At 36.3% G+C, this 144,179-nt stretch overlaps 2 protein-coding genes, 1 long non-coding RNA gene and 2 pseudogenes across 7 annotated transcripts; 4 read left to right on the plus strand and 1 right to left on the minus strand.

Moving 5' to 3' along the window:
- The first annotated feature begins 28,998 nt into the window (after nucleotides 1–28,998).
- LOC145205319 (G-protein-signaling modulator 2-like) lies at nucleotides 28,999–76,914 on the plus strand. 4 transcript variants are annotated; one of them, XM_080078007.1, is made up of 16 exons: nucleotides 28,999–29,254; nucleotides 41,039–41,150; nucleotides 43,189–43,324; nucleotides 48,426–48,562; nucleotides 48,846–48,969; nucleotides 52,717–52,832; nucleotides 56,590–56,745; nucleotides 61,283–61,391; nucleotides 61,507–61,674; nucleotides 61,935–62,009; nucleotides 66,597–66,707; nucleotides 69,737–69,917; nucleotides 73,018–73,173; nucleotides 75,928–76,046; nucleotides 76,120–76,256; nucleotides 76,373–76,914. In XM_080078007.1, the coding sequence occupies exons 1-16, from the start codon at nucleotides 29,137–29,139 to the stop codon at nucleotides 76,389–76,391; spliced, it is 1,974 nt and encodes a 657-aa protein (XP_079934133.1). In that variant the 5' UTR covers nucleotides 28,999–29,136; the 3' UTR covers nucleotides 76,392–76,914. The 4 variants fall into 4 exon arrangements, with proteins under 4 accessions (XP_079934133.1, XP_079934134.1, XP_079934131.1 ...); XM_080078008.1 differs by having other exon boundaries at nucleotides 61,507–61,662; XM_080078005.1 differs by having other exon boundaries at nucleotides 76,120–76,914.
- Nucleotides 76,915–81,392: 4,478 nt separating this feature from the next.
- On the plus strand, nucleotides 81,393–83,071 carry LOC145205320 (uncharacterized; annotated as a pseudogene).
- Nucleotides 83,072–86,318: 3,247 nt separating this feature from the next.
- On the minus strand, nucleotides 86,319–121,691 carry LOC145204123 (peroxisomal bifunctional enzyme-like). 2 transcript variants are annotated; one of them, XM_080076558.1, is made up of 16 exons: nucleotides 118,263–121,689; nucleotides 118,077–118,181; nucleotides 117,491–117,591; nucleotides 117,179–117,306; nucleotides 116,162–116,328; nucleotides 110,538–110,700; nucleotides 108,082–108,252; nucleotides 104,381–104,535; nucleotides 103,568–103,729; nucleotides 103,372–103,500; nucleotides 103,162–103,263; nucleotides 98,764–98,909; nucleotides 90,130–90,322; nucleotides 89,893–90,052; nucleotides 87,982–88,056; nucleotides 86,319–86,724 (listed from the first exon to the last, which is right to left on the minus strand). In XM_080076558.1, the coding sequence occupies exons 1-16, from the start codon at nucleotides 118,389–118,391 to the stop codon at nucleotides 86,720–86,722; spliced, it is 2,091 nt and encodes a 696-aa protein (XP_079932684.1). In that variant the 5' UTR covers nucleotides 118,392–121,689; the 3' UTR covers nucleotides 86,319–86,719. The 2 variants fall into 2 exon arrangements, with proteins under 2 accessions (XP_079932684.1, XP_079932685.1); XM_080076559.1 differs by lacking the exons at nucleotides 86,319–86,724; nucleotides 87,982–88,056; nucleotides 89,893–90,052; nucleotides 90,130–90,322 and adding an exon at nucleotides 97,411–98,436 and having other exon boundaries at nucleotides 118,263–121,691.
- Nucleotides 121,692–126,554: 4,863 nt separating this feature from the next.
- LOC145204768 (uncharacterized) lies at nucleotides 126,555–128,048 on the plus strand (annotated as a pseudogene).
- Nucleotides 128,049–132,050: 4,002 nt separating this feature from the next.
- On the plus strand, nucleotides 132,051–137,899 carry LOC145204969 (uncharacterized). Its single transcript, XR_013853567.1, has 2 exons — nucleotides 132,051–134,214; nucleotides 136,424–137,899. It is a non-coding gene; the product is annotated as an uncharacterized LOC145204969 (long non-coding RNA).
- The last annotated feature ends 6,280 nt before the right edge of the window (nucleotides 137,900–144,179 follow it).

The raw sequence follows: 144,179 nt of genomic DNA on the forward strand, positions 1-144,179 counted from the left end.
ATAGCAAAATACTTTGAATTTTGACTTCTACGCAAATGATGTAAACGGTCAAATTCGGGCCATGTTCAAGGGTCGAATTGGTCAACCTCCGCAGATGATATTGTTTAAAGATTAACAGATTCTTGTGGTAGAGAATAAAATTCCCAATCCAGTGATATCAATCTCCATTGGGAGAATTTTTGCAAAATGATAGCAAAATACTTTGAATTTTGACTTTTACGCCAATGACGTAAACGGTCAAATTCGGGCAATGTTCAAGGGTCGAATTGGTCAACCTCCGCAGATGATATTGTTTAAAGATTAACAGATTCTTGTGGTAGCGAATAAAATTCCCTATCAAGTGATATCAATCTCCGTTGGGAGAAATTTAGAAAAATATTAGCAAAATACTTTGAATTTTGACTTCTACGCAAATGATGTAAACAGTCAAATTCGGGCCATGTTCAAGGGTCGAATTGGTCAACCTCCGCAGATGATATTGTTTAAAGATTAACAGATTCTTGTAGAGAATAAAATTCCCTATCAAGTGATATCAATCTCCGTTGGGAGAAATTTAGCAAAATGATAGCAAAATACTTTGAATTTTGACTTCTACGCAAATGATGTAAACGGTCAAATTCGGGCCATGTTCAAGGGTCGAATCGGTCAACCTCCGCAGATGATATTGTTTAAAGATTAACAGATTCTTGTGGTAGAGAATAAAATTCCCTATTAAGTGATATCAATCTCCATTGGGAGAAATTTTGCAAAATGATAGCAAAATACTTTGAATTTTGACTTTTACGCAAATGACGCAAACGGTCAAATTCGGGCCATGTTCAAGGGTCGATTTGGTCAACCTCCGCAGATGATATTGTTTAAAGATTAACAGATTCTTGTGGTAGCGAATAAAATTCCCTATCAAGTGATATCAATCTCCGTTGGGAGAAATTTAGAAAAATGATAGCAAAATACTTTGAATTTTGACTTCTACGCAAATGATGTAAACGGTCAAATTCGGGCCATGTTCAAGGGTCGAATTGGTCAACCTCCGCAGATGATATTGTTTAAAGATTAACAGATTCTTGTAGAGAATAAAATTCCCTATCAAGTGATATCAATCTCCGTTGGGAGAAATTTAGCAAAATGATAGCAAAATACTTTGAATTTTGACTTCTACGCAAATGATGTAAACGGTCAAATTCGGGCCATGTTCAAGGGTCGAATTGGTCAACCTCCGCAGACGATATTGTTTAAAGATTAACAGATTCTTGCAGAGAATAAAATTCCCTATCCAGTGATATCAATCTCCATTGGGAGAAATTTTGCAAAATGATAGCAAAATACTTTGAATTTTGACTTTTACGCAAATGACGCAAACGGTCAAATTCGGGCCATGTTCAAGTGCCGATTTGGTCAACCTCCGCAGATGATATTGTTTAAAGATTAACAGATTCTTGCAGAGAATAAAATTCCCTATCCAGTGATATCAATCTCCGTTGGGAGAAATGTAGCAAAATGATAGCAAAATACTTTGAATTTTGACTTTTACGCAAATGACGTAAACGGTCAAATTCGGGTCATGTTCAAGGGTCGATTTGGTCAACCTCCGCAGATGATATTGTTTAAAGATTAACAGATTCTTGTAGAGAATAAAATTCCCTATCAAGTGATATCAATCTCCGTTGGGAGAAATTTTGCAAAATGATAGCAAAATACTTTGAATTTTGACTTTTACGCAAATGATGTAAACAGTCAAATTCGGGCCATGTTCAAGGGTCGAATTGGTCAACCTCCGCAGATGATATTGTTTAAAGATTAACAGATTCTTGTAGAGAATAAAATTCCCTATCCAGTGATAACAATCTCCGTTGGGAGAAATTTAGCAAAATGATAGCAAAATACTTTGAATTTTGACTTTTACGCAAATGACGTAAACGATCAAATTCGGGCCATGTTCAAGGGTCGATTTGGTCAACCTCCGCAGATGATATTGTTTAAAGATTAACAGATTCTTGTGGTAGAGAATAAAATTCCCTATCCAGTGATATCAATCTCCATTGGGAGAATTTTTGCAAAATGATAGCAAAATACTTTGAATTTTGACTTTTACGCAAATGACGTAAACGGTCAAATTCGGGCCATGTTCAAGGGTCGAATTGGTCAACCTCCGCAGATGATATTGTTCAAAGATTAACAGATTCTTGTGGTAGCGAATAAAATTCCCTATCAAGTGATATCAATCTCCGTTGGGAGAAATTCAGAAAAATGATAGCAAAATACTTTGAATTTTGACTTCTACGCAAATGATGTAAACAGTCAAATTCGGGCCATGTTCAAGGGTCGAATTGGTCAACCTCCGCAGATGATATTGTTTAAAGATTAACAGATTCTTGTAGAGAATAAAATTCCCTATCAAGTGATATCAATCTCCGTTGGGAGAAATTTAGAAAAAGGATAGCAAAATACTTTGAATTTTGACTTTTACGCAAATGACGTAAACGGTCAAATTCGGGCCATGTTCAAGGGTCAATTTGGTCAACCTCCGCAGACGATATTGTTTAAAGATTAACAGATTCTTGCAGAGAATGAAATTTTCTATCAAGTGATATCAATCTCCGTTGGGAGAAATTTAGAAAAATGATAGCAAAATACTTTGAATTTTGACTTTTACGCAAATGACGCAAACGGTCAAATTCGGGCCATGTTCAAGGGTCGATTTGGTCAACCTCCGCAGACGATATTGTTTAAAGATTAACAGATTCTTGCAGAGAATGAAATTTTCTATCCATTGATATCAATCTCCGTTGGGAGAAATTTAGAAAAATGATAGCAAAATACTTTGAATTTTGACTTTTACGCAAATGACGTAAACGATCCAATTCGGGCCACGTTCAAGGGTCGAATTGGTCAACCTCCGCAGATGATATTGTTTAAAGATTAACAGATTCTTGTGGTAGAGAATAAAATTCCCTATTAAGTGATATCAATCTCCATTGGGAGAAATTTTGCAAAATGATAGCAAAATACTTTGAATTTTGACTTTTACGCAAATGACGCAAACGGTCAAATTCGGGCCATGTTCAAGGGTCGAATTGGTCAACCTCCGCAGATGATATTGTTTAAAGATTAACAGATTCTTGTGGTAGAGAATAAAATTCCCTATCAAGTGATATCAATCTCCATTGGGAGAAATTTAGCAAAATGATAGCAAAATACTTTGAATTTTGACTTTTACGCAAATGACGCAAACGGTCAAATTCGGGCCATGTTTAAGGGTCGAATCGGTCAACCTCCGCAGATGATATTGTTTAAAGATTAACAGATTCTTGTGGTAGAGAATAAAATTCCCTATTAAGTGATATCAATCTCCATTGGGAGAAATTTTGCAAAATGATAGCAAAATACTTTGAATTTTGACTTTTACGCAAATGACGCAAACGGTCAAATTCGGGCCATGTTCAAGGGTCGAATTGGTCAACCTCCGCAGATGATATTGTTTAAAGATTAACAGATTCTTGTGGTAGAGAATAAAATTCCCAATCCAGTGATAACAATTTCCGTTGGGAGAAATTTAGCAAAATGATAGCAAAATACTTTGAATTTTGACTTTTACGCAAATGACGTAAACGATCAAATTCGGGCCATGTTCAAGGGTCGATTTGGTCAACCTCCGCAGATGATATTGTTTAAAGATTAACAGATTCTTGTGGTAGCGAATAAAATTCCCTATCAAGTGATATCAATCTCCGTTGGGAGAAATTTAGAAAAATGATAGCAAAATACTTTGAATTTTGACTTCTACGCAAATGATGTAAACGGTCAAATTCGGGCCATGTTCAAGGGTCGAATTGGTCAACCTCCGCAGATGATATTGTTTAAAGATTAACAGATTCTTGTGGTAGAGAATAAAATTCCCAATCCAGTGATATCAATCTCCATTGGGAGAATTTTTGCAAAATGATAGCAAAATACTTTGAATTTTGACTTTTACGCCAATGACGTAAACGGTCAAATTCGGGCCATGTTCAAGGGTCGAATTGGTCAACCTCCGCAGATGATATTGTTTAAAGATTAACAGATTCTTGTGGTAGCGAATAAAATTCCCTATCAAGTGATATCAATCTCCGTTGGGAGAAATTTAGAAAAATGATAGCAAAATACTTTGAATTTTGACTTCTACGCAAATGATGTAAACAGTCAAATTCGGGCCATGTTCAAGGGTCGAATTGGTCAACCTCCGCAGATGATATTGTTTAAAGATTAACAGATTCTTGTAGAGAATAAAATTCCCTATCAAGTGATATCAATCTCCGTTGGGAGAAATTTAGCAAAATGATAGCAAAATACTTTGAATTTTGACTTTTACGCAAATGACGTAAACGGTCAAATTCGGGCCATGTTCAAGGGTCGAATCGGTCAACCTCCGCAGATGATATTGTTTAAAGATTAACAGATTCTTGTGGTAGCGAATAAAATTCCCTATTAAGTGATATCAATCTCCATTGGGAGAAATTTTGCAAAATGATAGCAAAATACTTTGAATTTTGACTTTTACGCAAATGACGCAAACGGTCAAATTCGGGCCATGTTCAAGGGTCGATTTGGTCAACCTCCGCAGACGATATTGTTTAAAGATTAACAGATTCTTGTAGAGAATAAAATTCCCTATCCAGTGATATCAATCTCCGTTGGGAGAAATGTAGCAAAATGATAGCAAAATACTTTGAATTTTGACTTTTACGCAAATGACGTAAATGGTCAAATTCGGGCCATGTTCAAGTGCCGATTTGGTCAACCTCCGCAGATGATATTGTTTAAAGATTAACAGATTCTTGCAGAGAATAAAATTCCCTATCCAGTGATATCAATCTCCGTTGGGAGAAATGTAGCAAAATGATAGCAAAATACTTTGAAATTTGACTTTTACGCAAATGACGTAAACGGTCAAATTCGGGTCATGTTCAAGGGTCGATTTGGTCATCCTCCGCAGATGATATTGTTTAAAGATTAACAGATTCTTGTAGAGAATAAAATTCCCTATCCAGTGATAACAATCTCCGTTGGGAGAAATTTAGAAAAATGATAGCAAAATACTTTGAATTTTGACTTTTACGCAAATGACGTAAACGATCAAATTCGGGCCATGTTCAAAGGTCGATTTGGTCAACCTCCGCAGATGATATTGTTTAAAGATTAACAGATTCTTGTAGAGAATAAAATTCCCTATCCAGTGATAACAATCTCCGTTGGGAGAAATTTAGCAAAATGATAGCAAAATACTTTGAATTTTGACTTTTACGCAAATGACGTAAACGATCAAATTCGGGCCATGTTCAAGGGTCGATTTGGTCAACCTCCGCAGATGATATTGTTTAAAGATTAACAGATTCTTGTGGTAGAGAATAAAATTCCCTATCCAGTGATATCAATCTCCATTGGGAGAATTTTTGCAAAATGATAGCAAAATACTTTGAATTTTGACTTTTACGCAAATGACGTAAACGGTCAAATTCGGGCCATGTTCAAGGGTCGAATTGGTCAACCTCCGCAGATGATATTGTTCAAAGATTAACAGATTCTTGTGGTAGCGAATAAAATTCCCTATCAAGTGATATCAATCTCCGTTGGGAGAAATTCAGAAAAATGATAGCAAAATACTTTGAATTTTGACTTCTACGCAAATGATGTAAACAGTCAAATTCGGGCCATGTTCAAGGGTCGAATTGGTCAACCTCCGCAGATGATATTGTTTAAAGATTAACAGATTCTTGTAGAGAATAAAATTCCCTATCAAGTGATATCAATCTCCGTTGGGAGAAATTTAGAAAAAGGATAGCAAAATACTTTGAATTTTGACTTTTACGCAAATGACGTAAACGGTCAAATTCGGGCCATGTTCAAGGGTCAATTTGGTCAACCTCCGCAGACGATATTGTTTAAAGATTAACAGATTCTTGCAGAGAATGAAATTTTCTATCAAGTGATATCAATCTCCGTTGGGAGAAATTTAGAAAAATGATAGCAAAATACTTTGAATTTTGACTTTTACGCAAATGACGCAAACGGTCAAATTCGGGCCATGTTCAAGGGTCGATTTGGTCAACCTCCGCAGACGATATTGTTTAAAGATTAACAGATTCTTGCAGAGAATGAAATTTTCTATCCATTGATATCAATCTCCGTTGGGAGAAATTTAGAAAAATGATAGCAAAATACTTTGAATTTTGACTTTTACGCAAATGACGTAAACGATCCAATTCGGGCCACGTTCAAGGGTCGAATTGGTCAACCTCCGCAGATGATATTGTTTAAAGATTAACAGATTCTTGTGGTAGAGAATAAAATTCCCTATTAAGTGATATCAATCTCCATTGGGAGAAATTTTGCAAAATGATAGCAAAATACTTTGAATTTTGACTTTTACGCAAATGACGCAAACGGTCAAATTCGGGCCATGTTCAAGGGTCGAATTGGTCAACCTCCGCAGATGATATTGTTTAAAGATTAACAGATTCTTGTGGTAGAGAATAAAATTCCCTATCAAGTGATATCAATCTCCATTGGGAGAAATTTAGCAAAATGATAGCAAAATACTTTGAATTTTGACTTTTACGCAAATGACGTAAACGGTCAAATTCGGGCCATGTTCAAGGGTCGAATCGGTCAACCTCCGCAGATGATATTGTTTAAAGATTAACAGATTCTTGTGGTAGCGAATAAAATTCCCTATTAAGTGATATCAATCTCCATTGGGAGAAATTTTGCAAAATGATAGCAAAATACTTTGAATTTTGACTTTTACGCAAATGACGCAAACGGTCAAATTCGGGCCATGTTCAAGGGTCGATTTGGTCAACCTCCGCAGACGATATTGTTTAAAGATTAACAGATTCTTGTAGAGAATAAAATTCCCTATCCAGTGATATCAATCTCCGTTGGGAGAAATGTAGCAAAATGATAGCAAAATACTTTGAATTTTGACTTTTACGCAAATGACGTAAATGGTCAAATTCGGGCCATGTTCAAGTGCCGATTTGGTCAACCTCCGCAGATGATATTGTTTAAAGATTAACAGATTCTTGCAGAGAATAAAATTCCCTATCCAGTGATATCAATCTCCGTTGGGAGAAATGTAGCAAAATGATAGCAAAATACTTTGAAATTTGACTTTTACGCAAATGACGTAAACGGTCAAATTCGGGTCATGTTCAAGGGTCGATTTGGTCATCCTCCGCAGATGATATTGTTTAAAGATTAACAGATTCTTGTAGAGAATAAAATTCCCTATCCAGTGATAACAATCTCCGTTGGGAGAAATTTAGAAAAATGATAGCAAAATACTTTGAATTTTGACTTTTACGCAAATGACGTAAACGATCAAATTCGGGCCATGTTCAAAGGTCGATTTGGTCAACCTCCGCAGATGATATTGTTTAAAGATTAACAGATTCTTGTAGAGAATAAAATTCCCTATCCAGTGATAACAATCTCCGTTGGGAGAAATTTAGCAAAATGATAGCAAAATACTTTGAATTTTGACTTTTACGCAAATGACGTAAACGATCAAATTCGGGCCATGTTCAAGGGTCGATTTGGTCAACCTCCGCAGATGATATTGTTTGAAGATTAACAGATTCTTGTGGTAGAGAATAAAATTCCCTATCCAGTGATATCAATCTCCATTGGGAGAATTTTTGCAAAATGATAGCAAAATACTTTGAATTTTGACTTTTACGCAAATGACGTAAACGGTCAAATTCGGGCCATGTTCAAGGGTCGAATTGGTCAACCTCCGCAGATGATATTGTTCAAAGATTAACAGATTCTTGTGGTAGCGAATAAAATTCCCTATCAAGTGATATCAATCTCCGTTGGGAGAAATTCAGAAAAATGATAGCAAAATACTTTGAATTTTGACTTCTACGCAAATGATGTAAACAGTCAAATTCGGGCCATGTTCAAGGGTCGAATTGGTCAACCTCCGCAGATGATATTGTTTAAAGATTAACAGATTCTTGTAGAGAATAAAATTCCCTATCAAGTGATATCAATCTCCGTTGGGAGAAATTTAGAAAAAGGATAGCAAAATACTTTGAATTTTGACTTTTACGCAAATGACGTAAACGGTCAAATTCGGGCCATGTTCAAGGGTCAATTTGGTCAACCTCCGCAGACGATATTGTTTAAAGATTAACAGATTCTTGCAGAGAATGAAATTTTCTATCAAGTGATATCAATCTCCGTTGGGAGAAATTTAGAAAAATGATAGCAAAATACTTTGAATTTTGACTTTTACGCAAATGACGCAAACGGTCAAATTCGGGCCATGTTCAAGGGTCGATTTGGTCAACCTCCGCAGACGATATTGTTTAAAGATTAACAGATTCTTGCAGAGAATGAAATTTTCTATCCATTGATATCAATCTCCGTTGGGAGAAATTTAGAAAAATGATAGCAAAATACTTTGAATTTTGACTTTTACGCAAATGACGTAAACGATCCAATTCGGGCCACGTTCAAGGGTCGAATTGGTCAACCTCCGCAGATGATATTGTTTAAAGATTAACAGATTCTTGTGGTAGAGAATAAAATTCCCTATTAAGTGATATCAATCTCCATTGGGAGAAATTTTGCAAAATGATAGCAAAATACTTTGAATTTTGACTTTTACGCAAATGACGCAAACGGTCAAATTCGGGCCATGTTCAAGGGTCGAATTGGTCAACCTCCGCAGATGATATTGTTTAAAGATTAACAGATTCTTGTGGTAGAGAATAAAATTCCCTATCAAGTGATATCAATCTCCATTGGGAGAAATTTAGCAAAATGATAGCAAAATACTTTGAATTTTGACTTTTACGCAAATGACGCAAACGGTCAAATTCGGGCCATGTTTAAGGGTCGAATCGGTCAACCTCCGCAGATGATATTGTTTAAAGATTAACAGATTCTTGTGGTAGAGAATAAAATTCCCTATTAAGTGATATCAATCTCCATTGGGAGAAATTTTGCAAAATGATAGCAAAATACTTTGAATTTTGACTTTTACGCAAATGACGCAAACGGTCAAATTCGGGCCATGTTCAAGGGTCGAATTGGTCAACCTCCGCAGATGATATTGTTTAAAGATTAACAGATTCTTGTGGTAGAGAATAAAATTCCCAATCCAGTGATAACAATTTCCGTTGGGAGAAATTTAGCAAAATGATAGCAAAATACTTTGAATTTTGACTTTTACGCAAATGACGTAAACGATCAAATTCGGGCCATGTTCAAGGGTCGATTTGGTCAACCTCCGCAGATGATATTGTTTAAAGATTAACAGATTCTTGTGGTAGCGAATAAAATTCCCTATCAAGTGATATCAATCTCCGTTGGGAGAAATTTAGAAAAATGATAGCAAAATACTTTGAATTTTGACTTCTACGCAAATGATGTAAACGGTCAAATTCGGGCCATGTTCAAGGGTCGAATTGGTCAACCTCCGCAGATGATATTGTTTAAAGATTAACAGATTCTTGTGGTAGAGAATAAAATTCCCAATCCAGTGATATCAATCTCCATTGGGAGAATTTTTGCAAAATGATAGCAAAATACTTTGAATTTTGACTTTTACGCCAATGACGTAAACGGTCAAATTCGGGCCATGTTCAAGGGTCGAATTGGTCAACCTCCGCAGATGATATTGTTTAAAGATTAACAGATTCTTGTGGTAGCGAATAAAATTCCCTATCAAGTGATATCAATCTCCGTTGGGAGAAATTTAGAAAAATGATAGCAAAATACTTTGAATTTTGACTTCTACGCAAATGATGTAAACAGTCAAATTCGGGCCATGTTCAAGGGTCGAATTGGTCAACCTCCGCAGATGATATTGTTTAAAGATTAACAGATTCTTGTAGAGAATAAAATTCCCTATCAAGTGATATCAATCTCCGTTGGGAGAAATTTAGCAAAATGATAGCAAAATACTTTGAATTTTGACTTTTACGCAAATGACGTAAACGGTCAAATTCGGGCCATGTTCAAGGGTCGAATCGGTCAACCTCCGCAGATGATATTGTTTAAAGATTAACAGATTCTTGTGGTAGCGAATAAAATTCCCTATTAAGTGATATCAATCTCCATTGGGAGAAATTTTGCAAAATGATAGCAAAATACTTTGAATTTTGACTTTTACGCAAATGACGTAAACGGTCAAATTCGGGCCATGTTCAAGGGTCGATTTGGTCAACCTCCGCAGACGATATTGTTTAAAGATTAACAGATTCTTGTAGAGAATAAAATTCCCTATCCAGTGATATCAATCTCCGTTGGGAGAAATGTAGCAAAATGATAGCAAAATACTTTGAATTTTGACTTTTACGCAAATGACGTAAATGGTCAAATTCGGGCCATGTTCAAGTGCCGATTTGGTCAACCTCCGCAGATGATATTGTTTAAAGATTAACAGATTCTTGCAGAGAATAAAATTCCCTATCCAGTGATATCAATCTCCGTTGGGAGAAATGTAGCAAAATGATAGCAAAATACTTTGAAATTTGACTTTTACGCAAATGACGTAAACGGTCAAATTCGGGTCATGTTCAAGGGTCGATTTGGTCATCCTCCGCAGATGATATTGTTTAAAGATTAACAGATTCTTGTAGAGAATAAAATTCCCTATCCAGTGATAACAATCTCCGTTGGGAGAAATTTAGAAAAATGATAGCAAAATACTTTGAATTTTGACTTTTACGCAAATGACGTAAACGATCAAATTCGGGCCATGTTCAAAGGTCGATTTGGTCAACCTCCGCAGATGATATTGTTTAAAGATTAACAGATTCTTGTGGTAGAGAATAAAATTCCCTATCCAGTGATATCAATCTCCATTGGGAGAATTTTTGCAAAATGATAGCAAAATACTTTGAATTTTTACTTTTACGCAAATGACGTAAACGGTCAAATTCGGGCCATGTTCAAGGGTCGAATTGGTCAACCTCCGCAGATGATATTGTTTAAAGATTAACAGATTCTTGTGGTAGCGAATAAAATTCCCTATCAAGTGATATCAATCTCCGTTGGGAGAAATTTAGAAAAATGATAGCAAAATACTTTGAATTTTGACTTCTACGCAAATGATGTAAACGGTCAAATTCGGGCCATGTTCAAGGGTCGAATTGGTCAACCTCCGCAGATGATATTGTTTAAAGATTAACAGATTCTTGTAGAGAATAAAATTCCCTATCCAGTGATATCAATCTCCGTTGGGAGAAATTTAGCAAAATGATAGCAAAATACTTTGAATTTTGACTTCTACGCAAATGATGTAAACGGTCAAATTCGGGCCATGTTCAAGGGTCGAATTGGTCAACCTCCGCAGACGATATTGTTTAAAGATTAACAGATTCTTGCAGAGAATAAAATTCCCTATCCAGTGATATCAATCTCCATTGGGAGAAATTTTGCAAAATGATAGCAAAATACTTTGAATTTTGACTTTTACGCAAATGACGCAAACGGTCAAATTCGGGCCATGTTCAAGTGCCGATTTGGTCAACCTCCGCAGATGATATTGTTTAAAGATTAACAGATTCTTGCAGAGAATAAAATTCCCTATCCAGTGATATCAATCTCCGTTGGGAGAAATGTAGCAAAATGATAGCAAAATACTTTGAATTTTGACTTTTACGCAAATGACGTAAACGGTCAAATTCGGGTCATGTTCAAGGGTCGATTTGGTCATCCTCCGCAGATGATATTGTTTAAAGATTAACAGATTCTTGCAGAGAATGAAATTTTCTATCCAGTGATATCAATCTCCGTTGGGAGAAATTTAGAAAAATGATAGCAAAATACTTTGAATTTTGACTTTTACGCAAATGACGCAAACGGTCAAATTCGTGCCATGTTCAAGGGTCGATTTGGTCAACCTCCGCAGACGATATTGTTTAAAGATTAACAGATTCTTGCAGAGAATGAAATTTTCTATCCAGTGATATCAATCTCCGTTGGGAGAAATTTAGAAAAATGATAGCAAAATACTTTGAATTTTGACTTTTACGCAAATGACGTAAACGATCCAATTCGGGCCACGTTCAAGGGTCGAATTGGTCAACCTCCGCAGATGATATTGTTTAAAGATTAACAGATTCTTGTGGTAGAGAATAAAATTCCCTATTAAGTGATATCAATCTCCATTGGGAGAAATTTTGCAAAATGATAGCAAAATACTTTGAATTTTGACTTTTACGCAAATGACGCAAACGGTCAAATTCGGGCCATGTTCAAGGGTCGAATTGGTCAACCTCCGCAGATGATATTGTTTAAAGATTAACAGATTCTTGTGGTAGAGAATAAAATTCCCTATCAAGTGATATCAATCTCCATTGGGAGAAATTTAGCAAAATGATAGCAAAATACTTTGAATTTTGACTTTTACGCAAATGACGCAAACGGTCAAATTCGGGCCATGTTCAAGGGTCGAATCGGTCAACCTCCGCAGATGATATTGTTTAAAGATTAACAGATTCTTGTGGTAGAGAATAAAATTCCCTATTAAGTGATATCAATCTCCATTGGGAGAAATTTTGCAAAATGATAGCAAAATACTTTGAATTTTGACTTTTACGCAAATGACGCAAACGGTCAAATTCGGGCCATGTTCAAGGGTCGATTTGGTCAACCTCCGCAGACGATATTGTTTAAAGATTAACAGATTCTTGTAGAGAATAAAATTCCCTATCCAGTGATAACAATTTCCGTTGGGAGAAATTTAGCAAAATGATAGCAAAATACTTTGAATTTTGACTTTTACGCAAATGACGTAAACGATCAAATTCGGGCCATGTTCAAGGGTCGATTTGGTCAACCTCCGCAGATGATATTGTTTAAAGATTAACAGATTCTTGTGGTAGCGAATAAAATTCCCTATCAAGTGATATCAATCTCCGTTGGGAGAAATTTAGAAAAATGATAGCAAAATACTTTGAATTTTGACTTCTACGCAAATGATGTAAACGGTCAAATTCGGGCCATGTTCAAGGGTCGAATTGGTCAACCTCCGCAGATGATATTGTTTAAAGATTAACAGATTCTTGTGGTAGAGAATAAAATTCCCAATCCAGTGATATCAATCTCCATTGGGAGAATTTTTGCAAAATGATAGCAAAATACTTTGAATTTTGACTTCTACGCCAATGACGTAAACGGTCAAATTCGGGCCATGTTCAAGGGTCGAATTGGTCAACCTCCGCAGATGATATTGTTTAAAGATTAACAGATTCTTGTGGTAGCGAATAAAATTCCCTATCAAGTGATATCAATCTCCGTTGGGAGAAATTTAGAAAAATGATAGCAAAATACTTTGAATTTTGACTTTTACGCAAATGACGTAAACGGTCAAATTCGGGCCATGTTCAAGGGTCGAATTGGTCAACCTCCGCAGATGATATTGTTTAAAGATTAACAGATTCTTGTGGTAGCGAATAAAATTCCCTATCAAGTGATATCAATCTCCGTTGGGAGAAATTTAGAAAAATGATAGCAAAATACTTTGAATTTTGACTTCTACGCAAATGATGTAAACGGTCAAATTCGGGCCATGTTCAAGGGTCGAATCGGTCAACCTCCGCAGATGATATTGTTTAAAGATTAACAGATTCTTGTGGTAGCGAATAAAATTCCCTATTAAGTGATATCAATCTCCATTGGGAGAAATTTTGCAAAATGATAGCAAAATACTTTGAATTTTGACTTTTACGCAAATGACGCAAACGGTCAAATTCGGGCCATGTTCAAGGGTCGAATTGGTCAACCTCCGCAGATGATATTGTTTAAAGATTAACAGATTCTTGTGGTAGAGAATAAAATTCCCTATCAAGTGATATCAATCTCCATTGGGAGAAATTTAGCAAAATGATAGCAAAATACTTTGAATTTTGACTTTTACGCAAATGACGCAAACGGTCAAATTCGGGCCATGTTCAAGGGTCGAATCGGTCAACCTCCGCAGATGATATTGTTTAAAGATTAACAGATTCTTGTGGTAGAGAATAAAATTCCCTATTAAGTGATATCAATCTCCATTGGGAGAAATTTTGCAAAATGATAGCAAAATACTTTGAATTTTGACTTTTACGCAAATGACGCAAACGGTCAAATTCGGGCCATGTTCAAGGGTCGATTTGGTCAACCTCCGCAGACGATATTGTTTAAAGATTAACAGATTCTTGTAGAGAATAAAATTCCCTATCCAGTGATAACAATTTCCGTTGGGAGAAATTTAGCAAAATGATAGCAAAATACTTTGAATTTTGACTTTTACGCAAATGACGTAAACGATCAAATTCGGGCCATGTTCAAGGGTCGATTTGGTCAACCTCCGCAGATGATATTGTTTAAAGATTAACAGATTCTTGTGGTAGCGAATAAAATTCCCTATCAAGTGATATCAATCTCCGTTGGGAGAAATTTAGAAAAATGATAGCAAAATACTTTGAATTTTGACTTCTACGCAAATGATGTAAACGGTCAAATTCGGGCCATGTTCAAGGGTCGAATTGGTCAACCTCCGCAGATGATATTGTTTAAAGATTAACAGATTCTTGTGGTAGAGAATAAAATTCCCAATCAAGTGATATCAATCTCCATTGGGAGAATTTTTGCAAAATGATAGCAAAATACTTTGAATTTTGACTTTTACGCAAATGACGTAAACGATCAAATTCGGGCCACGTTCAAGGGTCGAATTGGTCAACCTCCGCAGATGATATTGTTTAAAGATTAACAGATTCTTGTAGAGAATAAAATTCCCTATCAAGTGATATCAATCTCCATTGGGAGAAATTTTGCACAATGATAGCAAAATACTTTGAATTTTGACTTTTACGCCAATGACGTAAACGGTCAAATTCGGGCCATGTTCAAGGGTCGAATTGGTCAACCTCCGCAGATGATATTGTTTAAAGATTAACAGATTCTTGTGGTAGCGAATAAAATTCCCTATCAAGTGATATCAATCTCCGTTGGGAGAAATTTAGAAAAATGATAGCAAAATACTTTGAATTTTGACTTTTACGCAAATGACGTAAACGGTCAAATTCGGGCCATGTTCAAGGGTCGAATTGGTCAACCTCCGCAGATGATATTGTTTAAAGATTAACAGATTCTTGTGGTAGCGAATAAAATTCCCTATCAAGTGATATCAATCTCCGTTGGGAGAAATTTAGAAAAATGATAGCAAAATACTTTGAATTTTGACTTCTACGCAAATGATGTAAACGGTCAAATTCGGGCCATGTTCAAGGGTCGAATCGGTCAACCTCCGCAGATGATATTGTTTAAAGATTAACAGATTCTTGTGGTAGCGAATAAAATTCCCTATTAAGTGATATCAATCTCCATTGGGAGAAATTTTGCAAAATGATAGCAAAATACTTTGAATTTTGACTTTTACGCAAATGACGCAAACGGTCAAATTCGGGCCATGTTCAAGGGTCGATTTGGTCAACCTCCGCAGACGATATTGTTTAAAGATTAACAGATTCTTGTAGAGAATAAAATTCCCTATCCAGTGATATCAATCTCCGTTGGGAGAAATGTAGCAAAATGATAGCAAAATACTTTGAATTTTGACTTTTACGCAAATGACGTAAATGGTCAAATTCGGGCCATGTTCAAGTGCCGATTTGGTCAACCTCCGCAGATGATATTGTTTAAAGATTAACAGATTCTTGCAGAGAATAAAATTCCCTATCCAGTGATATCAATCTCCGTTGGGAGAAATGTAGCAAAATGATAGCAAAATACTTTGAAATTTGACTTTTACGCAAATGACGTAAACGGTCAAATTCGGGTCATGTTCAAGGGTCGATTTGGTCATCCTCCGCAGATGATATTGTTTAAAGATTAACAGATTCTTGTAGAGAATAAAATTCCCTATCCAGTGATAACAATCTCCGTTGGGAGAAATTTAGCAAAATGATAGCAAAATACTTTGAATTTTGACTTTTACGCAAATGACGTAAACGATCAAATTCGGGCCATGTTCAAGGGTCGAATTGGTCAACCTCCGCAGATGATATTGTTTAAAGATTAACAGATTCTTGTGGTAGCGAATAAAATTCCCTATCAAGTGATATCAATCTCCGTTGGGAGAAATTTAGAAAAATGATAGCAAAATACTTTGAATTTTGACTTCTACGCAAATGATGTAAACGGTCAAATTCGGGCCATGTTCAAGGGTCGAATTGGTCAACCTCCGCAGATGATATTGTTTAAAGATTAACAGATTCTTGTGGTAGAGAATAAAATTCCCAATCCAGTGATATCAATCTCCATTGGGAGAATTTTTGCAAAATGATAGCAAAATACTTTGAATTTTGACTTCTACGCCAATGACGTAAACGGTCAAATTCGGGCCATGTTCAAGGGTCGAATTGGTCAACCTCCGCAGATGATATTGTTTAAAGATTAACAGATTCTTGTGGTAGAGAATAAAATTCCCAATCAAGTGATATCAATCTCCATTGGGAGAATTTTTGCAAAATGATAGCAAAATACTTTGAATTTTGACTTTTACGCAAATGACGTAAACGATCAAATTCGGGCCACGTTCAAGGGTCGAATTGGTCAACCTCCGCAGATGATATTGTTTAAAGATTAACAGATTCTTGTAGAGAATAAAATTCCCTATCAAGTGATATCAATCTCCATTGGGAGAAATTTTGCAAAATGATAGCAAAATACTTTGAATTTTGACTTTTACGCCAATGACGTAAACGGTCAAATTCGGGCCATGTTCAAGGGTCGAATTGGTCAACCTCCGCAGATCATATTGTTTAAAGATTAACAGATTCTTGTGGTAGCGAATAAAATTCCCTATCAAGTGATATCAATCTCCGTTGGGAGAAATTTAGAAAAATGATAGCAAAATACTTTGAATTTTGACTTTTACGCAAATGACGTAAACGGTCAAATTCGGGCCATGTTCAAGGGTCGAATTGGTCAACCTCCGCAGATGATATTGTTTAAAGATTAACAGATTCTTGTGGTAGCGAATAAAATTCCCTATCAAGTGATATCAATCTCCGTTGGGAGAAATTTAGAAAAATGATAGCAAAATACTTTGAATTTTGACTTCTACGCAAATGATGTAAACGGTCAAATTCGGGCCATGTTCAAGGGTCGAATCGGTCAACCTCCGCAGATGATATTGTTTAAAGATTAACAGATTCTTGTGGTAGCGAATAAAATTCCCTATTAAGTGATATCAATCTCCATTGGGAGAAATTTTGCAAAATGATAGCAAAATACTTTGAATTTTGACTTTTACGCAAATGACGCAAACGGTCAAATTCGGGCCATGTTCAAGGGTCGATTTGGTCAACCTCCGCAGACGATATTGTTTAAAGATTAACAGATTCTTGTAGAGAATAAAATTCCCTATCCAGTGATATCAATCTCCGTTGGGAGAAATGTAGCAAAATGATAGCAAAATACTTTGAATTTTGACTTTTACGCAAATGACGTAAATGGTCAAATTCGGGCCATGTTCAAGTGCCGATTTGGTCAACCTCCGCAGATGATATTGTTTAAAGATTAACAGATTCTTGCAGAGAATAAAATTCCCTATCCAGTGATATCAATCTCCGTTGGGAGAAATGTAGCAAAATGATAGCAAAATACTTTGAAATTTGACTTTTACGCAAATGACGTAAACGGTCAAATTCGGGTCATGTTCAAGGGTCGATTTGGTCATCCTCCGCAGATGATATTGTTTAAAGATTAACAGATTCTTGTAGAGAATAAAATTCCCTATCCAGTGATAACAATCTCCGTTGGGAGAAATTTAGCAAAATGATAGCAAAATACTTTGAATTTTGACTTTTACGCAAATGACGTAAACGATCAAATTCGGGCCATGTTCAAGGGTCGAATTGGTCAACCTCCGCAGATGATATTGTTTAAAGATTAACAGATTCTTGTGGTAGCGAATAAAATTCCCTATCAAGTGATATCAATCTCCGTTGGGAGAAATTTAGAAAAATGATAGCAAAATACTTTGAATTTTGACTTCTACGCAAATGATGTAAACGGTCAAATTCGGGCCATGTTCAAGGGTCGAATTGGTCAACCTCCGCAGATGATATTGTTTAAAGATTAACAGATTCTTGTGGTAGAGAATAAAATTCCCAATCCAGTGATATCAATCTCCATTGGGAGAATTTTTGCAAAATGATAGCAAAATACTTTGAATTTTGACTTCTACGCCAATGACGTAAACGGTCAAATTCGGGCCATGTTCAAGGGTCGAATTGGTCAACCTCCGCAGATGATATTGTTTAAAGATTAACAGATTCTTGTGGTAGCGAATAAAATTCCCTATCAAGTGATATCAATCTCCGTTGGGAGAAATTTAGAAAAATGATAGCAAAATACTTTGAATTTTGACTTTTACGCAAATGACGTAAACGGTCAAATTCGGGCCATGTTCAAGGGTCGAATTGGTCAACCTCCGCAGATGATATTGTTTAAAGATTAACAGATTCTTGTGGTAGCGAATAAAATTCCCTATCAAGTGATATCAATCTCCGTTGGGAGAAATTTAGAAAAATGATAGCAAAATACTTTGAATTTTGACTTCTACGCAAATGATGTAAACGGTCAAATTCGGGCCATGTTCAAGGGTCGAATCGGTCAACCTCCGCAGATGATATTGTTTAAAGATTAACAGATTCTTGTGGTAGCGAATAAAATTCCCTATTAAGTGATATCAATCTCCATTGGGAGAAATTTTGCAAAATGATAGCAAAATACTTTGAATTTTGACTTTTACGCAAATGATGTAAACGGTCAAATTCGGGCCATGTTCAAGGGTCGAATTGGTCAACCTCCGCAGATGATATTGTTTAAAGATTAACAGATTCTTGTGGTAGAGAATAAAATTCCCTATCAAGTGATATCAATCTCCATTGGGAGAAATTTAGCAAAATGATAGCAAAATACTTTGAATTTTGACTTTTACGCAAATGACGCAAACGGTCAAATTCGGGCCATGTTCAAGGGTCGAATCGGTCAACCTCCGCAGATGATATTGTTTAAAGATTAACAGATTCTTGTGGTAGAGAATAAAATTCCCTATTAAGTGATATCAATCTCCATTGGGAGAAATTTTGCAAAATGATAGCAAAATACTTTGAATTTTGACTTTTACGCAAATGACGCAAACGGTCAAATTCGGGCCATGTTCAAGGGTCGATTTGGTCAACCTCCGCAGACGATATTGTTTAAAGATTAACAGATTCTTGTAGAGAATAAAATTCCCTATCCAGTGATAACAATTTCCGTTGGGAGAAATTTAGCAAAATGATAGCAAAATACTTTGAATTTTGACTTTTACGCAAATGACGTAAACGATCAAATTCGGGCCATGTTCAAGGGTCGATTTGGTCAACCTCCGCAGATGATATTGTTTAAAGATTAACAGATTCTTGTGGTAGCGAATAAAATTCCCTATCAAGTGATATCAATCTCCGTTGGGAGAAATTTAGAAAAATGATAGCAAAATACTTTGAATTTTGACTTCTACGCAAATGATGTAAACGGTCAAATTCGGGCCATGTTCAAGGGTCGAATCGGTCAACCTCCGCAGATGATATTGTTTAAAGATTAACAGATTCTTGTGGTAGCGAATAAAATTCCCTATTAAGTGATATCAATCTCCATTGGGAGAAATTTTGCAAAATGATAGCAAAATACTTTGAATTTTGACTTTTACGCAAATGATGTAAACGGTCAAATTCGGGCCATGTTCAAGGGTCGAATTGGTCAACCTCCGCAGATGATATTGTTTAAAGATTAACAGATTCTTGTGGTAGAGAATAAAATTCCCTATCAAGTGATATCAATCTCCATTGGGAGAAATTTAGCAAAATGATAGCAAAATACTTTGAATTTTGACTTTTACGCAAATGACGCAAACGGTCAAATTCGGGCCATGTTCAAGGGTCGAATCGGTCAACCTCCGCAGATGATATTGTTTAAAGATTAACAGATTCTTGTGGTAGAGAATAAAATTCCCTATTAAGTGATATCAATCTCCATTGGGAGAAATTTTGCAAAATGATAGCAAAATACTTTGAATTTTGACTTTTACGCAAATGACGCAAACGGTCAAATTCGGGCCATGTTCAAGGGTCGATTTGGTCAACCTCCGCAGACGATATTGTTTAAAGATTAACAGATTCTTGTAGAGAATAAAATTCCCTATCCAGTGATAACAATTTCCGTTGGGAGAAATTTAGCAAAATGATAGCAAAATACTTTGAATTTTGACTTTTACGCAAATGACGTAAACGATCAAATTCGGGCCATGTTCAAGGGTCGATTTGGTCAACCTCCGCAGATGATATTGTTTAAAGATTAACAGATTCTTGTGGTAGCGAATAAAATTCCCTATCAAGTGATATCAATCTCCGTTGGGAGAAATTTAGAAAAATGATAGCAAAATACTTTGAATTTTGACTTCTACGCAAATGATGTAAACGGTCAAATTCGGGCCATGTTCAAGGGTCGAATTGGTCAACCTCCGCAGATGATATTGTTTAAAGATTAACAGATTCTTGTGGTAGAGAATAAAATTCCCAATCAAGTGATATCAATCTCCATTGGGAGAATTTTTGCAAAATGATAGCAAAATACTTTGAATTTTGACTTTTACGCAAATGACGTAAACGATCAAATTCGGGCCACGTTCAAGGGTCGAATTGGTCAACCTCCGCAGATGATATTGTTTAAAGATTAACAGATTCTTGTAGAGAATAAAATTCCCTATCAAGTGATATCAATCTCCATTGGGAGAAATTTTGCAAAATGATAGCAAAATACTTTGAATTTTGACTTTTACGCCAATGACGTAAACGGTCAAATTCGGGCCATGTTCAAGGGTCGAATTGGTCAACCTCCGCAGAGATATTGTTTAAAGATTAACAGATTCTTGTGGTAGCGAATAAAATTCCCTATCAAGTGATATCAATCTCCGTTGGGAGAAATTTAGAAAAATGATAGCAAAATACTTTGAATTTTGACTTTTACGCAAATGACGTAAACGGTCAAATTCGGGCCATGTTCAAGGGTCGAATTGGTCAACCTCCGCAGATGATATTGTTTAAAGATTAACAGATTCTTGTGGTAGCGAATAAAATTCCCTATCAAGTGATATCAATCTCCGTTGGGAGAAATTTAGAAAAATGATAGCAAAATACTTTGAATTTTGACTTCTACGCAAATGATGTAAACGGTCAAATTCGGGCCATGTTCAAGGGTCGAATCGGTCAACCTCCGCAGATGATATTGTTTAAAGATTAACAGATTCTTGTGGTAGCGAATAAAATTCCCTATTAAGTGATATCAATCTCCATTGGGAGAAATTTTGCAAAATGATAGCAAAATACTTTGAATTTTGACTTTTACGCAAATGACGCAAACGGTCAAATTCGGGCCATGTTCAAGGGTCGATTTGGTCAACCTCCGCAGACGATATTGTTTAAAGATTAACAGATTCTTGTAGAGAATAAAATTCCCTATCCAGTGATATCAATCTCCGTTGGGAGAAATGTAGCAAAATGATAGCAAAATACTTTGAATTTTGACTTTTACGCAAATGACGTAAATGGTCAAATTCGGGCCATGTTCAAGTGCCGATTTGGTCAACCTCCGCAGATGATATTGTTTAAAGATTAACAGATTCTTGCAGAGAATAAAATTCCCTATCCAGTGATATCAATCTCCGTTGGGAGAAATGTAGCAAAATGATAGCAAAATACTTTGAAATTTGACTTTTACGCAAATGACGTAAACGGTCAAATTCGGGTCATGTTCAAGGGTCGATTTGGTCATCCTCCGCAGATGATATTGTTTAAAGATTAACAGATTCTTGTAGAGAATAAAATTCCCTATCCAGTGATAACAATCTCCGTTGGGAGAAATTTAGCAAAATGATAGCAAAATACTTTGAATTTTGACTTTTACGCAAATGACGTAAACGATCAAATTCGGGCCATGTTCAAAGGTCGATTTGGTCAACCTCCGCAGATGATATTGTTTAAAGATTAACAGATTCTTGTGGTAGAGAATAAAATTCCCTATCCAGTGATATCAATCTCCATTGGGAGAATTTTTGCACAATGATAGCAAAATACTTTGAATTTTTACTTTTACGCAAATGACGTAAACGGTCAAATTCGGGCCATGTTCAAGGGTCGAATTGGTCAACCTCCGCAGATGATATTGTTTAAAGATTAACAGATTCTTGTGGTAGCGAATAAAATTCCCTATCAAGTGATATCAATCTCCGTTGGGAGAAATTTAGAAAAATGATAGCAAAATACTTTGAATTTTGACTTCTACGCAAATGATGTAAACGGTCAAATTCGGGCCATGTTCAAGGGTCGAATTGGTCAACCTCCGCAGATGATATTGTTTAAAGATTAACAGATTCTTGTGGTAGAGAATAAAATTCCCTATCAAGTGATATCAATCTCCGTTGGGAGAAATTTAGCAAAATGATAGCAAAATACTTTGAATTTTGACTTCTACGCAAATGATGTAAACGGTCAAATTCGGGCCATGTTCAAGGGTCGAATTGGTCAACCTCCGCAGACGATATTGTTTAAAGATTAACAGATTCTTGCAGAGAATAAAATTCCCTATCCAGTGATATCAATCTCCATTGGGAGAAATTTTGCAAAATGATAGCAAAATACTTTGAATTTTGACTTTTACGCAAATGACGCAAACGGTCAAATTCGGGCCATGTTCAAGTGCCGATTTGGTCAACCTCCGCAGATGATATTGTTTAAAGATTAACAGATTCTTGCAGAGAATAAAATTCCCTATCCAGTGATATCAATCTCCGTTGGGAGAAATGTAGCAAAATGATAGCAAAATACTTTGAATTTTGACTTTTACGCAAATGACGTAAACGGTCAAATTCGGGTCATGTTCAAGGGTCGATTTGGTCATCCTCCGCAGATGATATTGTTTAAAGATTAACAGATTCTTGTAGAGAATAAAATTCCCTATCAAGTGATATCAATCTCCGTTGGGAGAAATTTAGAAAAATGATAGCAAAATACTTTGAATTTTGACTTTTACGCAAATGATGTAAACAGTCAAATTCGGGCCATGTTCAAGGGTCGAATTGGTCAACCTCCGCAGATGATATTGTTTAAAGATTAACAGATTCTTGTAGAGAATAAAATTCCCTATCCAGTGATAACAATCTCCGTTGGGAGAAATTTAGAAAAATGATAGCAAAATACTTTGAATTTTGACTTTTACGCAAATGACGTAAACGATCAAATTCGGGCCATGTTCAAGGGTCGATTTGGTCAACCTCCGCAGATGATATTGTTTAAAGATTAACAGATTATTGTGGTAGAGAATAAAATTCCCTATCCAGTGATATCAATCTCCATTGGGAGAATTTTTGCAAAATGATAGCAAAATACTTTGAATTTTGACTTTTACGCAAATGACGTAAACGGTCAAATTCGGGCCATGTTCAAGGGTCGAATTGGTCAACCTCCGCAGATGATATTGTTCAAAGATTAACAGATTCTTGTGGTAGCGAATAAAATTCCCTATCAAGTGATATCAATCTCCGTTGGGAGAAATTTAGAAAAATGATAGCAAAATACTTTGAATTTTGACTTCTACGCAAATGATGTAAACAGTCAAATTCGGGCCATGTTCAAGGGTCGAATTGGTCAACCTCCGCAGATGATATTGTTTAAAGATTAACAGATTCTTGTAGAGAATAAAATTCCCTATCCAGTGATATCAATCTCCGTTGGGAGAAATTTAGAAAAATGATAGCAAAATACTTTGAATTTTTACTTTTACGCAAATGACGTAAACGGTCAAATTCGGGCCATGTTCAAGGGTCAATTTGGTCAACCTCCGCAGACGATATTGTTTAAAGATTAACAGATTCTTGCAGAGAATGAAATTTTCTATCCAGTGATATCAATCTCCGTTGGGAGAAATTTAGAAAAATGATAGCAAAATACTTTGAATTTTGACTTTTACGCAAATGACGCAAACGGTCAAATTCGGGCCATGTTCAAGGGTCGAATCGGTCAACCTCCGCAGATGATATTGTTTAAAGATTAACAGATTCTTGTGGTAGCGAATAAAATTCCCTATCAAGTGATATCAATCTCCGTTGGGAGAAATTTAGAAAAATGATAGCAAAATACTTTGAATTTTGACTTCTACGCAAATGATGTAAACGGTCAAATTCGGGCCATGTTCAAGGGTCGAATTGGTCAACCTCCGCAGATGATATTGTTTAAAGATTAACAGATTCTTGTGGTAGCGAATAAAATTCCCAATCAAGTGATATCAATCTCCGTTGGGAGAAATTTAGAAAAATGATAGCAAAATACTTTGAATTTTGACTTCTACGCAAATGATGTAAACGGTCAAATTCGGGCCATGTTCAAGGGTCGAATTGGTCAACCTCCGCAGATGATATTGTTTAAAGATTAACAGATTCTTGTGGTAGAGAATAAAATTCCCAATCCAGTGATATCAATCTCCATTGGGAGAATTTTTGCAAAATGATAGCAAAATACTTTGAATTTTTACTTTTACGCAAATGACGTAAACGGTCAAATTCGGGCCATGTTCAAGGGTCGAATTGGTCAACCTCCGCAGATGATATTGTTTAAAGATTAACAGATTCTTGTAGTGAATAAAATTCCCTATCAAGTGATATCAATCTCCGTTGGGAGAAATTTTGCAAAATGATAGCAAAATACTTTGAATTTTGACTTTTACGCAAATGACGTAAACGGTCAAATTCGGGCCATGTTCAAGGGTCGAATTGGTCAACCTCCGCAGATGATATTGTTTAAAGATTAACAGATTCTTGTGGTAGCGAATAAAATTCCCTATCAAGTGATATCAATCTCCGTTGGGAGAAATTTAGAAAAATGATAGCAAAATACTTTGAATTTTGACTTTTACGCAAATGACGCAAACGGTCAAATTCGGGCCATGTTCAAGGGTCGATTTGGTCAACCTCCGCAGACGATATTGTTTAAAGATTAACAGATTCTTGTAGAGAATAACATTCCCTATCCAGTGATATCAATCTCCGTTGGGAGAAATGTAGCAAAATGATAGCAAAATACTTTGAATTTTGACTTTTACGCAAATGACGTAAATGGTCAAATTCGGGCCATGTTCAAGTGCCGATTTGGTCAACCTCCGCAGATGATATTGTTTAAAGATTAACAGATTCTTGCAGAGAATAAAATTCCCTATCCAGTGATATCAATCTCCGTTGGGAGAAATGTAGCAAAATGATAGCAAAATACTTTGAAATTTGACTTTTACGCAAATGACGTAAACGGTCAAATTCGGGCCATGTTCAAGGGTCGATTTGGTCATCCTCCGCAGATGATATTGTTTAAAGATTAACAGATTCTTGTAGAGAATAAAATTCCCTATCAAGTGATATCAATCTCCGTTGGGAGAAATTTAGAAAAATGATAGCAAAATACTTTGAATTTTGACTTTTACGCAAATGATGTAAACAGTCAAATTCGGGCCATGTTCAAGGGTCGAATTGGTCAACCTCCGCAGATGATATTGTTTAAAGATTAACAGATTCTTGTAGAGAATAAAATTCCCTATCCAGTGATAACAATCTCCGTTGGGAGAAATTTAGCAAAATGATAGCAAAATACTTTGAATTTTGACTTTTACGCAAATGACGTAAACGATCAAATTCGGGCCATGTTCAAGGGTCGATTTGGTCAACCTCCGCAGATGATATTGTTTAAAGATTAACAGATTCTTGTGGTAGCGAATAAAATTCCCTATCAAGTGATATCAATCTCCGTTGGGAGAAATTTAGAAAAATGATAGCAAAATACTTTGAATTTTGACTTCTACGCAAATGATGTAAACGGTCAAATTCGGGCCATGTTCAAGGGTCGAATTGGTCAACCTCCGCAGATGATATTGTTTAAAGATTAACAGATTCTTGTGGTAGCGAATAAAATTCCCTATCCAGTGATATCAATCTCCATTGGGAGAAATTTAGCAAAATGATAGCAAAATACTTTGAATTTTGACTTTTACGCAAATGACGTAAACGATCAAATTCGGGCCACGTTCAAGGGTCGAATTGGTCAACCTCCGCAGATGATATTGTTTAAAGATTAACAGATTCTTGTAGAGAATAAAATTCCCTATCAAGTGATATCAATCTCCATTGGGAGAAATTTTGCAAAATGATAGCAAAATACTTTGAATTTTGACTTTTACGCAAATGACGCAAACGGTCAAATTCGGGCCATGTTCAAGGGTCGAATTGGTCAACCTCCGCAGATGATATTGTTTAAAGATTAACAGATTCTTGTAGAGAATAAAATTCCCTATCAAGTGATATCAATCTCCATTGGGAGAAATTTAGCAAAATGATAGCAAAATACTTTGAATTTTGACTTTTACGCAAATGACGCAAACGGTCAAATTCGGGCCATGTTCAAGGGTCGAATCGGTCAACCTCCGCAGATGATATTGTTTAAAGATTAACAGATTCTTGTGGTAGAGAATAAAATTCCCTATTAAGTGATATCAATCTCCATTGGGAGAAATTTTGCAAAATGATAGCAAAATACTTTGAATTTTGACTTTTACGCAAATGACGCAAACGGTCAAATTCGGGCCATGTTCAAGGGTCGATTTGGTCAACCTCCGCAGACGATATTGTTTAAAGATTAACAGATTCTTGTAGAGAATAAAATTCCCTATCCAGTGATATCAATCTCCGTTGGGAGAAATGTAGCAAAATGATAGCAAAATACTTTGAATTTTGACATTTACGCAAATGACGTAAATGGTCAAATTCGGGCCATGTTCAAGTGCCGATTTGGTCAACCTCCGCAGATGATATTGTTTAAAGATTAACAGATTCTTGCAGAGAATAAAATTCCCTATCCAGTGATATCAATCTCCATTGGGAGAAATGTAGCAAAATGATAGCAAAATACTTTGAATTTTGACTTTTACGCAAATGATGTAAACGGTCAAATTCGGGCCATGTTCAAGGGTCGAATTGGTCAACCTCCGCAGATGATATTGTTTAAAGATTAACAGATTCTTGTGGTAGCGAATAAAATTCCCTATCAAGTGATATCAATCTCCGTTGGGAGAAATTTTGCAAAATGATAGCAAAATACTTTGAATTTTGACTTCTACGCAAATGATGTAAACGATCAAATTCGGGCCATGTTCAAGGGTCGAATTGGTCAACCTCCGCAGATGATATTGTTTAAAGATGAACAGATTCTTGTAGAGAATAAAATTCCCTATCAAGTGATATCAATCTCCATTGGGAGAAATTTAGCGAAATGATAGCAAAATACTTTGAATTTTGACTTTTACGCAAATGACGTAAACGATCAAATTCGGGCCACGTTCAAGGGTCGAATTGGTCAACCGCCGCAGATGATATTGTTTAAAGATTAACAGATTCTTGTAGAGAATAAAATTCCCTATCCAGTGATATCAATCTCCGTTGGGAGAAATTTTTGCAAAATGATAGCAAAATACTTTGAATTTTGACTTTTACGCAAATGACGTAAATGGTCAAATTCGGGCCATGTTCAAGTGCCGATTTGGTCAACCTCCGCAGATGATATTGTTTAAAGATTAACAGATTCTTGCAGAGAATAAAATTCCCTATCCAGTGATATCAATCTCCATTGGGAGAAATGTAGCAAAATGATAGCAAAATACTTTGAATTTTGACTTTTACGCAAATGACGTAAACGGTCAAATTCGGGTCATGTTCAAGGGTCGAATTGGTCAACCTCCGCAGATGATATTGTTTAAAGATTAACAGATTCTTGTAGAGAATAAAATTCCCTATCCAGTGATATCAATCTCCATTGGGAGAATTTTTGCAAAATGATAGCAAAATACTTTGAATTTTGACTTTTACGCAAATGACGTAAACGGTCAAATTCGGGCCATGTTCAAGGGTCGAATTGGTCAACCTCCGCAGATGATATTGTTTAAAGATTAACAGATTCTTGTGGTAGCGAATAAAATTCCCTATCAAGTGATATCAATCTCCGTTGGGAGAAATTTAGAAAAATGATAGCAAAATACTTTGAATTTTGACTTCTACCCAAATGACGTAAACGATCAAATTCGGGCCATGTTCAAGGGTCGAATTGGTCAACCTCCGCAGATGATATTGTTTAAAGATTAACAGATTCTTGTAGAGAATGAAATTTTCTATCAAGTGATATCAATCTCCATTTGAGATATTTCGAAAAATGATAGCAAAATACTTTGAATTTTGACTTTTACGCAAATGACGTAAACGATCAAATTCGGGCCATGTTCAAGGGTCGAATTGATCAACCTCCGCAGATGATATCATTAAAGATTAACAGATTCTTGTAGAGAATAAAATTCCCTATCCAGTGATATCAATCTCCGTTGGGAGAAATTTAGCAAAATGATAGCAAAATACTTTGAATTTTGACTTCTACGCAAATGACGTAAACGATCAAATTCGGGCCATGTTCAAGGGCCGATTTGGTCAACCTCCGCAGATGATATTGTTTAAAGATTAACAGATTCTTGTGGTAGAGAATAAAATTCCCTATCCAGTGATATCAATCTCCGTTGGGAGAAATTTAGCAAAATGATAGCAAAATACTTTGAATTTGACTTTTACACAAATTACATAAACGGTCAAAGTGGTTGTTAAAGGTTGTTGTTTTTGTTTTTCACTGATTGATGTTTTTTGTGTATTTTTTTGGTTTTTCTATTGTTAATTATAGTTATACTATGATTGATTGTTCAATTGATTTCTTTCTTTTCTATGTAAGTGTACACATTTTTGTAAAATTCGCCTCACTTTAAAAAAAATATGTTTAATCTATTTGGGTATCGTACCTGCCAGTTTCAAAACTGTTTTGGTATGGTCTAGCTAAAATTCTGCCAGGATTCTGCCAGAATGACTGTGTCACTGTGGTATGCTTTACCATAGAATACTAAACATAAGTAATCTATGGTTGTACGAAGACTTCACAGGTTTCGCTTTTGGTTTGTCAGTACTGTTTAGGCCATTTAAATATGATGGGTGACAAAGACAAATGTATTGAGCTTGCATTTGAAGGAGAGCGACTGTGCAAGGCAGGAAACTATGTTGGTGGGGTAAAGTACTTCGAATCTGCTGTTCTTCAAGGCACTGGTAAGTAATTCTAGTTTTTTAACTTCTGGTATGCCGCTATGATTAAAAATCGTTTTAGGCTTACATCACTACACGGATTTTGTTACTATATGCAAGACTTCACATATCCTGCAGAAAGTTTAATTAATGTAAATGTGAAAACATTGAACTGACTAGCATTTCTTATCCTATAGCATTTCTAAAGTTTCTCCGAAAAAATGAGTCATAATAATTCTTTGGGAATGATAAAAAGCGTTACTAGAAATTATGCCCCTTTTAATTCTAACTGGTATAACTGCATGCATCTTATACTATTGTATGCTTTGGCCAGTCAGAACCTGTTTTTTTATCATATATAACAGGGGAGTCAAGCTCAAACTGCTTTCAGGGCCAAAAACAAACTTTTAAGTAAGTCGATGGGCGCAGTATCCAAACGTTTGTTACAGTGTAACATGACAACAAAATTATTGCATGATTAAAAAGTTAAATGTTCAGTAATGCCATTAGCTAGATTAAAAAACAATACTGTTATAAATAACAAACAGATATACAGTGGAGCATTGTGAAAGAACCAATGTGCTATATTGCTTTGTGTGAAAACAATGGCATACAATCGCAATTGCTGATTCTAAAGAAGGCCTAAAACGACCCTATAAAAATTGCTCTAAATTTCTGCGACCCAAGCATTTTGTTAGCATGTAAGTTTGTGGAAAATACTAAGTATTATGCTTTTGTCAGTTGCTATTTTCTTGCACAAAATATAGCGAAACTCAGCACATAAAACAGTAGGTAAATGAACATATTTATTCAGCAAAATGGTAACAGAAAAGCATGACTGCTTGCGCAGGTACGCTTAACTTATTACATTGTTACATAGCCTGTATGTAACAGTTACGTAGTCATATGTAACAATGCAATAATAATTAGGTTGAAAAAGCTGAAAGTTCATTAATACTATAGATGCAATGCTTATATTAATGGAAAATTTAAAATATTTTGCGACCCAGACTGGAAGGTCTCGCGACCCACTATTTGCGGACCCCTGCCATATATCACTAATAGAGAATGATTGTATCGTGTGCACTCACTAGTCTGACAGGGTATCCTGTATGAGTAAAACACACATAACTTCTAAAAGTTGCGTCGCGGGCCGTACACGAACCCTTGGAGGGCCTCATGCAGCCCGCGCCGGCCACATGTTTGACACCCCTGATATATAGCATAAAAAGCAGAAAAACGGAAAACCGTGAAATAAAAAGTAAAACAGGAAAGAAAGGAAAAGCATTTCTAAAGAAGGGTAAAAATAATTAAAAAACAGATGACAATTTCTTGTTTCATGATCTTTTAAAAAAAATCTGTTAAAAAGGTATTGGATCATTATGGGTCCCCTTCCCTGAAGGGGACACATATTGTTTTTGTCTACCGTATATACTCGCCGATAGGTTTGCGCCACCGTATAGGTCGCACTATTAGTTTTGTGTTAAAAAAGTTTAATTTAGAGTTGACTCGCACATAAGTTGCACTGAAAATCTAGGGATTTAAATGCCCTTTCCCTAGCTTTTTTGCATAGATAACTTCCTATTTTTTTGTAGGGCTTAATATAATCAAAATATGTTTATCGACACCTGTGAGCGATAACAAGTGCATGTTCGCAAGTGCAGACCATACGTTATCGACACCTGTGAGCGATAATAATTGCATCTTCGCAAGCGCAGACCATACGATTTTCATGAATAACCAACTCGCTACAAACCTGCATATCATTGCCAGTACATTCAGACCCCTAACCCTGTTTGAGAAAAGAAAAAAATATATACACACATGCAGGAGACAAAGTGGTTTGTTTGCGAAAGCAGTAATTACTGGTACATGACTTGTGCAATTGGTTGTTTTTTAGCATTGAACTGCATTGCATTGAAACCCCAAAACCATTTTTTCTCAACAAAGCGGCAAAATCCAACACACGCTGAGCAGTCGCATGTGCGTGTGCGCTCATGAAACTGTCTCGCATTGGTATGTGCGTGCACGAGCGCATACACCCATATTCGATAGAACCACAGTGGCAATAGCACATTTCCACTACAAATCGCGTCTATAACGCGCACCCTTAATTATGGGTCATTCCCTGAATGGGACACATATTGATTTTACTCAAATTGTTTTTTGTTTTTTTCTTTTCTTTTTTTTCTTCCCAAAGTTTGTCCGACTCGTTTTTCCACCAAATGTTTCATGGATTTGGGTAAATTTACACAGATGATAGATATATTTATGTAGATGTGCATCCCACTTTGTTTTTGCTGATAACCCCAGTATTTTCCCCACTAGCCCCCTAAAATGGGTTATTTTCTTCCCAAAGTTTGTTTTCATGCAACAAAGCGCACCCTCTTCTGGTCTAGCCATTACAAAAAACGTTTCATATGTTTTTAAGTCGCTTGTTTCGTTTGCAACATGTCGCCCATTTAACGCAGTGAGTTGTATGTTACGCATTATTAAAGTTTAGTGTACTTCAAACGATGTCCTAAACTGCCAGAAACTAGCGACAAGCTATAACACGCTAATTTTTGTAAAAGTACCAACTTTATGTTTGTAACATAACATTAAGCCAGGGGTGCAAATTTTTTTTCGGAGTTTGGTAGCACGCCGTAATTTTTAGTAGCGCATGTGTTTTAACCTTATCTACACCAACAGTGTAGAGCCTAATATAACGTACATATATGTCCTTACCACTTCATATTGACAATATTGTTAGGTTGTGTGCTGGCTGTATATTTAGCATTGTTTGCACACAAATATTAACGGTTAAATCAACTCACAGCCAGCAGCACATATATTTAAATGTAAATTTCCCCGGCAGGACCAGTTCGTTTTGAAGGCCGCACGTTGGGTACCTCTGTGCTTGCATGGCATCAGGGCAAAGCATAACCTGTTGGCAAGAGGTTTTTTTTCCTGAAATTTCAAACGAATTCCGTGGGTTCGAATCCCACAGTGCCTTGCTATGTGGAAATGTTTGCTGATCGGCTAAATCAGTATGCTGCCTTTAACATGCCTGGCATAAACTATTACACACCAAAGCTTCAGCGTAGAAATTTCCTCTACACACGTTCATTGCGACCGAACAAAAATGTCTGCAATACGACAACAACGTATGATCTGTGTTTTCCCACGCACCATACGAGGACTGGAAAAAAGGGACTTTAGCTTGTTTGTTGTGGTATATGCGATGTTCTGTTAACTTAGTATTCACTGGATAAACACAAGTGTAAGTTAAACAAACGTAAAAACGATCAAGGCGAACCATTGTAGCTTGATACGAGGCTTTTCACAGGTTGAAAAATTGGAAAAAAAAAAAAAAATTCGAAAAATTGCGCTGTGAGCCACGAATCGGTAAGATATGTATGTGCGGCGTGTGTGACATTTTGTTGAGTGGATGCGCGTTGCAAATCATTTTAAAAACACGTGACTGATTGCACCATCCCCACGGCGCTTAGCATGAGTGACGTCACATTCTGCGCCTGAGGTGTGGGAATGGATTTTATTCTGAGAGAGTAAATATTCTCGGTTATAAAAGAGATGAAGTAAGTCACTTCTTATTACGACGGTCACTACTGTTAAGCTATGTCAATTGATGATTGCAGAATCAGCACTTTGTGCGCAGTTTGCATAGCATCGCGACAGTGCCTCAAAAGTGTGGCAAATTTAAAAGTTCTACATGCGTTTGTGGTAGCGGGCTGATCCATGCGTGTTTTTATGGAAAAGGCAATATTGGTTGATCGTTGTCGGAAACTTATTTTTTCTCAAGTGGGGCCATTTCTTCATTGTTTTAGCACTACAGTATCTGAGTAAATTTAGCAAAAAATATATACCACCTCCAAGTAGGTGGCAAGAAATTACAGTCGCACACGCCGATTTTATAGTCGCGCAGTGCGACCGCGCTACCTCATTTTTGCACCCCTGCATTAAGCGTTGTTGTTTTTTCGGTTGAAACTAGACTGCCGTTGGTAGAGGCAGTTAGAACAAAGATTGGAATGTATTCTCATAATTTAGTTCACAAATGCTAACGTTACATTTGTCATAATTATGGGTCCCCTTCCCTGAAGTTAATCCATGCACTTTTGGCATGAAATCTTTGGTGGAATTGGATGAAACTTTCACAGATGGTAGATATGGTGTGCTTGTGTTTGTGCAATACTTGGTGGGTGGTTTTGCACATGCCAACAGTGGGGTGGTAACAGCCTTATGACGTCAGAAGCATTAACAAATGTTGCTAATAGCACCTCTAGTGGTCAGAATGTTAAACATTGTCCGAATTCGATAAAAATTGACTGTTGATTGGGTTATTGCAGTGGTTCTTAACCTTTTTGGTGAGATTTCCCACTAAAGTCAACCACCAACTTCGATTTTCCCCCTTTTGTTATTTTTATAATGATGTTTTGTGCCCTACGTTAACAAAAAAATTTATTCTTTAATGAAATAATTTTGTGAAGCGATTTGGTCTGGAACTCCAAAGGTATATATATACTGCAATCTTATTTAGTTTAAATAGTGCTTCTGTGAGAGTTGAAATTTTTGGAATTTTGAAGAGTCTCCTCTACTTGCAATAGTAATTTATTGCATCATAATCAACAAAGGAAAGGCTTTTATTCGCGCACAATAGCAAAGTCATTGATACTTTTAGTCTTGTCTGTGATGTAACAAACGGCCTTTGGATTAATATGTGTCTTGCAAGACTTGCTGAAATCTTACATCTTTTTGCGGAAAAATATTAGTAAAGTAACTTTCAACGATTAATTGAAAGCCGGGTTCGACTTAGATAATTTCCCTCTGAAAACATTAAATTTCCCACCGGTTAAGAACCACTGGGTTATTGTGATTTGATATTTTATGCTTTTGGGTGTTGAATCCCATCATTTACCCCACTAACTCCCTAAAATGGGTGATGTTTTTAAAAGGTGTCGGAATTAAATGGAAATTGGGCAGCTTGTAGAATTTGTCATTTATAGGTGTCAATCGTTGTGTTTAACCCTGTAACCCCAATATTTACCCCTCTAGCCCCCTAAGAAGGTTGATTTTTTTAAACATTGTCCGAATTGGATGAAATTTGTATAGCTTGTAGAATGTGTTATTTATAGGTGTCGATTGTTATGTTCAACCCTGTTGCCCCAACATTTATCCCACTAGCCCCACAAAATGGGTCATTTTTTGTACAATGTCAGAATTGAATGAAATTTAGATAGCTTGTACAGTGTGCCATTTATAGGTGTCCATTGTTGTGTTTAAACCTGTAACCCTATCAATTACTCCACTAACCCCCTGCAATTGTGTGTAATTTTCCATTAATAGAAGCTGATTGTTGTGTTTTGTTCTATTTTCTCACTATTTAACACTTTTTTTCTCAGATAGACCATGAAAAAACCTTCAAAAATGTATGAATGGAATGAATTTGAATAGTTTGTACTCCATATAGCATATTTATTTATGCTCAGTACCAATCACTGTGTTTGACCTTACAGCACCAAACTTACTCATTGTTATCTCTTGAAATGCATTATTTACAACTATGCATGTGTGGGGACCCATGAGTTTCTGCTTGCAGAAACAACCAAGGTTATAAAAGACAATGGATGATATGGGACCCAATATAAAAGAAATGTAGAAAATAGGCTATAGTATATATTCAAGGGCAATATGTGCTAAGCCACACTTCTAGTTGTAATGAATGCGAATAATCCATGGGTTGTGAAACATTGAAATTGAAGTCAATTGTGTATCTAATGTATTGGTTCGTGTTAGATTAATTTTCCACAAAGCATTTGGCAGGAAATTTTTGCTGGTTTCCCGAGAAATTTGCATTTTTTCTTGCCCTGCCTATACAGATAAATCTGGTTAATTGCATCACTATTTATATTAAATGTCCTGGCAATTTGATGATGTGATTAACCGAATCATATGGGAAATTACCAGAGTGCAAACACTCAACACTTTAACTTTAATTCCAATGAATTTTTGTAATCCATATATGAAAATGACAAACATATGTGTGTGGTGACCCACTCATTTCTGCATGCAAAAACAATTATGTTACAGAAGATAATTTAGAGATGGAACACATTTAAATTTTGGTAACAAAAGCATGTCTGTTATAACTACAACAAAATGTACATAATGTTGTACATATAAATTGGAAAAATGAAAATATATATTTGCCATATTCACATTCTTAGAATTCTGCAAAATATAACTCTTGATGTCCTGGCATAAACATTTAGCTTTCACAATGTATTTCTCCTCATTATAGCTAACTAAGACATGTTCCATTTGCATTACCAACAGAAGTCTCCTCACCTCAGAAGTTTCGAATTTTTGCATTTGGATCTTTAAAAAAACTATTTAAGTAGCCCTACTATGTACCCAAGTGTATATCCCATCAAAACTAGGGTATACAACTGAATAATGGTACAAAAATATGTTATGAAGGGAATACAGCTTAGGTCAGTGTTACTAAATGTCCAAATTGCGTTCTTATGAATGCTTTCTGTTTTTTTTGGAAATGCTGTTTGTTATAAAAGTACAGAATCCTGACCTCTGTCAGGTTATCTTGCTTTACCCTGCACAGTACAGAACTGTGAAAAGTTTTGACTCATAACATTTTCTTTGGTGTTTTTATTGTCTTCAGTAGGTGTAACTATGTTGTAGGCATCCTAAAGGTAATTTGGTTTGTCTGGTGGTAGAGGATGACATAGGCTCCCTAATGTACAAATATATAATGTTTGTTAACTTGAAACAACTGCAAAAAAACAGGCAACCTAGCAAACAAACTTTGGTCAAGTTTTAATGTTTATCTGAGGTTAAGAAAAGACCCAGGCATCAAAAGTTTCGAATTTACTTTTGTTGAACTGTCAATGAATGTAAAACGAAGACCAATCTTAACTACACACTAAGTTTATTTTGTTTGGTTGAGACAACTATTGCACTAAACCACTAAGGTAAGAAGACCTGTGCAATGTTAATTTATTATGGGTCCCCTTCCTCGATTTTTTTTTTTTTTTTTCTTCCCTGAAGTTTGTCCACCCCTTTTTGCCCTGAAATGTTTGATGGATTTGGATGAAACTTTCACAGATGGTAGATATAGTTATGTAGATGTGCCATCTGCTTCGTTTGTCATGATAACCCCAGTATTTACCCCGCTAGCCCCCAAAATGTAAAATGTGGTTGGTGCGCACCACAAACGTTAGTTTGGTGTGATGTTATAAAGGCAACCATATATACATTGCTAATGTTTGTGGGTTGTTTGGTGGATGTTTTTCACTTGTACTTGTAGACATGGCTAAAGCCTTCGACTCGGTAAATCATGACTTCATGATTAAAATTCTTGCGAAATTACAAATAAATGAATATATTATAAATTGGACAAAAATACTGTACAAAAATATCTCTAGTCAGGTCAATGTGAACGGAAAATTAACTAATAAAATACAAATCAACCGTGGGGTACGCCAGGGATGCGGTCTATCGATGCTTCTCTCTGTTGCCGTCACGGAATCACTAATAACTATCACAAACAGTAACCCTAAAATTAACGGGGTAAAATTTGGACAAATATAAGTTAAACTACAACAATACGCCGATGACATGACGTTTATCATAACTGATCAACCTTCACTAAATGAAATATTTAAACAAATGAACCTTTACGAACTAGCAAGCGGCCAAAAAATTAATAAAGATAAAACAGAGATAATCGCTTTTTCAAACAGTTTACGATCCGAAATTAATTACAACTATGGAAACTACCTAAAGCATGATGTCAAAGTTCTAGGAATAATATGCACGACCCAAAACTGGTTTATGCATAAAAACTGGAACACATACATAAGCTACGTAAAATCAACTATTTCCAAATTCGCTTGCAGAAACTTAACTCTGCAAGGGAAAATAGTTATTATAAACACAGTAGTTATGCCCAAAATCATTTTTCTAGCTCGCGTTTTTCCTCCACAAAAAGATCACATCAAACAATTAAACCACATCCTGTACCAATTCCTTTGGTCACCAAATAAAATTGAACAACTGAGTCGCAATAAACTGATCGCTGATTTTAAAAAAGGCGGTTTAAGAATGCCCGACGTCGAAACAAAAATTAACTCTACACAACTAGAAATAATAAGGGACCTCATAAATGCTGACAAAATCAACGAATTTTGGCAGCAATGGGCCATTTATAATTTAGGCTTTAAATTAAAAAAGATAAAACCCTCACTTTTTAACTATAATAAACCAAACGCATGGAAAATGACAAAAGACTGGCAGAATACATACAAACTATACAACACCCTAATTGAAATTGACGCAGAATTTAATTGGAAAAAAGCCAAGCTTAGGCATTTTTACTACGAACTTATTAAACAAAAAGAAATAATTACAGTACCAACTTCATCCACCGAATTCAAATGGAAAAATGCGATATACTATCAAAAAGGTATTAAAAAATACTTTAATAACCTAGAGCGACAGTATGCATATATGTCAATTCATCAGGCATATAAATGGGGTGACTTTCACAGAAAAAATCAAATGCTCATATTCAACACTGGTAGAATTCGACTTACCTTTTGTAAATTCTGCAGAACAGATCAAGATAATATAGAACACCTACTAACAAAATGTGAAATATCGAAACAAATTATGACTATGTTAAAGGGAATTATTCTCGAGAAACACAACGTAGATCTTAATCCGACACCATCCTTACAATTATATAACATATTCGGCCACGAAACTCCCCTCATACTTGTTAAAACAATAGCAATCTGGCGCTCCACTATTATAGCGCAAAAACTTAAACTAGACTATAGAAACGAATATTTACCTTTTTCCGACACCTTTATAAAACGACAGACTGCAAAAATTTATGAAACGCTCGTAAATCAATTAAAGAGATTTGCACAAATCTATGGGGAACCAATCATTGAAACTCAATTTAATTTAGACCCTAACACATTACATTTTAACGCGTAATTTACCAAACAATACAATATATTACTTATATGTTATATATCGTTTCATTAAAGATTAACAAATAAATAACTTCTAACGGTAATGCGTCAAGCCAAATAAAGCCGTTCGCTCTTTTCTCCATTTACTTAACGTAATTTTATTTCCGCAACCGTGTATTTGTCAATGTTATTTTGCTCCGTTGTGACTATTATGTTTCGTTTTTAAGACGATGATGATTTTTGGGGAAGGTCCCTACCACTATCGGTGTTGTGGCCGAGCCAATCTGAGTCAAAAAAAAAAAAAAATTGCAGTTGACAGTCAGGGGGTGTTAACAGCCTTATGACGTCAGAGGCAATAACGGTTGTTGCTCAAAAGCCCCTCCAGGGGCCAAATGTTTAAACATTGGCCGATTTGGACAAAAATTTACAGGACTGTGGATTGGATTATTGTGGTTTGATATTTTTTTAGTTTTGTAGTAAAGACCAATTATTTACCCCACTAGCCCCCCAAAAAGGGTGAATTGTTTAAGTAGTGTTCGAATGGGATGAAATTTGGACAGTTTGTCCATTGTGCCATTGTTAGGTGTTGATGGTTGTTTTCCAACCTGTAGCCCCAACATTTACCCGCTAGCCCCCTAAAAAGGGGGAATTTTTTAAACAATGTCTGAATTGGATAAACTTTGGAAAGCTTGTAGAGTATGCCTTTTATAGGTGTTGATTCTTGTGTTCTGCCCTGTAGCCCAAACATTTACGCCACTGTTAAAACATTTTTTACCTTCTATGTCAGTGTTGTCTATATGGCCCAAAGATAATTATGGGTCACCTTCACTGAAGGAGGCACATCTTGAGTTCACTCAGTTTTTTCTTCTTTTTTTCTCTGGTAAAGTTTGTCCATTCACTTTTGGCATGAAACATTTGGTGGATTTGGATGAAACTTATGATGGTAGACACAGAGTGTAGACATAGGCGTCGATTACCGGGATGGCAGGGGTGGCATGCCTCCCCACTAAAAATCTCTGGGGTGGCAGCCATTATAAAAAAGCTATGCTGCCACCCCAAAATTGTTTGGCCGTATTCATATTTGTGCATTACAGATATGCGTTTCTTTCATTTACATGCGCTCTTTCAAATGGTCGGTATATTTCGAGCATGTGCAAAGCAAGCTACGCGAAATCCTTGTTGTTTTTATACAACATATGGGGAAAACCCGTTCTGGGCTACTCGCTTCAGTGATTTTCGTCAAGTTTGCTCCTCCAGAGCAAGTCTGAACAAAACTTATGACATGACAATGGCAATTTTCACGTTTTAATGTATTATGGATGTTAACTGGCAGTTGGGGATTATATTGATGCACAGTGTCCCATTTCTATGCTCGGGAAATAGAATTGCAGCGGCCAATCATGTGCGCAAATTTTGTGTCGAAACTGCAATGCCGATTCAATATTTTTGCAAACTTGAACATGTAAAATAAATTTACAGATCCCTCTTTAAGTATTACAAGCCACGTTTGTGTTTTGTGTGTTTTGTTACGTTTTGAAACACACTACTTTATACGAAGTAATAACGCTGCGCAGCACGAACCAGTAGACGCTGCTGTGATTACATCACTAACGTATTGTGACATCATAACTCCATAACTAGATGGATGATGTGTGAAGTAACTTCATAGGTGTTACGTCCAATTTAAGCAAAATTGCGTAGAGAGTGATGTTCGTGTTTATTCCCGGCCAATAACCGCAAAAATCATCTACAAGTCCTAATGTGTAACCTAGAGTGTTTTGATCACGTAAAAAACGACTTTACCGAATTTCGCCACCCCACAAAGAAAATTGATGCCTAAGAGTGTAGATGTAGTCCAGATGGTAGATATAGTCTTGTAGATGGGCCATCTGCTTCATTGACTTCATAACACCAGTATTTACCCCACTAGCCTCAAAAATGTAAAACGTTTTTGTATGTTGCTGCGCACCAAAAACGAAAGATTTCTGTGGTGTAATGGTATAATAAAGGCACCAGTGCATATGGAACTTGTGTTTGTGCATTACTTGGTGGACGTTTTCACACATGCCAGTCAGAGGGGTATTAACAGCCTTATGGCGTCACATGCATTGAGGAATGTTGCTGATAACACCTCTAGTGGTCAGAATTTTAAATATTGGCCGATTTGGATAAAATTTTACATGACTGTTGATTGGGTCATTGTGGTTTCATATTTTAAACTTTTGGCTGTTGAACCCCATCAGTTACCCCACTAACCCCTTAAAAATGGGTAGTTTTTTAAACAGTGTATAAATTAAATTAAATTTGGACAGCTTGTAGAATTAGTCATTTATAGGTGGCAATTGTTGTGTTTAACCCTGTAGCTCTATCATTTACCCCACTAGCCCCCTACAATTGTGGCAATTCGCCATTAATAGTGGCTGATTGTTGTGTTTTAGATTTTTTTCTCAGATAGAACATAAAAATAGAAAATCCTTAAAAAATGTATGAATAGAATGAAGTATGAATAGTTTGTACTTCATATAGCATATTTATTCATGCACAGTGCTGATCACTGTGTTTCACCAGGTTACAACACCAAACTTTTTTATAGTTATCTCTTGAAATGCATTATTTACAACTTGCAGAAAACAACCAAGGTTATAAAACACAGTGGATGATATAGAACCCAATATAAAATAAGTATGGGAAATATATCAATGTTTTAAAACAGGTTATGGTGTGTATGCAAGGGCAATGTGTTCTATGCCACCCTTCTGGTTGCTAATAAAGATTTGAAGGCAATTATATGTTGGTAAATGTTTTTTTGTAGATGATTTAAGTGCTTTGAGTGCAATATACAGTCAACTGGGAAATGCTTATGTTTTTATTGGAGATTTCATTAAAGCTGTAAAATATCATCAACATGATCTAACGCTTGCAAGGTAAGATGTATTAATTGTTTGTAATCGCTAAAAATGTGCAGACCTCATACTGCCTAAAAGTGTCACTTTCTGCACCTGCTTGAAGAAAACCAACCAGTTAAAAAGGCATATGTCAATAAAAGAAACACATGTCTGAAATATTCGAATATCAATGCAGGACCAGGAAATTTCATTGTTAAAATGACTGCCAATAAAAAATAGTTTTGCAGCTACCCTGGGAATTGACGCCTATGTCTGTACAAACCATTTTTAAATTGATCAGTTTTCGTTTTTTGTCTAACGCTGGTTTGTTATACGTGCTTGGTCAAGAAAGAGTGATTTAAATTTACACAGATGTTAGCTATTATTCCAAATTTAATCCTCTTGAAGTTTGACCCCGAATGACCCAGCGGTTCACCCACAGGCCCCCAAGACGTAAAATTTTAAAACGGCTGTACTGGCTAAAGTACATAATCAAGGAGTTTCATGCTTTGTTGGTTGGTGCAGTGTAAGGAATTCTAAACAATATTCCAACTTTTTATTAGCTTCACCCCTAAAACCTCGAAATAATCGATTTTAGTTTTAGGCCAGAAATACAAGCCCTAATGTGCTGAAATTTTAAACATTATTTGCAGTAGGTTACTCGGTTAGTATTTAAAATTTTGCCTTAATCAGCCAAATGCTTGCCTTTACAGCCCATAACATATGTACACTGATTAGATAGAAGTCCCAAAGGAGTAACTCACTGGTTTTCGATTAAGGCAGTTTAATGCAGTGGAAAGAGCTCAGCTTAACATAAGGACATACAAGACAGTATTTTTGGGAGATTAAAAATTAGTTGTTTTTGTGCAACAATGCCATTCCATTTTATTATATTATCACGTGCATTTTCAGTTTTGAAAGGTTTTATACCTCAGACATGATTTAAACTCGCTAAACATACTTCGGTTTTGTATATGTCAGGCAAAACTTTGTTGATCAACATAAGGATAAAAAAACTTAACTTTTTCGAAAGTCACAATAAATGGTCTTTAAATTGTCAGTTTGGCCGCGGCATGACCACGGGTCACTAAAGGACAACTTGTAGGTATTAGGCAAAATGGTATCATTGAACACTTAGGACTGCATGCTGTTGAATAACGCGTCAAAAGGACATTAAATGGTCGTTCGGTGACTACACGGTGATAAGCTACTGAAGAACAATTTGTTATCAATGCCTTTGCTCCAAAATATGTTCCTAATTTGTCAGTGTCTGTATTACTGTCTAGGATTTCTTGGAAAAGTTTTAACTGTTTCAAAATTGGCCTTGCACAGCTATATCAAGATCAAACCTAGATATTAAACTCTTAGATTGGGAAATTTTTTGAAGTTTGGGTTTGATGCTGTCTGCTAATTTGTCCTCTAAAAAAGAAAAGAAAAATGCGAAAACCTGTCTACCATAGGCGCAAAGTTTTACAAAAATGAAAGATGGCGGAAGTAAAATATAACGTCACTTTATGTAACGTCACCCATACTTGCAACTACAAGAACTTAAACGCAAAGCACAATGAACTTCTTATAGAATGCAGCGTTCGACAAAATCAGAAAAAATGATATGTTTGAAATAACATTTAGTTGGCAATTGCAACATGTTGCTGTAGCATTTATTATTTATTGAACACATTTGCATTCTACACCACAATGGCAAAATATTCACTGGCAGACAGTTGTGTGTTTGAAGTCATAAACAAGGCACTAATCAAAACAAGTTTTGTGGCTGAATTGCCAGCACACTTGTTAAAAGGCTAAATTGTTCCTAATTTTCTTCAGATTTTACGATATTTCGAGTATTTTGCATAAACACATGTGTGGGAACCCATTTGTTTTTGCTTTCAAAAACAATCTTATGTGTAGATTAAAAGGTGTGTAGTAAATCGATAAATGGGTACGCAATATATGAAATGGAAGTATATAAGAAAGACACCTTTCTAGTTTTACAATTGTGGTTACCGCACTTAAAAAACTTACCGCAAATCGGGTGGTGTAAAACAAAAAAACTGACACCTTTTTTTTGTTCCAGAACCATTGGAGACTTGTCAGGGGAAGCCAAGGCAAGCAGCAACTTGGCAAACACATTAAAAATGATGGGAAAATATGATGAAGCTATTGCTTGTTGTCAAAGACATTTAAAAATTGCTATAGATCTTTGCAACAAGGTATTATAAGTCCCTCAAGGACCGCGTTGTAATCCTACGAAACTAGGTAACATCAATTCTACATATCATGTCAGGAAAACTTTCAAGTAGATTAATTTTTTAGTGTTACAAAGTTATCAATACGATTTGGCAAACCAAAAATGTGGTTGCATGCTTGGTGAGATTGGATGAGACCTCGACGGCCAGATCTGGCCTGCGTGCCGTAGTTTGGTGACCCTTGATCTAAAAGTATTCTAAAGAATTTGTAGCTTTTAATTGGATTCAACCATTTTTCATCCAGTTAAACCCTAAAATAGTCAGTTTTAGCTTTTCCAGTTCTTTAGGCCAGAAATATAAGCCCTAATGTGCTGAAATTTTAAACAGTTGTTTGCAGTGGGTTACTCGGTAATGGGTCCCCTTCATATTGCTTTTGCTTGGTTTGTTTGTTTTTTATTCTTTGTTTCTTCCTAAAGTTTGTCCACCTCGTTTTGCCATCAATAAACAGCGTCAGAATTGGCTGAAATTTGGATAGCTTGTAGAGTGTACCATTTATACATGTCGATTGTTGTGTTCAACCCTGTAGCCCAGTGGTTCCCAACCTTTTTGTAGTCACGGACCCCTTTTATAAATTTTACAGGTCCGCGGACCCCCAAAGTAATTTAGCCGTGATATTCGTTTCCTACATTATACGGTATTATACTTTCGCTTTTGGGGGCAGAACTTTAATCAACCTTCACAGTCCTTAAATCTCAATAAAGTTCTGTACTGTACCAGCCAATGCAACAAAGAAATAAGTTTTCTGGTGCACAATACTTGAAACAAGGCGTATTAAGTCTATTGTTCATGTGTGTTGTGATGTAACAATGGAGGTAACAATTACACAAAAAGCAAGTGTTCTTGATCCAAAGGTTTAATGAACAGTTTGCACTTGTATGCAGGATTGTAAAAACTTAAAAAGTATTGTACTGTTGGGTAATGGTATTAAGAACATTTGCTTCCACGGACCCCCTAACACCATCTCACGGACCCCTTGGGGGTCTGCGAACCCCAGGTTGGGAACCACTGGTGTAGCCCCAATACTTACCTCAGTCAGATAGAAGTCTCAACTCTCAAGGGAGTAATTCACTTGTTTACGATTAAGGCGGGTGAATGCAGCGGGAGTGCTCAGCTTTACGAGACAGTCGTGTTGGTGATTAGACCAACACGACTGTCTCGTAAAACTATGCTATGTTGTTTTATTAAGTTATCTAGCACATTTTCAGTTTTGAAAAATTGTGTTTAAAAACTAACCTTGAACGACAATATCAAGGTCAAAGCATGAGATTAAATTGAAAGTATTTTTCCTGTTCTTATTTACTGTTTTTTGTAATTATGTGACAATAATGATGCAAGAAGAATACGGACAAAACTTTTAAAGTTGGTTTAAGGCTAAAGTTGGTTAAGTTTTTCCTTAAGAATCTAAAAATAACCAGGATGTTTGTTTACCATAAATCATCACAAACGCGCATGTGGGGACCCTTTCGTTTTTGCTTGCAAAAACAATCATATGTGTAGATCAAATGAAGTGCATCGTAAATTGGTAAATATCTAACAATGATTGTGCCCTATTTTTACTGTTACCAAATCGCATATGCATATGTGTGGGGAGCCATTAGATTGGATTTTTATGGGTTCCCACATATTGTTTTCGTCCGTATTTGTTTTTGTTTTTCTGTCCAAAACTAGCTTGTAATGCTCGTTTGGTCAAAAAAGAGTGCTTTAAATTTATTCAAATTTGGACAGATGTTATTTATTAATCCAAATTTGATTCTTGAGAAGTTTGACCCCGAATGACCCACCGGTTCATCTAGGACAGTGATTCCCAATGTGGGCGATACCGCCCCCTGGTGGGCGATGGTGAGTAGCAAGGGGGCGTTGTGATTTCTTTTCTGATTTGGGGGGCGCCGAGCGTTCGAAGGGGGCGTTATTTATAATATAAAGTCCTAAAAAAATCATGATAGCTGTACTGTGTAGATTACACTAAAATACAATTCTGTGTACTGTTCATGCAAAAACACTAGCCAACATATCAACTATAGTGAACAATCGTTGCGTATATTGTGTCATTAAACGATTTTTGCGTAATAATGTATTATTTTAGTCAAAGTTGGTACGGTTATGCAGTAACTGGGAAGCAGAATTAGAGTTAATGTAGGTAGTAGGTACAATTAAACCTTCAACCTGAAACAATTTAGTTATTTTGTAACGCTTTACTAAACTTGGCGTCTTTACAGAGTTTATATTAGATTACAGATTAGTGCTGGAAAAAATGAGTGATAGCTCATCAAAACGAAAGTGCAAACAGTATAGTGTTGAATATCTAAAGTATGGATTTATTACTTCGCCAAGTAATAAACAGCAACCTATGTGCCTTCGTTGTGAGAAAGTGTTTTCAAATGAGGCAATGAAACCGTCAAGACTTTACGAACACTTCAAGAAGATGCATCCTGACAAAGAAAAACAAAATTTGTCATATTTTCAAATGTTGCGAGATAAGTTTCGCAACAGACCCTCAATATCCTCTCTAATGTCCAAAAAATACAAAATAAACGACGATGGACTTATTTGTTCATGTAATATCTCCAAAATGATTGCTAAGTCAGGAAAGACTCATACGATTGGTGAACAGCTGATTTTGCCGGCTTTAGAAGAAGTGCTACGTACAGTAGTACACCATGATACACCAATTGCAATTATAAAATCAATTCCTTTGAGTAATAATTCAGTACAACAAAGGGTTGATGAAATGGCCGCCGATATGGAAGATATTTTATGTGATTTACTGAAAAGCCAACAATTTGGTTTGCAACTCGATGAATCTATGCTGCCAGGAAATGAAGCCTTGCTTTTAGGATACGCTCGTTTCATTAAAGATGGAAATGTTGTACAAGAACCGCTGTTTGCAAAAGAAATTGAAACTGACACTCGAGGTGAAACTATTTTTACTGCAGTTGAGCTGTTTTTTAAAGAAAAAGATATTCCAATGAGCAATATTATTGCTTGCGCGACAGACAGCGCTCCTGCTTTAACTGGTCGCCACAAAGGTTTTCTTGCTTTTTTAAAGAAAACTGCACCCAGTATTTTTACAATCCATTGCGTTATTCATCGGCAACATCTAGTAGCCAGGAACGTAAGCGATCAACTTCATAAAACCCTTGACGTTGTTATTAAGACAGTAAACTAAATAAAGTGTCAACCTTTGAACTACCGACTGTTTCGACAACTCTGTAACACCAACGATAAAGAATTTGATCGCCTTCTTCTGCATACCGAAGTGAGGTGGTTATCCAAAGGAAACTGTTTAAAACGATTTTATTCACTGTTCAACAGTATTGTACAATTTCTCCAGAAAAACAAATACGTTTTTTGAGTGACTATCTTTTAGCAAACAAACCAGAGATCGCCGATTTAGTAGATCCATTTACCACATTCAACGATCTTAATTTGCAACTGCAAGGCAGTGACTTAAACCTTATCCAAGCTAAATCCAAGATTTGTACATTTTTAGACAAGCTAATCTTCTTCAAGAACAATATTGGCCGTCGGAATCTGTCCCAATTTCCCAAACTAAATGAACTAGAAAAAGATGAATCTGTTAACTCTAACCTGGAAGACAACCTTTTGATTTATTGTGATCATTTGGAATCTTTGCACAAGGATATGAGCTGCAGATTCAAAAATCTAACCAACATGAACATACCAGACTGGTTTCTAAATCCATTTGCAGACACCAGTGTGAATGAAACCGATTTCGACATGCAAGAAGAGTTAATTGGTCTAAAAAACGACTTCGAGCTATAGCCTCTTTACAAAAAATCATACCAACATTTTCGGTTGCAGAAAGAAATTCCTGAAAGGTATCCCAAGTTGTGGAAAGAAATTAAACTTTACTTTCTAGCTTTCCCAACTTCATATATGGCTGAGCGCGGTTTTAGTGCAGTTACTCAGCTTTTAACAAAGCAACGAAACCGCTTGCAAATCACTAAAAGAGGAGATTTGAGAATCCTTCTTAGCAATATCGAACCGAGAGTAAAAGACTTGGCCACTAAACACCAGATATGTTTGCTTTTAAATGCAGCGAAGTGTGCATTTAAGCACAGCATCACAGAAAAAATGTTTTCTTCACCCATGCCTCTGTTTTTGTTCCTGTACATTTTTGTTAATACGGTGTCAGACAGAAGTCCCAAGGGAGTAACTCTGGTTTACGATTAATATGGCAGAGCGGGAGAGCCCAGCTTGACGTCGGACAGACGTTTTACGAGACAGTCGTTTCGGTGATTAGAAATCAGCTGTTTTTGCACAGCAATGCTATGTCGTTTTGTTAAAGTTATCACATATATTTTCAATTTTGGCGAGGAGTTTCGTAGGTATTACAAACACAGTTCAGAACTTTTTTTGTCATAACTTAGCGGTTTTTTTTGACAATCAATTCAAGAATCAATACTTTAGTCATGTATAAATTAGACAAAACAGTATTGTTGAACATTAAGGCTATTTAAAACGGTGTCAAATGATCAACCGATCGTTTGGCGTGTGCACCCCGATAGGTTACTACAGGTCAATGGTACTCGCTTTGCGAAACAAACTTAAGTGAAAAACAATTTATTATGTATATGCTTGTAGCAAATTGCTTTTTAATTCATAGTGTCTGTAACACAACTGTTACGTCTTTCTAGAAAAATTTGTGTTTAAAACCCGACCTTGGACGACAATATCTGGGTCAAAGCAAGAGATTAAATTGAAAGTATTTGTTTCGTTATTTTTTTAATGTTTTTGTAATTATATTATAATAATGGTGCAAAAAGAATGAGGATTTTTTTTTATTGGGTTAATGCTCATCACATTTGTTTACCGTAAATCCGCACAAACACATGTGTGGGGACCCATTCGTTTTTGTTTACAAAAACAATCATATGTCAGTTGGTAATATAGGATATAGAATATATAAAATGGAAGTATATCAGAAAGCCCTGTTTCTACTGTAAAAACAAATGGCTGAGGTTGGGATTTATTATCCCTATAATTGAATGGCTTCATCTTTATTAAAAAACAATATACATGTCGAAAATAATTTGTGTTCTAGGTCAGTGAAGCTAAAGCACTCTACAGCATGGCGAACGTTTATCACGTAAAAGCTAAGCAAAAATGCAAATCTTCTAGCTTATCTTCATTGGATTCTGATGCTGCCGCAGATTTAAATATTTCCATAAGTTTTTATGAGTAAGTAAGTGTAGAACAAACATAACAATGATGATAATGCTATGTAACCTCAAAAAACACACACTATAAGTGCATTAAATTACATTAACTCAGAGATGGGTCCTCTTCTTTGAAGTTACTCAATTTTTTTTTTGTTCGCTGCAGTTTGTTTGGGTATGTATGGTTGTGTTTCTTTCGTTATCATTTAACCCATTTTCCTTTCAAAATAGTTCAAACTTAGAGATTTGTATAGATTGTACTTTTAATAGCTCAGTACTGGTCACTGTGTACTTATTTTTTGCAGACAAAATTTAGCCATTGTCCGGAAACTCGGTGATCGCGCTGCTCAGGGGAAAGCCTGTGGAAGCCTTGGAAATACACATTATCTTTTAGGAAACTGCAATGAGGCCGTGAAATATCATAGTGAAGTGAGCTCTGCAAACCAGCTTTTCTGTTCAATTTATTTTTTCAACTTTAGTGGGTTAATTATATGTTTCCTTACCTGGGAAAACATCTTGTTTTCGACAATATACTTTTTCTGTCTAATGCTGGTTTGATCAAGAGTGTTTTCAACTATTTCAAATTAATGACCATGTTGCTAGTTATGATAAGTTTATCCTTCCACAGTTTAATCCCGGATGAACCAGCAGTTCACCAACAGGCCTCTTAAGAGTGAAATTTTTAAAACTGCTACACTTTATTGATTGGTTCATTGTAAAGTATTTAAAAGTTTCTGTGACTTTTGGTTGGATTCACCCCATATATTCTTTTAGTCCTGAAATGCAAACCCTAATGTGCTGAACTTTTTACCAGTTGTTTATGCCATTTTTTTGTTTTCAAAATTTTAGCCTGATCGGCCCACCTTTGCAGCCCCTAACATTTTTTATTACACCTTTGCTAAACACTTAATTCCCCTGGAAGTGATTGATTGGCTTCGTGCATGGCCAGGTGCACCACCAGACATTGTTTAGGGAACTGTTTTAATACATCCATTTGACAACAAATATTTATGGGTCCCATGTAGAATGTTGTGCTTCACTCATCTCCTTCTTTTTCTCAACCAATCCCTCCTGTGGGATTTGATAAACGAGTAACCCACTACAAACTAATGTTTCGAATTTTAGCATTTCTAACCTAAAGCTAAACTGAATATTTCAGTTTTTTAAGGACTGAAAAATGGGCAAATCCAATTAAAAGTTAAAAAATTCTTTAGAATACCTTGCATTGCACCTACCAACAAAGCATAAAGCTCCGAGAACATGTACTTTCAGTACAGCGGTTTTAAAAAAAAAGTTTTGGGAAGCCTGTGGGTGAACGGTCATTCGGGGGCAAACTTCAGGAGGTGCAAATTTGGATAACTACCTGTGTGTACATTTGAATATGTTTTAAGCACTCTTTCTTGACCAAATGCATGGAACAAACCAGCATTAGACAAAAATAAAAAATAAAGAAAAAAAATAAACGTACAGACAAAAACAATAGGTGTAGAATGTTGTGTTTCACCCTATAGCCCCAACATTTACCCCACTAGCCCCCCAAAATGGGTCAATTATTTTAAAAATGTCTGAATTGAATGAAATTTGGACAGCTTGTAGAGTGTACCATTTAGGTGTTGATTGTTGAGTTCAACCCTGTAGCCCTATCATTTACCCCACTAGCTCCCTGCAATCATGTGCAAATTGCCATTAATAGGAGCTGATTGTTGTGTTTTAGCCTATTTTCTTACTATTTAACCTTTTTTTTATCAGATAAAACATAAAATAGAAAAACCTTTAGAATGTATGAATGGAATAAAATTTAGAAAGTTTATGCTCCATATAGCATGATTATTTAGGCCAAGTACTGATCTTTTTGTTTGACCTTACAGCACCAAACTTTGTCATAGTTTTGTCTTGAAATGCATTATTTACAAATTTGCATTTATAGGGGACCCATGAGTTTGTGCTTGCAAAAACAACTAAGGTTATAAAAGACAGTGGACCATATGGGACCCAATATAAAATATGTGTAAAGAATATATTAATGTTTCAAAATAGGTTATAGTGCCAATGCAAGGGCAATGTGTGCTAAGACACCCTTCTAGTTTAAAGTATGAGATTTAGGACTATTTTGCGGATTTTTTACTGCTTTTGTAAACATTATAATGATGTAAAAAGAATTATGGTCAAAAACTTTTGAAAGTTTTGGTTGATGCTGTCTACTTATATATTTGTTTTTTGGAATCCAAAAATATTCACGCTGTGTTAATACTGTTACCAATTTGAATATACACACAAAGCAAAAACAATCATGTTAGTAGGTCAAATGGTGTACCAAAAAAATGTTAAATAGGATATGGAAAATATAAAAAGTGGAAATATATATAAAAGCCTTGTTTTTAGTTTGAATAAAACTTTAAACAAGCCACCTTAGTTGGCGAAAACACAGATTTGGAGTTCTATATTTTTTGAGTAAAAATAAATTGTCATTAAATTAATTATCTGTATTATTATGGGTCCCCTTCCCTGAAGGGGACACATATTGATTTTACTCAAATTGTTTGTTTGTTTTTTGTTTGTTTTTCTTTTGTTTTCTTCCTTTTTTTTCTCCCCAAAGTTTGTCCGACTCGTTTTTCCATCAAATCCTTGATGGATTTCGATGAAATTTACACAGATGGTAGATATAGTTATGTAGATGTGCATCCCACTTTGTTTTTGTTGATAACCCCAGTATTTACCCCGCTAGCCCCCTTTTACCCCAAAGTTTGTCTGACTTGTTTTGCCATCAAATGTTTAATGAATTTAGATGAAACTTACACAGATGGTAGGTATAGTTATGTAGATGTGCATCCCACTTTGTTTGTGTTGATAACCCCACTATTTACCCCGCTAGCCCCCTAAAATGGTTTTTTTCACCCAAAGTTTGTCCGACTCTTTTTTCCATCAAATGTTTAATGGATTTGGGTGAAATTTACACAGATGGTAGATGTAGTTATGTAGATGTGCATCCCACTTTGTTTTTGTTGATAACCCCAGTATTTACCCCGCTAGCCCCCTAAAATGGGTATTTTTTCCCCGAAGTTTGTCCGACTCGTTTTTCCATCAAATGTTTGATGGATTTGGCTGAAATTTACACAGATGGTAGATGTAGTTATGTAGATGTGCTTACCACTTTGTTTGTGTTGATAACCCCAGTATTTACCCGGCTAGCCCCCTAAAATGGGTATTTCCCCCCGAAGTTTGTCCGACTTGTTTTGCCATCAAATGGTTGATGGATGTGGCTGAAACTTATACAGATGGTAGATGTAGTTATGTAGATGTGCATCCCCCTTTTTTGTCCGAATAACCGTAGTATTTACCCCGCTAGCCCCCTAAAAGGGGTGAATTTGTAAACAATGTCAGAATTGGCTAAAATTGGAATAGTTTGTAGAGTATGCCATTTATAGGTGTCAATTGTTGTGTTCAACCCTGTAGCCCTAACATTTACCCCATAAGCCCCCAAAGTGTAAAACGTATTTGTATGTTACTGGGCACCACAAACAAAAGATTTCTGTGGCACAATAGTGTTACAAGAGCAACCAATTGTATGTTACTCATTTGTGACTTTGTGGGTTGCTTGGTGGACGTTTTTGTGCCATTGCAGTTCGGGGGTTGTTAACAGCCCTTTGACATAAGAAACACGGTTGTTGCTCAAAACACCTCTAGTGGTCGAATTTTTTAACATTGGCGGTTTAGGCTGAAATTTTGCAGTACTATTGATTGAGTCATTGAGGTTTCCTATTTTTTTAGTTTGTGTGTCGGACCCCATTAGTTAACCTACTAGCCCCCTAAAATGGGTCAGTTTTTTTTTAATTGTTATCTATTGAATTGCATTATTTTCAACTTTGCATGTATGGGGACCCATGAGTTTTTGCCTGCAGAAACAACCAAGGTTATAAAAGACGATGGCTAATATGGGACCCAATACAAAATAAGCATAGGAAATATATTTATGTTTTAAAATTGATCATAGTGTATATACAAGGGCAATATGTGCTAAGCCACCCTTCTAGTTAAATCTGTATTAGTTGTAATAATTCATGCAAGTAAAATCATTATAGATGTAAATGATATTACAAAGGAAGACCACCCTTCCTGACTAGAAGTTTGATTACTTGTGAGGTTTACTTTTAAATTATGAGCTTTTAAATTTTACAGAGACTTGGTATTGCAAAGGAATTTGGAGACAAATCTGCACAAAGAAGGGCTTACACTAACCTTGGAAACACACATATTCTACTTGGAAAATATCAGGATGCTGCAGAGTTTTACATGTAAAAATATTTTTGCTACTAATGTAGAATCAGCATTACAGTACATCTCGGTAACAGTGAAGCTCCCCAACATGAGAAAAACAAGTAAATTAGCAATGTTGCTGTGATGCTCTTCTGCATCAGCAGCTTCTCTATTTGGCCTAGAATACAACAAATTATTCCTGGTAGCCTACCAGGACTTCTTGTAGGACCAGTGGTAGGGCTTCTTGTCTTTTATTCTTACACCGTAACACAGAACATTACATCCCACTCCTAAACTGCCATGGGTATGGTGCAGTAATTTGCATGTGTTCACCAATATTGAGCAATAAATATACGTTTCAAAAAATATAGTCAAGTGGGGTAAAAAAAACATTTTTTTGAAACTTTGTTGCCAAACTTTTATTTTAGGCAACAAAAGGTCAATTTTTCTTCTCAACAAAGCTGATGGGACTAATTTTACAGTTATATGACAAGTTTTTGGATTTACTAAAAAACAAAACAAAAATTTCACAAAAACTGTTGTTCTTTTTTAACCCGAAAAAGGTACAAAAAAAACAATGTCGGGGTAAAAAAAAACAAGTGGACATTAGGACCATTTAAAAAAAATTAAGTGGAATTTGGAACTTCAATTTAAATGAATGAACTTAATGAACCACCATAAAGTCAAAGATAAGACAAAAAAATCATTTATAACTTTGTTACAATGAATAAGCCAAAAAAACACAAGCCACATAAACTTACACAAACTTACAGCAGTTAGCAAACTGTTTATATACTAATTAAACACTTTCAAATTGGTGCTAAGACTTTCCATGGCTTTGTACCTTTATTGCACTGAAATTATTGCCTTTGATTTGGTCTTTTTTTCATTTACCAGTCTTTTGTTGGCATGCAACTAGGTTTAAATAGAGCTCACCCACTTGCTGGCCGATCATGTAACTTAAAACCTTATTGAAATAAAGTTTAATTTTTAACCCAAAACTGATTGAATTACCACAAAATGAATTGATAACCTCTTTTTCCTTACTTTGTAGCATTTTTCTTTAGGCCTGGGTCCCAATTTGTACTTTTAGCCATGCAGGTATACTTTTTGGTAAAAACTTGCTCCAAAACTGGGTCCCGAAAGCAATTTTATAAAACTTTGGTGTAAGTACATGTTTTATAGGCTTACTTTTTTATTTTCTAAACTTCCAGGTGACAAATTAAAATGTTTGGAAAAAAAATTTAGGGTATAAAAAATACATAGTTTTTTATTACCCCATTCCTATAGAACCGTTTGGGGTAAAAACGAACAACAGGATATCTGAAAAAATATGGAAGCTAGCCAAATGGAGTCTTTTTTGGTTAATAGGTCATAGTTATGACACAACACAGAACAAAGGTCATTGACACCAAACCTGTAATAAAAAAATTGCAGGAAAGTTTCTAAAGGTTGTTGAAGACTTTTTAATATACGAATTTTACTGCTGTTGTTTCAACCTTCAGAACATTGCCTAAAAACAAAATCTGAGAATGGTTTATGGCTTATTGTTTAGGCACAGAATAAATACATCCTATAAAAAAGATAGCATTTAAAAAAAAATTTTGGTTTAGCTGTGAGGGTTATGTTTTTTTTACCCCGATTTCGGGAAATTTTTTTTCTCAACACAGTAACAAAAACATGAGTAGATGTATCTGTAATGTTAAATCTACTATTGTTTGGTTAACCAAGTTTTTTACTGTTTGCCATTGCAGGGCACTAAAGGTTTGTGTCATGTGCCAATAAAAACAGCATGGCTAATTATGGGTCCCCTTTCCCTGGTTTCTTTCCTGAGACATGATTTAAACTCGATAAACAGTATTTCACTTTGTTATATGTCAGGCAAAAGGTTGTTGCTTAACATTGTCACAAATGTGCTGGACCAAATAGTCTGCGACCCTCCTTAAGCTACATTATCCCACAACCACTGGATGTTTCATGTGCCTGTCATACCTTTTGTTGTGAATGGCCGCTTCACACCACCACTTCTTTTGTTTTTGTCTTTACTGTGCCAATTTATCATGTCGTGCTGTTACAGGGTAAAAGTCACCATAGTTTTATCTGTAGAAAATGGTCATAGCAAGTTAGCGCCTTTTACCCTAATCATTGTTGCATAAGCGTTATAACAACCCCCTTCTCATGATTATAGGATAATACACAACATAAAGATAACTCAGGAGTCACGCCGGACTAGTGAAATGGTGGTTTTCGTTGTTTTGATTATGTGTGGATAAAGTTGTTGGACGTTTATAAATGTAAAAGGAAAGGTTTGTCACCAATCAGAGTACACATGCGTTAACTGTTACGAAACTTCCGATAGTTGGTCCCATCTTTAGCGTACCCGTGAAAACGAAACATGACAAACATAAAGGTCAAAATATAAACTAGACGAAAGTTACACTACATGCTCATTGGACGGTCATTGACAGCTTGACCGCTGCATAACGTAAGTCGTTAAAGGTCAACTTGTGGGTAGGCACAATCCTGTAAGATTTTATGTCACAACGTAACTTGTTTATCAACAAAATTTCAGCTCTTCCGGCAGTTTTTTTATTTCTAATATGCCAACGTTTCGATGTCCCATACGAAACACCTTCATCAGGGTAATGACATAAATTGCAAACACAAGTATTTATAAAGCGAAAAGGGCGGCGAAACACACATACAAAAAAGGGGGGCGGTGGTAACAAACGCAGTGCGCACCAATGGTCGAGTGATAACGCCTGGCTCAATGTAACTTGTTTATTTTTTGACAAATAACCCAGAGAAACAATACAGTTTTTGTATTGTGTGCTATTAAAAAATGTGTCATAAGGTCATTATCAGTCATTCGGATTTCGTACAGCTAGAGGTTATTCTGCACTGTTTGCTACTACTTTTGTAAATATATGACCATAGGCGCCGAGTTTTACAAAAAATCAAGGTGGCGAATGTAAAATATGACGTCACTTTATGTGACGTCACTAATGAGTGCAATCACAAGAACTGAAAGCCTCAACAAACTTCCCACAGAATTCAAAATTCGTCATAATTTAGAAAAAAAACGGTATGTTTAAATTTATATTTAGTTGGAAATTGCCACACGTTGCTGTAATGTTTGTCATTGGCTTAGCAACGTTCAAAGAATGTTTCGTCAAGTTGTTGCTGTTTTATATCCTGAGATAACCATTTATTACACCACATTTGCGTTGTACACAACAATGACCAAACATTCACTGGCAGACTAAGTATGTTGCTGTTGTAAGCCACCTTTTGTGGTTATTTCGCCGGTACGCTTGTTTAAAAGCAAAAGTGTTACTAATTTTATTTTCTTCATTTGACGATACCGCTACGAACAACCCAAAATATCCACGGTGGCCGCCACCGTGCGATAGAAAACCAAGGTGGCGGCTCCACCCCGCCACCGCCTACTCGGTGCCTATGTATATGACAGTATAATAATTTATAAAAAAATTTAACAAAACCAAGTTTCGTTTGATGCTTTCTAGTAGTATGTCCTTAAGAATCTACAAAATACCAAAACAATTTTTTATTCAATTCCCATAAACATGTGTGTTTCGGGGACCTATTTGTTTTTGCATGGAAAAACAATCATGTTTGTAGATTAAATGGTGTGTATAGCAAACAGGTAAACAGGACATAGAGAATAAAAACTGGAAATATATGGAAAAGCCACCTTTCTAGTTGTATTTTGGTTCAAAAATGTTGCAAACACTCAGTTATGTTTCTATTTTGTACTGCATGTATTGTTTGCAGGCAAACTCTGTCTATTTCTCGTCAACTTGGAGACAGTGCTTTTGAGGCACAAGCATGTTATAGTCTTGGTTCCACATACACATTGTTGGGAGATGATAAGCGAGCCATTGAGTATCATTTAAGGCATAAACAAATAGCAAAACAACTGAATGACCGGTAGGTGGAAACTACAGTTTAAGATATGTGTATAGTTAACTCACAATATGCATAGTTTTTACAGTTTGTATTGCCTTCCATTTTTTGATGCAGCCAATGTCTGTTTTTGTTGGTTTTGCTACTATGCCACAATGTACAGTAGTTTATGCGATTGTCTGATTTCTTGCTATAGTAATCCCCATGTGTCTTCAGTTTGTATACTAGATTGCATATGTAACCACATATTTTGTACACATTCGGCAACCCTTTGTGGTTGAATAGAAAGATAAATGTGTTATTGGGGAACCAAGGTGGAAAAACTATGTCATTCAACTGTCATTCGGCTAGACTACTGTAAAGCAAGAGGCTACTGCAGGTCATCGTATATGTTTGGGAAGCAATGTTAAGCTGAGATCAATTTGTTTTGCCTTTATCACAACATGGCTTCTTAATTTATCCATGTCTGTAATCATATCTGGGTTTTCTGCAATTTTTACTTGTTTCAAAACAGGCATTCAACAACAATTTCTAGGATAAAATATCAGATTGTTTTTTTCCCATTTCTTACTGCTTTTGTAATATACATATAATTATAACAGTTAATAAAATATTCCTTTGAGGGATTGATTGTTGTGTTTTATCCTGTAGCCCCACTATTTACCCCTAAAATAGGTAAAATTGTAAACAATTGATAAAATTATGGGTCCCCTTCCCGGAAGGTATACGCAACGTTTTTTTTTTCACACGCGCATCACAATCAAAAAGTTTCTGTGCATTTAGTTGTACAAACATTGACAATTTGTAATGCTTGACGTTACAGGCTTATTAGTATCGGGCGCACCACAAATGAAAGTTCTGCAATTATGTTAATTTTGTAGTCATCAATACACATGATTTAGGTCTGCTATCTTGTGTCCAATGGTCACAACTCTAAACAATACCTGTTGAAAACAATACATATTGTTTTTACAATAAATTGCTAGCGTTTTGCGCCAGCATAGCAAGTGATATGCAACCCTATGTTTTAGGTTACAAATAACCAAACGGTGTTCGTGTACCACCGGTTGGGAAACGCTGCTCTAAAACGAATAATAATTAAAAAGATTGGACCTAATTAAATAAAATTACCGGCATACCTGGCGTTTCCACTTTCATTATCTCGGATAATTTATTTAATTATACTCGATGTTTGCTTGAATACGTTTTTTAGTGTTTTTTTTTTTCAAACCTGACAAAATTCTTGCGTCGAGTGCGCATCTTATGGACTTCCGACCCTCTCTGGGGACTTGGCTTGCGAAGCACTGTCTAAGCAGTGAACATATACTGTGTTTGCAAGTCCTGATATGTGTAGCAACACTTGTTTTTGTAAATATCTGCATTGTCTGAAGCGTAACACATGTGGCTTAACTTGGTTTTGGGTTATTATGGGTCCCCTTCCCTGAAGGAGACGCATCTTGATTTCACTCATTTTTTTCTTCTTTTTTTTCCCTGGTGAAGTTTGTCCATGCACTTTTGGCATGAAATCTTTGGTGAATTCGGATGAAACTTTTACAGATGGTAGATATAGTAATGCAGATGTGCCATTTGCTTTGTTTGACTGGATAACCCCTATATTTACCCCGCTGGACCCCGAAGTGTAAAACGTTTTTGTATGTTGCTGCGCACCACAAACGAAAGATTTCTGTGGTGTTATGGTATAATAAAGGCACCAGTAGATATGGAACTTGTGTTTGTGCATTACTTGGTGGACATTTCCGCGCATGCCAGTCAGAGGGGTATTAACAGCCTTATGGCGTCACACGCATTGAGGAATGTTGCTGATAACACCTCTAGTGGTCAGAATGTTAAACATTGTTCGATTTGGATAAAATTTTCCATGATCGTTAATTGGGTCATCATGGTTTCATATTTTATACTTTTGGGTGTTAAACCCCATCAGTTACCCCACTGACCCTAAAATGGGTGAGTTTTTTAAACAGTGTCAGAATTTAGTGAAATTTGAAAAACTTGCAAAATTTGTCATTTATAGGTGTCCATTATTGTGTTTAACCCTGTAACCCCAATATTCACCCCTCTAGCCCCCTACAAAGGGTGAATTTTTAAAACATTGTCCGAATTCGATAAAATTTTGACAGCTTATAGAGTGTGCTATTTATGGTTGTTGTTTGTTATGTTCAACCTTATCGCCCCAACATTTACCCCACTAGCCCCCCAAAATGGGTCCATTTTTTAAACAATGCATGAACTAAATGAAATTTGGACAGTTTAGACCAGTGGTTCTTAACCTTTTTATAGCGGCCGAACCCCTACGATATTCTTCAACCTTTGGTCGAACTCCAGGTTTTTTACCCATTTTGTTTGGTGGGTCATAATTAGTTTTTGTTTAAACGTAGTGGCAACAGTTACTGTTTGTCATTTTGTTAAATTCTGACATCATAATACAAGCAACTTGTTTCAGGATTGCTTTAATTCCGGCAATTTTTAGTTTTTTCCCCAAATGAAGCATTGTATTTTTAGCATCTGTACACTAACATGAAAAAGATAAAGTAATAAGTTTTTGCTGCCAACAAAATTTCGTTGTTTTTCTGCTTACGAACAACGCGAACAATGCTCTTTGTTACGTCAAAAAAAGAAAAGAAAACCTTAGTGCAGGGTTGCACAACCCTTTTGCTAGGACGGCTGCGTCGCAGGTTCTTATTTTACCAACGGCCTTGGTTGATATCATGTATTTACCATCTAATAGCGCCCAAAAAGCCCAGATTAATTTCTAGCTCGGTGCATAGATTGAGCTGCACAGCGAGGAGATCAGTCTTAAGTGTTTATGATTTCACAATCTATATTGTGATGCTTGTGATACCTGTTTTGTTCGCATTGTTGGCACACAATAGGCATACAAAAAGTCTGACACATATGGTTATTAGGCTGGTAATACTCTTTTTAGTACCACAAAAACTGTTTAGAGCAGTTTAAAACACCCCTGCCTAAGTTTAACCTTCCAGTGTTTTGATATTGAGCAAATACAAATTGCCGTTTTTAGCGACTATAGACCCTAAAATTTGACAAAAACGAGTATTTGTATTGTACTTCAAAAAGACCTTCGTCGAACCCCTGGGGTTCGATCGAACACCGGTTAAGAACCAATGGTTTAGACTCTAAACTTTAAAGTGTACCATTTGTAGGTGTTGCTTGTTCTGTTAAACTCTTTAGTACCTATCATTTACTCCACTAGACCCCTACAGTCAAGTGCAATTCACCATTAATAGGAGCTGATTGTTGTCTTTTGGCTTATTTTCTCACTATTTAACACTTTTTTCTCAGATAGTCATAAAATAGAAAAACCTTAATAAATGTATGAATGGAATGAATTTAAATAGTTTGTACTCCATAAAGCATATTTATTTATACACAGTATCGATCATTGTGTTTGACGTAACAATGCCAAACTTTCTCATTCTTATCTCTTAAAATGCAGTATTTACAACTTTGCATGTGTGGGGACCCATGAGTTTCTGCTTGCAGAAACAACTAAGGTTATAAAAGACAGTGAATGATATGGGGCCCCAATATAAAATAAGTGTCGGCGGTAAATATATGTTAAGAAATAGGTCACAGTGTATGTGCTAAGCCACACTTCTAGTTTTAACGGTTTGAGGAATATGCCACTTTGAGATGTCATTTGTTAAATTTTGCCCTGGAGCACACCATTAGCTGCTTAAAATAAATAAATTTTACAAACTAAGACTGGATGGCCAGACCCCTATGCGGCGACGACGTGGCCTCGAAATTGCAGTATGTCTCGTTATCGAACAGCACAGTTAAATATATGAACCATTTGTTTGTAATCAATCATTGTTTCATAGAACTGTGTACCTACAAATGGTTGTCTGTGTCTTTTTCTATTTCATGCATATCAGAAAAAATACATGTTTTGAGGTTTGGGTCATGAGGTGTTCATAAAACTCAGATTTGGGTCACGGTCAAAAAAGTTTGAGAACCACTGTCATAGAGCATGATTATTTAAGCACAATATTAATTACCCTGTTTCAACCCATGGCACCAAACTTTAACATGGTTATCTCATGAAATGTATTATTTATAACTTTGCATGTGTAGAAGACCCATGAGTTTTTGCTTGCAGAAACAGAAATAGGTTTAAAAATGATGGCTATTACTGGACCCAATATAAAATAAGTGTAGGGAATATATATATGTTTTTAAATAAGCCGTGGTGTATGTGCAATTGCAATATGTCCTAAGCCGCCCTTACAGTTTTTTTAGTTTTTTTCACCCAGCAAATAAGTATTTGTAAAAATACAGTGATGAAAGTTTTTGGTAGGTGACAGTTTTTGACATTTGCAGGCTGAATAATGCAGTTTTTTCCCGTTTTATGGGTCACCTTCCTTGAAGGAGACACATATTGTTTTTGTCCATATTTTTTTCTGTCTAACACTGGTTTGTTTCATGCGTTTGCAGGATATTAGTAAAACTTTGTATAAAAGGCGAGGTCTGGAACCCCCCATCCAGACAATGTTGGAAAAGTTATTCTTTCTTGTTTTAGTATTGGCGTGGGTCGGGCATGTTGGCTGCTTAGCAATTCATACATATCATTGGGATTTCATGACAAGGCCCTTGAATGTGTTAGGGAGCAGTTGGAAATTTCAACTGAAGTAAGTTAATGTAAATTTGTAAAAAAATGCAGTTTGATGCAAAAAACAGAAAATAAGTAGGAATTGACACATGTAATTTGTTTCTATTTGTTCTTCTTGGTTTTACGTTTTGCAGTTGATGGATGATGCCGGTAAATCAGTGGCAGAACGAAACCTAAGAAACCTAGTAAACATGATTCATGAAAGCAACATGTCTTCGGATGTTGATTTACCAAGAGTCAGGCGGGCCAGCATGGAAAATATGGAACTTTTAAAACTTACACCGCAACAAGTGAGCACAGAGGTTTGTGAATCATAACTTTAATTACCTCCAAAGAGGTCAAGAACAAAATGTCTGTAGACAAAAAGTCATGGCAGTGAAACATGTTGTAAATTTACGACATCCACACTTTTCGGATATATTACAAAGCCAACAAAACATAAAAAACAAAGACAATTTTAAACATGTAGACTGACACTTTCGTGCCCAATAATTAGTTGAAATTAAAGAAACTATTTGTTTTGCTTGTTTGTTTTTGATCAAATTTTGTAACACTAATTTAGACTGCAAAGAAAAAAGAGAAACAGGAGAGGACTTTTTCACACATACCAATAAAGTTATTTCCAGAGGCTACACAGGTAGGCATATTTATGGGTCCCCTTCCCTGAAGGGGACACATTTTGTTTTTGTCTATATATATTTTTTTCTTTTTTCTTTTTTTCTTTTTTTCTTTATTTCTTTTTTTCTTTCTAACGCGGGTTTGTTCCCATGTTTTCGTCAAGAAACAATGGTTCAAACTTTTTCAAATTTACACACATTATAGATATTGGTCTAAAGATTGTCCATGTGAATTTTAAACCCGTTTGATCGCTAGGTTCACCCACAGCCCCCCAAAACATGAATTTTTTAAAATGGCTATTCTTGCTAAAGTACTTCATTTTGGAGTTATATGTTGTTTGGTGCAATATAAGAATTTTGTACCTTAAAAAAAGATTTACCCATTTTCACCCCTTAACCCCAAAAATATTCGTTTCTGTCTAACGCTGGTTTGTTAAGTGCGTTTGGTCAAAAAAGAGTGCTTTAAATGTATTCAAATTTGCACAGATGTTAGTTATTGCTCCAGCGGTTCACCCACAGGCCCCCAAAACGAAAAAAATTAAAAACGGCTGTACTGACCCAAGTACATAATCTGAGGGTTTCATGCTTTGTTGGTTGGTGCAATGTAAGCTATTGTAAAGAATTTTGTAACTTTTTATTGGATTCACCCATGTCTACCCCTTAAACCCCAAAATAATAAGTAAGGCCAGAAATACAAGCCCCAATGTACTGAAATGTTAAACAATTGTTTGCAGTAGGTTATTCGTTTCGTATTTAAAAATTTGCCTTAATCGGCCAAATAGTTACTTTTACAGTCCATAACATGTGTACACAGTCAGTCAGATAGAAGTCTCAAATCTCAAGGTAGTAATTCAATTGTTTACGATTAATGCGGGTGAATACAGCGGGAGTGCTCAGAATTCACTCGTTTACGATTAAGACGGGTGAATGCAGCGGGAGTGCTCAGCTTGACGTCCGGACGGACGTTTTACAAGACAGTCGTGTTGGTGATTACAAATCAGCTGTTTTTGCGCAGCCATGCTATGTCGTTTTATTAAGTTATCAAGCTCATTTTCAGTTTTGGAAAATTTTGTTTAAAAACTGACCTTGAACGACAATATCAAGGTCAAAGCATGAGATTAAATTGAAAGTATTTATCCTGTTCTTGTTTACTGTTTTTTGTAATTATATGACAATAATGATGCAAAAAGAATACGGACAAATCTTTCAAAATTGGGTTAAGGCTAAGTTGGTTAAGTTTTTCCTTAAGAATCTAAAAATAACCAGGATGTTTGTTTACCATAAATCCGCACAAACGCGCGTGTGGGGACCCATTCGTTTTTGCTTGCAAAAACAATCATATGTGTAGATCAAATAATGTGCATAGTAAACTGGTAAATATCTAACAATGATTGTGCCCTATTTTTACTGTTACCAAATCACATATGCATATGTGTGGGGACCCATTAGATTATGCTTGCAGAAACAAATATGTTATGAAGTGCCAGGAAAAAGATAGGGACCCAATGAAATGCAGGTGCCAAATATATATCCATTATAAATATAGTAAATGGTAAATGTGATACATCGTTTAATATGATGCAGTATATATAAACTGGCAATATATATATAGGAAAACCACTATTCTAGTTATTAAACTGAATTTGATCCTCCTGAAATTTAACCCCGAATGACCCAGCGGTTCACCCACAGACCCCCAAAACGTAAAATTTTTAAATGCTGGTTTGTAAGGCTCGTTTGGTTCAGAAAGAATGCTTCAAATTAATTCAAATTTGGAAGATGTTAGCTATTGATCCAAATTTGATCCTCCTAAAGTTTGACCTCGAGTGACCCAGCGGTTCACCCACAGGCCCTCAAAATGTAAACTTTTTAAAACGGCTGTACTAACCTAAGTACATGATCTAGTAGTTTCATGCTTGGTTGGTTGGTGCAATGTAAGATATTCTTTACATCCCTTTAACCCCGAAATAGTCGGTTTAAGTTTTTCCAGTCCCTTAGGTCAGAAATGCAAGCCCGTTATATGTGCTAAAAGGTAAAATTTTAAGAAAAAAAGTTGTTTGCAGTGGGTTTACTAATTTAGTGTTCAACATATTGGCTCAATATGTTGGCTCAAGGTTCACCCACAGGCCCCCCAAAACGTAATTTTTTAAAAACAGCTATACTGACTAAAGTACAGCATCTTGGGGTTTCATGCTTTGTTGTTTGGTGCAATGGGGGGTTTTTTAAAGAATTTTGTATACTTTTTTCGGATTCACCCTTTAAACCCTGAAATGTTTGGTTTTAGTTTTAGGCCAGAAATACAAGCCCTATGGTGCAGAAATATTTAAAAAATTTAACAATTGTTTAAGCAGGGTATTCGTTTAGTATTTAAAATTTTTCCAGTTACCTTTACAACCCATAAAATATGTCCCAAGGGAGGAATTCACTGGTTTCCGATTAAGGTGGCAGAGCGGAAGTGCTCAGCTTGACGTCTGGACAGACGTTTTATGAGACAGTCGTTTGGGTGATTAGAAATCAGCTGTTTATTGTGCAGCAATGCTGTGTCGTTTTATTGAGTTGTCACACACATTTTCAGTTTTGGTGAAGGTTTTACACCTAAGACGTAATTTAAACTCGATAAACGTACTTCGGTTTCGTTTATGTCAGACAAAACGTCGTTGATCAACATAAATATGAAAAAATAAACTTAACTTTTTCGAATGCTGCGATAAATGGTTTTTAAATTCTCGTTGTCAGCTTGGCCATCGCATAACCACGGGTCACTAAAGGTCAATTTGTAGGCATTACAACACAGTTAAAAAAAATTCGTCATAACGTATCTTCTTTATTTTTGACAAATCAATTCAAGAATTAGTACTTAAGTTATGTATAAATTAGGCTAAACGGTATTGTTGAACACTAAGGACTGCATGCCATTAAAAACAGTGTCAAAAGGTCATTAAACGGTTGTTTTTGCGAAACAAAGTTAAGTGAAAAACAAGTTGTTATGTATACCTTTGTAGCAAACGACTTTTTTTTATACAGGGTCTAATGCAGAGGTTCCCAACCTTTTTACGATCTCGTACCACTAGGACGCTCTGTACTGCCACGCGTACCACTTCTTGCAGAACAACTAATTTGATCGAAATATATTTTATTCAGAAGAAGAATAGTGGCCTACTAAAATAACACTAAAGTACAACAACTAAATATAACGAGATTTTTGTGTTTGTTTACTGTCCGCCTATTGGTTGATACGCGGTGTAAATTTGCTAACAGCGCATCGAAAGTCATTTCCAGGCGCACCTAGTTTTTGTGAAAAAACGGAAGCTTCTCGCGTACCACCTGAAAAACCTCTGCGTACCACTAGTGGTACGCGTACCACAGGTTGGGAACCCCTGGTCTAATGTAACAGTAAAGGCTTTCTAGTAAAATTTGTGTTTAAAAACTGAACTTGAACGACGATATCAAGGTCAAAGCAAGAGATTAAATTGAAAGTAATTTCCCTGTTCTTTTTTCACCGATTTTTTGTAATTATATGACAATAATAATGCAAAAAGAATACGGACAAAACCATTTAAAGTTAAGTTAATGCTTTGTAAAAAATTCGTCCTTAAGAATCTAAAAATAACCGCAACATAGGTTTACCGTAAATCCGCACAAACATGCGTGTGGGGACTCATTCGTTTTTGCTTGCAAAAACAATCATATATGTAGATCAAATTGTGTATAGTATAGTAAATTGATAAATATCGCATAGAATATATAAAATGGAAGTATATCAGAAAGCCACTTTTCTAGTGTTATTAGGGTATACGTATTTTGTTACGTGCCAGGCACAATTTATGCCTTCTGCAGTTACCAACTTGAGTGCATTCGTGACATTGCGCAACTTAACATGAAGGTTATAGCTTCAGAAAGGCGTTCAGTTCTTTATAAATTGGTCCAGATTTTTTAGCAGCGATTTTAGTCGTTTTGAACCAGAAAACGAATTAGGCAACGGGACAATTTAATGGCAGTTTGACATGTGAATTACATTTTCAGTCTTGTGCGGTCTAGGACATTTTTGTGGGAAATTTTCCAAACAGACCTATCATTAGGGAAATTCTCAAAATAAAACGTTTGGACCCTCTCTAAATTTCTGGATGAACCCCTGGGTAAAGAATATATAAAATGAAAGTATGTTGGAAAGCCACCTTTCTAGTATTAATAATTATGGCAAAAGGTGTCTGTGGTAAATAGTTTATATAGGACAATGAATATATAAATGGACTGTATACAGCATTGTCACCTTTATAGTTTGAATGCAATTTTGTATGTTTGTAGCTTTAATAACAATCAGAAGAATATGTTAAATGAAAAACATAACCACATTTTATGCAATACAATGTATTGCAAAATTGATTAAAAATGCAGTTCAATTTGTTGGTGACCACTGAGAATGTAAGCTATTGTAAAAAAAAATGTAACCTGTTTTTCTTTATGGACCATTGTTATGGAGAGCTTTGGCTGTGAAACATATGAATGTAGTGCAAATAACTCTAGCTAATAATTTGAATGGAACTCAAATTGATGATTTTCAAACCTATATCTCGTTGCAGTAAAATTGTAACTTACATTTCTTGCAGTGTAACAGCATGCATGATGACAAGCAAGAAAGCTCAGCAGAGAATAGTGGAGGTCATACTTTTCCTGTTCTAAGTGCCAACAATATAGAAGTTAACCTCAACTGCAGCAATGTAAGTTCTTGTTTAGCTTTTATGATCTGGTAATTATGGGTCACCTTCCCTGAAGGGGACACATATTGTTGTTGTCCGTATTTTTTTCTTTTTTGTGTCATACGCTGGATTGTTACCTGCGTTTGTTCAAGAAAGAGTGCTTCAGATTTATTTAAATTTGGACAGATGTTAGTTATTGATCCTCCTGAAGTTTGACCTCGAACGACCAAGTCCCAAAATGATTTTTTTCAAAAACGGCTGTACTAACTAAAGTACATAATCTGGTAGTTTCATGCTTTGTTGGTTGGTGCAATGTAAGGTAAACTAAAGAATTTTCTTCAGTTTGACTAAAGAAAACAAAACTTTTTATTGAATTCACCCATTTTCACCCTTTAAACCCCAAAATAATCGCTTTAGTTTGACGCCAGAAATACAAGCCCTATGGTGCAGAAATTTTTGAAAATGTTAACAGTTGCTTGAGCCGGCTATTCGTGTAGTATTTAAAAAAATTCCAGTTACCTTTACAGCCCATAATATGTGTACACTATCAGTCAGATATAAGTCCCAAGGGAGTAATTCACTGGTATACGATTAAGGCGGCAGAGCAGGAGTGCTCAGCTTGACGTCCGGACAGACATTTTACAGGACAGTCGTTTCGGTGATTAAAAATCAGCTGTTTTTGCGCAGCAATTTCACTTCGTTTTATTAAGTTATTACGTGCATTTTCAGTTTTGGCAAAGGTTTCGCATTCAAGACATAATTTAAACTTGATAAACTTGCTTCGGTTTCGTTTATGTCAGGCAATGCGTTGTTGATTAACATAAAAGTGAAAAAAAAACTTTACGAAAGCCATGATGAATGGTCTTTTAATTCTCGTTGTCAGCTTGGCCCCCGCATCAACACGGGTCACTAAAGGTCACAAACACAGTTAAGAGTTTTTTGTCATAGCGTAGTGTCTAATACAACAGTTAAGGCTTTCTAGGAAAATTTGTGTTTAAAAACTGACCTTGAACGACAATATCAAGGTGAAAGCAAGAGATTGCGAAAGAAAGTATTTTTCCAATTCTTTTTTACCATCTTTTTTTGTAATTATATGACAATAATGATGCAAAAAAATAAGGACAAAAACTTTTAAAGTTGAGGTAATGCCTTGTGAAAAATGTTTCCTTAAGAATCTAAAAGTAACTACAACATTTGTTTACCGTAAATCCGCTTAAACACACATCTGGGGACCCATTCAAAAACAATCATATGTGTAGATCAGGGGTGCCCAACCCCGATCGACTGGTCGATCTCAAACTGATATCAAATCGACCGCTAGGGATGCAGAAAATAATATAAAATATATAGTTGAACATGTTTTTTTGAAGGAAGGTCCCTGTACACAGATGACCTTATTATAAGAATTAATTATCGGATTATCCCTATATGTTTACACTACAAATACTCAAAAGGCTCATTGTTATGTCACAAAAGAATAGTTGCAGTGGTAATTGTTACTTTGTACTGGTAGTTGCTCTCTTTTTTTCAATTAAATGATTGTTTTGGTCAAAACTTTTTCTCAATATTGTATTTTAAAGATAATAGTATTAGATCAAGTTTAAATAGCGCTCATGCACTGTAAAACAAATCATTACCAAACGATGATAAACTGAAAAGCTGGGTTGGGAAAAATGCTAGTTAATTATCCTTGCTAATCAACGTATTTTATTATATTGCTAATTTGTATTGGAACAGTAGATCCTGAGAGTTATCATTCCTCAAAAGTCGATCTTGAGTCAAAAAAGGTTGGGAACCCCTTTTGTAGATTAAATGTGTATAGTAAACTGGTAAATAGGATATAGAATATATCAAATGGAAGTATATCAGAAAGCCACTTTTCTAGTGATAAATTTACTGTTGCATACTGTTAAGTCTCGGTGCATTGCAACAAAAATGTCAAAAACTTGGATCAGTTAGAAAATAACAATTTTAAGTAAAATGACCCCACAGGCCCCCAAAACATAATTAGAAAAGCGTAGTTGAGAACCATTTTACGTCATATCGTAACTTTTTTACTTTTGACAAATCAATTAAAGATTCAATACTTCATTCTGTAATAAAACTGTAAAGGTTTTCTAGGAAGATATGTTGTTAAAAACTGACCTTAAACGACGATATCAAGGTCAAAGCAAGAGATGTTTTTTTTCTTTCTTTTTTACTGTGTTTGTAATTATATGATAATAAAAGTTAGGTTTATGCTTTCTAATAATTTGTCCTGAAGAATCTAAAAATAACCACAACATTTGTTTACCGTAAATCCACACAAACACGCATGTGGGGACCCATTCGTTTTTATTTGCAAAAGCAATCATATGTGTAGATCAAATGATGTGTATAGCAAATTGGTAAATAGGATATAGAAAATATAAAATGGAAATATATTAGAAAGTCACATTTCTAGTTTCTATTTTTGCCTTGTTTTTATCCCCAAAAATCTTGTTCGAAGCAGTGATAGTTAGGGTGTTTCTTGATTATTGTGGATACTGATACAAGAATACAGAGCGGTACATAGTTGTTCTGGGGAATAAAAGAATTCCACTTATAGTGCGACTAGCATAGTCTTATTTTTTGTAAAAATGTCCAATAAACCTTATATACTGTATTTTAGCTTATGGAGAAACATTGCTTTGTTGCCTAATTCTATTCAAAACTTAAATGATTCATATCATCATTCTGGTTTAATCCCTACAAAAAATATATTTGACCAATGCACTGCTTTCCATTAAATGTAGCTGATCAAATAAAAAAAAAGGAATCGTTTTGGAGCTATCTTAGAGAAACCTTTTTCTGTGTTACATGAAATATTTGTTGTGTTGAACTCCAAATGAAAAATAGAGATCAATACAGATACCTCTCCAGAGTCTACACAATTCATTATAATCTGAGATTATGCGATGCAAATCTGATTAGCACTGCATTGCAATCTGTTGCTTACATACTTGCAGTCTTAAATGTAGGTTTGAATCTATATGGAAAAAGGTTGGATTTCATTTTGAGTCTGTTGTCAGGGAAACGAAAAATTTTTTGATCTGCTTACTCGGCTGCAGTGCCGAAGAATGGACGACCAGAGAGCTGAGATGCATGGGGCTGAAGAAGCTTTGCTCAACCTTCCAGAGTTTTTGCAGCAAGAGCAAAACATTATAGTTCAAGAAGTGCCATTGCCAGATGATGTGGTTGTACAGAATGATGGTATGTCTACCTTGTGATTTTATTATTGTATGAAATGTTCATCATGGGCCAGGGCACACGTGATGATTTTACTAAGTTTGTTTGTTTGTTTTGTATTCTTTTTGGTCTTCCCAAAGTTTGTCTAACTCAGGGTTTCCTAACCTGTGGTACGCGTACCACTAGTGGTACGCGAAGGTTTTTCAGGTGGTACGCGAGTAGCTTCCGTTTTTGCTTTTTTTCACAAAAGCCTGGTTTCCTCACAACTTTATATTTTGTTTACAGTAAACAAAAACAAAAATCTCATTCAATTCAGTTGTGGTGCTTTAGTGTTATTTTATTAGGCCAATATTATTCTTCTGAATAAAATATGATTCGATCAAATTAGTTGTTCTGCAAGAAGTGGTACGCGTGGCAGTACAGAGCGTCTAAGTGGTACGAGATCGTAAAAAGGTTGGGAACCCCTGGTCTAACTTGTTTAGCCATGGATTTGGATAAAACTAACACAGATAAAAGATATAGTTATGTAGGTGTGTGGTCTGTTTTGTTTGTCTTGATAACCCCAGCATTTACCCTCCTAGCCCCCTAAAATAAGTGATTTTTTAACGTGTCAGAATTAGCTAAAATTTAGATAGCTTGAAATTTAGATATACCATTTTGTGTTCAACACTGTAGCCCCAACATTTACCCAACTAGGCCCCTTCTGTTGCTGGGCACCACAAACAAAGGTTTCTGTGGTTTAATAGTGTTACAAAGACAACCAGACATATGTTACTTGTGTTTGTGGATTGCTTGGGGGACCTTTTTTGCATCAGGGGTTTGTCAACAGCCCTATGACGTTGGTTGTTGTCCTAACGCCTGTGGTGTAAAATTTAAACCTTGGCCAATTTTGACAAAAATTTACAGGACTTTTGATTGGCTCATTGTGGTATTATCATGGGTCCCCTTTCCTGAAGGGGACATATATTGTTTTTGTCTACATATATTTTTCTTTTTTCCCGTATAACGCGGATTTGGATTTGTTCCCACGTTTTGGTCAAGAAAGAATGGTTCAAATTTTTTCAAATTTACACACATTTATAGATATTGGTCTAAAGATGGTCCATGTGAATTTTGACCCCGTTTGATCCCTCGGTTCACCCACAGCCCCCCAAAACGTGAATTTTTTTAAAACGGCTATACTTGCTAAAACAGATGATTCTGGAGTTTCATACTTTTTTGATTGGTACATTGCAGCGTATTTCAAAGTATTTTGTAACTTGAAGTTGTATATATCCATTTTCACCCCTTTACCCCCAAATATTTGTTTTTTTGTTCACATGTTAATGAGGTCAGAAATACAAGACTTAACCTGCTGAAATTTTAAACAGCTGAGGATAGGGTGCTTCTTTTTGGCTGTTAAAAATTTCAGTGCAATCGGCTCAGTAATTACTCTTACAGCCCCAAATATGTTTTTACACGCTGTCTATTGTCAAATTTGTTCTTGCTCAGTGCACAGCTGACGCAATGGGAGTGATTGAGACGATTGTGGTGCATGGAAAAAATGTCTCTGCTTCACGCTTGAACGCAGTTGTCACTTGACCATTTTCTCACTGGTTGGAATTAAGATGTTACGATGTTAATTATATTGCGCTGTATACGTATGTCAACTTATTCGTGTTTCGAAGCGCTGAGCGACAGCGCAGCACGATTTGTTACACCTGTGTAACATGACTTCTCAAACTGAAGGCGTTAATAAAACTGTTTCGGAGGTTTTGGACATAAAAAGCCCAGCTAAGCAAATCGTATTTGCGAAACAAAGTTAAATGAACAACAATTTGTTATGTATACACTTGTAGCAAATTGCTTTTTAATTTAAAGTGTCTGTAACACAACTGTTACAGCTTTCTAGAAAAAAAAATGTGTTTGAAACCTGACCTTGGACGACAATATCTGGGTCAAAGCAAGATAATCTATTGAAATTATTTTTTTCGTTCTTTTTTAATGTTTTTGTAATTATATGACAATAATAGTGCAAAAAGAATACGAACAAAAAAATTTTATTGTTGGGTAAATGCTTTCTAAAAATCTAAAAATCACCGCAACATTTGTTTACCGTAAATCCGCACAAACACGCGTATGGGGACCCATTCGTTTTTGTTTACAAAAACAATCATATGTGTAGATCAAATGATGTGTATAGTAAATTGGTAAATAACATATAGAATATATAAAATGGAAGTATATCAGAAAGCCACTTTTCTGGTGATTGTACATTTACCCCACTGGCCCCCTAAAAGGGTGAATTTTTTTGTAAACAATTTTCAAATTAAATTAAATTTTGTAGGTGTTAATTGATGTGTTTTACTCTACATTGCCACTAAAAGAACATTAAATAGGACAAACTTCAAACAATATCTGAGTTGAATCAGATTTGTTCAATTTGTACTTTTAATAGTATGATTATTTAGACCCAGTACTGATCACTGTGTTTTACTTTACAACATCAAACTTTATCATGGTTATCTGTTGAAATGAATTATTTTGAACTTTGCATGTGTGCAGGTTTCCCGCGGGTATGGAAAACCTGGAAAGGTTATGGAATTTAAATTTGTATTTTTAAGGCCTGGAAAAGTTTTGAAAAAAAGCCAACTTTTGCAAAAGTCCTTGTATGGAATTTGGCGCTTCAAATTATGTAACGTTTGTATATTCGTTGCAAGTATGATAAATTGGCTACATATACCAAAGTCTTTTCTAGTTTTCCTACTATGGGAATTGTTCGTTTTTTTTATTGGGGTTATGGAAATTCGGGTTTTTTTTTCTTGAAAAGTTTTTGAAAAGTCATGGAATTTATAAACAAAAATTGCGCAGGAACCCTGTGTGGGGGCCATGAGTGCAGAAACAGAAACAGCTAGCGTGCAAAAACAACTAAAGTTATAAAAGATTGTGGCTAATACAAGAGATTATAAAATAAGTGCAGGGAATATAATAACGTTTCAAAATAGGTTTTAGTGTATATGTAATGGTAAAATGGGCTAAGCCACCCTTCTAGTTCAGTCTGTGTTTTTTCGCCTATAAAAGAGTATTATGTGAGTAAGTTATGCTTGCAATATACAACAACGGATTACAACATACTCTGTTTCAGATGAACATCACCAAAAAATGAATCACATGATTAGCATGCTTGCAAGATCGCAGTCAAAAAGATTGAATGAGCAAAGAGTTAGTTTGTCAAGTTTACCTGGTTTAAGGATAACTGATGGTGCTGTCCCAGTGACATCACAAGTGGAACAACTACTTGGTATTTTTGATGTTATTATGGGCCCCCTTCCCTGAAGGGGACACATATTGATTTTACTTGATTTGTTTGTTTGTTTTTCTTTTTTTTTTATTCCCAAAGTTTGTCCACCTCGTTTTGACATGAAATGTTTCAAGGATTTAGATTTCAAGAATTTTCACAGATGGTAGCTGTAGTTATGTAGATGTGTCATCTGTTTTGTTTGAATTGATAGCCCTAACATTTACAACACTAGTCCCCTAAAATGGGTGATTTTTAACCAATGTCCGATTTCACGCTATTTAGTCCCACAAACTTATTACAAATATCTGAATTGGATAAGATTTGGACAGTTCCTACTTTACATAACATGTTTATTTAGGAACACTACCAATCACTGTGTTTGAATTTGGAACACCGTCTGTTATGGTTATCTGTTTACCATATTGCGATTTGGGGACCCATGAGTTTCTGCCTGCAGAAACAAATCATGTTGTAAAAAACATTGGCTAATATTGGACCCAGTATAAAAAAGCATAGGGATTGTATTACAGTTGCAAAATAAATTGTAGTGTATGTGCTGTAGTAAAATGTGCTAACCCACTCTTCTAGTTTAAAATATGATTTTCCTAAGTCAAATTAATATAACGTTCATTTTTTTCCTTATTATTAACATGTTAATTAGTCACGGACATTGTGTAAACTCGTAAACACTTTAAAACGGTATATATGTTGGGAAAAAAATCTATTAATTTGCAGTTTTTTACTGCAGGACATAAATTTCAACTCTAATATGGCTGACATTGAAAACAATGGTTTTTTGGTGCTCCGTAGTTTTTGGCCTGTCACTCAAGACGACCAATAGGTTAGCGCAACTGATTCGTGCTCACGAGTTTCTTGGGTAAATCCAACATTGCTACAACCTAAAGGATCTCAGTCAGGCGGAATTTGACCATCTGGTGAAATGGACGCGCCATGTGACCGTCGTGCAATTTACGTAGCAATTCCCTCATGGGGATTTACCGAAAACTCATACCAAACGAAAAATATAAAATGCTGCGATCATCGATAATGTACATTAGGGACAGAAGAAATCATAGTTTTTTTTTTGTGAATTAACCTGGCAAAGTACTTTCCCTGTGTTATAATTGCCCCTGAAGGACAATTTAGTGTAGTCTATGTTATTGGAGTTAAAATTCCGAACATTAGGGAATTATTTCCAGACACAGCTTTAACGCCCGAATTCCGGACACTTTTGGAACATTTCTGTGTCCGGTAATCTTATTATGGGGGGGGGCCTTCCCTAAAGGGGACGCATCTTGATTTCACTCAGTTTTTACTTTTTTCTCCGGAAGTTTGTCCATGCACTTTTGGCATGAAATCTTTGGTGAATTCGGATGAAACTTTCACAGTTGGTAGATATAGTTATGTAGATGTGCCATCTGCTTTGTTTGACTTGCTAACCTCAATATTTACCCCGCTAGACCCCAAAGTGTAAAACATTTTAGTATGTTGCTGCGCACACCAAACGAAAGATTTCTGTGGTATAACAGTATAGTAAAGGCAACAGAACATATGTTACTTATGTTTGTGCATTGCTTGGTGGACGGTTTTGCACATGCGGGGTGGTAAAAGCCTTATGACGTCAGAAGCGTTGACGAATGTTGCTTGTAGCACCTCTAGTGGTCAGAATTTTAAACATTGTCTGAATTGGATACAATTTTACATATCTGTTGATTGGGTCATTGTGATTCATATTTTATACTTTTGGGTGTTGAACCCCATCAGTTACCCCACTAACCCCTAAAATGGGTCAGTTTTTTAAACAGTGTCGGAATTAGATGAAATTTGGACAGCTTGTAGAATTTGTCATTTATAGGTGTTGATTGTTCAACCCTGTAGCTCTATCATTCACTCCATTAGCCCCTACCATTGTGTGCAATTCATACAAAAATGTATAAATAGAATGAATTTAAATTGTTTGTACTCGTTATAGGATATTTGTTTATGCACCGATCACTGTGTTTAACCTTACAATACTAAACTTTCTCATTGTTATCTCTTGAAATGCATTATTTACAACTTTGAATGTGTGGGGGACCCATGAGTTTCTGCTTGCAGAAACAACCAAGGTTATAAAAGACAGTGAATGAAATGGGACCCAATATAAAATAAGTGTAGGAAATATATTAATGTTTCAAAATAGGTAGTGTATATGCAAGGGCAATATGTGCTAAGCCGCCCTTCTAGTTCTATACGACGTATAGCATAGCTTTAATTTCGACAGGGACGAAAGTACATATAGTATACGTGCAAAAATGCAGCGACTGCTCTGGCAGATGTTGTAACTGTATAAAAACGGAAAATCTACTAACAACACAACCCACGTCAGTTGCACATTTAGCTAGTTTTAGAGCACAAATTCTGTTAAAAACGATATATTTCAAAATAAGCTGACGGTTGGGGCTATTAAGGTTGAGGTTAGGTATTATCATGAAAAATTCAATAAAATTAACTCTCAAATATTGTAGCTAAATGTGCGGCTGACGCAAGTTGTGGTGTAAGTAGCTCTACCTTTAAAAACAGGCCTGTGACAAAAATATAGCACGACGTTAGTTTTCACATTTTTTAAAGAGACGGCACTTCATAAATATTGCTAGATTTTACATTAGCACCACGTTTGTCATGTTGCTCCAGAATAGCAGCGAAAACGTAGTTGTTGCCAATTTGACATATCATCATACTTTGCTGGCCGTTTTCACCCATTCTTACTTTTAGAGAATGGTCAAAATGCTGCTGACCGAATAGGTGATTTCGTGGAGGAGCAAGAAATTGCTGGTTTTCCCTCCAATCAGAGTCTTGATGAAAACTTTTTTGATAATCTGATACGATGTCAGGTTTGTGTGTCATATTTGTGTTATTGCAGGAAAGAAAGGCTCTGTTTTGCCACATCATGTTTTTTAAACTAAGGGTACCCGCTTAAACGATCAGCGAAGTTCTGTTCCTGCTGCTGAAGGTCAAGTTTTGTCAACAACTATTCCTGATGAAGACTTTTTTTCGCTGATCGTCAGAATGCAATCGTCGCGCATTGATGATCAGCGATGCAGGTGGGGAACCAATCCTTTCGTGTTAGCTTTTTACTTTGATTGTTGGGGACGAGTTGTGGCGAGTGACTTGTTTTCTGACCTTAGTATGACTACTTCTGCATCTATGTGTTTGTTAGGTTTGAACCAAGGGAGTGAGTGGGAGTGATCGTCCCGCTTATCAACAACGTCTAACACAACTTAACTGTTTGACAACTTGTTTCACGACATCTCTTTTTACTGTTTGCGTATGTGATACCAGTAATACTAAAGGGCAAACAAGTATTTTCAGCTCGCTTATTGTTGTTTTTTGCGTATCTAATGTCACTTTAAATTAGTTGCATAATCTATGCAAGGTTTTATTTTTCCGGTTTGTTTGTATTGATTGTTTAGTCTTCAGTAATTGTTATCACTACCAAGTGCGAAGCTATCCTTTATTGTTTTATTTGGTTTAGTATTGACAATATTTATAGATTCATAAGAGCCGTGTGGTAGATACTATGTCAATCATGATCTAATCGTGTAAGGTTTACTTTTGTTTATCAACGTCTGCTAATACTCATCGCTCCCACACAGGTCATTCTTACGTTTTGTTCATCCTCGATAGTGCCATAGTTGGAATAAAGTTACTGGTGACCCAACAATGGTCTAAGTACAAATGTAATAAAATATATGCAGCAGGTTTCGCTAAACTCAGTTTTACGAAAAAAATTTGTACAGTTAGCGGTTTTGTCTTTATGTCATAAAATTGATACACAACTTCAACTGGAAAGGTGCCTTTTTATATGTTGCCAGGTTATCATAACTACGTCCCATTTAAAGGTTAACTGCATGCAGCACTGCCCGTATTGGACACTTAATTGTTTTTACCTCACATGGTGCAATATTCTTTCTGTTTGGAATGTTAAATTCCATGCATTCATTGAATTTTTCAAACTCCACATTTATTTCACATCATCAGCAAATTTAAGTAGTAATGAGGTCAAAAACGTACAATAAAACTAAAAACTACAGCCAATTCCTTCGGGAGTTTACCTTAGTAAGGAGCTTTGGGTAATTATGGGTCCCCTTCCCTGAAGGGGACACATATTGATTTTACTCAAATTGTTTGTTGTTTTTTTCTTCTCCCCAAAGTTTGTCCGACTCGTTTTTGCATCAAATGTTTGATGGATTTGGCTAAAATTTACACAGATGGTAGATATAGTTATGTAGATGTGCATCCCACTTTGTTTTTGTTGATAACCCCAGTATTTACCCCGCTAGCCCCCTAAAATTGGTGTTTGTTACCCAAAGTTTGTCCGACTCATTTTTCTATCAAATGTTTGATGGATTTGTGTGAAATTTACACAGATGGTAGATATATTCATGTAGATGTGCATACCACTTTGTGGACGTTTTTCCGCCAACAGTTAGGGGCTTGTTAACAGCCCTATGACGTCAGAAACATTTACGGTTGTTGCTCAAAACACCTGTAGTGGTCGAAATTTTAAACATTGGCCGATTGGGCTGAAATTTTGCAGTACTATTGATTGAGTCATTGTGGTTTCTATGTATTTTTTAGTTTGTGTGTCGAACCCAATTAGTTACCCTACTAGCCCACTAAAATGGGTCAGTTTTTTAAAACGTTAAATAGGACATACTTCAAACAATATCTGGGGTGAATCTAATTTTATAGTTTGTATTCCACATAGTATTATTATTTAAGCCCAGTGCCGATCACTGTGTTTTACCTTACAACACCCGACTTTCTCATGGTTATCTCTTGAATTACATTATTTTCAACTTTGCATGTGTGGGGACCCATGAGTTTTTGCCTGCAGAAACGACTAAGGTTATAAAAGACGATGGCTAATATGGGACCCAATACAAAGTAAGCATAGGAAATATATTAATGTTTTAAAATAGGTTATAGTGTAAATGCAACAACAAAATGTGCTAAGCCACCCTTCTAGTTTACTATTATTTAAAGTTGCTTTAGCTAGGATAATTAAATACAAAGTGATTTAGATACAAATGAAACTTTTTTAAATAACAAATATTACTGCAAACAAATTCAAATTAGCACAATTTAAAGATCGTTTTGACGAAGAACAATTAAATGGACCATAGCATAACAAAATGGATGTAAAAGTATTTTACAATACGAGGTTTAATCCACGTATTTTAATCATGCAAAACGGTTACTTATTATGTGAAAATATCTGAGGATTGGTGCAGTAAACCACCGAATTAATCCTTGACCACGTATTGTTTCCTGAACAGTATTTGAGATTATGATTTGATCCGAAATGCCACATGAAATTTCTGACACTTGTACTGTATCTACAGAAGATGTTTAAATTAGAGAACCAAGCCAACACACCAATTACAGCATAGATAAGTTTATGACAAGACTTTCCAGTAATTTTGATTGGAGACAAAAAGCAGTGGAAAGTTTCCATTTCTTGTGCTCAATCTGCTACACATGTACAGTTGAAACAAAATCAAGCCTTACCTGAAAAGACAACCTCAAGTCTTACCCGAAAAGACAAAAACAGAAAGGCCAAGACACCTTACCACAAACATTGACAGCAGTTGTCTAAAGTGACCAGCTATTGGCACTCACATTTCTTGTTTTTGCTTGATATCAATAGCACATAGTAAAATTTCATTAATGTTCCTTCAGCTTTTCCATGCACTTTGGTTTGAAATATATTTACTGGTTTTAATTAAACCGTGCAGTGTGTACATGTAGATCTCAAAGCTGTAACATTTACCACTAGTTGTGGACATTTGGTACTTAATTAATTTAATTTTAGACACAATGCATTAAATAAAAATGTCATAATGTGGCATAAACTTACATAGTATACTTTTTGATAAATTATGTACTTTTCCTTTGAAATGTTATGCAGTACCATTATAGTTTCCTAAATGGTGAAGTTTATAAGCTTACAGACACGGTACGTTATCTTAACGTAATGTTGGGCAATGAACCTAAAAATTGTAAGAAACGTGTAGAGTGGAAGCCTGAAGCCATTAAGGCGTTTGATGATATTAAGGAAATGTTTAGCGATCGGGTTTTGCTACACTATCCTCTGATAAATGGACGATTCTCGGTTTGCGATGCTGGTAATTTTGCTGTTGGTGCCTCATTGAACCAGTACAATAAGGGTGTATGGGAACCAATCGCATTCTTTTCAAAAGCATTAAGTAGTGCGCAGAGGAATTATAGTACGTTTGATCGAGAATTGCTTGGGATTTATCTGGCATTGAAACATTTTAAGGACATTTTGCAGGGAAGAAACTTTAATGTTGTTTCGGACCATATGCCTTTGGTTAAAGCGTTCCGTTCCAATTCGAGTAATTTTACACCTAGACAACATCGCTATATGGATTATATTGCTCAATATGCGAGTGATGTGGAATTTTTAAGTGGTTTTCAGAACGTTGTAGCCGATGGTCTTTCCAGGATTGAGGTAAACGCGATTTCGCTTGCTGATGATTTGTTGTCTTTGAATGACTTAGCTCTACAGCAGCAAAATAGCGAATTTCGGGAGAGTTTGCAAGAGCTGTACTGGTCATTGGAATTAACTGAAAGGCAAGTTCCTAATATTGATTTAAAATTGATTGGTGATGTATCAACTGGGAACTTTAGACCTATTGTTCCACTTGCTTTACGTAAACACGCTTTTATGACGTTGCATGGATTATCTCATCCAGGTGTAAAGGCAACACGTCGTTTAATCGGTAGTCGTTTTGTTTGGCACGGACTTAATCAGGACGTCAACGAATGGAGTAAGAATTGTCTTGAATGCCAACGTTGTAAGGTGAAAAGGCATGTTCGTGCTCCTTTGGGTCATTACATCGAACCCACAGGGCGATTTCAAGATGTTAATTTGGACATTGTTGGTCCTTTACCGTTGTGTGATGGCTATTCCTATTTACCTGTTGTTGTAGGTTCTCTCGGTGGTTTGAAGCGATACCGTTGCCTAACGTAACTGCCACGACTGTAACTAACGCTTTTTTGTTGCATTGGGTTGCTAGATTTGGGTCTCCATTAAGGTGTACAACAGATCGCGGAAAACAATTCACTTCTGAAACCTTTAATGATTTTTGTACCCAATTTGGGATAAAATTACAGCAGACTACGGCTTATAGGCCTAAAAGGAATGGTTACATCGAAATCCAACATAAATATTTTAAATCTGCTCTTAAAGCGCATAGTCAACCTCTTAATTGGTATAGCAATCTGGGACTTGTGCTTTTGGGTTTACGTAGTGTCCACAAGCCTGATATAGATGCGTGCGCAGCTGAATTAGTTTATGGGCAAACGTTGCGATTGCCAGGTGAGTTTTTTGAGGAAATTGTACCTGACGTGTCCATAGCAGACTATTCCAAGCGACTAACAGCATTTATGTCGCATCTAAACTTTGCCAAGCGCAAACCTCAACGGCAGGTAAATGTTTATGTTGACCCAGAACTTACAAATTGCACTCACGTATTTGTACGGGTGCAAGCCAAAAAGGGAACACTTTACCCCGCTTATGATGGTCCCTTCAAGGTATTGAATAAGCACCCAAAGTTCTTTACCTTAGCCATGAATGGTCGCGAGAACACAGTTACTGTCGATAGGCTTAAGGTGGCTAATCTTCCTACTATTGAAGGCATAACCGATGCTACTGTTTTACCTAGACCCCCTGTTGATACTTCTGTCACTGAAACTATTCCTATATTAACTAGTCCAACTGTTTACATAGATTCTAGAGTAGATACGGGTGACTTAAGTAACACTTCTGCCTCTGCACCACCAATTGAAATATCTGAACAAGACCCTCACATTACTCGAAGAGGACGTATAATCAAAAAGCCTCTTCGGTTTCGTGATTAAGCAAGAACTTAATCAAATTTTTGAATCGACATATGAATCCCATTATTATTTTTTCGGAGGTAAATTTCATACTAAGAAATCTGTAGCTATTGTAGGCTACCCCCGTCCTCAGGTGCTTGTGAAGATTGGCAACACACTCATACTGCACCTTTGATTGGACGACTTAGTAAAACTAGTGATAACGTTTGGTCTTCCTCTAATGAAATTAAAGTAACTTATAAATGGCCTACATCTTCAAAAGGTGTTATTCATAATGGTATTTTAACGAAATCCACTATCTTATACGATCCTATTCACAAACAAATGAAAGGTGCCTTGGGAATTATGTCTAAGTGTAACATACATAGGGGTAGTTGTGCTGTCGGAACTAGGTTGTTCACGTGGAAGGTGCCCAACCGAGTTGATTGCCCTGTCGTCACGCCTTTGGGAACCCATGGTTTGACCTTGCATTATAGGCATACCGGCGATTTATATCGTTTGGAAGTACAAGATTTAGGTTTAAGTGTTCACCATCAAACCATTTGTTCTAAAGCCATTCGGGACTGCTATGGACAAGACTCAAATTGTACAGGTGGTATGATAATTATCATACAATTATAATTGAACCCAAGCAATGTAATGGTACAATTCGTTTGCCACTAATGATAAATAAGGCTAAATTTTCAACTCCTAATGGTGGTCCGGATAATGTTGGACTTTTTATTAACGAAGCCATGGATACTGTTTCTGGAACAATAAGTCAACTTACTGCTGATATCCATTTTTTGGAATGTCAAACTCAATCGCTCCTAGCAACTATATATTCACTCTTAGCCAGACAATATCCTGGCGAAATATTAAGTAAACTTTTAGGAGGACAAAGAGCCGGTATAACTGTAGGAGATCTAATGACAGAACTCTCTTGTGAAGTTATTAATGGAATTATTGTAGAAGATTTAAGACATAAAAACATATTTGCCACACGACCATTGATTAAATATGTTGACTCTAAAGCAGGGGTTCCCAACCTGTGGTACGCGTACCACTAGTGGTACGCGAAGGTTTTTTAGGTGGTACGCGAGTAGCTTTCGTTTTTTTTTCACAAAAATTTGGATTCACAACTTTATATTTTGTTTATCTGGTTTTGTTTACAAAAAAATTTCCCCAAGCCTCTTCTTATTGTTACGTAACTATTTGTGTTGTTTCGTATAATTACGATCTACAAATACAGGTCATGTCAACTGTCAATAAGAAGCACAGTCGCTTTGAAAAGCCGTACAACGCTGTGGGACAGTGGGCGTTGATGACGGCAAATGATTGCTCGGCCAATTGGTGGACAGTAAACAAAAACAAAAATATCATTAAAGTTAGTTGTCGTGCTTTAGTGTTATTTTAGTAGGCCAATATTATTATTCTTAATAAAATATGATTCGATCAAATTAGTTGTTCTGCAAGAAGTGGTACGCGTGGCAGTACAGAGCGTCCAAGTGGTACGAGATCGAAAAAGGTTGGGAACCCCTGCTCTAAAGGTAACATGTCCGTGGGACAGTTATACAGGGATGGATTTGTTTATCCAACTGTTAAATTTGTAGAAAATTATGTTCCAGGAAGAGGAATGTCTTTTAGAATTAAGGATACATATTACGTATATGACAATTATACTCTAGCTCACGTTGACTCTAAAGTTGACTTTATAACACCTACTTTAGCACCTGTTAAATATCACAAGGAAGAATTAGATTTTCAACGATACAAAGATAATTTACCCCGACCGAGTAGCGGTTTCGAAGATTTAAATTCAATGTTGGCGCTTCTTAGCCAGTCCCGCTTAACAAACGATAAACTTTACCAGTTCATTGACAGCAACACCGATCCTGCAACGGAAGCGGACATTTCATATTTGTCCTCAACCCTGGAAGCAGCTTCGAAGAACGCACTTCTACATTTGATCAGCTCAATAACCTCGCCATTTTTATGTTTTATCTTTGTAGTTATATACATTCTAGCAGGAATATGGGCAGTTTTGCTCACCGGATGGGTCGTCAAGGTCTACGGCAGACTAGCATGGGACAAATTGAATGAGCTAAAGAACGCTCGACAAAATGAACAACCGGACGGTAATAATTTAGCTAACGAAGTACAGGCACAGCCCTTGTACCCTAAATTAGCCTAAACGGACATGACACTCAGTTGTATAACAACTACCTTGATATTGAAAAAAAAACGATCATAACATTCGTTCTAAGTACCTAGTAGGTTGACCCTGTATAAAAATAATTCTAGATTTGACATGACTCTAGGTGAAACCAAAACGATAAATATGAAATTGTATTTAATCAATTAAACGTGCTAAGGAAAAATGCAGGAGAATGCTACAGTAATAAAGCGGAAAGATGTAAAAGCAAATGCAGATGGCCTTGAGACTATAAGCGCCCTGTTGCGCTAGCGTTCATCGAACGCCAATTAAACTGATTCATATTGAATCTGATACTTCTATGAGCTTCGCTCAAACCAGCATTGCTGCACAGTCGCTAGGCCAAATACCGCCTAAAAAGCAATTGCAACTCAAACGAGATTGGTTGCCTAAAAATCCTTACCTTGCCTCGGTGGCAGCGCGAAAATATAATAATCTGTCATAGATTGGCCTGTCGGATCATGGCGAGAGAAACACTTCAAAAAGCGACTTACCAATTCACAACTGCAGATCGCAAAAGCACTGCAAAACTCACCATTACAAGTGGGAGGCTGCACAGCCACATTTCACATGTAAAATCAAGTTGCCAGCATAGCTACGCGTCAAACCGTAAAAAAGCTTAGCACAACTCTGAAAAGTACAGCAGCTCGTTTAATTTCTTACAAGAATTCGAAGCAGAAACACTTGTCAAATGTCAAAACTATTTTTATTTGTATACAAAAAACCTACATAGTACTTAGAATTTGCGCCTTTTTTAATCGTATTGTATATATATACTTAATTATCCTTATAGCCCTAAAATGCCCTTATATAATCATTGGTGTGAAAATTTTGCCGCGCGAAATGTTGAGTTTAGATTACAGACTTTCAAAAAATCAGCGTTCAAAAATCAGCGTACGAATCAACTGTTCGAATCTCACCGAGCCAACTGTTCGAAACTCAACAATCAACATTCTATCACAACTCCATTTGTACATGATCTCGTTCGAAAACGCGAACAACATCGTCAACTGGAGTTCATTCAACAACTACAAACAATATTCACCACACAGCGTGATATCCATCAAGCAAGAACATCAAATGGACACATCAAAAATGAAAAAAAATTCCGCACGAACCACAATTTGACTTTGGAGCACGAAGAGTCAAATAGGAAACAACAAACGGACAATGATAGATCTAATTCGGAAAACATCATCCAGGAGAATCTCTCCCGGAAAACATTTCACGGGACGGAGAGTGATGTATCGGACCTTGGACTTTTTATTCAAAACATATCGGACTTTGGACTTTTAATTTCTTTAAAAAACTTTAAAAAACTTGTATGTAATTGTCGTGAGTAGCCATTTGCCACGGTCAAACCTCGCCTTTTTTCTACACACAAGCTTGACCGGCTATTCAACCTGTTTTTCTTATCACCGCACCGGTTATAAACTGGCTGAAGGCTATTGTTTTATCGCCCCACTTACGGTTAACGTGAAGCACGTCTAATTTGGCTTCCAGCCATGTTACACTTGACGTTTCTGTAAAACATTTCAATGAATAAGAATTGCGGTTTAGAACTCAGTTAATATTCTCGGCCGTACGTGTTTTACAACCATACCAGTTTTACAACTTGAAATAACATTTGACCTGACCGCTATATAAACCGCATCAATTTAGACTTAAAATCAGTTACTTGTTTTTGCTTTAGAGTTGAAATCTCACAGTTGTTTCGTGGCGCGTTGACTTGTGTGTTGCTTGTTTAGTCGCGAGTGGCGCTTTCGTGACATGCCTTATTGAAATATAATGGGGGAACGTTAATGCAGTTTTGCGTCTTTTTAGGTTTGTTTAGTTGTCTACCTTGAAGGTCAGTACAGATTCAACATTGATATTGTAAAGATATTATAGATACATTACAGATATAATCGACTTTTATACTATTTGTGGTTCCATACATGGGATTGCAAATAAATAAAACCAAAACTAGTGTAAACAAGAAAAGATTAAATAACTGAGAAAAAGGTGCTCATATACGGTGAGATAAGGAAAACAAACTTCTAAGACTGCTGCACGACTGTTTTTAGGTGGTAGTTATTCTGTACAACATTTTTGGGTAAAAATATTTATTATTTCAATGTCATTAGAAAAGCGCACGAGTAATTCTTCTCATAATTAATTTTATATTGTAGTAGCCCATTTTAATCCTCCATTTGTTTCAAAGCACACTACCGTAATTTTCCGTGTATAATGCGCAAAATTTAATTAATTTATTGTCCTAAAATCTGGGGTGCGCATTATGCATGGGTACAAAAAATTTTGAAGAAAATCTCCCTCGAAATAAAACTTGAAATCACACCTTTCTTCTTGTTTGTTGTCAATCGCGCATCACATTCAGCCATCCTGCCCAACACACTTAGTCAGTAAAATTCATAATTAACGACACATCGTTTGATGCGATGGTGCAATCCTTGATGGTGTATTATTGCCAAATACTTTTTAATCTCCATCGCAGACCGGATATCATGTGGAGGCCGCCATTGCAGTGCTAGTTTAAAAATCGACACCTATATGGCGCTAGATATTCAAACTCGGCGGCGGAAATTAGGATCCGATGCGCAAGACACGTCAGCGAGGGTTCAGTTCTCTACCTATTAGTTTCAATTCACAGTTTAATTAGCAGTTTCATCAAGATCGCTGCTGTTCACTTCAAACACGCTCCATACGAACACAATGCTCTAGTAATCAGACGCTTGCTCGATCACCTGCTCGTTTGCTGTCACAATGTACCACACACAAATCCGAAACATTTCTTCGCTATCGAGTTTGCTAGCGCATGCGCAGTGATACTGACCGGCAGAATAACATCTGGTTGTTCCCAAAGATGCTATTTTTTCTGAAATAATTTTACGTTCATGGACTTAAGTAAGAGTCAAAGTTTGGGTGCGTATTATACATGGGTAGGCCTACAGGCTTTTTTCCAGCATCAACATGCCATTTTTAGGGTGCGTATTATGCACGGGGGCGCATTATGCATGGAAAATTACGGTACTTCATTTTGTCATTCAAGATCTCTTCTGTTTTATTATAAACTTACGACAAAATTAACAGCATTCACAATAAAAACAGCATACACATTGGTGGTCGGAACAACATTCAAATCTGAAAATACTGGGAGTTGTTTGGAACAACTATGGAAATGGTGTCCCTAGTGTACATTTAAGTTAGAACTGCAATGTGTACAACTATAAGAAAACCATTCATCTCTGTTAGTTAGGAACAGTTTGTTGATCCCAAGGTATGGCATGCATAATGTGATAAATTGCGTTGATCATAGGTGCTTGCAACAGAGACAATGAGCCATAATACGCTTTTATTATACCATCCAAACTTGTTTGCTGTGTAGTACTCATCATATATGCATAGTAAAAAAATCGACATTGATTGATTGAAAGGGATGTGTTGCTATCCTAAACAAACACATACCAATTATGAGAAAATATTTTGCATGAAAGCTATTTCAGACTTACTACTAATTATGAGTGTATAATTTACCATGCATAAAGCATATATTGCACAGAAACCATTTTTCACTCAATAAAATTATAACTTACTGTTATTTATAACCTAACGAGCATTACCTTCAGTTCAAACATCCCAAATGCATCAGTCTATCTTGTTCTGACCCGCAAAACGTATTTTCAAATCAAAACTAACAAAAAACTTTAAATCGTTGACAATAGTGAAGTTAAAGTCACCACTTCGCAACCTAGACGTGACGTAACGACAACCCGCAGATTTCCGCTGTTGTGATTGGCTGAAAAAACCCTGTTGTTCGAATTCGGAAACATTTTGGAAATATGCGAACGGTGCACCTTTTCCCTCCGGGTGAGGCTTGGTAATTAAAATAGCTTCATAATTCTTAGATACGATTTTTAGGCTATTCTAACATGCTGGGTTTAGTACCGACGCCAAATAATGTTAGAATATTAGCCCAAAAGAGGTATCTGAGACTCGATTATAAAGTTATTACAAACACCCAACTGACCCCAATAGCCCTCAACATTTTCAAAATTCTTAAACAGGTTATGTATTTTAGAGTCCTGTTCGACCACTGCAATATTAGTGTAACTGTATTTAAACTTTTGTAATACGGATTAATTGCTTTATTTTCTAACAAAAAAATATAGCACAATTTGCAGGTGAAAACCGAAAATGTTCAAGAGACTGATTTTGCAATCTTAATTTAATGAGTGAGGCTGCAGTAATGAAACAAAACACACAAAATTAAAGTGAGGTTTGAGCTTAATTATCCTGCAAACCCACATTTTGTTATCAGTCGCAAAACATAAACAAAATTTTCAGTATACACTCAAAACGAAGTATGTCTTGGCATGGTATTCAATTACAACTTTTAAAACACGTTTAAGCAAAAAAGGTATTTACTGGTCCAAAAAGGTGAAAATTAATTTCATCCATATAGTGACCAGCTACACCATATCTAAAATTGTAATGTAGCTTGTCACTAAATCTTAAAAAAATAATGTGTTACATACATTACAAGCTAAATGCAATTTTGAAAATTATGTGAAAAATGTAACGCTTGGATTATAAACACAATAATTACAGCATAGGATGATTTATGCTGGAAGCGGCATTGGCTAATGATAGCCAGTCCCTTGGTGGTGGATTGTTAAAATTTTTCACCAGAAATAAGAGCAACTCACTTGGCTTCCAGTGTGGTTGAGTTGAGCCAGTCATTTTCCAATGCTTTTGTAGTACATCAAGTACATGTGGCAAGCCTAAACAAAATGAACACATTTACACAGTACTATTATCCCATTGTGTTCACTTTAAAACACAAATGTGACTAAACTAGAAGAGTGGTTTACCACATTTTGCCATTGCATATACACTCAACCTATTTTGAAATGTTAATATATTCCCTACACTTAATTTATAATAGGTCCCATATAAGCTGCCATCTTTCATAACCTTTGTTGTTTCTGCACGCAGAAACTCATGGGTCCCCACACCAGGGTTACCAGGTGGCCTAAATTTCGGACAAAGAACAATAAATTGGTGCAATTTCACATGCTGTGTCCGACCAGAATCATTGGGACATTTAGATTTTGTCCTAATTTTGTGGATTGAATCATTTTTGTCCACTTCCTAGATTTTGAAGGTTGCAAAACAAAACATGTCGAACCCATTGGGCTATTAAAGACGACCTAATTAATTGTGTTTGCAGTTTTGGGTATAACTTAGTTATTGCAGTCTTAGTGAAAAACTAAATGGTTTCGTATTGACATGTTATTTGAAAGTAAATTTAGTGTACTAGTTGATATCCACTATCAGTTTTTAAGAAGCTAAACACCAATGAGCATTTAATGTGCATTCATCAATGTATTTGAAAATACCAGTGAAAATATTACTTGTTATGTAACACCTATTGTTTTCTAAGATTATGTAATCGACAGCAACGTTGTACTTGATTTATCTGAACTTAGGCTAGAAGATGTTAGAGGGAATATTTACAGACCATCTAAGTTCTAAGGCAAGATTCTGCACCTTAAGCCTCAGCCCGCTTAGCTCTTAACACCGTATGCACGAAGGGCACACAGGTCGTAGTAAGAGTTTGCAATTAAAATAGCACTATATTCTCATCTTAGATACCTTGGGTTGAGTTAGCCTAGCGTGGGCTAAACAGGCTTAGTCAGCTTGTGTTTTTACGTGACAACAGTCAAATTCTACATTACCATTAAATTAATATTTTACCATGTGCATTTAACCAGGACCCATCAGTATTTTTTTTAAATAGAGTGTATGTAACGTAAACACACAAAAATGGCAGTTAGCACCTTGATGTTGATACCCTACTGACTAATAAATGCTTTCGTTTTTGTATTTTTTTGTCCTAAACTTTTCAATTTTCACAAATACTATTCAAATCCAGTTGACATTATCTAGCAACCCTGCCCAACACATGCAAAGTTGAAAATAATGCATTTCAAGAGATAACCATAGAATTTGGTGTTAAGTAACACAGTGATCGGTACTGGGTGAAAGTAAATTATTATATTGCTGTTAAAAGTACAAACTACACAAATCTGATTCAATTCAGACATTGTTTAAAGTTAGTCCTATTTAATGTTCTATTTTAAAGGCAAGAAGAAGTAAATAGTGGCAAAATACAGTAAAATACAACAATCTACATCAAAAAATAGAAAATTCTACAAGCTATCCAAATTTAATTTAATTTGAACATTGTTTCAAAAATGCACCCATATTAGGGGGCCAGAGGGGCAAACTCTGGGGCCACAGGATTGAACACAACAAGCCACACTTACAAATAGCATATTCTACAAGCTATCCAAATTTCAGTCAATTCAGACACTGTTTAATTAACTTACCCCTTTTAGGGGGATAGGGGCTAAATATTGGGGTTATCACACGAATGAAGCAGATTGCACATCTACATAACTACATCTACCATCTGTGTTTTGGCCAACCAAAACTTGGCAAACTACTAGATGGAAAAAAATTACATTAAAGAAGACTGAAAATGAGTAAATCCAATAAAAAGGTACATAATTCTTTACCATATTATCACAAACTTTGTAAATCGACTGACATACCAACAGTGTGTGCATAATACATTGGTCCACCAGTGTGCCGTGGCCATGCATACCCATTTAACCAAACAACATCAATATCAGATGGCCTTGATGCAATCCCCTCTTCCAATATGTGAAAGCCCTCATTTATCAGTGGAAATAACATTCTTTCAAGAATTTCCTGCAAAAAGTCTTTGTTTTCAATCTAATGAATATTTAAACCTTTCTGCCCATACATAACTAGTGCAACCAAATGACCTGTTCAGATATTTTTCTGGGGATAAAACCATTTCTGTTGCGGTATTCATTGATCAAGTTTGTGACAAAAGGACTTGTTTGTGGTATTTTTGTTTTCGCATCATAATCATACCATCCTTTCCAGTTCGATTTAAATCCATATCGCCCAGCTTCAACAAGCAAATCTGGCAATGATGAGTACCGCGTTTGGTTTCTTTAAAGTGTACATACAGGTTTTATGAAATTTCTGAAATGTGACCATATTTATTACACAACTAGAAAGGTGGCTTTCTAATATATTTCCATTTTATATATTCTGTAATCTATACATATGATAGATTTTGCAAGCAAAATCGAATGGGTCGCCACACACGCGTTTGTGCAAATTAGTTAGTCACAGTAAACACATCTTCCATTTTTTTTAGATTCTTAAAGACAAACTAGAATAGTGGTTTTCCTTTATATTGCCAGTTTATATATGCTACATCATATTTACCAGTTACTATATTTATAATCGATATATATTTGGCACCTACATTTCATTGGGTCCCTATCTTTTTCCTGTCACTTTATAACATAATTGTTTCTGCAAGCATAATCTAATGGGTCCCCACATACACACACATATGCAATTTGGTAACGGTAAAAATAGGGCACAATGATTGTTAAACTGAAATAGTGGTTTTCCTATATATTCCATTTTACAGATACTGTGCCATATTTATGCACCATTCATAATTGTAAGGGATATATATTTGATGGATACATTCAGTATGGTACCAATATTTTTCTGGCCTGTTATAACATAATTGTTTTTGCAAGCAAAAACCAATGGGTCCCCCCACACACATATATTTAGAATTCGCAACAGGATGAATGGCGCATGCATATGGTAGGTAAGAATTTGGGGTCAATGCAAAGCTCCAGACAACAGAGGTTAGCGTCGATTTTTTACGGTTTCATTTCCGTCAGCGATCATTGTCTCGCGGCATGCGAATGTTGATAGATAAAGATATGGCGGCAGGAGGGGCCTGTCGTTAACCGCCATAAGACGCAAAACTGCATGATACAACAAATGCATAACTAACGTTTTTAAATGATCAACAAACATATCTTAATTGCACAGTACAAAAAGACTGCCTGATAGCACGTCCAGTTTTGAGCGAGGTCGAGATATTCGCTTATCAGAGGACAGGTTTGCGCTTTTCGCACCCAATTGGGCTTTTTTACGACATGGAGTTGCGCATTGTTTTCACGAGGTGGAAAATGGATGAGTCCAACTATTTAAACTTTTAACAAAGTTTTAACATTTTTTTCCCTTAATTGCCCTTTGTTTGTTGAATTAGGATTTTCAATCTGCACATAGCGTTCCTTGGCACCGTTAAGTTTCTACATACCAACAATAAGATTGCTTAGCTGGGCTTTTTATGTCCAAAACCTGTTCTGAAACAGTTTTATTAACGCTTTCAGTTTGAGAAGTCACGTTACACAGGTGTAACAAATCGTGCTGCGCTGTCGCTCTGCGTTTCGAAACACGAATAAGTTGACCTACATTAACGTTTACAGCACAATATAACTAACATCTTAATTCCAACCAGTGAGAAAATGGTCAAGTGACGACTGCGTTCATGCGTGAAGCAGAGGCATTTTTCATGTGCCACTATCGTCAATCACTCCCATTGGGTCAGCTGTGCACTGAGCGAGCACAAATTTGACAAAAGACAGCATGTAAAAATATATTTGGGGCTGTAAGAGTAATTACTGAGCCGATTGCACTGAAATTTTTAACAGCCAACTAGGAGCACCCTGTCCACAGCTGTTTAAAATTTCAGCAGGGCAGGTTAAGTCTTGTATTTCTGACCTCATTAACATGTGAACTAACAAACAAACAAATATTTGGGGGTAAAGGAGTGAAAATGGTTATATACAACTTCAAGTTACAAAATACTTTAAAATATGCTGCAATGTACCAATACAAAAAATATGAAACTCCAGAATCATCTGCTTTAGCAAGTATAGCCGTTTTAAAAATTGCACATTTTGGGGGGCTGTGGGTGAACCAAGGAATCAAATGGGGTCAAAATTCACATTGCAATCTTTAGACCAATATCCATAATGTGTGTAAATTTTAAAAAGTTTGAACCATTGTTTCTTGACCAAAACGTGGGAACAAATCTGCGTTAGACGGGGAAAAAAAGAAAAAAATATATAGACAAAAACAATATGTGTGAAGGGGACCCATAGTTATCAGGGAAGGGGACCCATAATTATTAGAAAGCATCAACCCAACTTTAAACGAGAAACGTGGTTTTCCTATATACTTCCATTTTATATATTGTGTACCCTATTTATCAATTTACTATACACACCATTTGATCTACAAACATGATTGTTTTTGCAAGCAAAAACGAATGGGTCCCCACACACATGTTTATGTGAATTAGCCGTGGTATAAAGATTTTCAAGTTTTTTTTTTAGACTTTATTTTTAGATTCTTTTTTAGAAGGACAAATTAGTAGAAAGTATCAACCCAAACTTCAGAAAGATTCATCCATAACCTGTTTGCATTATGTTGTCATATATTGATGAAAGTAGTAAAAATAAACATTAAAAATTCCGTTCAATCTGAGAATTTAATCACTAGATTTAGCTCTGCAAGACCAGTTTTGAAACAGTTAAAACTTCACTAGAAAACCTGGACAAAATTACAGACACTGGCAAATTGGGAAGATATTTTGCAGCAAAGCTATTGACAACAAAATGTTCTTCAGTAGCCTATGGCAGTGTGGTCGCGGAACGACCGTTTAAAGGTTTTTTGACATGGTTTTCAATAGCACCAAGTCCTTGGTGATTATCAATAACATTCCTCCCAATGTATGTTTAACTTACATATTGTTTTTGGAGTTTATATTAAAAAGTGATAAGTTGTGATAATAAAATCATTTTCAACTGTGTTCTGTGTTACCTACAAGTTGGAAAACATCTAGTTTTTTTACCTTCATGTTAATCAATAACGTTTGCCTGAAATGTACAAAACTGAAGTATCATTTTAATCACTTTAGAGACAAAGAAAAACCTTTGCTAAAACTAAAATTATGCATGCTAATTTAACTAGAATGGTGGCTTTCTGATATACTTCCATTTTATATATTCTATACGATATTTTCCAATTTACTATACATATCATTTGATCTACACATATGGTTGTTTTTGTAAACAAAAACTAATGGGTCCCCACATGCGTGTTTTTGCGGATTTACGGTAAACAAATGTTGCGGTGATTTTTTAATTCTTAAGAACAAATTTTTAGAAAGCATTAACCCAACAATAAAAACATTTTGTTTGTATTTTTTTGCACTATTATTGTCGTATAATTACAAAAACAATAAAAAAGAACGAAACAAATACTTTCAATTTAATCTCTTGCTTTGACCCAGATATTGTCGTCCAAGGTCGGGTTTTAAACACAATTTTTTTCTAGAAAGCTGTAACAGTTGTGTTACAGACAATTAAAAAGCGATTTGCTGCAAGTGTATACATAACTTTTCATTTAACTTTGTTTCGCAAAACGAGTTTTTCATTTAACTTTGTTTCGCAAACGAGTACCATTGACCTGTAGTAACCTTTAGGGTGTACACACCAAACGACTGTTTGACCTTTTGACACCGTTTTCAATAGCACGCCGTCCTTGGTGTTCAACAACACCGTTTGACCTAATATATACATGCCTTGAGTATTTGATTCAAAAAAAAACGCTACGTTATGGCGAAAGAAAGTTCTGAACTGTGTTAGTAATACCTACTAATTGACCTTAAGTAACCCGTGGTCATGCAGCGGCCAACATGATACTGAGCATTTAAAAAAAACTTTTATCTTGCAAAAAAGTCAAGTTTATTTTTTCATATTTAGTTTGTTTAACAAAGTTTTGCTTGACATATACGAAACCGAAGCACGCTTATTAGGTTTAAATCGCGTCATATGTGTGAAACCTTTGCCAAAACTGAAAATGTGAGTGATAACTTAATAAAACGAAATAGCATTGCTGTGCAAAACAGCTGATTTCTAATCACCGAAACGACGTCTCGTAAAACGTCTGTCCAACGTCAAGCTGAGCCCTCCCGCTCTGCCCTATTATTCGTAAACGTACGCTCTTGGGACTTCTGCCTACAGTGTCTTTCTTGACCAAATGAGCGTTAGACACATTTACGTTTCGGGGGCCTGTGAGTGTGTCGCTGGGTCATTCGGGGTCAAACTTCAGGTGGACCAAGTTCAGATTTATATCTAACATATGTCCAAATTTCAATAAATTTGAAGCACTCTTTCTTTACTAAACGAGCGTTACAAACTAGCGTTAAAAATTTTACGTTTCGGGGGCCTGTGGGTGAACCGCTGGGTAATTTGGGGTCAAACTTCTGGTGGATCAAGTTTGGATTAATATCTAACATATGTCCAAATTTCAATAAATTTGAAGCACGCTTTCTTCACTAAACGAGCGTTACAAACCAGCGTTAAAAATTTTACGTTTCGGGGGCCTGTGGGTGAACCGCTGGGTAATTTGGGGTCAAACTTCAGGTGGACCAAGTTTGGATTAATATCTAACATATGTCCAAATTTGAATAAATTTGAAGCACTCTTTCTTGACCAAATGCGTCTCACAAACCAGCGTTAGACAGAAAAAAGAAAAAAGAAAAAAAGAAAAAAAGAAAAAAGAAAAAAGAAAAAAAGAAAAAAAAAATACGGACAAAAACAATATGTGTCCCCTTCAGGGAAGGGGACCCATAATAAAACCACATAGCATTACTGCACTGAAATAATCATCAAAAAGACTGCCACATAAAACGCTCTGCCATGCGTCAAGCAGCGATCTCCTTCTATGCATTAAATCGACGTAATTGTAAACCAGTGAATTACTCCCTTTCCAGTGTACACATATTATGGGTTGTAACAGTAACTAATTGGCTATTAAGCCAAAATTTTGAATCCTAAATGAGTAACTCACTGCGAACATTTTAAGTTTTAGCACATATAACGGGCTTGCATTTCTGACCTTAAGGACTTGAAAAAAAACTAGAAGGGTGGCTTAGCACATATTGCCCTTGCAAAAAAAACTAGAAGGGGGGCTTAGCACATATTCTATGTAGAGTACAAACTATATAAATTTAGATTCACCCCAGGTATTGTTTGAAGTATGTCCTATTTAACGTTCTTTTTCAAAGAAATGAAGGAGTAGTGGCATAATGGGGTAAAACAAAAAATGAATAGCAAATTCTACAAGCTGTCCAATTTTCATTCAATTCGAACATTGTGAAAAGGGTTACACATTTTAGAGATTAGTTGGTTAAGTTGTGGTGCTACAGGGCAAAACATAACATTTGAGGACTTAGTATGTTTAATAAACTTTGCAAATTTCATATAATTAGGACGTTTTTTAAAAGTTCATTTATTTTAGGGGGCTAGTTAAGTAAATGTTGGGGCTGCAAGGTAAAACACATCAATTGAAACCTACAAATAGCATAGTCCACATACTACCCAAATTTTATCCAATCCCGACACTGTTTAAAAAACCCTTGTAACACTATTGAGCAACAGAAATCTTTTGTTTGTGGTGCCCAGTAACATACAAATACGTTTTACACTTTTGGGGCTTGTGGGGTAAATATTGGGGCTACAGGGTTGAACACACCAATCGACATCTATAAATGGCATACTCTACAAGCTATCCAAATTTCAGCCAATTCTGACACTGTTTACAAACTCACCAATTTTAGGGGGCTAGCAGGGTAAATGCTAGGGTTATTTGGACAATCAAAGTGGGATGCACATCTACATAACTTTATCTACCATCTGTATAAGTTTCAGCCACATCCATCAAACATTTGATGGAAAAACGAGTCGGACAAACTTTGGGAAGAAAATAACCCATTTTAGGGGGCTATCGGGGTAAATACTGGGGTTATCAACAAAAACAAAGTGGGATGCACATCTACATTAACTATATCTACCATCTGTGTAAATTTCATCCAAATCCACCTAACATTTGATAGAAAAACGAGTCGGACAAACTTTGGGAAGAAAATAACCCATTTTAGGGGGCTAGCAGGGTAAATACTGGGGTTATCAACAAAAACAAAGTGGGATGCACATCTACATAACTATATCTACCATCTGTGTAAATTTCACCCAAATCCATCAAACATTTGATGGAAAAACGAGTCGGACAAACTTTGGGGAGAAGAAAAATGAAAGAAAAAAAAACACAATTTGAGTAAAATCAATATGTGCAAACAATTATTTCGGGATTAAAAATGGGTGAATCCAATTAAAAGTTAGATAATTATTCAGAACACCTTACATTACACCAACCAACAAAGAATAAAACTCCTAGACCATGTACTTTGGTCAGTACAGTCATTTTACAAATGGTACGTTTGGGGGACCTGTGGGTGAACCCTTGGGTCATTCAGGGTTGAACTTCAGGAGGAACAAGTATGGATAAATAACTAACATCTGTGTAAATTTAAATGAACTTGAAGCACTCTTTCTTAACCAAACAAGTGTTACAAACCAGCATTAGACAGTAAAAAGAAGAAGAAAAAACAGACAATAACAATACGTGTCCCCTTCAGGAAAGCACTCTTCTTGGCCAAATGCCTATAACAAACCAGCGTTAGACAGAAATGAATATTTGGGGGTTTAAGGGGTGAAAATGGATGATCCTATTAAAAGTTACAAAACTCTTCAGAAAACCTTACATTGCACCAACCAACAAAGCATATAACTCCTAGATAACGTACTTTAGTCAGTTATACTTCAGTCGCTTTCAAAAAATTCAGTTTTGGGGGCCTGTGGGTGAACCGCTGGGTCATTCGAGGGTCAGACTTACACCGAATGTAGCGTAGCAAAGCGAAGTTGGGAGAACGGTGAACTTCTTTAGGAAAAGTCGTATACACAAAACAAAGTTTGCCAAATGAATACATGCCATTGAATGTTTATTTGTCAATCACTACACTTTGATTTAATTGACATTATGATGTCATTTTCCCTGTACGTATGTACATGTTTACTGTACAGTAGTAAAATATTTGATTCACAAAATGCATGAGGAAAACGTTTTGTGGTGATTTTTTCTTTGGTACATCTTGCTATGTCCCGATTCTATATGTCATTAAATATATGTTACCAGAACTAAGTACTGTTTTTTAAGTAGAATTTCTGTCCTGTTCCTATTGAATACCTGCCTTTTTATGCAAAACTTTATGGTAACTTTACATTTACCACATGGAAACAAAATGCCATAGCCAGAAACATTTTATTGGGATCAAAACGAACAACAAACCATTAGAAATACTGCATATTTTTTTGTTTTTTATTGGCATAGTAGTGTTCTGATGTTTTAATTTAAAACCAGTACACTTCACAACATGGGCCTTGATGTGAGCTTAATTCCACCATCCTTGTTCAAGAAATGACATTTCATCAGGATCTTGAGTTACATCTAAATAACAACACTCTAGTTTTGAAGAATATTTAAGTGTAACAGATTATAGTGGTATAGTATTTATACATAACAAAACAACTTTTTATATAGTATTTTCTTCTACTGCACATAACATACAAACTAGGTCAAAAAGTTTATTTGAGAGATATAACATGTGAATAAAAAGGCAAAAAGTAAACTAATGCCAATATTTTAAAACATTACAAAAGTTATGCTGATATAATTTAAACATGTTACTACACAATACAAACCTGCATATGGTATTGGTAAATCAAATCTAGCCAGACATAGGAATCCGTGGTCATCCGGAACCAGAAAATTACAGCTTAATTTACACACATTAAAACTAGTTTTTCCTAATTAAAAAATGGTTTGTATTGACAAAATACCTGGCTTATATTACAAATAGATGTCTTCATTGTACCTGGTACACAAAACATAAGTTTTCATGACTATTTATCACACACAACTTTTCTGTTAACTGCAGGTCTCACATACACATCTCAGTTCAGTATAGTGACTATACGTTTATTATTTAAATTGTTTGAAAACACTTGCATCAAGCAGGATTTTTATCCATTAAAAAAATAACCTACTAGTCTTACATTTTTTTAAACAGCCAACTGTTCTTTTTTACTGATAAACAAAATGTTGTTACTTTTAAACCATCACCCAGCCTACTGTACAGTTTTCGGCAAAGTTTCAGGCAAAAATTTACAACTGAACAGGAACCTTCACGAAGGCTGCGTCCGTTTTGAACAGTCCCATGGAAATCCATTGTAGCGAATAGTTCGCTCAACTTCACTATGCGACGTCCGGTGTGAACAGGCCTTAAAGGAGGATCAATTTGGGTTATTAACATCTGTCCAAATTTGAATAAATTTAAAGCACTCTTTCTTGACCAAACAAGCATTACAAACCAGCGTTAGAAAGAAAAAATATGGGAAGGGGACCCATAATAACCTCATGTTCTGTTTAAAGGCTGCCAGTTAACCATTTACAAGTAAAGCTTTTTGTTGAGCAATGATAATTTGTCATCACTAATGTAAAAATGTTTTTAATACCACAGGTTAACCATTATCTCTATTTTAAATAAACTACTCACAATTTTACATCCAAGGTATTTTCAATTAAACATCTTGGGAAAGCAGATTTACCTAATTGTTTCAGAAGTTCCCGGAGGCTGTTGTTTTTTTGTGAGCCCTTTACTTTCTTTTATTTTGTAACCAACATCATTTCCTGACAAATCACTAACTTGATATCTGCCCATCGGAAATCCATATTTACATAAGACTGTGTCAATCTAGTAAACAAAGAGTTATTCCAACCAATATCAAACATTTTTCTGCTATTTGCATTCCTAAATACTGCCTTAGTAAAGATTATTCATACATATACCTTACATGCCGACAGCGGATATTTTTAGTCATAATTTTCCAATTACTCTCGTGGCGCTGCATGTGGCACATTTTTTTTACATTTAGAGAGCCTGTGGATCAACCACTTATCAAACTTTGGATAACTTACTATCATGAGAGTAAAACACAAAAACTTTAAATTACTCTTTCTTGACTAAACAGCGGGGACAAAAATTCATTAGAAATAACAAAAACTAGAATGGTGGCTTTTTGATATATTTCCATTTTATATATTCCATATAATATTTACCAATTTACTATACACATCATTTTATCCACATATATAATTGTTTTTGCAAAAAAAAAACGAATGGGTCCCCACACATGTGTGTGTGCCGATTTACGGAAAACAAATGTTGCGGTTATTTTTAGATTCTCAAGGACAAATTATTAGAAAGCATTAACCCAACTTTAAAAAAGTTTTGTCTATATTCTTTTTGCATCATCATTGTCATATAATAGTTCTTCAGTAGCCTATTGCGGTGTAGTCGCCGAACGACCATTTAAAGATCTTTTGACACGGTTTTAATAGCATGCAGTTTTGACACGGTTTTAATACCTTAGTGATTAACAATAACGTTTCTCCAAATCTATATTTTACTTACATATTGTTTCTGGAGTATATGTGTTAAAATTAAAGAAGCTATGTTGTGACAAAAATCATTCTCAACTGTGTTTCCTACAAGTTGACCTTTAGTCGTCATAAGGCGGCCAACTTGTCAATGACTGTTTAATGACTTTTTATTGCATATTTGGAAAACATGTAGTTTTTTACCGTCATGTTAATCAACAACGTTTGTCTGAAATGTACCAAATACTGCGCTGATCTAATCGTCAAAAAGACTGCCCCGTAAAACACCTGTCCGCGTGTCAAGCATCGATCGCCCGCTATGCTCTAAATTGCCGCTCTTGTAAACCAGTGAATTACTCCCTTGAGTTTTCCAGTGTGCACATATTATGGGCTGTAATGGTAGCCATTTGGCCATAGAGCCAAAATTTTGAAGATCAAATGAGTAACCCATGTAAACAATTTTTTTCTTACAATTTTACCTTTTAGTACATATCACGGGCTTGCATTTCTGACCTAAGGGACTGGAAAAACTAAAACCACTTATTTCGGGGTTAAAGGGGTGCAAAATGGGTTAATCCAATCAACTGTTTGAAAAATATTTAGAATATCTGACATTGCATCAACTAACAAAGCACGAAACTCTTAGATCATGTAGTTTGGTCAGTGTAGCCGCATAAAAAAATTATGTTTTGGGGGCCTGTGGGTGAACCCTTGGGTCATTCGGGATCAAACTTCAGGAGGATCAAATATGGATAAATAACTAACAACTGTGTAAATTTTAATAAATTTGACCACTCTTTCTTGACCAAACGCGTTTAACAAACCAGCGTTAGACAGAAACGAATACTTTAGGGTTAAAGGTGTCAAAATGGGTAAATCATTTGAAAGGGTACAAAATTGTTTAGAATACCTTACATTGCACCAAACAACAAAGCATGAAACTCCTTGATCATGTACTTTGGTCAGCACAGCCATTTAAAAAAAAATACGTTTTGGGGGCCTGTTGGTGAACCCTTGGGTCATTCGGGATCAAACTTCAGGAGGATCAAATATGGATAAATAACTAACATCTGTGTAAATTTAAAAATTTGAAGCACTCTTTCTTGACCAAATGCGTATAACAAACGAGCATTAGACAAAAAAAGAAAAAACAATATGTGCCCCCTTCGGGAAGGGAACCCATAATAAACTTGGGTTAAAGCAATTTGTGCTACTTTCAGGGAATATCCTGGGGGTGGGCAAACTTTTCAATGCAAGGGCCGCATTCAAATGTTCTCAATTTTATGGGGTCGCATAGTATTATAAGTCAAAATACTAGAAGGGCGGCTTAGCACATTTTGTTGTTGCATTTACACTATAACCTATTTTAAAACATTAATATATTTTCTATGCTTATTTTGTATTGGGTCCCATACTAGCCATCATCTTTTATAACCTTAGTCATTTCTGCAGGCAGAAACTCATGGGTCCGCACACAAAGTTGAAAATAATGCAATTCAAGAGATAACCATGAGAAAGTCAGGTGTTGTAAGGTAAAACACAGTGATCGGCACTGGGCTTAAATAATAATACCATGTGGAATACAAACTATAAAACTAGATTCACCCCAGATATCGTTTGAAGTATGTCCTATTTAACGTTTTAAAAAACTGACCCATTTTAGGGGGCTAGTAGGGTAACTAATGGGGTCCGACACACAAACTAAAAAAATATGAAACCTCAATGACTCAATCAATAGTACTGCAAAATTTCAGACCAATCCGCCAATGTTTAAAATTTCGACCACTAGAGGTGTTTTGAGCAACAACCGGTAATGTTTCTTATGTCATAGGGTTGTTGACAACCCCCTAACTGTCATGGCACAAAAACGTCCACCAAGCAACCCACCAACGAGCAACATACAACTGGTTGTCCTTGTAACACTATTGCGCCACAGAAATCTTTCGTTTGTGGTGCCCAGTAACACACAAATACGTTTTACACTTTAGGGGCTTGTGGGGTAAATGTTAGGACTACAGGGTTAAACATAAAATCGACACCTATAAATGGCATACTCTACAAGCTATCCAAATTTCAGCCAATTCTGACACTGTTTAAAAACTCAGCAATTTTAGGGGGCTAACAGGGTAAATACTGGGGTTATCAACAAAAACAAAGTGGTATGCACATCTACATGAATATATCTACCATCTGTGTAAATTTCAGCCAAATCCATCAAACATTTGATAGAAAAACGAGTCGGACAAACTTCGGGTAACAAACACCCATTTTAGGAGGCTAACGGGGTAAATACTGGGGTTATTAACAAAAACAAAGTGGTATGCACATCTACATAACTATATCTACCATCTGTGTAAATTTCAGCCAAATCCATCAAACATTTGATGCAAAAACGAGTCAGACAAACTTCGGGGGAAAATAGCCATTTTAGGGGGCTAGCGGGGTAAATACTGGGGTTATCAACAAAAACAAAGTGGGATGCACATCTACATAACTGTATCTACCATCTGTGTAAATTTTAGCCAAATCCATCTAACATTTGATGGAAAAATGAGTCGGACAAACTTTGAGAAGAAAATAACCCATTTTAGGGGGCTAGCAGGGTAAATACTGGGGTTATCAACAAAAACAAAGTGGGATGCACATCTACATAACTATATCTACCATCTGTGCAAATTTCATCCAAATCCATCAAACATTTGATGGAAAAACGAGTCGGACAAACTTTGGGGAGAAGAAAAACAAAGAAAAAAAACAAAAACAATTTGAGTAAAATCAATATGTGTCCCCTTCAGGGAAGGGGACCCATAATTAACGTTTGTTGTCACTTTATTGGTCAAAGAAACATTGGTTGAAACGTAACAATTGTAATTGTTTCAAAATAAACTGGTATTTGTTGCAACGAAGGCTGCACGATGTTTTTTGTTAATGATTTCCTTGCCCCAACATTAAACAGTGCAAGTTGCTTTGGTATCCATCTTTAGGTGTTGTGCGGGTCTGTGATAACGATTCCACAGCCACGATTAATGTCTGTTTGCAAAGTACCGCTATGACCTTAACTTGATCTAAAGTAACCAAAGTTTTGGCATCAACAGTGGATTTAAAAACGTGAAACGCTTTTACTTTTATTCCCCCCGGTAACAACTTACACAAAAACTAAATCATCGTTAAAATTGTTGATTCAGCAAATCATTAATTCAGTATGTACATACGTTCCTAGAGCGTACTTCAAAACCTACAGGAACCGTCCGAAACTGAGCGAAGAAATTGTTTCAAGTGACTATTTGCAAAAAACGTGGCAGAAACAACAGGCTAAAAGTATCTGTGTTTAGTCCCAAGGTATGGTATGGGTACAGATACTGCACATGGCGTAGGTATCGTCAAGCGGAACTCTGGTATCTTTAAAAACTCTATGCCGATGCTCTATTTAGCGTTGCTCGGTAACTTTCTCTGTCAAATTTACTAACATTTGGTGGGCCGCATGAACTCCTTTGGTGGGACGCATGTGGCCCGTCGGCCGTAGTTTGCCCACCCCTGGAATATCCCAATAAAAATTTAAAATTTACCTCCTGAGGAGAGGCTCCTTCCTCCAACATAAAATCGCTTTCAGCTACATAAGTTGCATACATTCTGTTGCCCACAAAACCATGACAATTTCCCACTAAAACCTAATAGGGATCAAGTTGGAAATATGATTCACAATAAGATTTTAAATCATCTGTCTTCATTTTAAGTCAAACAACATGCAAAAATACTCCCTATTAAACATACATTACCGAATTTTTTCCTATTGCTTTTCCCACATGCATGACAGTAGACAGAATTTCAGGTGAAGTCATTTTGCCATAGATATTTTCTAGCAGAGACATTAAATGTGCAGGTGCAAAAAAATGCATACCAACAACCTGAAATATATTAATATTAATCTGTTACAAACATAATTGTTTATAAATCTCACAAGATATGGTCTACCTTTTCAGGTCGACTAGTGGCATGTGCCAACTGATCAATGTCAAGTGTGCTGGTGTTTGTGGCAAGAATTGTTGATGGTTTACAAACAGCATCAAGTCTTCTCAAAATTTTCTTTTTTAGTTCCATGGACTCGTAAACACACTCAATAACCAAGTCAACATCCTGGTAAATGTATATTTCTACAGTTCAGTTTAGTTGTAAACAGATGTCAAATAATATGCCCCTTGTTATCCAATTATATTACACCCTGCGGTAATGTATTTTTGACATAATTGTGTAGGCAGTTTTTGGTTCCATTATTTTTGAAATAATATTTATAGGTTGACATGCAGTAAACAACTGCTGTTCCAACTTTAGTCATGCAACCAAGCAGACAAAAGGCAGTTTAAACTTTTAACATTAACAGTGGCAATTCATTATGCTTTGGTCAAAACAAAATTGTATTTTGCAGTGTACTGTTTTTTGACATCTGGTACTAAAGTGGGTGGTAAGTATGAAACGCATTACAATAAATTTTAACTAATTTATGTGGTAGGCAAGCAAAAGAGTTAAGATAATAAGTATCTAATGTCTAGCAGAGAAACTGTTTGGGTTATAAGGTCAAACAAAATTGACAATATTGGCATGTTTTAAGATACACCTTTTCTACTATCATTCAGGACTAACCAAAGAAATCAACATGCAACAATCACATGTAGTAAACTTGATTCAGGAAATAATATTAATGAAAGAATGGGTTGATGGGATTGTTAATGATCATACTAGGAATCAACCATTTGTTTAATTAAAGCTTTGAAACTTAAACATACATACTTGCAAACCACTGTACAGGTTGACTGGTACAAGAAGTGAACTTAAAAAGTCCATTTTGTTATCATTTGATTTTTCTTTACCCAAGACCTTTCGGATATAGTTTATCCCTTGATCCAAAGCATATTTATTTTGTTTCATAGCATAAACACAAAATCCTATATCACAAGTATTTAGATGAGTATGCATACAGTGCTTGTCCAGCAATTTATCAAGAAGCATAGTTTTGTATGGCAAAAATAATTCATTGATGAAATAACACGGTATTTTTTTACTAGATTCAGACCTAGCAGTTTGTTTTTGCTACAAAAAGTTACTATTTAACTAAAAGGGGGACTACCTCATGTACTTCCATTTTGTTGTATTCCACATCCTATTTACCAACTTACTATACACACCATTTGACCTACTATCATGATTGTTTTTGCAAGCATTAACCTCACACACTTGGTTGCGTGAATCGGCTAGGTAAAATAGTGTGATTAGTTTTAGATTTATAGGATCAAATTAGTAGGAAGTATCAACCCAAGCTTAATCCAAGGCCAGTTTCAAAACTTATCCAAGAAAACCCAGACAGTATTGCAGACACAAGATATTTTGCAGAAAGTGTATATATAACAAACTGTTCTTCAATCAACATTGTTTGGCTAAACATACACCGTTGACTTATAGTAGCTTATTGTGGTGCAGCAGCCAAGCGACTGTTTAGTGGCCTTTTAACATGATTTTCAGTAGCATGCAGTCTTTTGTGTTTAAATATAAAGCAATTTATATAACTTGAGTATATTGTATGTGGGATTATTTTGTCTAAAATAAAAAATCTATATGTAATGACCAGTTATTACGGTTTTGGGAAAACATCTACATTTTTTTACCGTTGTGTTAATCAGCAATGTTTAACCTGACATCTATACTCTCTTGAGACTTCTGTCTGATTGACTGTCCACATATTATGGTCTGTAAAGGTAACCACTGGGTCAATCAGGCTAAAATATTTAATAAAAAACAAGAAACCCACACAAACTAGAAAGGTGCCTTTCTGATATACTTCCATTTTATATTTTCTATATTCTATTTACCAATTTCACATCATTTGATCTATAAATATGATTATTTTGTTAACACGAGTGGATCCCAACACTTGTGTTCGTTTGGATTTACGGAAAACAAATGTTGTGATTATTTTTAGATTCTTAAGGACAAATTATTAGAAAACATTAACCCAACTTTAAAAAAGTTTTGTGCATGTTCTTTTTGAATCATTGTTGCCATATAATTACAAAAACAGTAAAAAAACGGAAATAATATTTTCAATTTAATCTCATGCTTTAACCGTTATATTGTCGTACAAGGCCAGTTTTTAAACACAAATTTTCCTAGAGAGCCTTAACAGTCAGATTACAGACACTACAAATTAAAAGAAATTTATGACAAAGGTATACATAAGAAATTGTTTTTCATTTAACCTTATTTCGTAAAACAAGAACCATTGACCTGTAGTAACCTCTGATGGTAAAAAGGTTTTCGAATTCGATTTTTGGTTTTATTTTTAGATTTTTTTGGACAAATTAGTAGACAGCATTAACTCAAACTTCAAAAGGATTTGTTCACATCATGTTCACATTATATTGTCATTTACGAAAGTAGTAAAAATAAACTTAAAAAATACTCTACATTCTGAGAATTAAATATCTAGATTTAGCTGTACGAAGGCCAGTTTTAAAACAAATTTTTGATCACAAAATTAAACAAATTTGACAACAAATTTTTCTTCAGTAGCCTGTTGCGGCATTGTCGCTGAACGACTGTTTAATGATCTTTTGACATGGTTTTCAATAGCACCTAGTCCTTGATTAACAATAATGTATCTTCCAGTTTATATTTAACGTATTCTTTCTGGAGTATATGTGTGTTCTGCAGTACCTACAAGTTAACCTTCAGTCGACATAAGCCGGCCAACTTGTCAATGACCGTTTAATGACTTTTTATTGTGTCTTTGAAAAACGTCTAGTTTTACCTTTAGGTTATTCAACAACTTTATAATAAAACCAACTTAATAACTTAATAAAACCACATAGCATTACTGCGCTGATGTCTAATCATCAAAAAGACTGCCACGTAAAACATCTGTCCATTTAACCAGAAAGTATTATCAAGACAAGGCATCAAGACAACTTTGTACAGGCATCTTATGAAGTGGAACTAAAAATAGCGAAGCAGAAAAACACATGTATTTGGAGAAACCTCTTATTAAACCCTGCTTGGTAAAAACGGTAAAACTCATTCTTGAAGTTGCGAGTGAAGCAAAAATAAGACAAACATCCCTTTCCAATGGTACCTTTTGGAGGTGCAGACATGGTGACAGATGTTAAGGAGCTAGTTGTAAACATAATACAAGAATCCCCAATGTTTTCCTTCCAAATGGATGAATCGGCCAACAGGACTTCATATGCCCAGTTGCTAGTTTTAAGCGTGGATGTGTTGGAAAAAGTAAATATGTTTTTTGGTGCAACAAAGCTGCAGTGGAAAATAGTTTTGCGGGGTTTGCACTGCAAGCTCCAGCGATGTTAGGTTTACACTCTGGATTTCAAACAAAAGTTAAGGAACTTTCTCTGATGGCAAAAGGAACACAATGCATCATTCATAGATATGCACTTGCCAGCAAAACCTTACCTGTCTCTCTCCACAACATACTAAAGTCAGTGATACAAATTGTCAATTGGATTAAATCAGGAAGTCTTAACACGCTCCTATTTAAACAACTCAAGACATAAATTCGACATGTGAGGTATTGCTATTTTACACGTCTGTGTGTTGGCTGTCAAAGGGAAATGTTCTAAGCCACGTTTTTGAGATGAAGGCCAAAATTAAGTCATTTCATAGTGGCATGCATAAGTCGTACCCCCGACTATCTGAACAAGCTTTTTAAATATTGCTACGGTTTGCCATGTGTATCTCTGTGAGAGAGGCTTCTTGGCACTTGTACATATCAAGACGAAGGCATGAAATCGAATGATGGTTGTAGATGATATGAGACTGGAACTGTCAATCACAGAACCACGGATTGCAAAGTTGGCCATTCAGTTACAATGTCAACCCTCTCATTAATTATTTTCAGTCTTTTACAATAAATGTTTTCGAGTTGTACTGTAGTGCGATATGTATAGTTCCAGAAAGGTGTCCCGGTCTGCATTAAATTACTAAAAGGGGTCGCAGACCAAAAAAGGTTGAGAAAAACTGTCCTGGATCATGTGCTTTGGTCAGTACAGCCGTTTCAAAAATTTTACAATTTAAGGGCCTATGGGTGAACCGCTGGGTCATTAGGGGGCAAACTTTAGGTCGATCAAATTTGGATCAATAGCTAACATCTGTGTAAATTTGAAGCACTCTTACTTGACCAAACTCAGATAACAAACCAGCATTAGACGGGGAAAAAATACGGACAAAAACAATATCTGTCCCCTTCAGGGAAAGGGACCAATAATGACCACACTTTTTTACCAAACACATGGAACAAACCAGCATTAGACAGAAAAAATACAGGTAAAAACAAATGTCCTATGTATAACTAAAGTTAGTTGGTCCATATTGAAGTGCCATATAGTTTTAGCAAAACAGTAAAAGCAACATTTAGGCAACAAGAAAAAATGTTACTTAGTTTCAGTTAGTTACTGATACATAAAAGTTTGAATATGTCTGTTTACCGTTTATTAAAAAGGTTATGACTATTCCTCTTCCCATTGTTCCCAAACCAACCACACCAACAGATTTAATAGGTAATGGCGTCTGAGAGCGAAAATCAAATTCTCCCCGAAGCTTCCACTTGTTTGACATTCGCTCAGAGAAAAATGCATGGATAAGGGCTTTTGATTGATCTAAACAAAATTGATGCTGATAGATAACATTTAACACTTCACCATGGAGTATTTTATTTCATGTAAAAATTAGGAAGCTACGCTGTGAAAAGGTATGACCAACCAATTGCACTTAACCATGCTTTTTGTGCTACCTATAAATTGGACTGCATTAGCAACTGTTAAATAATCATTTATTCAGGCTTTGTCTAACTTGTATGTAACTAGAAGAGTGGCTTAGCACATTTTGTTGTTGCATTTACACTATAACCTATTTTAAAACATTAATGTATTTCCTATGCTTATTTTGTATTGGGTCCCATATTAGCCATCGTCTTTTATTACCTTAGTCATTTCTGCAGGCAGAAACTCATGGGTCCCCACACAATGCAAAGTTGAAAATAATGCATTTCAAGAGATAACCATGAGAAAGTCTGGTGTTTTAAGGTAAAACACAGTGATCGGCACTGGTCTTAAATAATAATACTATGTAGAGTACAAACTATATAAATTTAGATTCCCCCAGATATTGTGTGAAGTATGTCCTATTTAACATTCTTTTTCAAAGAAAAGAAGGAGTAAATAGTGGCACAATCGGGTAAAAAAAATGGACACCTATGAATAGCAAATTTAAGCTGTCCAATTTTCATTTAATTCGAACATTGTTAAAAGGGTCACCCACTTTAAGGATTAGTTGGTTAAGTTGTGGTGCTACAGGGCAAAACATAACATTTGAGGACTTAGTATGTTCAAGAAACTTTGCACATTTCATATAATTAGGACGTTTTTTTAAAGTTCATTTATATTAGGGGGCTAGTTGAGTAAATGTTGGGGCTACAAGGTAAAACACATCAATTGAAACCTACAAATAGCATAGTCCACATGCTACCTAAATTTTAGCCAATCCCGACACTGTTTAATAAACTCACCCATTTTAGGGGGCTAGTGGGGTAACAAATGGGGTCCGACACATAAATTAAAAAAATATGAAACCTCAATGACTCAATCAATAGTACTGCAAAATTTCAGCCCAATCTGCCAATGTTTAAAATTTCGACCATTAGAGGTGTTTTGAGCAACAACCGTTAATGTTCCTGACGTCATAGGGCTGTTAACAAGCCCCTAACTGCCATGGCGCAAAAATGTCCACCAAGCAACCCACAAACATGAGTAACACCTGACTGGTTGCCCTTGTCACTCTATTGCACCACAGAAATCTTTCGTTTGTGGTGCCCAGTAACATACAAATATGTTTTACACTTTAGGGGTTTGTGGGGTAAATGTTAGGGCTACAGGGTTGAACACAACAATCGACACCTATAAATGACATACTATACAAGAAATCCAAATTTCAGCCTATTCTGACACTGTTTACAAACTCACCCATTTTAGGGGGCTAGCGGGGTAAATACTGGGGTTATCAACAAAACAAAGTGGTATGCACATCTACATTAACTATATCTACCATCTGTGTAAATTTCAGCCAAATCCATCAAACATTTGATGGAAAAACGAGTCGGACAAACTTTGGGAAGAAAATAACCCATTTTAGGAGGCTAGCGGGGTAAATACTGGGGTTATCAACAAAAACAAAGTGGGATGTACATCTACATAACTATATCTACCATCTGTGTAAATTTCAGCCAAATCCATCAAACATTTGATGGAAAAACGAGTCGGACAAACTTTGGGAAGAAAAAGAAAAAGAATAAAAAAGAAAAAACAAAAAAATTTTTGAGTAAAATCAATATGTGTCCCCTTCAGGGAAGGAGACCCATAACAAGTCAACGCAATAATGGCTGCTGAAACCGTGATTAAAATACCAAAAAAGATGTGCATGCCATGGCAACTTAATGACATTGCCAAGCAAAAACTGTTTTTTTTCTGTGCAATGAAAAGACTGCACAGTAATATGGCTATTTATGCATGAATCAGGACCTACCACTATGCACCAAACCGCTATAGTTCTAAATCAGAGAATCACTCCCTTGGGGTTTCTGCGGTACTATCTGAAGACTGTACTTGTAATCACTGGGCCACCTTGGCTCAAATTTTACAACAGACAATGATCATTTATCTGTTTAATTTTAAGTAAAAAAAGTATCTGAGTTGCTGTTGTAACACAAACAGTCTGGAAAATTGGTAATTTTTGAAGAGTTTATTGTAACATTAATAGCAGTACTGCTTATATAGTACTCATATACAGCACTTTTTACAAAGTATCCGATTATCACATAATCCAGTTAATTACACAAAAGCATAGTAAATTGGTCTTTTGAAACACCTGGTTTTGGCAATTGACATACCAGAATTTATCAGCATATTAGTTCCTTTTTTTTCGAACAAAACTCCTTGATCATATGTTGCATAACTTCCACACAAAACAGCATGCCAACACACCAGTGGTGCTACAGCTCCTCGAAATTTTTTACCAAGCACTTTGGATTGTGAAACAATTTCACTTTCAATCTAAAATAAATATTTTTGTTGTTTAGAGTCTGGAAGAGTGACTTTCTTGATTTGCACACCAGACCAGAGGGCTCAAACTCAACACAAGTAAAGGGATTTCATTACATTGATGACATGACAACAAAAATGTTGCATATTAGAAATGTAAATTGTATATGCATGACAGTAGTATGGTGAAAAGCATGCCGTGCTATATCACCATGTTGGAAAACAATGGCATACAAATAAATAAATAAAACATGTCACAACAATAGCATTTGTAAATTCGAAAGGATAGGCCAATACAACCATTCACAAACATATTGCATGTGTTTCTAGTTATCAATAATAAGGAGTAAATGTGTGGCTCAGAAACAGTATTCATGCAAATAGATCCCAAACACACAATAGGTTGCCTTTACATAAATATTACCCCACAGAAACTTTTTGTTTGGGTCCAGCAGCATACAAAACATTTGAAAAACATTTCATATTTTGGGGTTTAACCAGAATGCTGGGGCTTGAAACAAATGGCACATATACATGACTATATCTACCAGTTGTATAACTTTCATCTATTTAAGATTTTATGCTAAAAGCACATAGACCGATACAACAGAGAAAAAAATGAATTCACAACAAAAGAGATTTAGGAATGTAGGAAAGGGATGATGCTGAGTTGAAAAAATGTCCCATAGTAAAAAAAATCAGAATAATGTTTCTTTCAAAAGATTTTTAGCATTTATTGAATACTGATGTTTAATACACATTACAGTCAAACTTCGATACTATGACACCTTGCTATTATGCCACCCTCGCTACTATACCATTTTTGATCGTCACCAACTAAATTCAATAGAAAATATATTTACTATGCCACCCCTTACCCTTGATACTATGACACATGAGAGTACAGTATTACTGTATTAACGGTCTGGTTATGGATTGAAAAATTGGGCCTTCTGACAACTTTCGGTTTAAGCTCATGATAAAACAGAGAAAACACGAAAAACAAATCGTTGAATAAACCAAAGTGGTCATGTTAAGAGGTTTCACTGCTTTGCAGCGATTTATGTAAACGCCGTTCTGTGCTTGTGTCACGGCAAAACTAACAGATCTTGTTTGTTCTAGGCACGATCTATCCGTATTTTTGTAATAAACTAGAAGGGTGGCTTAGCACATATTGCCCTTGCATATACACTATAACCTATTTTAAAACATAAATATATTTCCTATGCTTATTTTGTATTGGGTCCCATATTAGCCATCGTCTTTTATAACTTTAGTCGTTTCTGCAGGCAAAAACTCATGGGTCCCCACACATGCAAAGTTGAAAATAATGCAATTCAAGAGATAACCATGAGAAAGTCGGGTGTTGTAAGGTAAAACACAGTGATCGGCACTGGGTTTAAATAATAATACTATGTAGAATAGAAACTATAAAATTAGATTCACCCCAGATATTGTTTGAAGTATGTCCTATTTAACGCTTTAAAAAACTGACCCATTTTACGGGGCTAGTAGGGCAACTAATTGGGTTTGACACACAAACTAAAAAATATATAAAAACCACAATGACTCAATCAATAATACTGCAAAATTTCAGCCCAATCCGCCAATGTTTAAATTTTCGACCACTAGAGGTGTTTTGAGCAACAACCGTTAATGTTTCTGACGTCATAGGGCTGTTAACAAGCCCCTAACTGCCATGGCGCAAAAACGACCACCAAGCAACCCACAAACATGAGTAACACCTGACTGGTTGCCCTTGTAACACTATTGCTCCAAAGAAATCTTTCGTTTGTGGTGCCCAGTAACATACAAATACGTTTTACACTTTAGGGGCTTGTGGGGTAAATGTTAGGACTACAGGGTTGAACACAACAATCAACACCTATAAATGGCATACTATACAAGAAATCCAAATTTCAGCCAATTCTGACACTGTTTAAAAACTCAGCCATTTTAGGGGGCTAGCGGGGTAAATACTGGGGTTATCAACAAAAACAAAGTGGGATGCACATCTACATGAATATATCTACCATCTGTGTAAATTTCAGCCAAATCCATCAAACATCTGATGGAAAAACAAGTCGGACAAACTTTGGGTAAAAACACCCATTTTAGGGGGCTAGCGGGGTAAATACTGGGGTTATCAACAAAAACAAAGTGGGATGCACATCTACATGACTATATATACCATCTGTGTAAATTTCAGCCAAATCCATCAAACATTTGATGGAAAAATGAGTCGGACAAATTTCGGGGGACAAATACCCATTTTAGGGGGCTATCGGGGTAAATACTGGGGTTATCAACAAAAACAAAGTGGGATGCACATCTACATAACTGTATCTACCATCTGTGTAAATTTCAGCCAAATCCATCAAACATTTGATGGAAAAACGAGTCGGATAAACTTTGGGAAGAAAAAAAAGGAAGAAAAAACAAGAAAAACAAACAAACAATTCGAGTAAAATCAATAAGTGTCCCCTTCAGGGAAGGGGACCCATAATTATACTGTATACTGTAATAAATTACAATCGTACAACACAACGTGGCATTACAGTACAAGTCACGTCACAAGGCTATGTTTGAAAACAACCCTCAATATTATGCCACCCTCGCTGCTATGCCACTTTCTCTCGGTCCCAAAGGGTGGCATAGTATCGAAGTTTGACTGTACTAACTTAATCAAATCAATTCAATTCAACATACTATATGGAAAAATGTGAGGAGAATACTGGCAGTTACTGGACAAGATAATTAAACTAATTTATTTAAAAAAAATACATTTCATAGTTGTGAGCACACAAGAACAAGAAGAGTGGCTCAGCACATTCCTGTTGCACATAGACTGTGACCTATTTCTTAACATAAATATATAGTTTACAATTAGTTTACAATCGGTCCCACATCAACCCCTGTGTTTTATAACCCTTGTTATTTCTGCAAGCATAAACTCATGGGTCCCCCACACATGCAAAGTTATAAATAATACATTTTAAAATAATTAAACTGTCCAAATTTCATCCAATTCGGTCACTGTTGAAAAATTCACCCATTTTAGGGGGCAAGTGGAGTAAACATTGGGGCTACTCGGTGAAATACAACAATTAACACATAATTATATTGGTGTTATCGGGTCAAACAAAACAAATGGCACATCAACATTACCACATCTACCATCTCTGAAAGTTTTATCCAAATCCATCAATCATTTCTTTGTAAAAATGTATGGACAAACTTCCAGGGAAAAAAAATAAAAAAAATAAAATAAAAAAGAGTAAAATCAATATGCATCCCCTTCAGGGAAGGGGACTCACAACAAGCATTAACAACAGTAAAATGACAAACATCCTTTTTGTCAGTAACACTGAATGGATTACACTTATTTGGGCATTTTTATGTTTGTTTACACCAGGGGTGCACAACCTGCGGCCGTACGGCCGCAGAGGCGAATTTGTGTGGCCGTGAACATGTTTATCGAAATATATGTATTGGCGGCTGTGACATAAATAAAAGTCTTCTGCTAAATATTTTGATTTTCAAAATGCTTTAAACAGATTTGGTGGGACTGGAAAGAGTATTACCAACCTAGTAGACATATGCGTCATGCACCACAAGCGTCACATTACAGATTAAAACATCACAAACAGTTAAGACTAAGTTAAAACTGCCATAATCTGTGCATCAAATTAAAAATTTATCTCGTCCTGTTAAGGTCCATTAGAAGGTATATATATATGAAATAAAACTATTTCTTTACATCAGAAATTTTGAAACAAAAATAAGCAGGTAATTGACGGCCGTTGGCGAAATAAGGATCTGCCATGCGGCCGTGGTACCGTAAAGGTTGTGCACCCCTGGTTTACACCATCTACTTCAGTATATCCTCCCGAGAACTGTTGTTATTGTCATGGTTAAACATTAATGATACCATAGTTAAACATTAACTAGAAAGGTTGCTTTCTGATATACTTCCATTTTATATATTCTATGCGATATTTACCAATTTACTATACACATAATTTGATCTACACATATGATTGTTGTTGCAAGCAAAAGCGAATGGGTCCCCACACACGCGTTTGTGCAGATTTATGGCAAACAAATGTTCCGGTTATTTTTAGATTCTCAAGGAAAAACTTTCAAAAGGCATTAACCCAACTTTAAGTTTTGTCCGATTTCTTTTTGCATCATTATTGTCATATAATTACAAAAAACAGTAAATAAGAACAGGAAAAAAACTTTCAATTTAATCTCATGCTTTGACCTTGATATTGTCGTTCAAGGTCAGTTTTAAAACACAATTTTCCAAAACTGAAAATATGTGTGATATCTTAATAATACAACATAGCATAGCTGTAATTTTGGCCATAACAATTTGGTCGATTAAGGCAAATTTTTAAATATCAATCGAATAACCTAATGCAAACAATTGTTTAACATTTCAGCATATTAGGGCTTGTATCTCTGGCCTAAACCTTATTATTTGGGGGTTTAAGGGGTAAAAATGGGTGAATCCAATAAAAAGTTACAAATTTCTTTAGAATAGCTTACATTGCACCAACCAACAAAGCATGAAACCCTCAGATTATGTACTTTAGTCAGTACAGCCGTTTTTAATTTTTTTCATTTTGGGGGCCTGTGGGTGAACCACTGGGTCGTTTGGGGTCAAACTTTAGGAGGATCAAGTTTGGAACAATAGCAAAGATCCGTGCAAATTTGAATAAATTTAAAGCACTCTTTTTTGACCAAACGCATTTAACAAACCAGTGTTAGACAGAAAAAAGAAAAAAAATACAGACAAAAACAATTGTGTCCCCTTCGTAGAAGGGGACCCATAATAATCAAAAATACTTCCAGACTGTATAGCATCAAGCCAATAAATGATAAGCTGCAGATAGTGCACACTGTTTCGACCTACTTCCTGATTGCTTGGCCAAAACAGATAAAAAGCTTGCAAACTATCTGTTCTTGACAAATCCAGCAAAAACACAAAAAATAATTTTATCCACTTCAAGTAATTCATAATTTCTTTCAAGTTAACAAATGACATGTAGAACCCAAAGTTTGTGTAATGTTTACTGCATATTTTTATTTTATATGTGTATTCTATGTCCTATTTACTGCCTACATCATTTGATTTACTATCATGATTGTTTTTGCAATCAAAAAATTATAGTCGTTAGAAAAAAAAATTTTGGAGGGTCTGTGGATGGACACTGGGTCATCTGAGATCAAACTTTGCAACTTTAGATAACTAACAAACATATTTGTAAATTTAAATGAAGTTTAAAACACTCTTTCTTATACAAATGGTTGGAACAAACTAGGCATTAAAAAGAGAGAAAGGGGTAAAAAACAATATATGTCCCTTTACAAACAAAAACAATATATGCCCCTTTAGGAAAAGGTACTATTAAATATGAATCGAAATAATTTAACACAAGATTGACCAAATGTTCAAAATACTTACATTGTCCCCACATTTGACTGCCAGTTTGGATATACGTCGATTATCAAGGTTTTGACTTTGGTTAATTATTTCCTTGATGAAATTCATAGATTTATCCAACAAATTATTAGTTAGGAAATAATCAATTAGACCAATTTCATGTGCCTGATAAGCAGAATGTTCTTGACCTGTGATGAAACAAACTTGGTTACCACTTTTGTAGGGTTAACAAACCACCCCATCCCTTATGGCAGCGGTTCTTTCCCCAAGGACAAAAAAAACTAGTTTGTCAATAGTATTGAGGTCTGAAAAGCCTTTTTTGCAAGGTGGAATATGTGTGGACATATATGATACCATTCCTAGTTACAAAGTAAGGTTATTGTTGGGCATTTAAGAACTAATAGTCTGGGTAGTCTTGGCAATTGCCACATGATTTTAACTAGAAGGGTGGCCTCGTACATTTTGTCATTGCACATACACTATGACCTACTTTCAAATGTCTACATATTCCCCATACATGTTTTATAATGGGTTCCATATTAGGCACTGTTTTCAAACTTATGCGTAGGCACCACATGCAAAGTTGTTGCATTTTAAGTGAAAACCATAAAAAAGTTTGAATTCACCCATTTTAGGGGGCTTGTGAGGTAAATGTTTGAGCTACCGCTGAAACACAACAATCAACTCCTATAAATTACAAATTCTACAAGACATTGTTTAAAAAATTACCCATTTTTTAGGGGCTTGTGTGGTAAATTTTGGGGTTATACCATAAAACACAAGAATCAACACCTACAAATTGCAAATTGTACAATCGACACCAACAAAATTGCAAATTGTACAATCTATCTAAATTTCATTCAATTCAAGAATTGCTGGAGCTTTAAAGTGAAAGGAAATCAATGGCACTTCTACATCAACACATTTTGTGACAAAAGGAGGTAGACAAACTTTAGGGTCTATAATCCTGTTTTAAACAACCAAATCTGCACAGAGGTTTTGTTTCTACTTGGTTTTCTTTATAAAACATGTATTTGCCTGAAGTTATCCACTTAGCTGCTTCAATTAGATGTACAACTCTTGGAAAACGTTGTGTTCCTCCTGCACCAGGTAAAATACCAAGTTTTACCTCAGGAAAGGAAAATCTTGCATTTGTTGATGATAGTCTAAAAAAACATTTACTTGTCTTAAACAAACTGAATATATTGCTTAGGAATTCACAGCATTTGGTTTGAATTCCTCAGCATTAAATTCACAGCAAATATATGTAATTTATTGCTTAGATTATGTTGATATGTGGAAACAAACGTCAGTAACACAATAATGGGACATACAAAAGGTTTCAAAAACCTGTAGTGACATCCAAGAGCTAGTTTCAGACCGCCTCCAAAGGCAATACCATCAATGACAGCCAGTGTTACTTTATTTGAAGATTCAAGCTGCATTACAATCTGTTGGAATATCAGTCAAATACATTGACATACTTTTTCTTAATAAACAAGGCTAATAAACCAGCTTAACACATTTACCAACTAATGGCATTATATTATTGTAAGTGTAAACCTTTGTTAAAAATATAGAAAGTCTACCTATTCAAATATTTTACTCGTTTTGACAAAGAAAAGTTTATTCAGCAGCTGACACCACTTTCTGTGAAGTGCCGTTAGCATTGACCTGATGTCGAAAAGTATTCTATCATAGGTTTAAAAAAGAGAAAGCAGCACTGTTGTTGCACAAAAAATGTCATGGCAGCTTTATTGTGGCTGAAATCAACACTGGAAATAACATAAATTGTTTATACATGTCCAGATTAGTGCATTAACTGGTCCATCACATATAAAAAAAACTTGGGATATTAGGAATACAATACAAAAAGTCTGTATTTTATAACTGTTCAGATTACTGGCAGCCTCATTATTTAGTTCAGATTACGTACATCATAAATAGTTGGAAATAGACCAGCTTTATTGTTGGAAAATTCTGATATATCTGCACCAGCTGAGAAGATTCCATTGCTTCCACATACTACAATGCCTTCAACCTGCAATATGTCATGCAAAAAGCTTTGTTTTATTCAAAACTCTCCAAATATCATTTTTAGAACCAAAAACATTCAACCTACATCTGAATCACTAATGGCTTTCTTGACCAAATCATAAAGTTTTGCTCGAACAGATCTTGCCAATGCATTAACCGGAGGGTTACAAATGGCAATTACAGCAATGTGATTTTTAAGTAAGTAGTTAGCCATGTTTGAAAGTGTCTATATTATACATACATCCATAGGCGCCGAACACGGGTATGCCCGGACAAAACCTCAGGTATGCTGCATACCCGAGAATCGGACCAACATTAGTCATGCGTTATATGCTTTGTGGAACTTATTCTGATATGAACCAATAAGAACTGTACACAATGGATTTCAATCGCGGTTATTGTTTCACAACCCATGAATTATTCGCATTCATTACAATCATGACAATTGTAACGTCTTCAAGAAGCATTGGAATTTAAACATTAAAGGGTGGTACAAAAATAAAACGAAGGTGTTGGCGCTTGCTTACGGAAGTAGGGGAAACACCGCTGCCCCGGGTTAAACATTTACAACCACATGATAAAGGAGTTTAGCGTTTGTGAACTAAACAATCTTTGTTCTAACTGCATTTAACGCAAGGACAACGACTGTCTAGTTTAAACCGAAAAAACAACAACGCTTATTGTTACGTCACAAACGTAAGGTTGGTACTTAATTAGCGTGTTAGCTTGTCAAAAGTTTCTGGCAGTTTTGGACATTGTTTGAAATACACTAAACTAAAGTTAATAATGCTTCACATATGATTCACTGCGTTAAATAGGCGACAAGTTGTAAACGAAACATACGACTTTATAACATATAAAATGGTTTTTGTAATGGCTAGGCCAGAAGTGCGTGGGCTTTGTTGCGTGAAAACAAAGCATTTCTGTAATAGTTATGACAGAGAAAATAAATGTTAAACACTATAGTAATTTGCGACGTAAGGTGCTGTCCGACCTAAATCTTTTTTATCTTGATTGTTCGGCCTCCCCGTAATTTCGGAAGGGGCCTGACAGTGGAACTATGGCATGTAACTTATATACTGCAAGCTTTAACGTAGTCTCATCATATGTAGGGACAGGAAATGAATTTTGTATTCATTTTGTGACGTCATATAAATGGCATACCCGGGTAAAAATTCAAAGTCGGCGCCTATGCATACATCCTACAAATTAGCAATACACATAATTTCCCATTTCATTGTTTGTCTACACAATAGACCGAGATTTGTAATTCCTTTCCCTTATGTTTACATAACATTTAACTAATTATGGAAATACTCATATTTCTGCAAACACAAACCAATGCATGACAGCATCAATAGGGAGTGATCATTTTTTCAATGACAAATATGTGAAAGCAAGAAATGCACTCTATCTATTCAAACCAAGCTTTAAAACTTTCTGTCTAAATCCATTTAGTTAAAAAGATGAAACTATTGCACACTGTTTAGTTTCTACAATCCAGCTGATTGATATTTGTTCTGGGTGTCACCGACACAGCATAAAATGGTTATTGTCAGTTGACTGGAAGGTATACCATGCGGTATTAAGTACCATTGACCGTAATAGGCATAAAATAGGTTGCAAAAAAGACAAAGGGTGGCCTTTTAACTAATTCCTACTACATTGTTACTGCTAATTTTGGCTTATCTACAAATATTTTAAAAAGTAATCAGCAGTAAACTATGATACAAAAACTATAGGCATCAACAACAAACCTGTTGCACTCTATAGGGCCACCTAAAATACAGCTCATACAATGTTTATAGGAAAAAACACATAAATTGTCTGATTTCTGCAAACCCGTGGGATTAAAAGCAAATTTGACTGGCTATATTGAATAAAACTCTCGTGTTCTAACATTTTAGCATAATAATGCACACGAAATGCTAATTTTAAAGCAAGGAAGGCAGTGCGGTATGTATTGCACTGTCCATACCACAGACCTCGTTAAGAAGAGTGTACCGTACCAATTGCCAAAAATCAAAATGTACCCTTCCACCAGACTGTACTTGAGATATGGTACGCAAAATCATGCCGTACCTTTATTAAACCAATCAGGATCTGATTTGGATAAATTTTATGAGATGCACTTAAAGGAGATGTCTAATCAAGCTACCCCACTACAAAACCTGCTTATTCAAAATAAAAGGTTGGTGTATTCACTACGAAGGGTTTGTCGGAGTAGTTGGTTCAGACAACAGTTAAAATGATCATAACAATGTCCAATGACTAACACACTTTCTATTCAGTCAATAATATGATCACATTTCATTTAAGTAAGTTATAGCCACAGCTGACATTTTCAACAAATACTTAAACAGTGTTCAGATGAGCCACACTCAAAATTTAGCAATAAAGTTTTAATGGAATAATAACTGACAAACTTAATTACTACATATTTTCTTCAGCACTTGTTGGTTTAAACACCTTTACTTCAATCATTAAGTTTTGTGTGTAGACTTTCAGTTTCTAAACAGATACTTGCTGCTTCATTTATGAGAAATAGCTTATAACTAGCTTAAAATGAACTGATACAACTTCTGTAAAACACTCGTTTTTATGGACAAAGCTCCATATTTCTAATTTCACAACACTCTCACTTAAATCTTAATCACACTTCTTATTCTCTAAGATCATCCTACACATCAGATCTACAGAAACATTTTCATTTCAGTGATCAGTTTTCTTTGGTATATATATGCTTTAGGGATATCTCTTCTGTAGGATGTTCATTCTTAACACAGACGAATCCGGTTAGTCGCATAATCCGTTTAATTGCATCACAATTAAAAATCCCAAACCGTGGCCATCGTTCGTTAAGAAAATCGTCCGGTCAATCGCATACCGGTTTATCGCATAAACCGGATATTCGCATCGATTTTCAACGAAATATGCGATTAACCGGATTGATGATTTCTATGTGAAAGTCAAACAGACCGAGTTTTTCGAATAAAAACCAACGATAAGATAGAAAATCAAGCGATCTGTGCGCAACCTTAACTGAGCAATCCCTTTTAATATTGTGCACGTTTAATTCCTTGCCCCGAAGCAACAGTTTCAAATTCAAATGCACTTTTGATTGATAAGTTTTTGATAGGTAGCTACGCATTAGGTTTTTAAGATAACTATTCCACTAAACCGTTAATCCCAGAATAGCTGCGCAACGTTCGTACGACTGAGTGTAGTTGCTTTAGAATAAATTACATGCAAACATTTTCGGAACTCCTCCGGACGTAATGTACACGAAAAAGACGTAGATGCATGTTTGCATTCTACACCAAATAACGCATCTAATTTCAACGTTGAAAATGACACGTCTCGACCATAAAATATTTTTGAAAAGTTATTAGGAGATTTAATCGGCGTTCAGTTTACCGCTGTGCGATAACAAGGAGTCGTTATGTCAAAGCCGTGCACATTAAGTGCGAACTGCACCAAATTCGAAGTATTAAACTGTATTGAGATTTAAACAATGTTAAGTGTAAAACAAATGGTTAACAAATGGTTGTTTTCTGTTATATTGTTAATGACCCGCCAAACAGGTAATAGTTGTAAAAAATGTTAGATCGCAAGTAATCACACTATGTTGTTTAGATTCACGCAATTGGTAACGTGGCAATGTTTGTCATATTTTATGTCTTTCTATTCGTGACCTTGCGCAACTTATCAGGTAAATCACCGATTACTAGTACAGACGAATCCGGTTAATCACATCAAATGTCCTTGGCAAATCGATGATGCGATTAACCGGATTCGTCTGTACTAGTAATCGGTAAACTTGTAAACAATTTTCTGCGAAACAATTTAGCAGCTTAGGTACACTATATTCACGCTTTTTAATAATCTGAGCAAAAAAATCAGCCGCTTTGGCTCAATCGCTATGTTGATGACTTGTTGACTTGATGACTGGTCGGCAAACCTTTTTTGCACTGTGGACCGTTTTTTAAACTAAAATTTTATCGCGGACCGGTCTTCAAAAAACTACAAATAAAGCATGGCAAAGCAGTGTTAACTTTGAGGACCACGTTTTGTTTTCGTGGCTGCCTCCTTTTGTGTACCGCTCTGTTGCGGTTTTGACTCAATCACACGGATATATATTGTGGACTTACGCGGATTACTGGACTTCTGTGGATTATTCAGCTTATACCTAGTTTGAAGGAGTCTCTGCTACACCTGTGCTCCTCTCAGGAGGCATCCTGAGAGCTCATGTCGGAGAAGCCGACATATGCAAATGCCGCCTCTTCAGGGGATACCATCAAAAAAGTAACGGGGAGCCAAGCTGCCTCCAAACCCCTTATTCCTCCTGAGCAATGGCGTACAAACGTTGACGTGCGTTTTGAACCCGGCTTGCCAAGGGCCCAGATCTACGACCTCCTACAAGACCTAAATTTCGATGTACGCCGTCACCTTGAGGCACTTGTTCAAACACCCGGCGGGAAAGTAACATTCAAAGCCCGCACTGAAACCTGGGCCAAACATCTAGCGAAGATATTAAACGAGTCGGGCAAGGCATCATATGTCTCCCAATATGGGGACAATGAAGAACGCGTCGTCATGCTATACGTGCTACCCCAATACAGCCTTGAGATGGCCAAGACCATCATCGAAAAATACACTGACGTGTATCGTTGTTGGCACGCCAGAGACGATCATGGCCTCCTTTCCGGTCGAAGAATCTTCATTGTCAATAAAGAAAAATTGCAGCTTCATCCAATACCCAAACGGCTCTCCTTCGATCGTCGACGGATCGACATTGCTTACCCCGACCAACCGGAGTACTGCCCCCGATGCCGGGAAATGGGCCATGGCATTGAATCTCATTTTCAACAACCCCAAGCACCACAAACAGAAAACCCCACCCAAACACCCCCTCCTTCGACAAAAGACCAGGAACAAAAAAATGATGAGTACCCACAGCTTGATAATCCCCCCACATCGAGCACACCCAAACCCCAAAGATCATCCAACCAACCTTTGGACCGGCCCCACCCACACCCAGACCATGGAAAAACCCCAGCCCTCGTTGACGCTCCACAAACAGAAAAATAACAAGAGGCAGGAGCATATAACGCGGACCAGGATCTTAGTCTAATAGGAAACACCGTCGAAATAGATGAAGAGCCTGCCGGAGACCACGAGCTTCCAGGAGACACTACTCAGCAAGAGCAAAGTAAGGCTAGTTTTCTTTTTAATAATAAGCGTAAACGCTCGCAGACTCACCCAGCGAGCCCAGAACAAGATTTAACAACAACGAGATGCTGCCAAATGCGATTAGCGGTCGTCGAAATGCAGTGTAACTGCAAACATGACTTTGTGCGATGCACGTGTGGTCAATGGACTTTAAAACCAGCATTGAAAGAATACATTAAATGCCACAAAATGGACTGTCCGAACATCCATCTTAGATGCTTTACGTGTACAAGAACACTAACCGTTCCTCCAGGGGCCTCTACTACATATACATGTGGAGCTGTTTTTCCACAAGATTTCAACGAAACGCTACAGATACCTCCAATCCTAGACAAACCTATATACCCTCACACCTTAACCCCTAGAAGTCTTATTTCAACCGCAAGAAACCTACGTGAACTATCTCCTTTGCTGTTAGTTAGTTTGTTCATTTTCCCTCTTTGTTCATGAGTAGCCAGTTAAAATGGTTTCATTTATGAAAGTACTTTCTTTGAATGTCAACGGACTAACGGAAACAACAAAACGTCTGTTTTTGACCACATTAAAAATAGCAATGCAAACATCTGTTTTTTACAAGAGACAATGTCAAAACCACAAGAAGAATCAATATGGACAAAGGAATGGACATACGGCTGCGCAACTTTTAACTCGAACACTGAAACTGAACAACGACAAAACGGTGTTGCAATCTTAACCAAAATTTAGTGCTATCAAACATTAACACAGATACCAGAGGCAGAATAGTCACAGCGCAAATTGAAACAGGTATCCATCGGATACATTTGGTAAACATATACGCCCCTTCTGGCTCAACGAATCGAGTAGAAAATAAAATATTCTTTGACAGCCTATACCCATACGTACATGCAGCTCTCCCAATCATATTCGGAGGGGACTTTAATAACATTGAAGACCCCAACCTGGACTGCTTTCCACCACGCCAAAACCATAGACCGAACAAACCTCTTCAACAAATCAAGCGTACCTTCTGCCTAAACGATGCATACAGGACTCTAGAACCAAATGGAACCCAGTTTACCAGACACAGTACACAGACTATCTATAACTTCCGAAATTATCCCGGAAAAACAGACTTTCAAACCAAACCCTCTCTCCGACCATGACACGATCATACTCACCACAAGAATACTTTTGAAACATGGACCAATCAGAACCCCGTGGAAAAACAATATCAAAACTTTCCAAGACCGCGACCTCATCTCTGATCTGGAAGCCAAATACAAAAATTGGAAAGCGCTGGCATCAGACCTGATAAAAAATCCCCTCCAACTATGGTTCCTTATGAAAACCAGAATTAAACTACTACTAATAAAACATTCGAACCGAATCGCCGAAGAAAATAGAAGAGAAATACACGACCTCCAACAAAACCTAGAACAAATACGCCAGGAACTTGAAAGTGCCCCAACAAAGGAAAAATTAAAAATCTACAGCGAAAGAAAGAAACAACTGAAACTCAAGCTCACCCAAAGACAACGGGAAAACGTACTAAAATATCTTGCAGACGACAGAAATTACAAACATATGGCGGACAAAACTGTGTACTCGAACATAAAAGAAAGGAAAACACAATCTACATTGAAGACCCCAACCTGGACTGCTTTCCACCACGCCAAAACCATAGACCGAACAAACCTCTTCAACAAATCAAGCGTACCTTCTGCCTAAACGATGCATACAGGACTCTAGAACCAAATGGAACCCAGTTTACCAGACACAGTACACAGACACACTCGAGACTCGACAGACCATCTATAACTTCCGAAATTATCCCGGAAAAACAGACTTTCAAACCAAACCCTCTCTCCGACCATGACACGATCATACTCACCACAAGAATACCTTTGAAACATGGACCAATCAGAACCCCGTGGAAAAACAATATCAAAACTTTCCAAGACCGCGACCTCATCTCTGATCTGGAAGCCAAAGACAAAAATTGGAAAGCGCTGGCATCAGACCTGATACAAAATCCCCTCCAACTATGGCTCCTTATGAAAACCAGAATTAAACTACTACTAATAAAACATTCGAAACGAATCGCCGAAGAAAATAGAAGAGAAATACACGACCTCCAACAAAACCTAGAACAAATACGCCAGGAACTTGAAAGTGCCCCAACAAAGGAAAAATTAAAAATCTACAGCGAAAGAATGAAACAACTGAAACTCAAGCTCATCCAAAGACAACGGGAAAACGTACTAAAATCTCTTGCAGACGACAGAAATTACAAACATATGGCGGACAAAACTGTGTACTCGAACATAAAAGAAAGGAAAACACAATCTATCATTCAAGAACTCGAAGACGACGCTGGATTATCAATCACCTCACAAACAAAGATTCGAAAACAAATTTTTAAATTCTACCAAAACCTGTACCAAAACTCAGCCAAAGAAATATCAGAAGGAAAAAAGTACCTTCTGCCTCACATTTCGCGCCTGCCAGAAGAAGCGGCGCGAACTTTGGAAAATCCACTGACAATCACAGAACTTAGCACACTGACAAGATCGCTTCCAAAGGGAAAATCTCCTGGACCAGATGGCATTTCCATTGAATTCTACATCCACTTCTGGAAGATAATTGGAGTCGACCTTACATCAGCCCTTAATTATGTTTACCAAACAGCCTCAATGGAACCAACTTTTGCTCAAGGCCATATTACTCTTATCCCAAAACGAGACAATCCCACTCATCCTTTACAGTTTCGACCCATCACCCTACTCAACACGGACTACAAGATTTTAAATAAAGCTCTAAATCAACGTCTAGACCCTTACACCGACGAAATACTGTCAAACTTTCAATATGCGAAGAAAGGTTCCTAACTACTCAAGCCTCAAACGAGACCTTTACGAAGAAGCTTTAAGAAGGGAAAACAACATTATTGACTTTAAAAAGGCTTTTGACAGTTTAAATCACCAATGGATCAATTTTGTCCTTTTCATCTGTATTGACTTTAAAAAGGCTTTTGACAGTTTAAATCACCAATGGATCAATTTTGTCCTAACCTCCCAAAACTTCCCTACCAGGTTTATCAACTACATAAAAGCCCTGCAGAGCTCCGCCAGATCCCAAATTTCTGTTAACGGAACCATGACCCCTTCCTTCTCCATCCATAGAGGAGTAAGGCAAGGAGATCCTCTCAGTCTCACCCTTTACTGCTGCCCTGGATCCTCTCTTAAATTGCATCCAAAAGAACCCAGCAATTAGGATGACATCTTCACCTTCCAGGAAAACACCCAAAATTGTTGCTTTCGCCGACGATGTCACCCTAATTACGACGGGCACTACGTCCGTGATCGAAGCCTTAACCTCGCTTAAACGCTTCACGGCTATAACACAACTGGAGCTTAACAGCGAAAAGACCCAAGCATTAGCAACCATGGAACCACCACTCCTCCCACACACAGAGCTGAAGATCCAATGGTCCACAAAGTCAAGCCGTCCATTAAATATATCAATCGGAAAACCAGCCATGATACAACGTGAATGGTCTACGCTGATAGTAAAGTTTAAGGAAAAAATCACGAAACTTGCAGACTCCTTCCTGACAATGGATACCAAAGCTGTCCTAACAAAAACGATTTTGCTCCCCACCTTTTCAAAACTTGCTTCCACCTACCCTATCCCCAATGCCAAACGTGACAAAATAAATGAGGTAATCAGCGGTTTTATGTCCGGGAATAACCACAAGAATATAAAAATACCCGCACACAGATTATGCCTACCCAGAGAAGAAGGAGGATATAATGCCGCCGACATCCCAATCTACTTGGATGCTTTTTACATCAGAAATGTACAAGAATACCTTCAGCACAGATTATTGGATACGAATACAACTCCACAGCTGTCGATTATAGAGTATAACATTGGATTTCAACTGTCGACACTTCTGGATTTACGGAAAAGAAATACGCTCCCACATACACCACACCCATCTCTCCACTACAATGAGACACTGAATATTATCAAAAGATACAACATCTCAACCCAAGCCCTCATAGCTCCGCGAGTGAAACCCACATAAAATTACATGATCGATCAACGGAAAACCCATCAACCCTCGATACATCCATCTTGGCACCTGATCCACCACCCAATTCTGCCTAACTACCTCAAAACTTTTAATTACAAACTGACCGAAGAAGTGATCCCAGTAAAATCTAAATTAATCCCAAATATTCCCGATCTTGATCCAAATTGTACCCTGTGCAGAGTCTCGTATGAGAATATACCCCACCTCTTTTTGCAATGCCCGGTGGTGCAGCCCGCACTAAATTTGATTAGTCAAGTGTTCAGACATATGTCAAACATTCAAGCGGACATATACAACAATCCAAGCTTCATTTACAACATTGTCCCCCCAATTGAAGACCAAAGAACTCAGGCTCTCTTTGCGGTCCTGAACACGTCACTGCTACACGCAATTTGGAAGACACGAAATAAGTCAAAAGAAACACCAATGGGTCAACAAGAAGCAAAGAAGAAGCTGATACAAATGATAAAACGATCGCTCAAATATCGACTTCACACAGAAAAGATTCGTTCCTGTCAAAACTACAAAGACTTGATCATTGTTGTCATCCAAGAAATGGAGAAATACGACCCATTTTAAACATATGTACACTTAGTGTTGCAAATTACAGCCATTCCCCCCCTCTTTTATATTGTGCCAAGTTTCAGTTCTCTGTTATCCCTAGGCCCCCTTTCTTTTTCCTGTTTTCTACACAAGTTAGAGCCTTTCATTAAGTTTGCCTGCAAATTTTCTTTGCCCATGTATTACAGGGAATGAAATTGACCTTATCGCCTTTATTACCGCGATCTTGTTCTTTCTGTCGTTTTCTTGTACCGCCCGTTGTTTTTCGGTATCTTGTGATGCCCGACGAATAATCTAGTCGTGTAAGGAACCCCCTTTTGTTTATTCGCCCCTGCCGTTACGCGCCCAATGCAGCTAATGTATCCAGCTGTACACAGAACTACCTTCACATAAGTGAATCGCTAGATTGTTTGTCTTTTTTTTCTCTGTCGAGCTTCTCTGTTACCTTTCCGTTGTCGCGTAATGTGATACAGGGCATGATGACAATAAGACCATAGCAAGGGAGAAGCAATTTGCATCACCCGGAAATTCGCTAGGTCTCTCTGAGTCCCTGCGAAAAAAAAAAAAAAAAAAATTACAAAGTCACACATCTGCTTGCACCTCCAAGAACACCCGACCCACCGCGTAAACTTTTCCGACCCAAACGTTTTAGGCAGCATAAAACACCGATACAAACTAATGCTTCTTGAATCTCTATTCATTTGTTTAATATCTAGCGGTCGTGCTTTGCCTCGGGTGCATCCGTTTGCACCCTTTCCGCGTGCGTTTTATTTTGTCTCCGTTTAATTGCTTTTACATTTTAACTTCGTGTCGCCTTTTCTTACCTTTTTGCGTCACCCAGTTGCGTGCCTTCTGCCGCTTTTGTTTGTTATAACTTGACGATGACAATAGCACTTGTCGAAACTTAGTTATGTTCTACACAAATATACTGGCTCTGATTTTTTTGCTCAATTTAGCAGCTACTAGGTGTTTAGTGAGAGAGTTCATAAGTATTGGCCATTAATGTTTTTGAAAGATTTGGTACATTTTTTGCTTGACTAGTGATGGGACGAGTACTCGATGCTATCGAACAATTTTAGTGGTATCGATACTCGTACTCGGTATCGAAATATTTTATCTCCAGTTTTCGATACCATAGTTTGATACCGAAGGCCGGTTTACACCATAAGAATACAGGCAACTTTTTATACGGGCAAACAGCACAAAATCGTTAAAAAGTTCCACAAGGTTACGTATATTTTTATGCGCTTTCGTGTGGAGATTACATTTTTCTGCATGTGTGTGTGCACGTCACTGCACCCCGGTCATGGCAGATAAATGAGACAGTGATATACAACTAAGTAGGCCTACAACACTAAACTTAAGTACTCGGTAATCGTACTCGGTATCGAATATATGTGGTACTCGCACTTGGTGTCGGTACTCGCTGTAAAACCTGGTATCGTCCCATCACTATTCTTGACACAAAAGGCTTAAACACAAATTCTTGAAATTCCATTTGATTGTAAACAATTTCCACATTGTGTGTTAAAAAAGTTCTAACCAAGATAACTTGAAAGCTCGAAAATTAACTGTACGTATTGTCGAACTTAAGAATTAGGGCTGCCACTTTTGTTCGAATGAAAAAAATTAGTCTGACCTCAACAAATATCTGGGATCATCTAGATTGAAAAACAAAACATCAAAAAAATGTAACTAAACATGAAATAATCCAATTTAATGTAATATATTAGCCAAACAACAACAAATTTAATGGTTTTTTGATATAAACGCTCTTTAAATAAGCTATTGCTGCCAGGCATAGTATCAAGTTTATAGAGCTCTTCTGGCAAATGTATTTTTATTCCGACGTTTCGACGTCCTATACAGGTCGTCTTCATCAGGATAAATAACACTGAGTGCGACTAGTACAGTGCACGATAAACAAAGGAAAAAAGAATGAAACGCAAGCACGTCACAACGCAACGAAAACACCGTGCGATAACGAATGATTGGGCCTCTAATCTTTGAGCAGGTGCCTGTAGCACGCTGAAAGCATCACGTCTGTTTTAATGTTCATTGTGTTGCCCTGTTGGTGAATATTCCATGACTCAAGAAATAGTCTTTTCCTGTAGTCCCGGGCCACAACAGACGCCGCATTGAAATCAATACGGTGGCCTTGTGATACCGCGTGATTGGAAAGGGCCGACTTCTTCGCGTCGTTGTTGGCAACATCCCGTTGATGTTCTTTTCGTCGGGTGTTGAGTGACCTACCAGTTTCCCCGATATATATTAACGGACACTCGGCGCAGGGAATGGAATATACAAAGGTGTTGATTGGATCTTTTTTTTTAATTTCATTTGAGCTGTTCCCGGCAACATTATATCGAAGCACTCTCTTTACCCACTTTTCAAGCTGTTTTTTAAATATTGCAATATTTACTTCAAGATGACTTTCAAAACAATGATTTGTGCAAAGTGACAATTCTCATTCCGTGGTAACAACGAAACCGTTTGTCAACTTTCTTGGTTTGAAACATTAACGTTGAAATGGTGGACAGAAAACATTGTTTTGCTCAGCCGGATGATGAATCTCCGATGCTATGGGCAGTTTTATTAGTTCTTTTGTCAATAATAAACTTATGGCACTTTAGACGTCATAATAATACAATCTTCATTCGTCATACGTTGGAAAATAAAGCACCATCGAGTTGCCAAGTTTTACCGCTGCAAAGACATTTGATGCGATAATCCGGTTGCAATGTAAACAGTACAAGCCGTTTACATAAGAGCTAATTTTTACTTTCCCAGATAAAATAAAGTTGCTGTGACTTTCAACTATGGCTACGGAGAAGTATTTTCTCTCTTTGGTTACCGAGAATAGAAGGAAGTAGCCCACTCTTGAACCAACTATGTTATTTTTCACAGCGCAGAACATGACGTCATGCTGCCTAACTGTGGTGGCTATGGTGCAAAGAGGGGTTGCAGCCGGTGCGCAAAATTCCGACAGTTTTAATTTTTGCATTGTTACATAGACTGTATGTTACAGTTACGTAGTGATACGTAACAATGCAATCATGATTAAAAGGTTGAAAAACGCCGAAATTCATTAATACTGTAGATCAGTGCTCTTCAACCGGTGTGCACGGTGCACCCTAGGGTGCACCAAAATATGCATGGGGTGCACCAGTACGAAGGGGTATACAAGGGTGCATCACACACTTTTAATGAACCATTAATATTTGACTGTCAGGATATTAGAAAAAAGATGTAGGTTTCAAATGATGTGAGCCAAGGTAAACTTTTTTAATGTTTTATCCCCGTGTCCAAGTTTGATAATTAGGACATCGAGTTTAAGCTATATGTACAGGCCGCTGTGACGCAAAATAAAACTCGTTTGCTAAACATTTTGATTTTTTAAACTGCTCCAAACAGTTTTTGTGGCAATAAAAATAACATTACCAGCCTAATAACTATGTGCGTCACACTTTTTGTATGCCTATTATGTGCAAACAATGCGAACACAACAGGTACCACAAGCATCACAATATAGATTATGACATCATAAACACTTAAGACTGATCTCCACGCTGTGCAGCTCAATCTGTGCACCAAGCTAGAAATTAATCTGGGCTTTTTGGGTGCCAATAGACGGTATATATATGATATAAACCAAGTATTTTAAAACAAAAAAGCAGGTAAATGGCGGCCGTTGGTAAAATAAGAATCTGCGATGCGGCCTCCTAGCAAAAAGGTTGTGCACCCCTGCACTAAGGTTTTATTTTCTGTTTTTGACGTAACAAAAGAGCACTGTGCGCGTTGTTCGTAAGAAGAAAAACAACGAAATTTTGTTGTCAGCAAAAACTTATTATATACTTCATCTTTTTCATGTCTGTGTACAGATGCTAAAAATGCAATTCTTCATTTTGGTAAAAACTAAAAATTGCCGGAATTAAAGCAATCCTGAAACAAGTTGCTTGTATTATTATGTCAGACAAACAGTAACTGTTGCCACTACGTTTGAACAAAAACTAATTACCACCAAACAAAATGGGTTAAAAACCTAGGATGTAACTTTGGGGTTCGACCAAAGGCAGAAGAATATCGTAGGGGTTCGGTCGTTATAAAAAGGTTAAGAACCACTGCTATAAACTAACCACCTGTGTGTGTTAGGGAAATATTATTAGGCTACATGTTACCAACCCTAACAGTCCCGTTTTTGATAAAATAGCATTGCTATCACAGAGATAAAAAGCGCATTTTTTTCTTTTTTAATGAGTTACAAAACATATTTTTTCACAGGATTCGGCCCTTTTAACAGAGTATTGCCAGCTTTCAAGACGCAAAAAAACACCAAATTGCTTTCAAATCATGTTCATAAGTTGGTTTGTATGAATGTATGTAGCTTCATATATCAAAAACAGCACAGAAAACAGTTAAAACGTAAACTTTTGAGCTCCTCGGTAAAAATAATTGTGAAAACCGCTGTAGGTTTGGCTACAAAAGGCTAAAATTCCAAAAGTTAAGAGCAGAGAGTCGAACCGAAACCGAACCCACAAACCGGTTTGAGCGGTTTACTTTGTATCGGACTTTGGACTGCATGGATCAGACTTTGGACTTTTAATTCGAGCATTTTACCATATGCCAGTGGTTCTCAAACTTCTTTTTGTTGCGATACCTCTGGAAAAGTTTTCTGGACTTGCGACCCGCACCAGCAAATAAAAGTTAATGAGGAAACTTATTATTAAAGTTGTGTTTATTGATACAACAACAAAAAGCCACGAAACGGAACTATTCTGCCACGCCCTTGGAAAATTGAAACGACGCACAATTGGAGAACGATACTGCCATATGCAATAATGATGACTGATGACGTATTTTATTTTGTTGCAACGTCTTTGATGACTTTTCGCACATAAGTGTTTACAACTACAGTTTAGCACATAGTTAACGTTTTCGCGTGTACGTGTTAACTACTACTTTCTCACATTAATGTCGTGATCGACCGAGCCAAGCGTTTCTCAACTCAAATCAGTTTTTTTTTAAGTTTAAGGTTTACAGTTTTACAACTTTAAAAACTAAAATGCAGTGTTTGGCGTCATTTAGGTGTGATATATGCAGCGATTATAGTTTGTTTATTGGAGTCAGATATACGGTGTGTTTTAATTGTCTACCCTTAGGGTCAGTACAATTTCAATTACGTTCCCGAGAAACCCGAACCCGAGTTGAACCCTATACATTAGTGAAACCAGTCAATTTGAGACCTAACAGCTAACCACCCATGTTAGGGAAAGAGGGTGGGGTTCAACAGCAAAAAATAAACCCCCTAAAAAATCTGATTGATAGGCTAGTTTCCGGCGCCGGAAGAAAGGGTGCAGCACAAAACTCAGTGACGATATGACACATTATGTAGTTGTACTACACAACACAAAAAATACAAATAACAAGAAATTGATAGAAAAAATGACTCCATGGGTTTTCGCATCGTCGGGACTAGGGTTTCTCAAATTTGCCACTTTGGCTTATCCCGGGATTCCGGGACAAAAACAACCTCAATCCCGGGATCCCGGGATATCCCGGGATTTTATTCGATTTTTGTTAAATTTATAATATTAGTTTGTTTGTTTCATTTTTATTTCTAGTGGGTCGGCAAAGCATCAATGCAATATGTTCAGAAGGCCACCGTAGAGCAGCCTGTTATTTTCTGAGTTAATTGAATATTTTTTTAAGTTGAAATCAGTTTTCAAATTAGTCAGTTGGTAAGTCCAATTTAGTTCAACCCATCAGGTTCCAGCTACTGAGATAGGATTAGAACCCACAACCTTGTGACACACGTCGATGGCGCTATAACCACACCGCCGTCTTGGAATTTTACAAATTGCCAGATTTTTACCAACTGGAGAGCTATAGCGCGAATTTGACTAACTGGGTTCTAACACTGTTGTAATGTTCGCAACAGCAGAACTATTTATCATTCCTGTTTGAATTGTTGCAAGAAACCTCGGTGAACACTTTAATTCACGGAAACCCAGTGGATGTCGCACCTCTGGTTGAAGAGTGCAACTAAAAAAGCATTCAATTTATGGGATATATCCCGGGACAAAGAAAAAATCCCGGGATAGAATTTTTTGCTAAAATTGTCCGGGATTCCCGGGATCCCGGGAGAGAAACCCTAGTCGGGACGGGTAGGCCTAAGGGGTCACAGGCAGGGCTGCCAAAGCTTGGGTTTTGCCCCAAGATCTTGGGTTTTTACTTGACGTCTTGAGTTCTTGGGTTTTATTTTGAAAATTATAGCAATTCTTGGGTTTTGAGTCTTATTGATGAAATAGATACATGTAAGAACTATTTTAACGAGAAAAGTTTTTCGGGTAGCTTCACTGTTTGGGCCATTTTATCATCTCTTTTATTTTCTCTCTATTCTAGACCTTAATTCTTTCTAGATAAGTATACAGTGAAAGCAATCGTTACACTTAAAAATGCAAATAGATCAATGTTCGTTAAACATAAAAACTGCGAACCATCAAAGAAGTTTTAGAGCTTTTAAATATACTATAGACTAGGGTTGCCATACGTCAGGATTTTCCCTGACATATCAGGGAATTTAGTGTTTAAATCTGCGTCAGGGAGAAATGTTAAAGTGTACTTAAAAGTCAGGAATTTAAGAAAAAAATATAGATATACTATGAAATTAATGTACCAACGGAGAAAATTTCTAGTAGTTAGCTGCAACCGCGTCTATGAAACGTGAAGAGGTAAACTAGCGCCGCGCAGGTTAACGCACAAGGTTACTGTTTCGTTTTGCAGCGTGTGTGCGCGCGTAACGATACCTGTTTGTTACTCGTTGTCTAACAATACCCGTTAAATACAGATATAAAAATCCGCGTCTCAAGAAAACACAGCGTTCGATGCTACCTGGGAAGTTTCATTTGCCTTAACTGTGTACCTAATATGCAAGGAATTAACTAACAACAAAAAGTCGAATGTCGTGAGATATAAAAACGTTTTTATAATGGCATTTTATTTCAAATTTGAAAAGGTCTTTAAAAGGGCTGCTCCCAGTGTTTTTTTTCTGTGACAATTTGAAATTGGCCCGAATAGAGTGGCAAAGGTTGGCGACCCGTGATATATGTGCTTATTGTTTCAAGGATAGTGAGAGTAGTAAGCTTATCCTAATAAACATGACTAAACAGAAGCCTACGCAGAAAGTTCATTAACAAGGATCAGAGTATCGTATCTAACGTTTTCTAGTGTCACTGTTCGTGTGACTTTAGAATATTCTAAATTTATTCCGCAATAGAATTGGATCGCAAAAAGGTTAACCCAAACTAGGGTCCGTGGCCCTTTAGGGCTCTGTGAGGCAATTTTGCGGGGATCGCAAAAAGCTGGAAGTAATTCTATATTCTAATTTAGTTTCAGTTTGTGGAACTAAAGTTGTTTAAATCAAAGTGAAATTGAGAATCGACCGTCTCCATATAGCAGGGGTGGCCAAACTTTTTTACCAGAGGGCCAAATTTGCAACTGTCTTGCCACTGGAGGGCCGGATTAAATGAGATTTACGTAAAATTTGTCGTAACTGGTTGCCATCTTTATTAAAATATATATTATTGTAGTTATACGTCATGGTTGGCAGACTGTTCTAAAAATAACGCTGCACGGGCATTTATTCTAAAAATAACAACGCTTGCCACAAGCTACTGCTAGTAGCAGCCAACTGCTTATTCACAGTGGTAAATATGGTGCTTGGAAAAAAACCAGGCAAGGTGTTTGGCGGGCCGTAGTTTGGCCACCACTGCCATATAGGTTTTATTGCATGCCAACTAACAAAAATGCAATTGTTATTCGCACACAATGGTAATGTTTTTGTCTTGTCTGCAATGTCAGATTTAGATCATTGTTATGCAGAATTTTACATGACTGTAAGCTAAAATCTTGCAATCAACTTTCCTTTTTCTTAAAAACACATTCAGGCTTAAGGACCACAAGCCCTCGAAATAATGGCAAAGAGACCGTTTAGAGAAAATACCGAAAAAGTTTGAGAACCACTGGGTTAACGCAAATTTTGTCAGGGATTGTGTATCATAAAATATGGCAACCCTACTGTAGACATTACTAATTTTATGAAAAAGAAAACAGATGATGATCATCAAACAGCCAAGAGTGAACTGGCGATTGCTGCATATTTTATTGAACATAATATTCCCTTTGCTTGCATTGACCATTTCCTACCAAAAGTTTGTAAAGTTGCATTTCCGGACTGTAAATTGTCAAATATTTGTCAATGAAACGAGTAAATTTCCTAATTAATTGCATTTCTAACCACATTTTGCATTCTTGGGTTTTCATTTAAATTCTTGGGTTATTTTGCTGTGAGTCTTGGGTTTTGTTGAAATTCTCATTGGCAGCCCTGGTCACAGGAGTTGGTCGTTACCTATTCGGCCAGCTGCCTGCGGAAATTACTGCAGCGAATCAGCCTAAACCAGTGCTTGTCAACCTTTTTTGAAACGGTACACCCTTTTAACGTTTACACAAAATTTGTACACCCCAGTAAAAAAATTATTCAACCCTGTAACACACTGAATCTGTGGTCCTAACAGAAATGATGATGAGCGCAATATCAACAAGCCATAATCCACAATTCACTTTCTACATCTGAAAGAACCACCATTAACAACGATTATCAAGTGAAATATTAAATTATGATGTCACAAATAGAGTTTTGTAACTTAAAATCTGTGAACACTTGAGATGCATGTTGTGCCAGGTATTGTACATTCCAGTCAGTCTGTTCTAAAACTGAAACCTGCCTGTTGTGATACCTGGTCATAGGTATATTATATTTTTTGTCTGGTACACCCCAGTACACCCCATCAAAGTGGTACACCCTTTAAAAATTATGGTACACCCTGGGGTGTACAATACACCCGGTTGAAAAGCACTGGCCTAAACTACCAGACATTAGCACACTTGCAAGTATCTTGTAAGTTCACACAGCACCTGGTGAATAGTAGGTTAAGACAGTGCTTTTTACAGTTAACAACTATCATGGGAATCACTGGCAGGAGCGTGTACGCTTTGAGCTCCGGCCGTGATTGGTCTGCGGTCCAGCTTTATTGAGAGGTAAAACAAAGAAACTGTAGTAAGCAAACAATACGTATTTCATCGTGATTCCTTAGTCTCCATAACTTTGCCTCCTAAATTCACCAGAGTCCTGACCATAGCTATCTAAATCGTTAACTAAATAAAGGCGGGATCACTAAACAGTCATCTTTTCAAGCTTCTATGTAAGGATATGCAATCTGATCATGATGTCTTGCAAGAGAAATATGCTACAACGGATCCATGAATTACAAGAAATAGTATTTCCAGATTCGAGAAATAAGGAAATTTTATTTGACAAGTTTCGACTCCCTGGCTTTCAACAATCACTGGCTTATGTCGTGGACACATATTGTAATTCAGCTAACGTTTTCTCAATTTTTCCCCGTTGTACCGTAGTTGTTATGTTGGGGGACACCTCACACAAACATTACCAAAGTTATACTAGAAAGGTGGCTTTCTGATATACTTCCTTTTTATATATTCTATACGATATTTACCAATTTACTATAGGCCTACACATCATTTGATCTACACCAGGGGTGTGCAACCTTTTTCGTCGGTGGGCCATATTACCAATATCGGACATCAAACGAGGGCCACACAATTTTTTTCATGTACCGTATTTACACGTTTATTTACCCTACTGTTGGTGCGGCTTACATTATCATGTCGATACGATATTATTTCCACATTCCTGCGTTTTGTTTGTTTGCTTTTGAAATCAACTTTAAAATGTTAGGTGCAAGTAAGTTTCGTCGCAACATTGGCTTTCACAACAAAGTAATTGTTTACTAGACCAGTGGTTCTTAACCTTTTCGGTGTGGTTTCCCACTAAAGTCAACCACCAACCTCAAATTTCCCATTTGTTATTTTTATAATGATGTTTTGTGCCCTACGTTAACAAAAAATAATTAATCTTTAAATGAAATAATCCCGTGAAGCGATTTGGCCTTGACCTTAAAGGTATACTGCAATCTTATTTAGTTTAAATAGTGCTTCTGTGAGAGATTAAACTTTTTGGAATATTGAGTAGGCTAGTCTCCTCTGCGTGCATTGGTCATTTATTGCATCACAATGAACCAAGGAAAGGCTTTTATTAGCAAAATAGCAAAGTCATTGATACTTTTAGTCTTGTCTGTGATGTAACAAACGGCCTTTGGATTTGTATGTGTCTTATAATCCTTGGTGAAATTAATCTTACATGATGTTGCGGAAAAATGTTAGCAAAGTAACTTTCAACGGTTAATTCAAAGCCGGATTCGACCCTCGGGCCCGAGTTTGGTTACCCGACTTACATAATTTTCCCCTGAAAACATTGAAATTTCCCACCGGTTAAGAACCACTGCACTAGACAGAGAGGTATATTACGCAGCAAAGCACCCAGTGCGAACAGAAAACCATAGGTCTGGTTGAATTAAGTTCCATGCGCTAGTTCAGCTTATTCTTGTTACGTTTAGACACTTAGGAGATTTACCGAAAACTAGCGAGATTTTTTTGCTAAAATATGCATTTTTATTTCCTCTGAAAGCTCTGAAGAGTGTTGTTGAGGGCCACCCTAAACGGCTTGGCGGGCGCGGGTTGCACACCCCTGATCTACACATATGACTGATTTTGTAAACAAAAACGAATGGGTCCCCACACGCGTGTTTGTGCGGATTTACGGAAAATAAATGTTCCGGTTATGTTTAGATTTCAAGGAAATCTGTGCTTTTTTGCTAGTTTTTGCCATTGCATATTAACTACTCAAGCAAACTGTAGAAAATGTATGAATTGACTACACCGTATCACATCGCAGGTTATTAACAACAAACTTTTTTAGCGTCTGGGTGAAAACAAAGCGCGAAACAAAAGAAGGTTGTTTAGTAAACAGTTTAACACATATTTGGGGCTGTAGGCCTCGGATAACCACTAGATAGATTTGGCTGATATTTTAAATAACAAACGAGTAACCCAATGTTAAGCATTTCAGCACATTAGGGCTTGTATTTCTGGCCTAAACCTAAAACAGATTATTTAGGGGCGAATCCAATAAAAAGTTGGAAAATTCTTTAGAATACCTTGCATTGCACCAACCAGCAAAGCATATAAATCCTAGATTATGTACTTTAGTCAGTACAGCTGTTTTTAAAATTTTACGTTTTGGGGCCCTGTGGGTGAACAGCTGGATCATTTGGGGTCAAATTTAGGTTAATAACTAACAACTGTCAAAATTTGAATAAATTCGAAGCACTCTTTCTTGACCAAATGCGTATAACAAACCATGTTTCAAAAATTTTACGTTTTAGGCGCCTGTGGGTAAACCGCTGGGTCAGTCGGGGTCAAATTTCAGGAGGATCAAATTTAGGCTAATTGCACCAACCAACAAAGCATTTAAATCCTAGATGACGTACTTTGTCAGTATAGCTTTTTTTAAAATTTTACGTTTTTGTGGCCTGTGGGTAAACCCCTGGGTCATTCGGGGTCAAACTTCAGGAGGATCAAATGTGGATTAATAACTAACATCTGTCCAAATTTGAAATGCGTATAACAAACCAGTGTTAGACAGAAAAAAAAATACTGACAAAAACAATATGTGTCCCCTTCAGGGAAGGGGACCCATAATTACGAAGTGGTTGAATATCTTCAAAATAGCCGTTTAGATGTGAAGTACGATCTGTAGCCACCATTTCTACATAACTAGTGCAAATGTGTTTGTGTTTTTGCCACACAGTGATCACTGAGCAGTACAGCTCAAAATGGTTTAAATCATCGAGAATGCGACACATAACTAAAAGGGTGGCTGAGCACATATTGCCATTGTACATACACCATGACCTAATTCTTCAAGATATATATCCATAGCTTATTTTCGGTCTCATGTCAGCCACTGCCTTTTATAATCTAGTTCAGTGCTCATCAACCTTTTTGGTTTGGTGAAGCCTTAAAGTTGTGGTGACGAACTCATGCACCCTGTTTACTTAAAAAAAAGCGATCTGAAAATTGCCGTGAGCTGTTTGGTCTCGACGTACATTAACGGGCTGCCGCATTTTTGATCAAAAACTTTTGATGTAAATTAACGTCAATCCGCACTCTGCGCAAAACGTCTTTTGACGTAAATATACGTCAACCGCACTGAAAGTGTTAGACATCAACACTAATATCCTGAAAGTCAAATATTAGTGGTTTATGAAAAGTTTCAGATGCACCATTGTATACCTTATCGTACTGGTGCACCCCATGCATATTTTGATGCACCCTAGGGTACATCGTGCACACCGGTTGAAGAGCACTGATCTAGTTGTTTCAGAAACTCAAGGGTCCCCCACAGATGCAAAGTGCAAATAATGTATTTTACAAAATAACTAGAAGGGTGGCTTAGCACATATTGCCCTTGCATATACACTGTAACCTATTTTGAAACATTAATATATTTTCTACACTTATTATGGGTCCCCTTCCCTGAAGGGGACGCATCTTGATTTCACTCAGTTTTTTTTTTCTTTTTTCTCCGGTGAAGCTCGTCCATGCACTTTTGGCATGAAATCTTTGGTGAATTCGGATGAAACTTTTACAGATGGTAGATATATTTATGCAGATGTGCCATTTGCTTTGTTTGACTTGATAACCCCAGTATTTACCCAGCTAGACCCCAAAGTGTAAAACGTTTTTGTATGTAGCTGCGCACCACAAAGATTTCTGTGGTGTAATGGTAAATAAAGGCACCAGTGCATACGGTACTTGTGTTTGTGCATTACTTGGGGGACGTTTTTGCACATGCCAGTCAGAGGCGTATTAACAGCCTTATAACGTCAGAAGCGTTGACGAATGTTGTTAATAACACCTCTAGTGGTTAGAATTTTAAACATTGTTCGATTTGGATACAATTTTACATGACTGTTCATTAGGTCATCGTGGTTTCATATTTTATACTTTTGGGTGTTAAACCCCATCAGTTACCCCACTGACCCCCTAAAATGGGTGAGTTTTTTAAACGGTGTCAGAATTTAGTGAAATTTGAAATACTTGCAGAATTTGTCATTTATAGGTGTCAATTTTTTGTTTAACCCTGTAACCCCAATATTTACCCCTCTAGCCCCCTAAAAAGGGTAAATTTTTTAAACATTGTCCGAATTTGATGAAATTTGGACAGCTTATAGAGTGTGCTACTTATAGTTGTTGTTTGTTCAAGTTTGTTGCCCCAGCATTTACCCCACTAGCCCCCCAAAATGGGTCAATTTTTCAAACTATGTCTGAACTGAATGAAATTTGGACAGCTTGTAGAGTGTGCCATTTGTAGGTGTAAAATGTTGTGTTTTACCCTGTTGCCCCAATGTTTACCCCACTAGCCCCCTAAAATGGGTCAATTTTTTAAACAATGTCCAAATGAAATGAAACTTGGATAGCTTGCACAGTGTACCATTTATAGGTGTTCATTCTTGTGTTCAAACCCTGTAGCTCTATCATTTACTCCACTAGCCCCTATAGCACGGTCCAAAACGAAAAAAAAAATTGAAAACAAAATTTTTGTTTCGAAATTTTGTTTCCAATTTTTTTGATTTGCGCATGGTGACGCTAGAGGACTGTGGAGAGTTTCGTTATTATTTGTACTCACTGGGCATCAATTATACCATCGTAGTTCATTTTTATTAGATAAAAAGTTACTTTTCATTATTATTGCCAATCATTCACCGTTAAAGGAAATTATAAACAGAAGTTAAGATTTCAAAATTAAAGTTCGTTTCGAATAACGTTTGCAAAACGAAAATTTGTTATCATGTTGGGTTTAAAAACGGAAATACAAGTTAGTTTGGGTTCCACCGAGAAATTAGTTAAATTTTGCAAGATTAGTGGAAACAAATGAAATTGTAACATAATTATCTGGCAATTACGATATTCTGGAGTTGTTTAGTGCGACTCTAAAGTGTGTTGATTTTATTTGTGAAGAAAACAGTTCATTTCAGTGATAACAATCTCACCACGAGTTAAGTTAGAGAATCATCAAGAGGTTTCACATTAAAGTAAGGCAAAAACGTGACTGTTAGTCGAGATAAAGAGAATCTTCCACTATTTACAGCAAAAGATGATAAAAGATTTTGTTTACAAACAAACTTGACCGTGTGTCGAAAAAACAAATTAGAAAGGAAGAATTTGGTTTCGAAATAAAATTTCTTTTCGAATAACGTTTTCAAAACGAAATTTTGTTTTCGTGTTAGGTTGGTCAACGGAAAACGCGTTGGTTTTGCTTGCACCAATAAATTAATTGAATATTACGACACTTGTGGGAATAAATGAAACTGTGATGTAATTTTGTTCTAAATTATGTATACTTAAGTTGTTTGATGCAACTGCAAAGTGTAATGATGTTTTATGTGTAGAAAACAGTTCATTTCAACCATGGAATTCTCACTTTCACAGACGAATTTAAAAAAATGACAATGAATCTTTTTGAAAAAATCTTGGTTATAACCTGCAAAGTTTCAGGTTGTTTTTATGAGCGAAACAGAAAAGAGAAACGACCGCTAACGCGATAGATGTAGGTCGCTGTAAGTATACTTTAATGGCTCCAAAACACAGACGAACTGAGTTAAAATTAAACGGCTTTCACGAGCCAACCTGGATTGGCAACCAGAAACAGCATGCAAAGTTTTAGTTTGTTCAGTTAAGCAAACCGAAATGACAAGCTAACATGATGGTTATTTTCGTGGGCACGACCACTAATGCGATAGATGTAGGTCGCTCTTACTATGCTTTAATGGCTCTAAAACACGAACAAATTGAGTTAAAATTGCACGGTTTTCACGAGCCAAATTGGATGTGCAACCAGAAACAGCATGCAAAGTTTCAGTTTGTTTAGATAAGAGATCCTGAAATGAAAAGCGAACATGATACATATTTGCGTTGGCAAGACCGCTAACGCGATAGATGCAGGGTCGCTGTTAGTATACTTTAATGGCTCTAAAACACGAACGAACAAGTTTAAAATTAAACCATTTTCACGAGCCAACTTGGAATCGCAACCAGAAACAGCATGCAAAGTTTCAGTTTGTTCAAATTAAAGATCCTGAAATGATAAGCGAACATGATACTTATTTGCGTGGGGACGACCGCTAACTCGATAGATGTAGGTCGCTGTTAGTATATTTTAATGGCTCTAAAACACGAATGAAATGACTTAAAATTAAACGATTTTCACGAGCCAACTTGTATTTGCGACCAGAAACAGCATGCAAAGTTTCAGTTTGTTCAGTCAAGCAAAACCGAAATGACAAGCGAACATGATAGTTATTTTCGTGGGCATGACCATCTAACGCGATATATGTAGGTTGCTCTTACTATGCTTTAATGGCTCTAAAACACGAACGAACAAGTATAAAATTAAACGGTTTTCACGAGCCAACTTGGAATCCCAACCAGAAACAGCATGCAAAGTTTCAGTTTGTTCAGATAAGAGATCCTGAAATGACAAGCGAACATGATACTTATTTGCGTGGAGACGACCGCTAACTCGATAGATGTAGGTCGCTGTAAGTATACTATAATGGCTCTTAAACACGAACGAATTGAGTTAAAATTAAACGGTTTTCACGAGCCAGCTTGGATTTGCAACCAGAAACAGCATGCAAAGTTTCAGTTTGTTCAGTTAAGCAAAACTGAAAGGACAAGAGAACATGATAGTTATTTTCGTGGGCACGACCACTAACGCTATATATGTAGGTCGATCTTACTACGCTTTAATGGCTCTAAAACACGAACGAATTGAGTTAAATTAAACGGTTTTCACGAGCCAACTTGGATTTGCAACCAGAAACAGCATGCAAAGTTTCAGTTTGTTCAGTTAAGCAAAACCGAAATGACAAGCGAACATGATAGTTATTTTCGTGGGCACGACCACTAACGCGATAGATGTAGGTCGCTGTAAGTATACTTTAATGGCTCTTAAACACGAACGAATTGAGTTAAAATTAAATGGTTTTCACGAGCCAACTTGGATTGGCAACTAGAAACAGCATGCAAAGTTTCAGATTGTTCAGTTAAGCGAAACCGAAATGACAAGCGAACATGATAGTTATTTTCGTGGGCACAACCACTAAC

Source organism: Phallusia mammillata, chromosome 8 (assembly GCF_965637545.1).
Source record: "Phallusia mammillata chromosome 8, kaPhaMamm4.hap1.1, whole genome shotgun sequence".
NCBI classification, from domain to species: Eukaryota; Metazoa; Chordata; class Ascidiacea; order Phlebobranchia; family Ascidiidae; genus Phallusia; species Phallusia mammillata.

Coding starts and splice junctions, on each gene's coding strand:
- LOC145205319 (XM_080078005.1), top strand. CDS start 29,137: ATGATGGGTGACAAAGACAAATGTATTGAGCTTGCATTTGAAGGAGAG. Junction 43,325..48,425: donor CTATAGATCTTTGCAACAAG/GTATTATAAGTC, acceptor TTTGTGTTCTAG/GTCAGTGAAGCTAAAGCACT. Junction 62,010..66,596: donor TATTTCCAGAGGCTACACAG/GTAGGCATATTT, acceptor CATTTCTTGCAG/TGTAACAGCATGCATGATGA.
- LOC145204123 (XM_080076558.1), bottom strand. CDS start 118,391: ATGGCTAACTACTTACTTAAAAATCACATTGCTGTAATTGCCATTTGT. Junction 104,536..108,081: donor CATAACCTTTTTAATAAACG/GTAAACAGACAT, acceptor CTTGTGATATAG/GATTTTGTGTTTATGCTATG. Junction 103,501..103,567: donor CCACTAGTCGACCTGAAAAG/GTAGACCATATC, acceptor AATATATTTCAG/GTTGTTGGTATGCATTTTTT.